This window comes from Ranitomeya variabilis, chromosome 4 (genome assembly GCF_051348905.1).
Source record: "Ranitomeya variabilis isolate aRanVar5 chromosome 4, aRanVar5.hap1, whole genome shotgun sequence".
Lineage (NCBI taxonomy): Eukaryota > Metazoa > Chordata > Amphibia > Anura > Dendrobatidae > Ranitomeya > Ranitomeya variabilis.
This window is the reverse complement of record NC_135235.1, coordinates 239648306-239778209: the sequence shown is the minus strand read 5'-3', so window position 1 is coordinate 239778209 and position 129904 is coordinate 239648306. Positions and strand designations below refer to the sequence as shown.

At 46.0% G+C, this 129904-nt stretch overlaps 2 protein-coding genes across 3 annotated transcripts; one reads left to right on the top strand and one right to left on the bottom strand.

The window, feature by feature from the left end:
* Positions 1-18223: 18223 nt before the first annotated feature.
* On the bottom strand, positions 18224-23357 carry LOC143770619 (uncharacterized). The gene is made up of 3 exons (XM_077260425.1): positions 20446-23357; positions 20150-20309; positions 18224-19357 (listed from the first exon to the last, which is right to left on the bottom strand). Exons 1-3 carry the CDS (start codon positions 20597-20599, stop codon positions 18376-18378), a joined length of 1296 nt encoding a protein of 431 aa, XP_077116540.1. The 5' UTR covers positions 20600-23357; the 3' UTR covers positions 18224-18375.
* Positions 23358-58470: 35113 nt separating this feature from the next.
* LOC143770617 (msx2-interacting protein-like) lies at positions 58471-118096 on the top strand. Of its 2 annotated transcripts, none has more exons than XM_077260423.1 (12): positions 58471-58772; positions 65049-65330; positions 88474-88842; positions 90853-91077; positions 97159-97289; positions 97399-97599; positions 97710-97861; positions 98228-98353; positions 108290-108406; positions 116511-116627; positions 117107-117207; positions 117528-118096. In XM_077260423.1, the coding sequence occupies exons 1-12, from the start codon at positions 58690-58692 to the stop codon at positions 117874-117876; spliced, it is 2253 nt and encodes a 750-aa protein (XP_077116538.1). In that variant the 5' UTR covers positions 58471-58689; the 3' UTR covers positions 117877-118096. The 2 variants fall into 2 exon arrangements, with proteins under 2 accessions (XP_077116538.1, XP_077116539.1); XM_077260424.1 differs by having other exon boundaries at positions 58545-58772; positions 97162-97289.
* The last annotated feature ends 11808 nt before the right edge of the window (positions 118097-129904 follow it).

The following is a 129904-nucleotide window of genomic DNA, read 5'->3' as shown; positions in this document are numbered from 1 at the left end:
CTACTCTTCACTATTTAACTCTTCACTATGTAATTTATTGGATTGGACTGACGTTGCCTTTTATCCTTAATAAATTTGTAAGTTTTTGGAAGCTGGATTTTTTTCGCTCTGCTTTCTAGTAACTTCCTCTCAAATGCCAGGCTGTCAAGTGTAAGCTCGTAACTTGTGGATGATGAACTGGGCCCTGGGAGAGTAGGTTTGGGAGGTCTGGAAGTACCCACGGGTCGGATATCGACATTCTTCTCATCCAAGAGAACCAAGGCCTCTTTGGCCAGAACGGGGCTATTAAGATCACATGAGCCCCGTCCTCCCGAATCTTCCTCAGCACTGCCGGAATCAGAGCAAATGGGGGAAACGCGTAAGCCAGCTGATGTAGCCATGGAATCAGGAACGCATCCAACGCCACTGGATTCCCCAGGGGGGTTAAGGAGCAAAAAGAGTTTACTTTTTTGTTTAGGTTGTTTGCAAAGAGGTCTATGTTGGGTACCCCCCATTTTTCTGTAATCTGGGTGAATATTGCCTGATTTAGCTCCCATTCCCCTTGCTTTAGATGGGAACGACTCAGAAAGTCCGCTCTGTAGTTTTCCACCCCCTTTATATGCAGACTTTTCAGAGATAGAAGGTTGCTTTCGGCTATGTGAAATATTGACTCGGTTACTTCCATCAGTTTTTGAGAGCGAGTACCCCCATGGTGATTCAGGTACGCCACTACTACCCTGTTGTCTGACATAACTCTGACATGGTGAGAGTGAAGGGCCCCCAAGAATTCCATCAGAGCGAACTTGACCGCTAGAAGTTCTTTCATATTGGAAGATTCTTTTGCTAGAGACGGTGACCAGGTGCCTTGGGCTAATAGGTCGTTCAGATGAGCCCCCCACCCACTGGGGCTTGCATCTGTGGTTAAGATTTTTGAAATTAGAGTTACCCACGGGACTCCATGGGAAAGATTTTTTTTGCGATGTCCACCAGATTAGTGACCGAGTTGTGGGTGGAGATAACCTGAACCAACTTTCTAAATGCCCCCTTAGAGAGACTTCCTCTGACAAAATCTGCCATTGGAGGTCTCTTGAATGGAGCTGAGCCCATTGGACCGCAGGGATGCATGAAGTCATGGATCCCAAGAGGGACATAGCCTGGCAGAGAGTTATGGAGGGGAGAGATTGTATCTTGGACACCAGTCCTGTCATTTTTTGTATTTTTTCCCCGGGAAGGCGGCATTCCTCCTTTACGGAGTCTAGAGTGAGACCTAGATATTCCTGGACCTGGGAAGGCAACAACCTGGACTTTTTTAAGTTTATCAGCCAGCTCAGCTTCTCTAGAGAACGCATTATTGCTTCTAGCTGTTTGCTGCAGTGTTGGGGAGAGGAGCCTATTACCAAAAGTTCGTCTAGGTATGGCACGATCAGGGTGTCCTGTTCCCTCAGATGAGCCATTACCTCCACGATTAGCTTTGTGAATATTTTTGGAGCTATGGCTAGCCCGAAGGGTAGGGCTGAAAACTGAAAGTGGTGTAACACCCCCCTGATGTGCACTGCTATCCTGAGAAACCTCTGGTGATCTCTGTGGCTAGGGACGTGATAGTAGGCATCCTTCAGGTCGAGGACTACCATGAAACACCGAGGAAACAGCATTTTTATAGGTGTCTTTATTGTTTCCATCTTGAACGCTTGTACCTCTAGGTATTTGTTTAGGTTTTTCAAGTTTATGATAGTCCTGTATGACCCGTCCGTTTTTTTTCTCAGGAACAGAGGGGAATAGTATCCTTGCCCTCTTTCTTGAGGGGGGAACTTCCAGAAGAACCCCCTTGTCCACTAGTCCAATGACCTCGTTTTCCAATGCCAATTGCTCTTCCACTGAAGACCTTGGTGATGTTATCATAAAGGAGGGGTGAGGGGTTTTGAGAAATGTCAGTTTCAGACCTGATTTTATTATGCCCAGGATCCATGGACTGCAGGTAATTTTCTCCCAGGCCGAGAGAAAGAGTGACAATCTTCCCCCCACCTAGGGCAAACCTTCATTGGGAAGGTTTCTTGTTGTCGCTGGGGCTTTTATTAAACAAGAATCCTTTATTTTTGTTTCTCTTATCCTCCCATTTTTCCTGGTTTTTCCCCGGCTTTTTACGGAAAAACCTCTTGCTCCGAAAGGGCCTTCTACACTGTGTTCCAAATTATTATGCAAATTGGATTTCAGTGTCGTAAAGATTTAATTGTTTAGTTTTTTAAATAAACTCGTGGATGGTATTGTGTCTCAGGGCTCAATGGATCACTGAAATCAATCTGAAACACATGTGATAATTAGTTTTCCAGGTGATTCTAATTAAAGGAAAACAACTTAAAAATGATGTTCCACATTATTAAGCAGGTCACAGGTTTCAAGCAATATCGGAAATAAAAAGCATCTCTCTCTTCCTGAAAAGCATCAAATAGTGCAATGCCTTGGTCAAGGGATGAAAACAATAGATATTTCCCGAAAACTTAAGCGTGATCATCATACTGTGAAGAGATTTGTGGCTGAATCTGAGCACAGACGTGTTCGTGCTGATAAAGGCAGAATGAGGAAGGTTTTTGCCAGTCAAGTTGATCGGATTAAAAGAGCCGCTGTTAAAAAGCCATTACAAACCAGCAAACAGATATTTGAAGCTGCTGGTGCCTCTGGAGTCCCTCGAACTTCAAGGTGTAGGATCCTTCAAAGGCTTGCTGTGGTGCATAAACCTACTATTCGGCCACCGCTAAACAGTTTTCACAAGCAGAAACGGTTGTAGTGGGCCCAGACATACATGAAGACTAATTTTCCAACAGTCTTGTTTACTGATGAGTGTCGAGCAACTGTGGATGGTCCAGATGGATGGAGTAGTGGATGGCCACCATGTCCCAACAAGGCTGCGACGTCAGCAAGGAGTGGAGGAGTCATGTTTTGGGCCGGAATCATGGGGAAACAGCTGGTAGGGCCCTTTAAGGTTCCTGAAATTGACCTCTGCAAAGTACATAAAGTTTCTGACTGACAACTTTCTTCCATGGTATAAAAAGGAGAAACTTTCCTTCAAGAGCAAAATCTTCTTCATGCATGACAACGCACCATCTGAAGCTGCAAAGAAAACCTCTGAGTCATTGGCTGCTATGGGCCTAAAAGGAGATAAACTCATGGTGTGGCCACCATCTTCCCCTGACCTCAACCCTATAGAGAACCTTTGGAGTATCATCAAGCAAAAGATCTATGAGGGTGGGAGGCAGTTCACACCAAAACAGCAGCTCTGGGAGGCAATTCTGACTTCATGCAAAGAAATACAAGCAGAAACTCTCCAAAAATTCACAAGTTTAATGGATCCAAGAATTGTGAAGGTGATATCAAAGAAGGGTTCCTATGTTAACATGTAACTTGGCCTGTTAGGATGTTTTGGAGTTAAATAGCATTTTTGTTCAGTGAATGTGACCTCCTAATGCTGCAAATTCCACAATTGAGCATTTTCGGTTCTTTAAAACATATCAAATGTTTAGAAATTCTACTGTGCATAATAATTTGGAACAGTGCATTTTGAGTTTTTATTCATTTTGGAGATTATACTGTTATCATTGGGAGGTTTCTCAATAAAATTCAATATATAATCTAACGGGTGATGACTTTTATTAGACTGACTGTCATTTGCCCCGACCTTTTAGGAAAATCTGAGAAAAATGTAATTTGCATAATAATTTGGAACATAGTGTATAAGAGGGGAAACCCAGGGAGGGAAAATATTTCTTTTTATCCCCTGCCTTCTCTAGGATGTCATGTAAGGTGGGAACAAACAGGAATTCCCCCTCACAGGGAATGGTACACAATTTTGATTTTGTCTGCATGTCCCCTGGCCAGCACTTAAGCCAGAGGCCGCGCCTAGCCGCGTTAGAGAAAACTGCTGATCTAGCAGCTAATCTAATTGAATCGGCAGAAGCATCTGCCAAAAATGCGGCCGCCCCCCTCATTACCGGCAAGGTGTTTAGTATGGAGTCCCGGGATGATTTCCCTTTTAGTTGGCCTTCCAGTTGGTCTAACCATATCATTAATGAACGGGACGTACATGCGGCGGCGACTGCCGGCTTTAGACCTCCCCCAGCTGCTTCCCAGGAACTTTTTAGAAAGGCGTCCGCCTTTTTGTCCATAGGATCTTTCAAGACCCCCATGTCCTCAAATGGGAGGGCAAATTTCTTTGATGCCTTAGCAATGGCGACATCAAGTTTAGGGGCTTTTTCCCAAAAGGAGCAAGATTCATCCTCAAAAGGGTATTTCCTTTTAGGCGTCAGTAACGCCTTTCTTATAGTTTTTTTCCACTCTATTTTTGATTAGTGCGGATATTGTGTCATTAACCCCTTAATCCCATATGACGTACTATCCCATCAAGGTGACCTGGGACTTAATTCCCAGTGACGGGATAGTACGTCATATGCGATCGGCCACGCTCCCGGGGGGAGTGCGGCCGAGTGTCAGCTGACTATCGCAGCTGACATCCGGCACTATGTGCCAGGAGCGGTCACGGACCGCCCCCGGCACATTAACCCCCGGCACACTGCGATCAAACATGATCGCAGTGTTCCGGCGGTATAGGGAAGCATCGCGTTGCTCCGAGGGTCTCTTACCTCCTCCTCCCTGCAGCAGGCCCGGATCCAAGATGGCCGCGGCATCCGGGTCCTGCAGGGAGGTGGCTTCACTGCGCCTGCTCAGAGCAGGCGCCGGGAAGCCTTCAGGAGCTGTGCACGTCAGATCGCCGATCTGACACAGTGCACAGCAAAGTGTCAGATCGGCGATCTTACACTATAACATCATGCCCCCCCTGGGGCAATGTTATAGTGTAAGAAAAAAAAATTTCACGTGTAAAAAAAAAAAAAATCCAAAAAAAATGCAAAAAAAAAAAAAATATTGTTCCTATAAATACATTTCTTTATCTAAATAAAAAATAAATAAATAAAAGTACACATATTTAGTATCGCCGCGTCCGTAGCTACCAGACCTATAAAACTGTCCCACTAGTTAACCCCTTCAGTGAACACCGTAAAAAAAAAAACAAGGCAAAAAACAACGCTTTATTATCATACCGCCAAATAAAAAGTGGAATAACATGCGATCAAAAAGACAGGTATAAATAACCATGGTACTGCTGAAAACGTCATCTTGTCCCGCAAAAAACGAGCCACCATACAGCGTCAAAGAAAAAATAAAAAGTTATAGTCCTCAGAATAAAGCGATGCAAAAATAATTATTTTTTTCTATAAAATAGTTTTTATCGTATAAAAGCACCAAAACATAAAAAAATTATATAAATGAGGTATCGCTGTTATCGTACTGACCCGAAGAATAAAACTGCTTTATCCATTTTACCAAACGCGCAACGGTATAAACGCCTCCCTCAAAAGAAATTCATGAATAGCTGGTTTTTGGTCATTCTGCCTCACAAAAATCGGAATAAAATGTTACAAATAAAAGGGTCAACTCGTCCCGCAAAGAACAAGACCTTACATAACTCTGTGGACCAAAATATGGAAAAATTATAGCTCTCAAAATGTGGTAACGCAAAAAATATTTTTTGCAATAAAAAGCATCTTTCAGTGTGTGACGGCTGCCAATCATAAAAATCTGCTAAAAAACCCGCTATAAAAGTAAATCAAACCCCCCTTCATCACCCCCTTAGTTAGCAAAAAAAATGTATTTATTTCCATTTTCCCATTAGGGTTAGGGCTAGGGTGAGGGTTGGGGCTAGGTTTGGAACTAAAGTTAGGGTTAGGGTTGGGGCTAAAGTTAGGGTTTGGATTACATTTACGGTTGGGATTAGGGTTGGGATTAGAATTAGGGGTGTGTCAGGGTTAGGGGTGTGGTTAGGGTTACCGTTGGGATTAGGGTTAGGGGTGTGTTTGGATTAGGGTTTCAGGTAGAATTGGGGAGTTTCCACTGTTCAGGCACATCAGGGGCTCTCCAAACGCGACATGGCGTCCGATCTCAATTCCAGCCAATTCTGCGTTGAAAAAGTAAAACAGTGCTCCTTCCCTTCCGAGCTCTCCCGTGCGCCTAAACAGGGGTTTACCCTAACATATGGGGTATCAGCGTACTCGGGACAAATTGGACAACAACTTTTGGGGTCCAAGTTCTCTTGTTATCCTTGGTAAAATAAAAATTTGGGGGGCTGAAAATCATTTTTGTGGGAAAAAAAGGATTTTTTATTTTCACGGCTCTGCGTTATAAACTGTAGTGAAACACTTGGGCGTTCAAAACTCTCACAACACATCTAGATGAGTTCCTTAGGGGGTCTACTTTCCAATATGGGGTCACTTGTTGGGGGTTTCTACTGTTTGGGTACATCAGGGGCTCTGCAAATGCAACGTGACGCCTGCAGACCAATCCATCTAAGTCTGCATTCCAAATGGCGCTCCTTCCCTTCCGAGCTCTGCCATGCGCCCAAACAGTGGTTCCCCCCCACATACGGGGTATCAGCGCACTCAGGACAAATTGGACAACAACTATTGGGGTCCAATTTCTCCTGTTACCCTTGGGAAAATACAAAACTGGGGGCTAAAAAATCATTTTTGTGAAGAAAAAAAAAGGAATTTTTATTTTCACGGCTCTGCGTTATAAACTGTAGTGAAACACTTGGGGGTTCAAAGCTCTCAAAACACATCTAGATAAGTTCCTTAGGGCGGTCTACTTTCCAAAATGGGGTCACTTGTGGGGGGTTTCAATGTTTAGGCACATCAGGGGCTCTCCAAGCGCGACATGGTGTCCCATCTCAATTCCAGTCAATTTTACATTGAAAAGTCAATCGGCGCTCCTTCCCTTCTGAGCTCTGCCATGCGCCCAACAGTCGTTTACCCCCACATATGGGGTATCAGTGTACTCAGGACAAATCGCACAACAACTTTTGGGGTCCAATTTCTTCTCTTACCCTTGGGAAAATAAAAAATTGGGGGCGAAAAGATCATTTTTGTGAAAAAATATGATTTTTTATTTTTACGGCTCTGCATTATAAACTTCTGTGAAGCACTTGGTGGGTCAAAGTGCTCACCACACATCTAGATAAGTTCCTTAGGGGGTCTACTGTCCAAAATGGTGTCACTTGTGAGGGGTTTCAATGTTTACGCACATCAGGGGCTCTCCAAACGCAACATGGCGTCCCATCTCAATTCTTGTCAATTTTGCATTGAAAAGTAAAATGGCGCTTTCGAGCTCTGCCATGCGACCAAACAGTGGTTTACCCCCACATATAGGGTATCAGCGTACTCAGGACAAATTGTACAACAACTTTTGGGGTCCATTTTCTCCTGTTACCCTTGGTAAAATACAACAAATTGGAGCTGAAATAAATTTTGTGTGAAAAAAAGTTAAATGTTCATTTTTATTTAAACATTCCAAAAATTCCTGTGAAACACCTGAAGGGTTAATAAACTTCTTGAATGTGGTTTTGAGCACCTTGAGGGGCGCAGTTTTTAGAATGGTGTCACACTTGGGTATTTTCTATCATACAGACCCCTCAAATGACTTCAAATGAGATGTGGTCCCTAAAAAAAAATGGTGTTGTAAAAATGAGAAATTTCTGGTCAACTTTTAACCCTTATAACTCCCTAACAAAAAAAAATTTTGGTTCCAAAATTGTGCTGATGTAAAGTAGACATGTGGGAAATGTTACTTATTAAGTATTTTGCGTGACATATCTCTGTGATTTAAGGGCATAAAAATTCAAAGTTGGAAAATTGAGAAATTTTCAAAATTTTTGCCAAATTTCTGTTTTTTTCACAAATAAACGCAAGTTATATCGAAGATATTTTAACAGTATCATGAAGTAAAATATGTCACGAGAAAACAAAGTCAGAATCGTTAAGATCTGTTGAAGCGTTCCAGAGTTATAACCTCATAAAGGGACAGTGGTCAGAATTGTAAAAATTGGCCCGGTCATTAACGTGCAAACCACTCTCGGGGGTTAAGGGGAAATGCTCTCTTTTTTTTGTTCAAGACCCCCGAACATAATGTCCTGTACCGATCTTTTTAGGTGAGGGTCCACCAACCCCATAGTGCTTCTAACCGCCTTAATGAGGCCATCTGTGTCCTCTAAAGGAAAACAACTATGACCCTCAGAGGAAGAAGAGGATGATGAAGAAGAAGAGGAGTTAGACGTATCTGAGTCCACATTATCACTGTCCGTAATATTAGACCCAGGAGACGGAGACCTGTGCCTAGTCTTTCTCCGCTTTTTGCCGCTTTTAAGGGATCTAAAGGTGTCTTCTACCTGATTTTTTATCAGGGTTTTGAGGTTGGCTGCGAACCTGGGAAGCCCTTCGGATACTGTCTGCTGTATACACATGCTACAAAGTCTTTTCTCCCAGGTACTTGGAAGGTCTTCTCTACAAAGAGCACAAATCCTATGCTTGGATTTGCCTAAGATTTTCTTCCCCTAACGTAAGAGAGACAAATATGCCCTTACAGTCACTGACTTTCACAAAGATCACTTACCACCTCACGGACCTATAAATACCAGTTGGGGATGCTCTGCATCTGTCTTTTTGCCGGACGCCGTACTGGACTCCTTGCTATGCTGGGACCTTTGGCGTTCTTTACCGGTAGTATCTTGGTGTCCTTTCTGCTGTCGCCGCTTTAGCTGCTGCGGTGACGCTGGTGGCGATTCTGGTAAGGGTGATGCCCCCAGGTCGCTCATGGTGCCTCTGCTGCAGCTGTTGCTGCTGTCGCTGCTTGGTGCCGCTGCCGCAGTTACCCACAGAAGCACCTAAGCTAGGCACCTTTCCCTTTTTATATGGGGCGGTAATTTCCGCCGCCAATTCAGGCCTGCGCAGTAGCGCTCCGCTTGCTAGCGCATGCGCAATGGGCTGTATTGCGGGATTCGCAGCCAAATCCCGCACACGCGCAGGAAAACCAAAATGGCGCCGCGCATACCACGCGCGGGATGCTGCATACCGGAGGCCCCGGCTTTTTGCAGCTTGCAAACCAGCACTTCCGGAGGTAGGGCACCACTCTCCTTGCAGCCACAGAGGGACCACCCTGGATGATTATCGCTGCTGCAGCATCTTACTCGAGGAGGTGGCCGCGACTCCATGCCACCTCCCCCGCACACCCTAGAGGCCCACTAGCCCCAGCGGTGGCGCTTCGGGTCACCACACCAGCCAAGGCAGGGGGACCCCCACTGCCCGAGTCGGGCTGATTGGCCCCGGATCCAACGTCTTCTGTCGGTAAGCTGTAGGTCTCCCATCAAGGACAGGAAACCAACTGATGCGGGAGAGTGGTACCACCTTTATATCTGTAGGTTTCCTGTCCTTGGTGGGCGGATCCCCTCTCTACGTGGTGCCGTCATGGGCGTCAGAGAAACTGCTGATGTCTGGTGAACACAGTACCCGGGTCATTGCAGCAGATTTCCATGCAAGATGCCCTATGCCAGAAAACTGTCACCATTCCCATGTTATTTAGGTGTATCTATATAAATGGACCACCCAAAAAAGTTTGCCTCATCACTGAACATAATGTTCTGTGTAAACTGAGGGTCCTGTTCCAATTATTGCTTTGCCCATTCTGCAAATTCAGCGCACCGATCTGGGTCACCAACCATTCCATTTAGGTGTATCCATATAAATGGCCCACCCTGTACTATAACATCCAATAAATTACATCTAGTCAATATAGATTTAAGTATAAGATGACCCAATAATACAAGGGGATAAATGCAAATAAGTACACATTTTATTGCACAAAAACAACAAAGAGAACAAAGAAATAACAGGTAATAAGGCGAGGTAGAACACACATTTAGCAGCTACAAAATAGCCGGATGGAAATAATGGGGCATCAGGAAAGAGAACAGAAGGGTCTCACTACAAATACCAGCACCAGGTAATAAATGTCCACAAGGAGGATGGAAACAAGCTGACAATAACACCAGCTACCAACAGCTAGCCTGCAAATGTCCCAGAACGAGGCATTACAAAATGTATTAAAGGGAAGGTGCCACCAGTTTTCTTGTAGTTTTTTTTTTTGTGAAATTAAGCTTAAAGGGAACCTATCACCCCGTTTTTTAAAGATTAGATAAAAATAGTGTGAAATAGGGGCAGAGCTGGGCTTTACATTAGTGCCTTTTTGGTGCCTTTACACCCCCGTTAGGCTGCCGAAATACCTTTGTGAAGTGGCCGTTTTGTCCTGTCACTCAAGTTGGTCAGGTCGGATGGGCGTGGTCACAGCGCTGTTTCTCCCCCAGATCAGGCTCATCATTACGTTGGTGGCGTAGTTGTGTGCGCATGTCCAAAGAGAAGATCCACTGCCCAGGAGATTCAAAACAGCGCGGTCTTCGCTATTCGCCGTTTACCGGTGGGCGCGGCCATCTTTCCTGTGGCCGCGCGTGCGCAGATGGAGCGCTCTGCTGCCCGGGGCTTCAGGAAAACGGCCGCGGGATTCCGCGCGTGCGCAGATGGAGATCGCGGCGGCCATTTTCCTGAAGCCCCGGGCAGCAGAGCGCTCCATCTGCGCACGCGCAGCCACAGGAAAGATGGCCGCGCCCACCGGTAAACGGCGAATAGCGAAGACCGCGCTGTTTTGAATCTCCTGGGCAGTGGATCTTCTCTTTGGACATGCGCACACCACTACGCCACCAACGTAATGATGAGCAGGATTCTGGGGGAGAAACAGCGCTGTGACCACGCCCATCCGACCTGACCAACTTGAGTGACAGGACAAAACGGCCACTTCACAAAGGTATTTCGGCAGCCTAACGGGGGTGTAAAGGCACCAAAAAGGCACTAATTTAAAGCCCAGCTCTGCCCCTATTTCACACTATTTTTATCTAATTTTTAAAAAACGGGGTGATAGGTTCCCTTTAAAGTAGTAATTAAAATGTGTTAATGGACTGTTTGGAAACATTTCTATATGAAAAATATATATATTTTTTACAAATATTATTACTATAGTAACCCCATGACTAAGACCCAGGAGGGTCGAAACGTTGGGTTTTGAATCAGACTTTATCACTTTTCTGCTTGTGGCTTGTATATACTTCCTTTGAGATTTTCTTTGGAATAAATTGTAAAAACACGCTTGCAAACTAACTAAAGAGTATGCGGTGAATTTCTACTACTACGTCCTGGGGCTATCACAATCCGTTCTGCCTGCACCTCATATTTTAGACCAGAGTGCACACCATTTTCTCCTCATCGAGTAGCATCACAGGGCAGCGCCATTTTGTGTGTGACTGCCCTGTCATCTGCTATCACCAGCAGTTACTGCATCAGAAGCACAGCTTGTTTACAGAGGAGCAGAAGATGGTGGACTCAGCAGCATGGTGGACCGGAGGAAGAGTGAAGACATGTGGTGTGTATGGAGCAGCATTATCTGAGCGGAGCTGTCTGTGACTCATCTATCAGTAGAGATCCAGGCTGCAGTGAATGGCCAGGCATTGTGAAGGGGGGAGAATCATGTAGTCTGGCTGACAGAGACTGATGGGGGAGAGAGACATGTAGTATGATGAGTGAGACTTATGGAGCGTGATGGGGAGAGAGATACACATGGAATAGCAGGGGAGAGAGATAGCATCATATTACACGTCTCTCTCCCACATCACACTCAGTGTCTCACCCCTGCTATTCCATGTGTATCTCTCTCCCCATCATGCTCCATGTGTCTCACTCATCATACATGTCTCTCCCCATCACACTCAGTGTCTCACCCCTGCTATTCCATGTGTATCTCTCTCCCCATCACGCTCCATGTGTCTCACTCATCATACTACATTTCTCTCCCCATCACACTCAGTGTCTCACCCCTGCTACTCCATGTGTATCTCTCTCCCCATCACGCTCCATATGTGTCTCACTCATCATACTACATGCCTCTCCCCCATCAGTCTCTCTCAGCCATACTAACTATCTCTCCCCTCCCTCCACAATGCCTGGCTATTCACTGCAGCCTGGATCTCCTTCTTACTGAGGGTTGAGTCACAGACCTCTCAGCTCAGATAATGCTGATCCTACACTGTTCTTCCTTGATGTCTTTGCAGTCTCTGCCTGGGCTTTTCTCTGCCATTTTACTCCAATCTAGGATTTATTCTGCTGGAAGCACTAATGCTTCTGTTAGCAGATCCTAATGACAGGAGACAAATCGACAGCCGAGGGCTCCATGAAAATGGCGGCAGAACACTCCTACTACTGTGAATTGTGCAGCCCACAGAGGCGTGCCCAGTTCACATCAGTGACAGTTTTATTACAATAGATAGGGTCAGCATCCCTCTGGTTATGAGCATGGGGTGCCGTATTATGACACTGATAGTGTCGTGCTGCTACTGTGAAAGCAAGATGTCAGCCTCCAGTGCCTTCTTTAAACTCCTATAACACACAAAATATGTTTCAAATGCAATCAAATCTTGGTTATAACAGCATGTTATGCCCCATTACATTGATTTATGAATAATCTACAAGCGCGGTACCTTCCCTTTAAGCCATGTATTATAATAAGGATATAAATATACCTGATCATTGACCACCAACTAGCATCAAGGGTAAGGTAATCCCTAGCATAGAGATACTTAAATTACAAAATAATGAACGGCAGCTTTATCCTGGGCTGTGATGTGAACCATGTGTGGGAGATAGGAGTGAGACACGCTATAGAATGCTGTAGATAAGCCCTGAAAGGCAGTGGCCATATCTTATATCAGCCACAACTGCTGTCAGGTTTAAGTAGTGAAACAGTCTTGGCCACTACAGACTTGTGGCCACCAGGGGGCGATGAGAGCACAGCACATAGAGTATGGCATCCCCAGGACAGGACTGCGGCTGATAAACCATCCCAGGGCCCATGATGAAAGGATAAAATACCCCAAACTACTGCTATCCCGGCTGCACAGGCTGTGTACGGATTACAGGGTTCCATCATTGTCACATCTCACATAACACTACAGCGCTGTGCCGGATTACTGGAATGTTAGACACAAAAGTAAATAGGAGCCTTGTTCTAGGGCAGGACAGAGATTGTCAGCACGGTCCAAACACACCGATCAGCCACAACATTAATACCACAAGCCTCATACTCTATATTACCACTCCCTAGAATCCACATTCCTCCGCAGGAGACCTGTGTACCTGGCAGCAGATCCTGTGTGTTGCTCGGTGCTCCCTCCATGCATAGCATGAGATCTAGGATCATGACCTCACATCTCCGACCATTCCTGACTGAGTATTATCTACTGCCAGAAGTGCTGCTCTAAGGAATCCACTGCCAGGATGGGGGCGCTGTACAATGAAGGGAGGTGGTAAATGCCTGCAGATGATCGCCCCATCACCCTATAGAACGTCATGCCCATTATAGGCACATTCAAGGATGGACATCGGTCAGCACAGGTAGTCTGCACTTCCCATCCTATACCGGGAGCACCCTCCAGACTCATCCTACACCGGGAGCACCCTCCAGACTCGTCCTATACCGGCAGCACCCTCCAGACTCGTCCTATACCGGCAGCACCCTCCAGACTCGTCCTATACCGGCAGCACCCTCCAGACCCGTCCTATACCGGGAGCACCCTCCAGACTCGTCCTATACTGGGAGCTCCCTCCAGACTCGTCCTATACCGGCAGCACCCTCCAGACTCGTCCTATACCGGCAGCACCCTCCAGACCCGTCCTATACCGGGAGCACCCTCCAGACTCGTCCTATACCGGCAGCACCCTCCAGACTCATCCTATACCGGCAGCATCCTCCAGACTTATCCTATACCGGCAGCATCCTCCAGACCCATCCTATACCGGGAGCACCCTCCAGACCCATCCTATACCGGGAGCACCCTGCAGACCCATCCTATACCGGCAGCACCCTCCAAACTCATTGCATACTGGAAGCACACCACAAGATCCACCGTATTCCAGGAGACTCATTGGAAACCAGGAACACCCAAACTCATCGCTGTATTGGATGGTCTGCCTGCTGTCTCTAACATCATGTCCTCCCTCCATCAGACACTGAATCTCTCCAACACTGAACTCCTTGTGTTTCAACCCTACCCATCGTGTCCACAGTGCTGCACCGCACTACATCTCCTCCATCATGTCTAACACCCGACTCGTCCCCTCCACGGTGCTGCACTGCCCTACATCCCCATCCTACACTCGAACCATGATTTACATTCTGCAACTGATCTACTATTAATGCTCTCTATAATCTGAATTTTCCACATCAGTCTCCAAGAATTCTCTCGTGCTGTGCCAGTTTTCTGGAATACACTACTCCAGAACTTATGACTAATATCTAGATCACACATTTTCAAACGTGCTTTACAAACACATCCTTTTAGACAGACCTATCCCCTCACTTCACTAATCTAATTTTCCCCTTCCCCCATCTAATTTTTCCTCAAAATCTGCTCCATCCTATTCATCTGTCTCCACATCCTCCATGAATCCAGCAGTACTTGGTAACTGTACTTAGGCTACGTTCACATTTGCGTCTTGCGACGCAGCGTCGTCGACGCAACGCATGACGCATAGAAACGCATCAGAAAACGCATTGATTTCGACGCATGCGTTTAACGCATGCGTCGTAAAACGCTGCGTTTTTTGTGCGTTTCAGTGCGTTTTTCGAAAAAACGCGTTTTACGACGCATGCGTTGTCAAACAATGATGTCATTTTTAGTGTCTAGACACTAGATAAAGAACACCAATGGATAGAAGAGGGTGGGTATAATGGAATTTTAGTATATATGGCTAATGCTTACGCTATCGCTTGTCATGAACAAAGGAAAAGAGAAAAACAACGGAGAAGGATTCATCGGCGTTTTTGGCTACACCCAATAGTGGAAGTCCGAGAGAGCCGTGGAGCCTACCATTGTTTGTTTGGAGAGCTGAATGAGAACCTGGAGAAATACTTCGAGTATACCAGGATGTCTCAAGACAGCTTCCGCTATCTGCTGCGTCGTGTGGAAGGATCCATTTCCAGGCAGGACATGCAGCTCCGGAGATCAATTTCTGCCAAGGAACGTCTGCTGGTGACTCTCCGGTACGTAATGCAGCTATTTGAAGGACTTTAAGGGTATGTTTCCACCGTCAGGATGGCTCGGCGCTAAGCCCCGCCCCCTTTCTGGGACGCGATCATGCCGGATGTGTTAACTCTTCACATCCGGGATGATCGCTCTCTCCCATAGCGCCCTGTGATATGCCTTGCGGGGACGCTGCGTCCCCACAAGGTGTACGGACATGCTGCGATCTGAAAAGACACGCAGCATGTCCGAAGTCGCAGGGCCGCCGCGTGCGGGTTTCCACGCATAGTGGAGACGGGATTTCATAAAATCCCCTCCACTATGCTGGAACATCTGGACGCTGCTTGTTTGACGCTGCAGCTCTGCGCAGCGTCAAACAAGCTGCGTTTCCTGACCGTGGAAACATACCCTGAGGGTATGTGTCCACGTTCAGGATTGCATCAGGATTTGGTCAGGATTTTTCATCAGTATTTGTAAGCCAAAACCAGGAGTGGATGATAAATGCAGAAGTGGTGCATATGTTTCTATTATACTTTTCCTCTAATTGTTCCACTCCTGGTTTTGGCTTACAAATACTGATGGAAAATCCTGACCAAATCCTGATGCAATCCTGAACGTGGACACATACCCTTTAATGTTGTTGCCTTTTTTTCATTAATCTTTTTTTGGTTTTTGGTGTGTGAGGGATGTAAATGTAATTTTATTTAATAACAATGTACATACTTTTATTAAATTTATTTTTCTTCTTGGCAGTTTCCTGGCTACCGGAGAGACCTTGAGATCTCTTCATTTCCAGTTTCGGATTGGAGTCTCAACACTTTCGGGTATTATTGCCGACACATGCCGCGCATTGTGGGACAATCTCCGTGAGGAATTTTTACCAATCCCAACAGTGGAGTTATGGGAGGCCAATGCCCAAAAATTTGACCAAGTGTGTTCCTTCCCTAATTGTATTGGAGCAGTTGATGGGAAGCACATTCGGATTTTAAAGCCTGCACGAAGTGGTTCGCTGTTTTTTAACTACAAAAAATACTTTTCAACCGTCCTCATGGCCATTGCAGGTGCGGACTGCAGGTTTCTCACCGTGGATATTGGAGCATTTGGCCGTGCCAATGATTCCCGGACCTTTAAGGAGTCTGATATGGGCCGAAGATTGTATGAGAACAATTTCAATTTCCCCCAGCCAAGACCTCTTCCCAACACCCAAGGCCCGGCAATGCCATTTGTGGTTGTTGGTGATGAGGCATTTCAAATGTCTGCCAACCTTCTGAAACCGTACTCAAGTCGGGGCTTGGACCACACAAAAAGGATTTTTAATTATAGACTGTCCAGGGCCAGAAGAACTGTGGAGTGCGCGTTTGGAATCCTTGTCTCCAAATGGCGGATTTTAGGATCCGCTATAAATCTGAAAATTGAGACAGTTGATCAGGTTGTGAAGGCTTGTGTGGTTCTCCACAATTATGTTATTACCAAAGAGAGAGTCAACGTGGAACTAGATGAACCCATACCAAACACATTGCACGATTTCCAAGATCATCCTCTGAGGACAACTTTGGAAATTGCTCAGATGAGGGATCAATTTGCAGCATATTTTGTTTCTGATGTTGGCCGTGTGTCATGGCAAGATCAAATGGTGTAATGTATATACTGTACTTTATCCTGCTGGAACTGTAAGTAAAATTATAGTGATTAATAAAAATATAATCTAATTTAAAAATAATAAAACACTGTTGAGTCCATGACATTTCAGCCAAATGTACTGTTCTTTAAATGTAGAAATGTATCGTGTTTTTACACTTTTTGTTTTTAAATACATTTTTTTATTGTGTCTTTACGTTTTAAAAATAATTCTCCCCTATAAATGTTGTTGGCAATAAAAAAAAAAAAAAACAATTAATGTTCTAGAACCAAATGTGTGTACCATAAAATGTAGTAATGTGAGCACCGGTTCCCAAATTGACTGACAAAACAAACCAATTGTTCACATAGCCGTGTGTCCCATAGTTTTGAAAGCAAACATGATTGGCTCCCACCTTGTTAAGCAATTCTTGCAGACTTTGCATATGGAACCTGGCATCATGGAGCGTGATGGCTGAAGCAGGTTTTCTGCCGCTGTGCTGCAGCTGTGTGACAGGCACTACACATGCCTTGGATGTGCATGTGTTCTGCCTGTCACACAGCCTCTGAACATGTGGCTGCAGATCATATCCGCACTCCATGAAGCCGGGGGACATATGCTACTAGTCTGCAAGTGTTTTGCTTGACAAGGAGGGACACGATCATGTTCGCTGCGTAACACTATTGAACTCAGGATGGTGGAATACGACCTGAGTCAAATAGTGTCTACGCTTGGCCACGTGAACATTGCTACAAACTCTCATGACCATTAGCCTTAAGGTACCGTTACAGAAACGATTAACCAACTATCACAACCAGCGATACGACCTGGCCGTGATAGTTGGTAAGTCGTTGTGTGGTCGCTGGAGCTGTCACACAGACAGCTCTCCTGCGACCAACAATGCCGAAGTACCGTGTAACCAGGGTAACCATTGGGTTACGCATGGCCGCTTAAGCCTGTGTTTACCCTAGTTAGGATTGTACATTTTAAAAATATAAACAGTATATACTTAGATTACCGTGTCTGCCACGTCCATCGCCGTTAGCTTCCCGCACTTTGCCGGGCCAAAAGCACAGCACAGCGTTGACGTCAGCGCTGTGCTCTGCTTTAACTTTACAGCCGTAAATCACTGTCACTCATTGCGGGAAGATGACGGCCAGGGATGTGGCAGACAACGGAATATAAGTATATACTGTTTACATGTTTTACCTTTCCAATGGTAACCAGGGTAAACATCGGGTAACTAAGCGGCCCTTCGCTTAGTAACCCGATATTTACCCTTGTTACCAGTGAAGACATCGCTGTTTACCCTGGTTACCAGTTAAGACATCGCTGAATCGGTGTCACACACTCCGATCCAGCGATGACAGCGGGTGATCAGCGACCAAAAAAAGGTCCTGATAATTCGCATCAACCAACTATATCCCAGCAGGGGCATGATCGTAGGTCGCTGTCACGCATTAAGATTTCGTTAACTATCAACGATATTGTTAACAAAATCGTTATGTGTGACGGTACCAGTACAGTAGGATTTGAAAATGTATATATTTTTTTAACCTATTTGTGTGTGTAACAACTCATAGTACAATGAGCGACAGGGCAAAAAAAAAAAAAAAGCATAAAAATCTGTCATACATTGCAGATATGAGTTGTTGCAAACACAAAATTTGTGTACGGCGCACGGTGTGAGTTGGTGCAAACTTTATTTTAGAACAAGAAATCAAATATGGTTAACCAAATAAAACAATTTATTAGGGGTGACAGAAAACGAAAAATGGGGAAAGGTTCAAGGGCTGGGAATGTCCGCTATAAACGGAGACTGATATCCCCCAGTTTGGGAGTGGGTGGAGGTGGAGGAGGAGGAGGAGGAACCACCGTATTGAAGGATGCTGGATGGTATGCCAATGTCTGACCACCCTGTGGTCGACGGTGGCGAGAATGCCAACGCAGGAGGGGAGGGAGGAGGCACAACCAGTGTCCTTGGCTCTGTGGGCTGGCTCTGGCTACTCCTGCTCCGGTTAGACCCCTGCCGAGAGCTTGGTGCAGGTATCGGAGCAGCCAGAGCCGGCGTAGCGGGTGAGGTTCTGGCCCGTTTTCTCCTCTCTCCCTCTGGGTGTTGTTCCTCCTGCCGTCTGTGGGTCCTTGAAGGCCTTGCAGGAGCAGGACTTTGCGGCTTTCTTCGATGGTGTCGGCGGCGGTGGCCCTCGGCACGCGGAGTTTGGTGTGGCTGCTCTGCAGCAGGAGTCGGAGTCATGCTAGCCAGCGAGGGGACTACGGGCATTGTAGTCGCTGACTGCATGACCCGAGCCTGCTGCAGAGCAGTAACGTACGCATTGTTGCAGGCCTGCATCACCGAAATCTGGAGTTCCGGCGTAAGATGTTCCACCATGCCCTTCGCAATGGCACTAAAGAAATGTTTGGCCGGCCTCGAGAGCTCGGATTCCATATTTTCAAGGCGCCGGTCGATATTGGACAGAGCAGTGTCCATTCTATCGCCCAGCGCCTTGAAACAATTCTGGAATACCGTGCTTAAATGTAAAAATTCGGGCAGTAGCGGCCTGTCCGAGGCCCGCTGACGCTGTCGGGATAACCCAAAGGAAGGAGCGCCAGTGGCCTCGGGCAGGGGAACATCTGATGGACCGGCTGCCGGTTCTCCAGATGGTGGTGCAAGCCTACTGTCGCTGTGGGATGGCTGTGACGGTCCAGATGGCGATTCACGAAGGACCGCTCCAGAGGGACGAACAGGCTCGAGGGTGCTGCTGTGTGTTCTGTGGAAACATAAGGAAAACATTAGTATACAAAATATAACATTTCACATTCTCCACCTCCTGTGTGTAATAAAAAGTTAACATTGCATCACAAACTGTTAACTTTTAGATAATTGTAAAGGGTCAGTACCGTCTGTCAGTCCTAACGGTTTCCAAATTTTTTTTAGGGCTAGCTGCATGTCAGGGCTGACACGACCAATCAGCGCCGGCCACAGTCCTCCTTACTCCCCGCACTGAATGCCTGTCGCCCGCATACTCCCCTCTGTCATGGATAAAATCTTACCGGCGGTAACCGTTGCCGCCGTTAAGATGTAACCCAAATTTTAGTATTGACACTGCCGATGAGGCATCAATATTAAAAATTGGAAATTTTGGGGGTTTAAAAATTTACAAGCTATACTCAACCATGTTTGCCGTTTGTAACGGCCGGCATGGTTTATGCTTATCGTTGTAACTGTCATGACATCACGGACATGTGACCGAGACGTCATCACAGGTCCTGCGATCAGACCAACCCTGGGTACAAAACCTGCCGTAAACTACATGGTCTCCCGTGTCAATTATTTTAACGTTATAGGAAACGGTGATAACCCTGGATGTGCAATATACTACGCCACAATGAAATTTTACTAGTGGCTGCCCAATATACTATGTGTCTGTGTGCTGTATACTACGTCATTGGCCAACGTAAATGGATGGCCAACAAACTACTTGGCTGGGGAATATACTATGTGAATATGCATGTTGGAGAGTACACGATGTGCGGGAATAATGTGTGGGAATAATACTTACTGTCGGCGGCTAAGGGCAGGTCTCAGGAACTGCAGAATCCTGTTATATTTGTAAGGTATTGACCTTGCCGCTGCAGCACCACTACGAGCCGCTCCCTCCTTTTTCAGGCCCCGATTGAAACGGTCCTTCATGGAGCGCCATCTGGTCTTCAATTTTTTGACTGTGGAAAAGGCAAACAATTAGTTGGAGAGAAAATTTTATTGATAACACAACTGTGTGTGATGATACAAAAGTAGAACACATCACAGACGGTTGTGTATCCTGATAGTTCAGAGCGGCATTTTGGCAATACTTACCAAATTTAGTTTGGTCACTGGGTGAAGCGCTGTCAAAGCCATCCCACAGTGATTTGGCTACCTCAGTCCACATCCGTTTCAAAACCACCTGGTCCGCGTGCCGGGGGTCACAGGGGTCCCACAACGGGGCTCGCACCTGGATTGATGCAACCATGACATCCACATCAATGCTCTCTTCTTGGTCCCGTTGTGAAACCTAGAATTATAGGAAAACATAAATGTTTGCAATATAAAAACAAATTGGTCTCCCTCCCTTCTTCCCCCCCAACCCCCTCCAAAAAAAAAAAAAAAAAAAAGGAAAACAAAATTATATAAAAAAAAAAAAAAGGGGGACTACGTTGTTTTTAAAAATACTTACTCGCCGTCTTGCCACCACAGCTTGGCCCTCAGGTCGCTGCTCCTGCTGGCTGGGTTCCTCCTCACTTGAAGAAGCCTGGAAAATAGTTGTAAAAAATTGAGTGACACTAGAAATGACACAGAATAATAAGCAACAGAAGATCATGTACTCACCGGACTCCCCTGCGGTGTCGTGTGGCTCGAGTCACTCGCCATTGCTATTAAATTCTAAAATGAAAAAAAAAAATATATATTTACTATGCACAACACAGAGGCACATATTGTAAAATATCCAAAATCCATACATTAACATTACAACCACAACGAACAGTGCACTCACAGTACAATACCAACTGACCAAGCGCTGAACAAACAACACCGCCATACATTAAAAGAAAAAACAATGGCAGAGACTACACAATGCCAGAGTATAGCAAAAGCATAATACCAGTCCCAGGAAAGATAAAATAAATAAACAACAGAGCCTGTATACTAATCCAAAAAGACACAGATTTTTTTTATGCCACAATTTACAACATTGATTTCCAAAAAGGCCCAAGAAAAGGCAAACCATACCGCCATACGTTACAATAGAAAAAAAGACCAAAAAAGAGTATGGCGACATATGAAGCCCTAAAATTCTTCAGAACCTGATAAGAACATATTTATATTAAAAAAAAAATGGAACAACCGCATGCACAGAACAACCCAAACAGCAAAGAAAAAAAAAAATAAATAAATAAAAATAAATAAATGTCATCCTGGATAGACCACCATACTTTACAATAAAATCAACAAGGCCGGAGACAATGAAACGCCATCAAATAGCGCCAGAAATATACATCACAACCAGAATAAAAAAACACCACACCAAAATTGGAAACTAAAAGTCAATCCTGGATACACCACCATACTTTACAATAAAATCAACAAGGCCGGAGACAATGAACGCCATCATATAACGCCAGAAATATACATCACAACCAGAATAATACACCAATGTCCATATACACTACAGTGCAGAACTACATACACAACTTGCAATACAATAAAAAACATTACAATGCGCAGAATCATTCTATACTTACATCTCTTGAAGCAGAGCTCTGGTAGGTAGGTCTGGTCTGTCTGGTATGCTGTAGCCAAAGTGACAAACAATGCAAAAATGTATGGGGGATGTTTTTTCACTGTCTAGACATAGTCTAGACACTTTTTAATTAACGACGCATGCGTCGCACAACGCACGTACGACGCACACACTTGCGTCTCTTGCGTTGTCAATAGGTTTCAATGGGGATTATAACGCAATTACGACGCACGGGCGACGCACGCGTTTTTACGACGCTACAAAAATGCAACATGTAGCGTCGGCCGCGCCCCGCCAGGTGCGGCCAAACGACGCATGCGTCGTGCGTTGTGCAAAAACGCATGACAACGCATGTACATGCGCCCCCAATGTTAAAGATAGGGGCGCATGACGCATGCGTCGTTATGCGTCGACGACGCTGCGTTGCAAGACGCAAATGTGAACGTAGCCTTAGATACTGGCAGATTATGCAGATTAATGTGAAATGCCCTCTCTCTAATAATGATAGCTGGACATTAGATGACAAGCGTGTTTGATTCTAGCTTGTGATCAGCAGGACCCGCACTCCTTCTGTAACTGGTGAATTATGTGTTACTTTGTAGTGTCCTTGTTATCTGTACATGCCCCAGCTTATTGTAAAGTACTGCAGAATATATCTCAGCATTATATAAATTATTACTGTATACCGGGAGCATCCCAGGACAGTGATTGTGAGCCAGGAGCACTCCATAAGACTTGGCATATACTGTAAGTGCACCACAAGACCCCCTATATCGAGAACACCCCTCCAGACTCATTGTATACCAGGAGCCCCCCGGGAGACACAGGTAAGTACCGTCACTCCGAGGGCCTGGCATCCATTGCACCTGGCCCAGAGCATCAGTATCATCTGGAATCTCTCTCAATCAGAGCGGAGATGATTGTAAGATCCCTCCGGGTAGATTTCTTTATTTTGGACCTTGTTTCTGGTCTCTGCTTTTCTTAGTGACTGGTTTTCTCTGATGTCAGATTATAGGATATGATGTGGGGTAGGCGGGGGACGTGGTCCTGTCCTTTATGTGGCGGCACTGCTGGCATTTTCAGCACTTGGGTAATTAGCTGCAGATCAGCATTTCTTTCTGTCATCTGTAAAGGTACCTTCACACTAAGCGACTTTACAACGATAGCGATCCGTGACGTTGCAGCGTCCTGGATAGCGATATCGTTGTGTTTGACAAGCAGCAGCGATCAGGATCCCGCTGTGAGATCGCTGGTCGTTGCTGAAAGTCCAGAACTTTATTTAGTCGCTGGATCTCCCGCTGTCATCGCTGAATCGGTGTGTGTGACGCCGATCCAGCGGTCTTCACTGGTAACCAGGGTAAACATCGGGTTACTAAGCGCAGGGCCGCGCTTAGTAACCCGATGTTTACCCTGGTTACCATTGTAAAAGTAAAAAAAAAAAAAACACACTCACATTCCGGTGCCCGGCGTCCGCTTCCCTGCACTCCTCCTGCATCCTGTGTAAGTGCCGGCCGTAAAGCAGAGCGGTGACGTCACCGCTCTGCTCTGTGGGAGATGTCGGAGATGTTCGGCACTGACACAGGATGCAGGAGGAGTGCAGGGAAGCGGACGCCGGGCACCGGAATGTGAGTATGTGTTGTTTTTTTTTTACTTTTACAATGGTAACCAGGGTAAACATCGGGTTACTAAGCGCGGCCCTGCGCTTAGTAATCCGATGTTTACCCTGGTTACCAGGGGACTTCGGCATCGTTGGTCGCTGGAGAGCCGTCTGTGTGACAGCTCTCCAGCGACCACACGACTAAACAGCGACGCTGCAGCGATCGGCATCGTTGTCTGTATCGCTGCAGCGTCGCTTAGTGTGAAGGTACCTTAACTCTACTAGGATTTGCTGGAAACCAGGCAGAAAAAGAGCAGTCGGCCTCATAACGGGGGCTCTGCATATGTGCGGGAGCAGAGCACCATGGGAAACATTTCCCAGCATAATGAGTGCAGAGATTTTCACACATGGACCCCCTGAGGGTGATGGCGGAGCTGTGCCCATATCATCTGATCAGCGGCACTAATCTCCTGAGTATAATTAGTGCTTGCCATGTGCCGGATCAGCCGGCGCTCTGCTCACACCTGCCGCACCACCAAGCTACACAAACCAAAGGGGGCAGCAGAGGTCTGGAGGACGCAACATGGCGGCACGTGAGGGTTGGAGTTACAATTGGGGGGCTTCCACTGTTTAGGTACATCAGGGGGTCTCCAAATGCGACATGGCACCCACCACTGATTCCAGCTAATTTTCCGTTCAAGAAGTCAAATGGCGCTCCCTCCCTTCCGAGCCCTGCCATGCACCCAAACAGTGGTTTACCCCCACATATGGGGTATCTGCGAACTGAGGAGAAATTACACAACAACTTTTGAAAACCTTTGTGAAAATTTTTTAAAAAAATGGTTCCAAAGCACTTTTTTGTTTTCCTTCCACGTTGCTTTAGTTCTCCAGAAGCCCCTGAAGAGTTAATAAACTTCTTGAATGTGGTTTTGAGCACCTTGAGGGGGCAGTTTTTAGAATGGTGTCACTTTTGGGTATTTTCTGTTATATAGCCCTCCCAAAATAATTACTTCAAATGTGAGGCGGTCTCTAAAATATTTTTTATATATTTTGTTGGAAAAATGAAAAATTGCTGGTCAACTTTTAACCCTTATAACATCCTGACAAAAAATATATATATTTCCAAAATTGTGCTGATGTAAAGTAGACATGTGGGAAATGTTATTTATTAACGATTTTGTGTGACATAACTCTGTGATTTAAGGGCCTAAGAATTCAAAGTTGGAAAATTGCAAAATAGCAAAATTTTCACCAAATTTCCATTTTTTTAATAAATAAATGCAGGTAATATCAAAGAAATGTTACCAGTAACATGAAGCACAATGTGTCCCGAGAAAACAGTGTAATAATCAGCGGGATCCATGGAAGCTCCAGAGTAATAACCTCATAAAGGGACGGTGGTCAGAAGTGTAATAATTGGCCGGTCATTAAGGGGTTAACGTGTACAGAGAAAAGAAAACGCTGAATGTTCCCCAGAATAAGGCGGAAGACGGAAGAAAACACAGTCAGCACTGAGAGCACGGACACCGAAGAAATACACAACTCTGGGGGAAAAACAGCACTGAGAGATCGGACACCGCAGAATCACAGAACTAAGGGGGAAAAACAGCACTGAGAACACGGACACCGCAGAATCACAGAACTAAGGGGGAAAAACAGCACTGAGAACACGGACACCGCAGAATCACAGAACTAAGGGTATGTTCACACGTTCCTGATTTCAATCCTTTTTTTTTGAGGACTAAAACCGCAGCTCTTGGCAGAAAACGCAGGTGCGTTTTTGGTGCGTTTTTTTATGCAGTTTTCTCTGCAGATTGTCTGTGTTGGACACAAATAAAGCTTTAACTGCAGTGGGGGAAAAAAAAAAAGAAATGATGTCATTTCCTTGTCCAACCCTTTTCTTCTTCCATCCCTCCATTTTGGGACTAAACACCAAAATGAGTGGACGTGTTTTGAATGACAGCGCTCCGCAGAGTGCTGAGCGTAGCCCAGATCACAGCCCGCGGATCCAGCTCTATCCAGCTATTTAAGTCTACGTTCACATTTGCGGTCTGCGCCGCATGCGTCATGCGCCCCTATATTTAACATGGGGGCGCATGGACATGCGTCGCACTTGCGTTTTGCGCCGCATGCGTCACTGCAGCGCACGCATCCGGGCGCAGGACGCAGCAAGTTGCATTTTTGCTGCGTCCAAAATCAATCAAAAAAAGGACGCATGCGGCGCAAAACGCAGCGTTGTGCATGCGTTTTTGTTTGCGTTGTGTGTTGCGGCGCCGACGCTGCGGCGCACAACGCAAATGTGAACATAGCCTAAGTGCCACGTATTTAAGTGCCACGTATTTAAGTGTTTAAGTGCCACGTATTTCAGTGCCACGTATTTCAGTGCCACGTATTTCAGTGCCACGTATTTCAGTGCCACGTATTTCAGTGCCACGTATTTAAGTGTTTAAGTGCCACGTATTTCAGTGCCACGTATTTCAGTGCCACGTATCACGTATTTAAGTGCCATGTATTTAAGTGCCACGTATCACGTATTTAAGTGCCACGTATCACGTATTTAAGTGCCACGTATCACGTATTTAAGTGCCACGTATCACGTATTTAAGTGCCACGTATTTAAGTGCCACGTATTTCAATGCCACGTATTTAAGTGCCACGTATTTAAGTGCCACGTATCACGTATTTAAGTGCCACGTATTTAACTGCCACGTATTTAAGTGCCACATATCACGTATTTAAGTGCCACGTATTTAAGTGCCACGTATCACGTATTTCAGTGCCACGTATTTAAGTGCCACGTATCACGTATTTCAGTGCCATGTATCACGTATTTCAGTGCCACGTATTTAAGTGCCACGTATCACGTATTTCAGTGCCACGTATCACGTATTTCAGTGCCACGTATCACGTATTTCAGTGCCACGTATCACGTAAATCACGTATTTCAGTGCCATGTATCACGTATTTCAGTGCCACGTATTTAAGTGCCACGTATCACGTATTTAAGTGCCACGTATCACGTATTTAAGTGCCACGTATTTAAGTGCCACGTATTTCAATGCCACGTATCACGTATTTAAGTGCCACGTATTTAACTGCCACGTATTTAAGTGCCACATATCACGTATTTAAGTGCCACGTATTTAAGTGCCACGTATCACGTATTTCAGTGCCACGTATTTAAGTGCCACGTATCACGTATTTCAGTGCCACGTATTTAAGTGCCACGTATCACGTATTTCAGTGCCACGTATCACGTATTTAAGTGCCACGTATCACGTATTTCAGTGCCACGTATCACGTATTTCAGTGCCACGTATCACGTATTTCAGTGCCACGTATTTAAGTGCCACATATCACGTATTTAAGTGCCACGTATCACGTATTTCAGTGCCACGTATCACATATTTAAGTGCCACGTATTTAAGTGCCACGTATCACGTATTTAAGTGCCACGTATCACGTATTTCAGTGCCACGTATCACACATATATATAACGTATAACACACTGACAGGAGCCATAGTTCCTGTCGGTGTGTCACTGCGCATGCGCGAGCGAGTTTGCCGGCGGTCATTGACCCCGGCACTCTCGCTTAACGGCAGTGCTGCGTGGGAAAGTTCAACGCAGCTGTACTGCCGTTAACCGAGACGCCAGAGCCATTGAACTCCGGAACAGTACGCGATACACTGCTAGGAGCTTCGCTCCTGGCAGTGTATCGCCGGAGAGCAGGGGATCGGGGTGGGACACTCGTTTTATGGATTCTGCGGACAGGGAGTATGAATTTTATTTTTTATTTTGGGATTTTTTTCTAGGGGATCGAGGGCTTCGCCTACCAGTGTGCTGTTGGTGAGTATATACTCTGTGTTATATGTTGTATGTACTGTGTGTCATGTATGTGTATTGTGTGTGTTTTGTGTAACTTTACAACTGTGCTAAGTCGCCGGACACAGGGACAACTCTCCCATCCTAATACCGGATGGGAGTAGTAGTCCCATACGGCGACTTAGCACAATGGTGGCACTAGCGTCGCATGGGGACACACACACACACACACATACATACATACATACCAAATCAATCAAACGGCCGACACGATCCCCATGCGACGGTATGCCTCCATGTCTCTCCGCCCACGCACTTCCTGCTGCAGCGGCTCTGCACCACAAACCGCAATAAAACCCGCAGATATATTTTTTATCTGCGGGTTTTACTGCGGGTTTGACCTCACAATGGAGGTCTATGGGTGCAGAACCGCTGCTGTTTCGGACAAAGGCTACGTTCACATTTGCGGTCAGCGCCGCAGCGTCGGGCGCCGCAGCATGCGTCATGCGCCCCTATATTTAACATGGGAGCGCATGGACATGCGTTGTGCTGCGTTTTGCGCCGCATGGCCGCAAGCGTTGGACGCAAGAAACGCTTCAAGTTGCATTTTTTTTGCGTCCAACTTTCGGCCAAAAAGGACGCATGCGGCGCAAAACGCAGCGTTTTGCCGCGTTTTTGTCTGCGTTGTGCGCTGCGGCGCCGACGCTGCGGCGCACAACGCAAATGTGAACGTAGCCAAAGAAGTGACATGCTCCTTTTTTCCCGCAGCTATTCAGCGCGGCTTTTTTTTGGAAATTCAGGATCGTGTGCACAGTGGTTCCTGTTTTCCATAGGGTACATTGTACTGTACCCTGCATGGAAAAAAGCTGCGGAACCGCAGCTGCAAAACCGCTGCGGTTCCGCGGTAAAAAACGCACTGTGTGAACATGGCCTAAGGGTATGTGTCCACGTTCAGGATTGCATCAGGATTTGGTCAGGATTTTACATCAGTATTTGTAAGCCAAAACCAGGAGTGGATGATAAATGCAGAAGTGGTGCATATGTTTCTATTATACTTTTCCTCTAATTGTTCCACTCCTGGTTTTGGCTTACAAAATACTGATGTAAAATCCTGACCAAATCCTGATGCAATCCTGAACGTGGACACATACCCTAAGGGGGAAAAACAGCACTGAGAACACGGACACCGCAGAATCACAGAACTAAGGGGGAAAAACAGCACTGAGAACACGGACACCGCAGAATCACAGAACTAAGGGGGGAAAACAGCACTGAGAACACGGACACCGCAGAATCACAGAACTAAGGGGGGAAAAACAGCACTGAAACACGGACACCGCAGAATCACAGAACTAAGGGGGAAAAACAGCACTGAGAACACGGACACCGCAGAATCACAGAACTAAGGGGGGAAAAACAGCACTGAAACACGGACACCGCAGAATCACAGAACTAAGGGGGAAAAACAGCACAGAGCACGGACACTGCAGAAGTACACAACTAAGGGGGAAAAGAACCTACAGCCCTAGTGCAGTGATGGGGAACGTGCTGGGAGTTGTAGTACTACAGCCCTAGTGCAGTGATGGGGACGTGCTGGGAGTTGTACTACAGCCCTAGTGCAGTGATGAGGACGTGCTGGGAGTTGTAGTACTACATACCTAGTGCAGTGATGGGGACGTGCTGGGAGTTGTAGTACTACAGCCCTAGTGCAGTGATGAGGACGTGCTGGGAGTTGTAGTACTACATACCTAGTGCAGTGATGGGGACGTGCTGGGAGTTATAGTACTACATACCTAGTGCAGTGATGAGGACGTGCTGGGAGTTGTAGTACTACATACCTAGTGCAGTGATGAGGACGTGCTGGGAGTTATAGTACTACATACCTAGTGCAGTGATGAGGACGTGCTAGGAGTTGTAGTACTACATACCTAGTGCAGTGATGGAGATGTGCTGGGAGTTGTAGTACTACAGCCCTAGTGCAGTGATGAGGACGTGCTGGGAGTTGTAGTACTACATACCTTGTGCAGTGATGGGGACGTGCTGGGAGTTGTAGTACTACATACCTAGTGCAGTGATGGGGACGTGCTGGGAGTTGTACTACAGCCCTAGTGCAGTGATGAGGACGTGCTGGGAGTTGTAGTACTACATACCTAGTGCAGTGATGGGGACGTGCTGGGAGTTGTACTACAGCCCTAGTGCAGTGATGAGGATGTGCTGGGAGTTGTAGTACTACATACCTAGTGCAGTGATGAGGACGTGCTGGGAGTTGTAGTACTACATACCTAGTGCAGTGATGGGGACGTGCTGGGAGTTATAGTACTACATACCTAGTGCAGTGATGAGGACGTGCTGGGAGTTGTAGTACTACAGCCCTAGTGCAGTGATGAGGATGTGCTAGGAGTTGTAGTACTACAGCCCTAGTGCAGTGATTAGGACGTGCTGGGAGTTATAGTACTACAGCCCTAGTGCAGTGATGGGGACGTGCTGGGAGTTGTAGTACTACAGCCCTAGTGCAGTGATGAGGACGTGCTGGGAGTTGTGGTACTACAGCCCTAGCGCAGTGGTCAGGACGTGCTGGGACTTATAGTTCTATGCTCTGACACATGGTCATGTACTGTTACATACTTAGGCAGTTAACTGGTTCATGCAGCTTTACATGAACACCCGAGCCTTACACTATGGCTGGTCCAAGTAACTAAAGCAATTGTTACCATCCACCTCTCGTGTCTCCCCTTTTCCTCATAGTTTGTAAGCTTGCGAGCAGGGCCCTCATTCCTCCTGGTATCTGTTTTGAACTGTGATTTCTGTTATGCTGTAATGTCTATTGTCTGTACAAGTCCCCTCTATCATTTGTAAAGCGCTGCGGAATATGTTGGCGCTATATAAATAAAATTATTATTATTATTGTCGCAGCTGCGTCGTTACCACCTGGTCACACAAGATTACACATGTACACACTGGCCACCGTCTGGTGACATGAATATCACCTTACAGCCGCAATGAGCCACCGTCCCGTCACCTCACCGAAAAGGCGGGAATCTGACCAACCGCTCACAGATTATGTGCGCGTGCGCAATTTTCACGCCACTCAAAATGGCGGCCGCTCTAGAGCTCGGATCATAAAATGCCGGCGACAACTAGAAAGAGTGCAAACTGAGCAGCAGCCACCGAGCACATCCTATCTATCGAGGCTCCGTTATCCGTCCACAGAAGCGCTCGTATCCCGGACTGCACAGCTCCACAGCCGTCCGCACTCCGTGACTCCAGCCTACAGCGGGGACCTCACACACCGACACTTTATTAGTGATGCACAGGAGACGTCCGGTCACCGCGGAACCCTGCGCTCTCACAGCCGCTGCCTCCGCTGTTCAAGAAGCTTCCACTGACTGACCCATCTCGCCCAGGCTGACAGAGCGGCTGCCTCACTCTCTCTCAGTAAAGCGCGCATGCGTGGCGTGAATCCGGGGCTAGCCGCAACAAGAAGTGTCGCAGAGACGCGCTTGCGCAGTACAGGTTGTGCGCAGCAGCTGTACGTTACCAGTAACCAGACTGAGGAGAATTGTATATAAGCAGTACAGGAACAGGGCTATGACGTCAGCACCGTGTGACCATGAGCCGCGGACTATGACGTCAGCACCGTGTGACCATGAGCCGCGGGGTATGACGTCAGCACCGTGTGACCATGAGCCGCAGGCTATGTCAGCACCGTGTGACCATGAGCCGCGGGCTATGACGTCAGCACCGTGTGACCATGGGCCGCGGACTATGACGTCAGCACCGTGTGATCATGAGCCGCGGACTATGACGTCAGCACCGTGTGACCATGAGCCGCGGACTTTGACGTCAGCACCGTGTGACCATGAGCCGCGGACTACGACGTCAGCACCCTGTGACCATGAGCCGCGGACTATGACGTCAGCACCGTGTGACCATGAGCCGTGGACTATGACGTCAGCACCGTGTGACCATGAGCCGCGGACTATGACGTCAGCACCGTGTGACCATGAGCCGTGGACTATGACGTCAGCACCGTGTGACCATGAGCCGCGGACTATGACGTCAGTAACGTGTGACCATGAGCCGCGGACTATGACGTCAGCACCGTGTGACCATGAGCCGTGGACTATGACGTCAGCACCGTGTGACCATGAGCCGCGGACTTTGACGTCAGCACCGTGTGACCATGAGCCGCGGGCTATGACGTCGGCACCGTGTGACCATGAGCCGCGGACTTTGACGTCAGCACCGTGTGACCATGAGCCGTGGACTATGACGTCAGCACCGTGTGACCATGAGCCGCGGACTATGACGTCAGCACCGTGTGACCATGAGCCGCGGACTATGACGTCAGCACCGTGTGACCATGAGCCGCGGACTATGACGTCAGTACCGTGTGACCATGAGCCGCGGACTTTGACGTCAGCACCGTGTGACCATGAGCCGCGGGCTATGACGTCAGCACCGTGTGACCATGAGCCGCGGACTATGACGTCAATACCGTGTGACCATGAGCCGCGGGCTATGACGTCAGCACCGTGTGACCATGAGCCGCGGACTTTGACGTCAGCACCGTGTGACCATGAGCCGCGGGCTATGACGTCGGCACCGTGTGACCATGAGCCGCGGACTATGACGTCAGCACCCTGTGACCATGAGCCGCGGACTATGACGTCTGCACCGTGTGACCATGGGACGCGGACTATGATGTTCATATTGTCCACTGCAGGTGACCAAGACTCATTGATCCGGGGGGCAGGTTTGTTGTTTTGGAGGCATCTCTGAGGGGTAAACCTATTACCTTGTGTAATGTATATGCTCCGAATACAGGACAGATCCGTTTTTTGCAGAAGGAATTTTCTTTACTCCAGAAACATCTGCCGGTGTCTTCACTAATAGGAGGGGATGTTAATGTCCTCTTTCCAGGAAGGTCTGGTGCTCTCCCTCACTAAATGTAGTTAGATTAGCATTGGAATTCAGGAAACCGATAAGCGCCGACTCCTTGTCTGACTTGTAAGTTCACACTAGGTGTTTTTCAGCATTTTTTTCTCTGCAGCAAAACCTGATCTCTTGGCAGGAAAGAAGCTGCAGAAAAAGCAGGTTTTCCTTGTTTTTTGTGCCTTTTTTTGCGATTTTGGCATGCTAGATTTGTCTATTGTAAATGCTGATAAAGCTTAGGCTACTTTCACACTAGCGTCGGGCCGACGTACTGACGCTAGCAGTGAATGCGCCGCACAACGGGGCAGCGGATGCATTTTTCCAGCGCATCCGCCGCCCCATTGTGAGGTGCGGGGAGGTGGGGGCGGATTTCATGGTCACACGGTGCTGACGTCAAGCACTTTTGCAGGATGCGTTTTGTCAACCAAACGACGCATAGCGGCGTGCAGTGCACGACGCTAGTGTGAAAGAGGCCTTAGTGTTAAAAAAAAGTGCTATTCTATAGAATCAGGTTTTGGCACAAAAAACGGAGCAAAATCTGATACCTGTGTTTTTGGTGCATTTTTTCACCACCCATTCATTTAAATGGGTGAAAAATTTCTGAAAGAAATGACCTGCTCCATTGTGTGAAAAACCATAGAAAGCACAAAATCCTGATGCCCCACTATCATCCATCAGCCCTATAAATAATAATAATAATCTTTATTTATATAGCGCCAACATATTCCGCAGCGCTTTACAGTTTCAGTATTGTCGGCCGTTTTCCTCGGTCCGAGACAATCGCAGCATGCTATAGGTGCGAGTGAGACAGCGCACACCACTCGGATATCATCCGAGTGCTGTGCGTTATAAGGGGACCCCAGCAATGGAGGAGATGGAGAAATTCATTTCTCCGCCTCCTCTGCAGCTGTGCTCCGATCCTCCATGTGCGAGAGACTCGGAGCACAGACGCATGACACTCGGCTCCTGCTCTGCTGCGAGCAGGGGCCGAGTGTCATTAGCATATCGCATCCGATGATCTCACATCGGATGCAATACACCAGTGTGACGCCGGCCTAATAGGCTTAATTGTTGGTTACACCAATAAGGAGCAGGTGGGTTTTGTCCCCTTCGGTCAGGGTGGTGACAACACTAGATGGGCGATAGATCTAATAGATGTATCTAATATAAATACCTTACAAACCCTCATATTGAGCCTTGATGCAGAGAAGGCTTTGACAGCCTTAATTGGTCTTTCTTGTTGGAAACAATGAAGACGTTTGGTGTCTCGGGACCTTTCCTAACGGCTCTAAGGGCATTATCCATCCCGGACATTACTAAATACTACTGGGCGGCTCACCTGAGAAGGATTCCATCATAGGCTTCATTATAGGCTTCTAATAATGGACAGAAATAGAAAAATTATGGTTGGCCCCAATTCATCCAAATTCCCTTTTGTGGACAACTAAGTCCATCAAGATACATTGGGCTCTATGGGGAGGGAGGTTTGGCTTTCATATGAGGCGGTTTCATCATTTAGTCAGTTATCCATCAACCTCTGATCCCAAGTATTCTGGATTCCACAATGGACCACCTGTGGATTTTGGCGGGTTTATTCCGATTTGCGGACTTGGTGGATGGGGACACGCTGGAGCTTCTTTGACGCTATCAAGTCTAAATTTGCTATAACCAATAGAGTTTTTCCAGTTTATGCAGATTAAACATCTCGCTTCCTCGTTGTACGGCTCGTTGAAGGTATCTTTACTAATTTTGAAAGGATATGCAAAATGGGCCCGTTGACTAAAGAGTTAATATTGGACATTTATAGGGTTATAAACTACCCTCGGGGCCACCAGTCAAAACATCCCTATGTGAGCAGATGGGAGTCTATTCTTGGGAGCGGGCTGGTCCATTTAGGAAAAGGCAGCCAAGTGGTCTATCAGGAGCGCCAGTATATCGATGTTTCCGTATCATACTCCGGAGCTCCTCCACAGACTGAATCCTCAGCTCACAAATCTACGCTGGCGAGAGAGCTCAGCGGTGGGCTCCAGTATCATATATCTTCTGGTCCCGCTAGAGTTTGGCCGGATTTTCGGAGGATGTGAAAGTCTTAATTTGCAGAGGTCTCTATGTGGAGGTTGCGCTCGATCCTGCTGTATACCTACTAAACGTTCCTCCTAGGTATGGGGAAGAGCTCAGTTAGGTCACCACTACATACACTGCCTGCAGCGAGGTGCTTGATCGCTCTTCATGGAAGCGGACCTCTCCTCCCACTCATCAAGGTTTATTACATAGAATAGCTGACATTCCTAGGAAGGAATATATGTCGGCATTGATGGGTGTGAGAGTGGACGGTTTGAGGTTGGGCTCCCTGGGACTACTATTGGGCTCAAAATAACAGCTAGGTTTTCTGTTTCTTCCTACCCTTGCGTCTTCCCTCCCCCACATCTTTGTGTGTGTCCTGCCTTTTTATGTGATGTTCATCTGTCAAGTATTCTGTTATGAATTCAAGGACGGAGTCAGTCTAATGTGGCGTCGAATATAACCTTTATGGAGACCTACTTGAACTTTAGCTCTTACTGTTTTACTATGCAATTTGGTCAGTCACCACTAGGGGGAGTGTTCCCCAACAATACATTTTTATTGTACTTCGTGTTTGAGGTTTCTTGAAGTTGATTCCTTTATGTAATTGTTAAATTTAATAACAATTACAGTTATTAAAAAGGAGATATCTGGGACTTTATGAAAAACAAAGAATATGCCTAAGCACTAACAGGCAGATAAGTGTTACTTACCTGTCGGTTGTGCACGGCGTCGCTCTTCACCACAGACCGCTCCTGCCGGAGATTCAGCTGCATCTGCTGACATAACGTAGACAGAGCTGCAGATTCTCTTCCACTCTGGTCTACTGACAGGGTGGGATTGCCGACGTCTGCTGGATTCCCGCTGCATATCTGGGGGAGCAAGCTGTCAATCATAATGACATCGGAAGTCACACCCCATCGTGTGAGCAGAAACAGCTGAATCCATGGCAGGAGCCGTCTGTGACGGAAAAGAATGGTGTCGGGCACATTTTTTGTTTTTTTTTTTCCATAAAGTTCCAGATATACCCTTTAAGACTGGAATACAAAATTCTATTCATCACTTGTGGCTGTAATCTTGTGTAACTGTCTGCCAATAAACAATGAAACTCCATACAGCAACTCCATTCTAGCTCATTCCAGAGATGACTGGATCGGCGTTACTGCACTGAGGTTGTAGGACTGTCCGCTATCTCTTCTGTTTGAGGGTCTTAGGCCATGGTCACACCATCAGTATTTGGTCAGTATTTTACCCCAGTATTTGTAAGCCAAACCCAGGTGAGGAAAAGTATAATGGAAACACGTTACTGCTTCTGTATTTATCACCCACTCCTGGTTTTGGCTTACAAATACTGATGTAAAATACTGACCAAATACTGACCGTAGCCTTAGGCCGGCGTCATACTGGCGAGTTTTACGGACGTAAGGGCACAGAAACTACGTCCGTAAAACTCGCATAACATACGGCACAATTATTCTCAATGGGGCTGCTCCTATCAGCCGTATATTACGGTTCAGTATTATACGGCTTTCTACGGCCGTACAAAATCGCAGCATGCTGCGTTTGTCAGCGTATTGCGCAAAAAAAAAATCGCCAATGAAAGTCTATGGGGGCGAGAAAAATACGGATTCCACACGGACCAGGAGTGTGACTTGCGAGAAATACGCAGCGGTGTTAGTGAAAAGTCGGTAATTCAATTGCCGGCTTTTCATTTCTCCTTCACAAACCCGACAGGATATGAGACATGGTTTACATACAGTAAACCATCTCATATCCCCCTTTTTTTTGCATATTCCACAGTACTAATGTTAGTAGTGTGTATGTGCAAAATTTCAGCGCTGTAGCTGCTAAAATAAAGGGTTAAATGGCGGAAAAAATTGGCGTGGGCTCCCGCGCAGTTTTCTCCGCCAGAATGGTAAAGCCAGTGACTGAGGGCAGATATTAAATATTTTATTATTTTGCCAAGCGAGGGCCAGGAAATGGATTGAGAGAGCAATAAATTATTAAAACAACCGCTGTCTTTATTTCATTAAAATACTTTTAAATCGTGTGTGTGTTTTTTAACCCTTTCAGACAAATGGATTAATAATGGATAGGTGTCATAATTGACGCCTCTCCATTATTAATCTGGCTTAATGTCACCTTACAATAGCAAGGTGGCATTAACCCTTCATTACCCCATATCCCACTGCTACAGGGAGTGGGAAGAGAGTGGCCAAGTGCCAGAATAGGCGCATCTTCCAGATGTGCCTTTTCTGGGGTGGCTGGGGGCAGAGGTTTTTAGCCACGGGGGGGCCAATAACCATGGACCCTCTCCTGGCTATTAATATCTGCCCTCAGTCACTGGCTTTACCATTCTGGCGGAGAAAATTGCGCGGGAGATCACGCCAATTTTTTCCGCCATTTAACCCTTTATTTTAGCAGCTACAGCGCTGAAATTTTGCACATACACACTACTAACATTAGTAGTGTGGAATATGCAAAAAAAAAAGGGGATATGAGATGGTTTACTATATGTAAACCATGTCTCATATCCTGTCGGGTTTGTGCAGGAGAAATGAAAAGCCGGCAATTGAATTACCGGCTTTTCACAGATATCGCGCTGAATGAAATCTAAATACAGAATATACACTCACCGGCTACTTTATTAGGTACACCATGCTAGTAACGGGTTGGACCCCCTTTTGCCTTCAGAACTGCCTCAATTCTTCGTGGCATAGATTCAACAAGGTGCTGGAAGCATTCCTCAGAGATTTTGGTCCATATTGACATGATGGCATCACACAGTTGCCGCAGATTTGTCGGCTGCACATCCCAAAGATGCTCCATACAAGGCAGGATGGATCCATGCTTTCATGTTGTTTACGCCAAATTCTGACCCTACCATCCGAATGTCGCAGCAGAAATCGAGACTCATCAGACCAAGCAACGTTTTTCCAATCTTCTACTGTCCAATTTCGATGAGCTTGTACAAATTGTAGCCTCAGTTTCCTGTTCTTAGCTGAAAGGAGTGGTACCCGGTGTGGTCTTCTGCTGCTGTAGCCCATCTGTCTCAAAGTTCGACGCACTGTGCGTTCAGAGATGCTCTTAGGCCTACCTTGGTTGTAACGGGTGGCGATTTGAGTCACTGTTGCCTTTCTATCAGCTCGAACCAGTCTGCCCATTCTCCTCTGACCTCTGGCATCAACAAGGCATTTCCACCCACAGAACTGCCGCTCACTGGATTTTTTTTCTTTTTCGGACCATTCTCTGTAAACCCTAGAGATGGTTGTGCGTGAAAATCCCAGTAGATCAGCAGTTTCTGAAATACTCAGACCAGCCCTTCTGGCACCAACAACCATGCCACGTTCAAAGGCACTCAAATCACCTTTCTTCCCCATACTGATGCTCGGTTTGAACTGCAGGAGATTGTCTTGACCATGTCTACATGCCTAAATGCACTGAGTTGCCGCCATGTGATTGGCTGATTAGAAATTAAGTGTTAACAAGAAGTTGGACAGGTGTACCTAATAAAGTGGCCGGTGAGTGTATATATATGTCTCAATGACATATATACATATATATATACTGTATATATGTTTTCCAGAACATTTGAGCACATAAATCCATTAGATGTCGGTTTTGCAAGCCTGCGCGAAAATCTCGCAGTACGGATGCCATACGGATTACATACGGAGGATGCCATGCGCAAAATACGCTGACACACCCTGACTACGGATCACTATTTTGGGAACATTTCTCCGTATTACGGCCGTAAAATACGGACCGTATTGTCTTACGCCGAGTGTGACGCCGGCCTCAGGCTGCCGTCATACTATCAGTATTTGGTCAGTATTTTACATCAGTATTTATAAGCCAAAACCAGGAGTGGGTGATAAATACAGATGTGGTGCATATGTTTCTATTATACTTTTCCTCTAAGGCTGTGTGCACATGTAGCAGATTTTTCTCGTTTTTTTCACAGTTTTTCGCTATAAAACCGCGAAAAAAACCGCTCACTTTAAGCATCCGATTTAATAGAATGCAATCCGTATTTTTTGTGCACATGCTGCGTTGTTTTCTTGAGCGGAATCGCATTCCATAAAAAAACGCAGCATGTTCATTAAATTTGCAGAATCGCGGGGATTCCGCACACCTAGGAATGCATTGATCTGCTTACTCCCTGCATGGGGCTATGCCCACCATGCAGGAAGTAAGCGGATCATGTGCGGTAGTTACCCAGGGTGGAGGAGAGGAGACTCTCCTCCACGGACTGGGCACCATATAATTGTTAAAAAAAAAAAAAGAATTAAAATAAAAAATATTGATATACTCACCTTCTGATGGCCCCGGAGTCTTCCCACCTCTCTGTGGTGCACACTACCGCTTCCGTTCTCAGGGATGCTGTGTGTGAAGGACCTGCGATGACGTCGCGGTCACGTGACCGTGACATCATCGCAGGTCCTGCACACAAAGCATCTATAGGAACGGAAGCCGCTGAGGAGATCGGCTGCCTTCGGAAGGTGAGAATAACCATCTTTTTTATTATTTTTAACATTATATCTTTTACTATTGATGATGCATAGGCAGCATCAATAGTAAAAAGTTGGTCACACTTGTCAAACACTATGTTTGACAAGTGTGGCCTACCTGTCAATCTGTTTTCCAAGCGATGCTACAGATCGCTTGGAAAACGCTAGCATTCTGCAAGCTAATTATGCTTGCAAAACGCTAGTTTTTAGCAGGAATACGCATACCAATTCTGCATGCGATATTCCCGCGGCAGGAGTTGCAGAATTGCCGCGGAGATTTCCGCGGCAGGAGTTGCCGCGGAGATTTCCGCGGCAATTCTGCAACGTGTGCACTTAGCCTAATTGTTCTACTCCTGGTTTTGGCTACAAATACTGATGTAAAATACTGACCAAATACTGCTAGTGTGACGGCAGCCTAATCCTCCACTACAGGGCACCACTTCTGCATTTATCACCCACTCCTGGTTTTGGCTTATAAATACTGATGTAAAATACTGGCCGTAGCCTTAAAGGGGCTCTGTCAGCGCAGAATGACTGTTGAAACCAAGCACAGGCGCTCAATGCACCCTTGGTGCGGCCTAATATTTAAGTGCACCTTACCACCTAACTTGTTTTCCATCTAGTGGCGAAAAAAATATTTAGTCGATCATCAATTATCCAAGTTCTACTTGTAAAGATGAGAGAGGCCTGTAATTGACATCATAGGTAGACCACAACTATGAGAGTCAAAGTGAGAAAACAAATCCAGAAAAATCACCTTTTATTGTTGTTTTTTTTGTTGATAAAATGGACTCTACAGCATTTACTCCAGTTTTTATCCTAGATTTGGACATACCCCTTCCTTTACCCTTCTAACCCCCTCCTTGCCCTTCCCCTGCCTATCTCTCCTATTACAATAAATAATATGTCTTAGGCCTCTTTCACACGTTCAGATAATTCCGGTACCGGAGAAATCGGTACCGGAGTTATCCGTGTGCTCACGCGGCACATCAGTGTGGCACACGTGCGGCATCCGTGTGCCGCCTGAGGACCACACGGACCGTGCAGGAGAGAGCGCTACAGTAAGCACTGTCCCCCTCGCTGTGGTGCTGAAGGCGGCATTCATCTCTTCTCCCCGCAGGAGAGAAGAGATGAAAGATCAAGTTTTTTTTTCTTTTTTGTTAAAAATAAAGTTGCTGGGACCTCCCGCCTCCCATCCCCAGTGCGCCGCCTGGCCCCTTGCAGAAGAAATACTCACCCAGCTCCCGCGATGTCTCCTCTCTCCTCTCAGCGCTGGCACCTTGTCCTGTGTGAGCGGTCACGTGGGACCGCTCATTACAGTGAGGAATATGTGCATATTCCTCACTGTAATGAGCGGTCCCACGTGAAAGCTCACACAGGACAGGCTGCCGGCGCTGAGAGGAGACATCGTGGGTGCTGGGTGAGTATTTCTTGTGCAAGGGGCCGGGCGGCGCACTGGGGATGGGAGGCGGGAGGTCCCAGCAACTTTATTTTTAACAAAAAAGAAAAAAAAACTTGATCTTTCATCTCTTCTCTCCTGCGGGGGAGAAGAGATGAATGCCGCCTTCAGCACCACACAGGGGGGACAGCGCTTACTGTAGCGCTGTCTCTCCTGCGGGCAGTACGTGCACACGGAGGAGAGTGCACACTGTTCTCCGTGTGCAAGACGCATTGCTGTACGTGCTGCCGGAGAAACACGGACATGTCTCCGTGTTTTGCATACGGACACAAGAGACATGTGCATAGACCCATTCATTTGAATGGGTCTACGTGTGTCAGTGTCTCCGGTATGTGAGAAAACTGTCACTACACGTACCGGAGACGCTGACGTGTGAAAGAGGCCTTAAGTATAGTAAAATATTGAGAAGATAAACTTAAAGAGAAGTGATATGCCACATGCACAGCTTGTTATTGATCTTAAAAAATATATATATATATTTTTTTTAAATAAAAATCTACTGAAACGAAAAAAAAATCAGGCAAAAATTATTTTTATGGACACATTGAAACGTCTTAATGAATCATAATGACTCTAAGTGATACATATCTACAGTCCATAAGTTGATATGAAGACCATAGCTGCCGTCACTGTAAAATGATGAGAATTAGTCAAAATTATCTGCTGAAGTTTCTTTTTTTTAAAAAAAAGAAAACAAAACACACAGACACCTTAAATTTTTTTGGAGACCGGGCAAAAAATTGGCAGATTTTTATAGGCTGTCCTGGAATTTCTGGCCGGCTGGCATCTTTGGATGTCAGGAGGGCAGGCGCATGGTGCAGCCGGTGATCCCATTTTCAGCCCTTTGAATGCCACAATCCAGACAGGAACAGCCAGGGGGCCGGATGTGTCCTGCACTTTGCCCAGGGCTGATGTGTACTATAGATTTGAGTGACTACAAATTATGTCCTCCATTGTGGCTACAAATACTCTTCAAAATTGCTAAGCAGGGTATTATTACCCCTCTGTAAAATATATAGTATGACCTCTGCCAGAGCCTGTCCTATTGAGCAGTGGGGGCTCCAGCAGTCAGACCCTCAGCATCTGATGGCCCTGTAATAAAATCTGTAAAAAATGGTATCCTGTATGACTTCTGCAAATGATCAGGCCACAGAAGGCAATAGATCCACCAAGAAACACAGCTGGGACCTAAAACATTGGTTACATAAGCGATCGTCATGGTTTTATCCCTTCTCCACAGTTCCTCATCATCCCTTCTCCACACAGCCCCTCATTATCCTTCTCTACACAGCCTCTCATCATCCCTTCTCCATACAGCCCCTCATCATCCCTTCTCCACAGCCCCTCATCCCTTCTCCACACAGCCCCTCATCATCATCCCTTCTCCACCCAGCCTCTCATCATCTATTCTCCACCCAGCCTCTCATCATCCCTTCTCCACACAGCCCCTCATCATCCCTTCTCCACACAGCTCATCATCCCTTCTCCACATAGCCCCTCATCATCCCTTCTCCACACAGCTCATCATCCCTTCTCCACATAGCCTCTCATCATCCCTTCTGCACACAGCCCTTCATCATCCCTTCTCCACACAGCTCATCATCCCTTCTCCACACAGCCCCTCATCATCCCTTCTCCACACAGCTCATCATCCCCTCTCCACATAGCCTCTCATCATCCCTTCTCCACACAGCCCCTCATCATCCCTTCTCCACACAGCTCCTCATCATCCCTTCTCCACACAGCTCCTCATCATCCCTTCTCCACACAGCTCCTCATCATCCCTTCTCCACACAGCCCCTCATCCCCCCTTCTCCACACAGCTCATCATCCCTTCTCCACACAACCCCTCATCCCTTCTCCACACAGCCCCTCATCATCCCTTCTCCACACAGCCCCTCATCATCCCTTCTCCACACAGCCTCTCATCCCTTCTCCACACAGCCCCTCATCATCCCTTCTCCACACAGCCCCTCATCATCCCTTCTCCACACAGCCCCTCATCATCCCTTCTCCACACAGCCCCTCATCATCCCTTCTCCACACAGCCCCTCATCATCCCTTCTCCACACAGCCCCTCATCATCCCTTCTCCACACAGCCCCTCATCATCCCTTCTCCACACAGCCCCTCATCATCCCTTCTGCACACAGCCCCTCATCATCCCTTCTCCACACAGCCCCTCATCCCCCCTTCTCCACAGTTCATCATCCCTTCTCCACAGTTCATCATCCCTTCTCCACACAGCCCCTCGTCATCCCTTCTCCACACAGCCTCTCATCATCCCTTCTCCACACAGCCCCTCATCATCATCCCTTCTCCACACAGCCCCTCATCATCCCTTCTCCACACAGCCTCTCATCATCCCTTCTCCACACGTCCCCTCATCATCCCCCTCTCCACACAGCCCATCATCATCCCTTCTCCACACAGCCTCTCATCATCCCTTCTCCACACAGCCCCTCATCATCCCTTCTCCACACAGCTCCTCATCATCCCTTCTCCACACAGCTCATCATCCCTTCTCCACACAGCCCCTTATCATCCCTTCTCTACACAGCCTCTCATCATCCCTTCTCCACATACAGCCCCCATTATCCCCCCTTCTCCACACAGCTCCTCATCATCCTTCTCTACACAGCCTCTCATCATCCCTTCTCCACACACAGCCCCCATTATCCCCCCTTCTCCACACAGCCCCTCATCATCCTTCTCTACACAGCCTCTCATCATCCCTTCTCCATACAGCCCCTCATCATCCCTTCTCCACAGCCACTCATCCCCCCTTCTCCACACAGCCACTCATCCCCCCTTCTCCACACAGCCCCTCATCATCATCCCTTCTGCACCCAGCCTCTCATCATCCCTTCTCCACAGCCCCTCATCCCCCTTTCTCCACACAGCTCCTCATCATCCCTTCTCCACAACCCCTCATCCCCCCTTCTCCACACAGCCCCTCATCATCCCTTCTCCACACAGCCCCTCATCATCCCTTCTCCACACAGCCCCTCATCATCCCTTCTCCACACAGCCTCTCATCATCCCTTCTGCACACAGCCCCTCATCATCCCTTCTCCACACAGCCTCTCATCATCCCTTCTCCACACAGCCCCTCATCATCATCCCTTCTCCACACAGCCCCTCATCATCCCTTCTCCACACAGCCTCTCATCATCCCTTCTCCACACAGCCCCTCATCATCATCCCTTCTCCACACAGCCTCTCATCATCCCTTCTCCACACAGCCCCTCATCATCCCTTCTCCACACAGCTCCTCATCATCCCTTCTCCACACAGCTCATCATCCCTTCTCCACACAGCCCCTTATCATCCCTTCTCTACACAGCCTCTCATCATCCCTTCTCCACACACAGACCCTCATTATCCCACCTTCTCCACACAGCTCCTCATAATCCCTTCTCCACACAGCCTCTCATCATCCTTCTCTACACAGCCTCTCATCATCCCTTCTCCATACAGCCCCTCATCATCCCTTCTCCACACAGCCCCTCATCCCCCCTTCTCCACACAGCCCCTCATCATCATCCCTTCTGCACACAGCCTCTCATCATCCCTTCTCCACACAGCCCCTCATCATCCCTTCTCCACACAGCCCCTCATCCCCCCTTCTCCACACAGCCCCTCATCATCATCCCTTCTGCACACAGCCCCTCATCATCTCCCTCTCCTCACAGACCCTCATAGTCATCACACTCTCCACACGGCCTCTCAATAAACAGCTCCTCATTTCCCTCCTCTCCAGCAGCTTCAGCACAACGCCGCTTCCTGCCATCGGGTCTTCACAAGCCTCAAACTGAAGGAGCCGCCGCCCCTTCCGGTGACATCACGTCCAGTCCTCACAGGATTCGCTCCATTGTAGACGGTTGAGCCTAGAGTGTATGGGCTCCTTCCAGGTCCTGACTGCAGCCCATACACTCTAGCCGGCTCACTGTGAAGATGCTAGAGTGTATGGGCTCCTTCCTGGTTCCCTGACTGCAGCCCATACACTCTAGCCGGCTCACTACTGAAGATGCTAGAGTGTATGGGCTCCTTCCAGGTGCCTGACTGCAGCCCATACACTCTAGCCGGCTCATTACTGAAGATGCTAGAGTGTATGGGCTCCTTCCTGGTATATATTATTGTAGATATAGACTGTATGGGCTCCTGTCAGGTATATATTATTGTAGATATAGACTGTACGGGCTCCTGTCAGGTATATATTATTGTAGATATAGACTGTACGGGCTCCTGTCAGGTATATATTATTGTAGATATAGACTGTATGGGCTCCTGTCAGGCATATATTATTGTAGATATAGACTGTACGAGCTCCTGTCAGGTATATATTATTGTAGATATAGACTGTACAGGCTCCTGTCAGGTATATATTATTGTAGATATAGATTGTACGGGCTCCTGTCAGGTATATATTATTGTAGATACAGACTGTATGGGCTCCTGTCAGGTATATATTATTGTAGATACAGACTGTACGTGCTCCTGTCAGGTATATATTATTGTAGATATAGACTGTACGGGCTCCTGTCAGATATATATTATTGTAGATATAGACTGTACAGGCTCCTGTCAGGTATATATTATTGTAGATATAGACTGTATGGGCTCCTTCCTGGTTCCCTGACTGCAGCCCATACACTCTAGCCGGCTCACTACTGAAGATTAGTGTTGAGCGATACCGTCCGATACTTGAAAGTATCGGTATCGGAAAGTATCGGCCGATACCGGCAAAGTATCGGATCCAATCCGATACCGATACCAATACAAGTCAATGGGACTCATGTATCGGACGGTATTCCTGATGGTTCCCAGGGTCTGAAGGAGAGGAAACTCTCCTTCAGGCCCTGGGAACCATATTAATGTGTAAAAGAAAGAATTAAAATAAAAAATATTGCTATACTCACCTCTCCGACGCAGCCTGCACCTTACCGAGGGAAGCGGCAGCGTTCTTTGTTTAAAATTCGCGCTTTTCTTTCCTTTACTGAAGTCCCGGCTTGTGATTGGTCGCGTGCCGACCATGTGGCCGGGACGCAACCAATCACAGCAAGCCGTGACGTAATTTCAGGTCCTTCAGGATTTTAAAATTACGTTCCGGCGTTGTGATTGGTTGCGTCGCAGTCACATGGGCAACGCAACCAATCACAGCAAGCCGTGACGTAATTTCAGGTCCTTCAGGATTTTAAAATTACGTCCCGGCTTTGTGATTGGTTGCGTCGCAGTCACATGGGAGACGCAACCAATCACAAGCCGTGACGTCACGGGAGGCTGGACACGCGCGCATTTTAAAATGGGCGCGTGTCCAGCCTCCCGTGACGTCCCGGCTTGTGATTGGTTGCGTCGCGGTCAACCAATCACAAGCCGGGAGGCTGGACACGCGCGCATTTTAAAATTTTAAAATGCGCGCGTGTCCAGCCTCCCGGCTTGTGATTGGTTGACCGCGACGCAACCAATCACAAGCCGGGACGTCACGGGAGGCTGGACACGCGCCCATTTTAAAATGCGCGCGTGTCCAGCCTCCCGTGACGTCACGGCTTGTGATTGGTTGCGTCTCCCATGTGACTGCGACGCAACCAATCACAAAGCCGGGACGTAATTTTAAAATCCTGAAGGACCTGAAATTACGTCACGGCTTGCTGTGATTGGTTGCGTTGCCCATGTGACTGCGACGCAACCAATCACAACGCCGGAACGTAATTTTAAAATCCTGAAGGACCTGAAATTACGTCACGGCTTGCTGTGATTGGTTGCGTCCCGGCCACATGGTCGGCACGCGACCAATCACAAGCCGGGACTTCAGTAAAGGAAAGAAAAGCGCGAATTTTAAACAAAGAACGCTGCCGCTTCCCTCGGTAAGGTGCAGGCTGCGTCGGAGAGGTGAGTATAGCAATATTTTTTATTTTAATTCTTTCTTTTACACATTTTTACATTAATGTTGTTTCGATACCGATACCCGATACCACAAAAATATCGGATCTCGGTATCGGAATTCCGATACAGCAAGTATCGGCCGATACCCGATACTTGCAGTATCGGAATGCTCAACACTACTGAAGATGCTAGAGTGTATGGGCTCCTTCCAGGTGCCTGACTGCAGCCCATACACTCTAGCCGGCTCATTACTGAAGATGCTAGAGTTTTATGGGCTCCTTGCTGGTATATATTATTGTAGATATGGACTGTACAGACTCCTTTCTGGCATATATTATTGTAGATACTGACTGTACGGGCTCCTGTCAGGTATATATTATTGTAGATATAGACTGTATGGGCTCCTGTCAGGTATATATTATTGTAGATATAGACTGTACGTGCTCCTGTCAGGTATATATTATTGTAGATATAGACTGTACGGGCTCCTGTCAGATATATATTATTGTAGATATAGACTGTACAGGCTCCTGTCAGGTATATATTATTGTAGATATAGACTGTATGGGCTCCTTCCTGGTTCCCTGACTGCAGCCCATACACTCTAGCCGGCTCACTACTGAAGATGCTAGAGTGTATGGGCTCCTTCCTGGTATATATTATTGTAGATATAGACTGTACAGACTCCTTTCAGGCATATATTATTGTAGATATAGACTGTACGGGCTCCTGTCAGGTATATATTACTGTAGACTGTACGGGCTCCTGTCAGGTATATATAAGTGATGATATCAGAATGTATGGGCTCCTATCAGGTATATATATATCATTGACGGTATCAGAATGTGTGGGCTCCTGTCAGGTGTATATTAGTGATAATATCAGAATGTATGGGCCTCTGTGAGGTATATATTACAGTAGTGATGATATCAGAATGTGTGGGCTCCTGTCAGGTATATATTAGTGATGGTATCAGAATGCATGGGCTCCTGTCAGGTATATATTAGTGATGATATCAGAATTTATGGGCTCCTGTCAGGTATATATTAGTGATGATATCAGAATGTATGGGCTCCTGTCAGGTATATATTAGTGATGGTATCAGAATGTATGGGCCCATGTCAGGTATATATTAGTGATGATATCAGAATGTATGGGCTCCTGTCAGGTATATATTAGTGATGGTATCAGAATGCATGGGCTCCTGTCAGGTATATATTACTGATGATATCAGAATGTGTGGGCCCCTGTCAGGTATATATTAGTGATAATATCAGAATGTATGGGCCTCTATGAGGTATATATTACAGTAGTGATGATATCAGAATGTGTGGGCTCCTGTCAGGTATATATTACTGATGATATCAGAATGTATGGGCCCATGTCAGGTATATATTAGTGATGGTATCAGAATGCATGGGCCCGTCAGGCATATATTACTGATAATATCAGAATGTATGGGCCCTGTCAGGTATATATTAGTGATATCAGAATGTATGGGCCCTGTCAGGTATATATATTAGTGATGATATCAGAATGTATGGGCCCATGTCAGGTATATATTAGTGATGGTATCAGAATGCATGGGCCCCTGTCAGGTATATATTACTGATAATATCAGAATGTTTGGGCCCTGTCAGGTATATATTAGTGATGATATCAGAATGTATGGGCTCCTGTCAGGTATATATTAGTGATATCAGAATGTATGGGCTCCTGTCAGGTATATATTAGTGATATCAGAATGTATGGGCCCTGTCAGGTATATATATTACTGATAATATCAGAATGTATGGGCCCTGTCAGGTATATATTAGTGATATCAGAATGTATGGGCCCTGTCAGGTATATATTAGTGATATCAGAATGTATGGGCCCTGTCAGGTATATATATTAGTGATGATATCAGAATGTATGGGCTCCTGTCAGGTATATATTATTGTAGATATAGACTGTATGGGCCCCTGTCAGGTATATATGCTGCGATTGTTCTCGTATGCTGATTTGGCATGAAAAAATAATCACAGATGTGATCTGCCCCATAGATTAACACTGGTCCGAGTGCCATGCGATGCTTTCTCACATAGCGCTCGTCCGTATTCTACGCTAGTGTGACCCCGGCCTTAAATTTATGAAGCGACACAGACCACCTGCAGTTCAGCCACCATCAATATTTAAATTACAAGTTTTTCACCATCCAAAAAAATGCTAATTTTAACCTAGTTCCATAGGTTTCTTAAAGGGAACCTGTCACCAGGTTTTCCCCATATATAGTACCACCAGCACCTATATGGCCTTATACACACCCTTCTAGAGTGCTGTACCGTATATACTCGCGTATAAGCCGAAATTTTGGGGGGCAGAAAGAGACCCTCTCGGCTTATACTCGAGTCATTGTCGGCGGGGAAGCGGCGGCTGTCACATACTCACCTGCTCCTGGCACGGTCCCTGCATGTCCGATGGTCTCCGGGCAGCTCTTCCTGTGTTCAGCGGTCACGTGGTTCTGCTCATTAATGAATATGGACGCATAATGGTTAAGGCTATGTGCGCACGTTGCAGATTTGCTTGAGGAAATGTCTGCATGGTTAGTGCGTCTCTTAGCAGAAAACGCAGTGGAAATTCTGTACTTTTTTATGCGGATTTGATGCGTTTCTGTAAATCGTGAGCGCTAAATAAAGATATATTAAAAAAAATAAAAATAAATAAAGGAATTTGATGCATTTCCTTATTCAAACTCTTCACGAGATACCCTCATTAATATTAACTAAAGACACACACACACCCATGTAGGAGCATTAACATAATTAACCTACATATGCTGTAAAAAAAAACAACTAAGAAACCTGCGTGAAATGCAAAATGTTTATTTTTCAAAAAATAAAGCCTGCATGGGCTCCCGCATAATTTTCATAACCAGCAGTGGGAAAGCTGACAGCTGATGTTACTATTCTGGAAAGGAGCCAATAACCATAAAGGTTCCCAGGCTATTAATATCAGCTCACAGCTGTTTGCTTAGCCTTTACTGGCTATTTTACAGGGGGACACAAAATATTGACATAAAATCCAACCAGCAAATGCTAGGCAGACAGCTGTAGGCTGATATTTATAGCCTGTGAAGAGGCCATGGATATTGGCAGCCCCACAGGCTAAAAACCATCAGCTCTCAGCCGTCGCAGAAATGGCGCATCTTATAGATGTGCCAATTCTGGCACTTAGCCTCGCTCTTCCCACTTGCCCTGTAGCAGAGGGGTTCATAATTGTGCGGTTGATGTCACCTTTTTATTGTCAAGTAACATCAAGCCCACAGGTTAGTAATGGAGAGGCATCTATCAGACATCTCTCCATTACTAAGCTGGCCTAATGTCACCTTACAATACAAAGGTGAAATTAACCCCTTATTACCCCATATGCCACCGCTACAGGGCAGTGAGAAGACAGAGGCTGAGTGCCAGAATTGGCGCATCTTACAGATGCACCTTTTCTGGGGTGGCAATAACCATGGTCCCTCTCTAGGCTATAATATCTGTCCTCAGTCACTGGCTTTCCCTCTGTGGCACAGAAAATTGTGCGGGAGCCCACGCCAGTTTTTTCAGTGAAAACATTATTAAATACATACAGGCCCCAAATTTTACACACACACACACACACACACACACACACACACACACACACACACACTACTAACCGTATTAGTCACTGACCTATATAAGTCTAACTGTTCTGCAATGGTTTACTGTATGTAAACCATGTCTCCTATCCTGTCAGCCTCTGCAATGATTTAACAGAAGCCGACAAATTAACTATCAGCTATTCCGCTGTCCGTGTGATATATTATATATATACACATATACATATACACACACACACACATACATACATACATACATACACACACACACAGACAGTATAGACCAAATGTTTAGACACACCTCATTTAAAGATTTTTCTGTATTTTCATGACTATGAAAACTGTACATTCACACTGAAGGCATCAAAACTATGTGGAATTATATACTTAATAAAAGTGTAAGGCAACTGAAAATGTCTTATATTCTAGGTTTTTCAAAGTAGCCACCTTTTGCTTTGATGACTGCTTTGCACACTCTTGGCAGTCTCTTGATGAGCTTCAAGAGGTAGTCACTGGGAATGGTCTTCCAACAATCTTGAAGGAGTTCCCAGAGATGCTTAGCACTTGTTGGCCCTTTTGCCTTCACTCTGTGGTCCAGCTCACCCCAAACCATCTCGATTGGGTTCAGGTCTGGTGACTGTGGTGGCCAGGTCATCTGACGTAGCACCCCATCACTCTCCTTCTTGGTCAAATAGCCCTTACACAGCCTGGAGGTGTGTTTGGGGTCATTGTCCTGTTGAAAAATAAATGATGGTCCAACTAAAAGCAAACCGGATGGTATAGCATGTCGCTGCAAGATGCTGTGGTAGCCATGCTGGTTCAGTATGCCTTCAATTTTGAATAAATCCCCAACAGTGTCACCAGCAAAGCCCCCCACACCATCACACCTCCTCCTCCATGCTTCACGGTGGAAACCAGGCATTTAGAGTCCATCCGTTCACCTTTTCTGTGTACAAAGACACGGTGGTTGGAACCAAAGATCTAAAATTCGGACTCATCTGACCAAAGCACAGGTTTCCACTGGTCTAATGTCCATTCCTTGCGTTATTTAGCCCAAACAAGTCTCTTCTGCTTGTTGCCTGTCCTTAGCAGTGGTTTCCTAGCAGCTATTTTACCATGAAGGCCTGCTGCACAAAGTCTCCTCTTAAGGGCTTGTTTCCATTTGCGAGAAACACGTCCGTATCTCGCATGTGGAAACCAAGCTGTAGCACCGGCACTCCAGAGCGGAGCATGCAGCCGCATAGGAACACATGGAGCTGCACGCTTTGCTCCAAAGTGCCGGCGCCACAGCTTGGTTTCCACATGCGAGATACGGATGTGTTTCTCGCAAATGGAAACAAGCCCTAACAGTTGTTGTAGAGATGTGTCTGCTGCTAGAACTCTTTATGGCATTGACCTGGTCTCTAATCTGAGCTGCTGTTAACCTGCGATTTCTGAGGCTGGTGACTCGGATAAACTTATCCTCAGAAGCAGAGGTGACTCTTGGTATTCCTTTCCTGGGGCGGTCCTCATGTGAGCCAGTTTCTTAGTAGCGCTTGGTGGTTTTTGCCACTGCACTTGGGGACACTTTCAGTTTTCCCAATTTTTCGGACTGACTGATCTTCATTTCTTAAAGTAATGATGGCCACTCGTTTTTCTTTACTTAGAATTTGTATTATGGCAGGAAAAAAGCAGCTAACAGTCTATTCAGTAGGACTATCAGCTGTGTATCCACCAGACTTCTGCACAACACAACTGATGGTCCCAAACCCATTTATAAGGCAAGAAATCCCACTTATTAAACCTGACAGGGCACACCTGTGAAGTGAAAATCATTCCAAGTGACTACCTCTTGCAGCTCATAAAGAGAATGCCAAGAGTGTGCAAAGCAGTCATCAAAGAAAAAGGTGGCTACTTTGAAGAACCTAGAATATAAGACATAACAAAAAAGTGTGAAACTGAAATTAAGTATATAATTCCACATGTGTTAATTCATAGTTTTGATGCCTTCAGTGTGAATATACAATTTTCAGTCATGAAATACAGAAAAATCTTTAAATGAGGTGTGTCCAAACTTTTGGTCTGTAGTGTATCTCTTTAGATTTTATATACACCTATACTGTGTGTATATGTCTATTCTATTGTAACCTGTCAGTGTGATTTTACTGTACACTGCACCTGAATTGTCGGCCTTTCAAAGGACACCGTTGCGTATTTCTCACAAGTCACACTGAAGGCACATGTGGTGCGAGTTTTTCTTGCACAAATAGACTTTCATTGGCGAGTCTCGGCTGATATACGGTGCAAATCACAGCATACTGCAATTTCACTCGCACATATACGGCCGTGAAAAAAAAAGTGATGGGAGATTAACATTGGTTCGAGTGCTATGCGATTTTTTTCTCGCATAGCACTCGTCCATATTCCTCTCTAGTGTGACTCCGGCCTTAAAGGGAAAATCATTAAAAATTTATATTTTTTAAAATTTGTAAAATTTCTGATTTTTTACAAAATAAATCAAAACATATCAACTCAAGTTTACCATTATCATAAAGCCTAATATAACACGAAAAAAAAATTAATCTCAAAATCAATGGGATGTTGAAGCATTCCAGAGTTATTACTATATAAAGTGACACTGGTCAGATTTTAAAAAATTGGCCCCGCCACAAAGGGGCTAAGAGCTTGTACATGTGAACACTTTCAAAAGTGGCTTACCTGTCTCAGGCAGGTTTCACACCAGCGTTCGGCAGCCTTCTTCCTCCATTAAGCCCCGCCCACTGCTGCGCCTCTTCCTTCAGCTCCGCCTAAGTCTGCATACGTCCCCTATCTAACATTGGGTACACAGGCATGCCTCATTTTGAAGATGCGCTGAACTGCGTCGAACGCAACATGTTGCATTTTATTGCAGTCGGCGCAGCGTTGAAACAACGCATGTGGAGGCATCCGCTTGGCCTGCGTACCCAATATTAAAGATAGGGTATGCAGGACGCATGCAGACGTAGGCGGAACTGAATGAAGAGTTGTGGCAGTGAGCAGGGCTAAGGCTACTTTCACACTAGTCAGTCGGTACGGGCAGTCGCAAACCGTCGGCCCGACGGACAGTGTGTTTTATATAGAACATGGGCACCGGAGGCAGTTTTACAACGCATCCGGGGCCTATTGTGAGTTCCGGGGAGGAGGGGGCGGAGTTTCGGCCACGCATGCGCGGTCGAAAATGGCGGACTCGACGCACAAAAAAGTTACATGGAACTTTTTTTGTGCCGACGGTCCGCCAAAACACGACGCATCTGTCGCATGATGGATGCGACGTGTGGCAATCCGTCCCAATGTGTTGCTAATGAAAGTCTATGGAGAAAAAACGCATCATGCAGGCAACTTTGCAGGATGCGTTTTTTCTCCAAAATGACGCATTGAGACGTACAGCAAGCGACGTTAGTGTGAAAGTAGCCTTAACGGAGGAAGAAGGCTGCCATCCGCAGCCCTGCCGAACGCTGGTGTGAAACCAGCCTAAGGCTGTTATTATAGCACCTTCCATGTGTTACACAGATACATCATGGGCTTGTCCTGCCCTACGCATGAAATGAAAGGCTAAAATACAATGTGGAGACTTAATCAGAGCAATGTTTTATTTACATTCAGAACTGGTTTAAGAGGAACAAATGACCATTTCCCACAGAAATCTCAGACTTTTACTTATAGAAATACTGGATAAATATCATTTTACCATTAGATATAGAAACATTTCTAATTTTATAAAACTGCATTTTTTTGCATTGAATAACTTTCTGCCTTTGCTTGTTTCATTTTATGCATTTCTAAAGTATTGTAAAACTGTAGTATGCTGTTGGTGCATGCGGGTTGGACTGTCGGTTTGGTATGTGTCTCTGCCCCCCCCAGGCCTGCCTCCGATGTCTGAGGTTTCGGTGTCCCAGACCAGAGATTGTAATACCGGCCTTGAATTGTGAAGGACACGGCAGCCGACCCTGAGAAACATCCAAGGTGGGAACGCCCCATCATGTCGAAGAGAGTCTGCTAGATCCAGGCCTAGCAGACCAGTGCTGGTGGGTTCATGGATGCCAGGAGGGGGTTGGCCTAAAGGAAGGTCTCATCTTTTCCTGGCGGGTCGGAGAGTTGTCCCATCGGTTTTTTGGACAGAACATTTCCAAAACAACCAAAATTGAACAGCAGATGTCTTGGGAGGCAGACTTTAGTCCTCTGTTGCAGAAGCGAAGTACTCTTAAACTGATAGGTGCAGAGTAGGACACACTAGAAAGTTGGTGTGCATGATTGTTCAGGGCACTGGCGGTGTGGACCGGCCACCAGAGAAGGCCTAGACCGAAGCCTGGATATTTTAAGAGCAGGGTCACAGGAGCCTCTGGAAAACATGGAGGCTGCATGAATAGGAAGGTTTCCCCAGAAGATGTCCATATTGCTCAGGGGCAAACTAGGACATACTTGTCCTGTCCTTTCCATTTTTTTTTTTATTTTTTTTTTAAGTAGCCCCCTCACTGCCTGGTAGGATATACCTGTCCTGAAGGTCACACATCATTCTTCACAGACCGATGATGAAGATGGGCATGGAATAACCTGGACGCAGACCTTTCGGCGGCTGGCACATAACGGATTAGTCTTCCCTCCCTACTCTATCTGGCTCTGGGGGGGCCAGAGGGTAGGGGGATTCGTGGCATGGACCGTCCTCTGGGAAACCACAAACACTTTTGATGTGTTAGGGCCTTGCCTCGTAGACCACAGATGATATGGTAGTGACAATTCTAGGTGGGAGATTAGAGTGACAATTCCACTGTCGCCCTCAAAAGCCGTATCTGAAAAAAAAAAAAAAAAAGAAAAAAAAAAAGAAAGGAAAATCGTTAATAAAAAAAAAAACCCCAAAACCTAAGTCAGAACTGAGCTGGGTGGTCCAGACCCATGTCTGCCTCCTACTGACATTAAGCTAAAAAGGATTAGCTTCGTGCCAGTTGGTGGTGTGGCCTACTCTACAGGGAAATACCTTTTTTTTTTGCATAGCATAAGCAGCATACACTCATATTTTTTTTGTGTACCCCAATGAAGCATTAGCCCCCCCCCCCACATCAACCAGATGGCCACACAGCATAACCTCGCTCCCCCAGTCAGGAACATCCACCTCACATTAACCAGCGGACCCCACAGGATAAATCCAAAGCCCACCAGACATTCCCTCCCCTCAAGCGTAAATCCAAATATGGCGCCCCCTGCCCCAACCATAAATCCCATCAGACACCCCCTCCAATCGAACGCCACCCCAGCTTAAACTCTCATCGGACGTCCAACCCCCACAAACCCCCATCGGACGTCCAACCCCCACAAACCACCATCGGACGTCCAACCCCCACCGGACGCGGAACCCCCCACCCAGCAAACCCCCAGATGCAGACCCCCCCTCCCGAGCACAAACCCCCATCACACGTGGACCCCCCCTCCCGAGCACAAACCCCCATCGGACGTGGACCCCCCCACCCAGCACACACCCCCTTCGGATGTCCAACCCCCACAAACCCCCATCGGACATCCAACACCCATCGGACGTGGACCCCCCCCACCCAGCACACACCCCCTTCGATGTCCACCCCCCACCCAGCTTAAACCCTCTTCAGCCCCCCCCCCCCCCAAACCCAACCCATAAGCAGGTCGCCCCCAATAAAAGGGATCCCCCAGTAAGCAGCAGGTCACCCCCCAATAAAAGGGTTCCATCTGTAAGCAGCAGGTCATCCCCAAATCCCACCACGGGATCCCCCCAATAGCCAGCAGCAGGTCGCCTCCCCACATTCAACGACAAGCAGGTCGCCTCCCCACATTCAACGACAAGCAGGTCGCCTCCCCACATTCAACGACAAGCAGGTCGCCTCCCCACATTCAACGACAAGCAGGTCGCCTCCCCACATTCAACGACAAGCAGGTCGCCTCCCCACATTCAACGACAAGCAGGTCGCCTCCCCACATTCAACGACAAGCAGGTCGCCTCCCCACATTCAACGACAAGCAGGTCGCCTCCCCACATTCAACGACAAGCAGGTCGCCTCCCCACATTCAACGACAAGCAGGTCGCCTCCCCACATTCAACGACAAGCAGGTCGCCTCCCCACATTCAACGACAAGCAGGTCGCCTCCCCACATTCAACGACAAGCAGGTCGCCTCCCCACATTCAACGACAAGCAGGTCGCCTCCCCACATTCAACGACAAGCAGGTCGCCTCCCCACATTCAACGACAAGCAGGTCGCCTCCCCACATTCAACGACAAGCAGGTCGCCTCCCCACATTCAACGACAAGCAGGTCGCCTCCCCACATTCAACGACAAGCAGGTCGCCTCCCCACATTCAACGACAAGCAGGTCGCCTCCCCACATTCAACGACAAGCAGGTCGCCTCCCCACATTCAACGACAAGCAGGTCGCCTCCCCACATTCAACGACAAGCAGGTCGCCTCCCCACATTCAACGACAAGCAGGTCGCCTCCCCACATTCAACGACAAGCAGGTCGCCTCCCCACATTCAACGACAAGCAGGTCGCCTCCCCACATTCAACGACAAGCAGGTCGCCTCCCCACATTCAACGACAAGCAGGTCGCCTCCCCACATTCAACGACAAGCAGGTCGCCTCCCCACATTCAACGACAAGCAGGTCGCCCTCAAATCTCACCACAGGGGTCCCCCAAATAGCCTGCAGGTCACCCCTCACATGCAGGTCGCCTCCCCACATCCCACCACAAGCAGGTCACCCCCGCATCCCAACACAGGGGTCCCCCAATAGCTTGCAGCAGGTCTCCCCCCACATCCACCACAAGGGTCCCCCCCAATAGACAGCAGGTCACGCCCTCCCAAAACCCGACCACAAGCATGTCGCCCTCATACCCCATCACCAGGGTCTCCCCAATAGCCAGCAGCAGGTCGCCCCCACTAAAAGGGGTCCACCCCGTAAGCAGCACGTCACCTCCAAACCCCACCACAGGGGTCCCCAACAATAGCCAGCAGGTCACCCCCAAACCCCACCACAGGGGCCCATCAATAGCCATCAGCAGGTCACCGCTCCACAAGCAGGTCGCCCCCACTAAAAGGGGTCCCGCAACAAGCAGGTCGCCACCCCAAACCCAACCATAAGCAGGTCACCCTCACTAAAAGGGGTCCCCCCCACGCAGGTCGCCCCCAAATCACACCACAGGGGTCACCCCAATAGCCAGCAGCAGGTCTCCCACCCCAAACAAGTCTCCCCATAAGCAGGTCACCCCTAAATCCCACCACAGGGGTCCCCCCAATTGCCAGCAGCAGGTCCCCCCCCCCACAAACAGGTCACCCCCCCACTAAAATGGGTCACCCCCAATTGCATGCAGCAGGTCGCCCCCCCCCCCCCCCCACAAGCAGGTCAGGGGTCCCCCAATAGCCTGCAGCCCCCCTCACAAAAGCAGGTTGCCTACCACAGAAGTCCACCACAACAGCCAGCAGCAGCCCCCCCCCCCACAAAATCCCACAATAGCAAGCAGCAGCAGGTCCCCCCAAAAGCCCACCACAGGGGTCCCCCACAATAGCCAGCAGCAGCAGAGCCTCCCAAAATCCCACCGCAGGAGTCCCCCACAATAGCCAGCAGCAGCAGAGCCCCCCAAAATCCCACCGCAGGGGTCCCCCACAATAGCCAGCAGCAGCGGAGCCCCCCAAAATCCCACAGCAGGGATCCCCCACAATAGCCAGCAGCAGCGGAGCCCACCAAAATCCCACCACAGGGGTCCCCCACAATAGCCATCAGCAGCGGAGCCCACCAAAACCCCACCACAGGGGTCCCCCACAATAGCCAGCAGCAGCGGAGCCCACCAAAACCCCACCACAGGGGTCCCCCACAATAGCCAGCAGCAGCGGAGCCCACCAAAACCCCACCACAGGGGTCCCCCACAATAGCCAGCAGCAGCGGAGCCCACCAAAACCCCACCACAGGGGTCCCCCACAATAGCCAGCAGCGGAACCCCCCAAAATCCCACCGCAGGGGTCCCCCACAATAGCCAGCAGCAGCGGAGCCCACCAAAACCCCACCACAGGGGTCCCCACAATAGCCAGCAGCAGCGGAGCCCACCAAAACCACACCACAGGGGTCCCCCACAATAGCCAGCAGCGGAGCCCACCAAAACCGCAGCGGTCCCCCACAATAGCCAGCAGCAGCGGAGCCCCCCAAAACCACACCGCAGCGGTCCCCCACAATAGCCAGCAGCAGCGGAGCCCCCCAAAACCACACCGCAGCGGTCCCCCACAATAGCCAGCAGCAGCGGAGCCCCCCAAAACCCCACCGCAGGGGTCCCCCCACAATAGCCAGCAGCAGCGGAGCCCCCCAAAACCCCACCGCAGGGGTCCCCCCACAATAGCCAGCAGCAGCGGAGCCCCCCAAAACCACACCGCAGCAGTCCCCCACAATAGCCAACAGCAGCGGAGCCCACCAAAATCCCACCGCAGCGGTCCCCCACAATAGCCAGCAGCAGCGGAGCCCCCCATAACCACACCGCAGCGGTCCCCCACAATAGCCAGCAGCAGCGGAGCCCCCCAAAATCCCACCACGGGTCACTCCCCACACAGACAAGTAGGTCGACCACCACAGGGCCTCCCCCCAATAGCGAATAGCGATCGGCAAGTAGCATTTTTCACCCTGAAACCGCTGACCTCCATGGCGTCCACAAGCTGTCATGCTGCTTTCCTTTGCCGCCTTGGAGAACACGCCCCCTCCCGATAGGACACGCCCCCGGAAATGACGTCACACCTGGAAGGAGCCCATACACTCTAGCATCTACCCATTGTAGACAGTACCAAGACACGGCGGAGAGAACCGAGTAATACGAAGAGAACCCAGCACCCTGCCCGCTAATGTTGGGCTCCACGGCCCACCTCCCCTCACCTCCGTCTGCATGAGCCGGAACACCGAGCCACCATGGTGGGGGAAACCAGGCACCTGTGGGTGGGGAACTTACCCGAGAACGTGCGGGAGGACAAGATTAGAGAGCATTTCAGACGGTGAGTGGCCGCGACGTGGCGGAAGATCCTCCGAGAGCACAATCGGGGCTGGAGACGGACTCCGCCGGCTGTAACCGACTACCGAGACCTCCTGAAGGGATTTATCCGGCTGCACCCTGAGTATACCGGGCATACCGGACAGGATTTACCTCAGATACCGGCTGTGCCCCAATATTCCTGACAGGATTTACCTCAGATACCGGCTGTACCCCAATATTCCTGACAGGATTTACCTCAGATACCGGCTGTGCCCCAATATCAGCGTGTACCCCAATATTTTTGACAGGCTGTACCTCTGGTGCACGCGGTGGGGTTCTGTCTCCGGTTCTGTGCCTCTCTATAATGATTGTTGCATGTTTCCTGATGAGTTTCCCGACACAGCGCCCTCCATATAATGGATAGATAGGTCATGGATGCTGAAAGCCCTCGTGGCTTAGGCCGGGTTCACATTAGCGTATGTTTGCGCAGCGTAGGCCTGCGTACAGATCCGCATAGATCCACATGCTTCTTGCGTACATATATTTAGCATTGTGTTTGCGTCAGTTTGTATGCTGATGCGTCGTTTTGTGGTGTGCGGCAAAAGCAAGATGTTGCATTTTTTGAGGCGTTAAATATGTGCAGGCATGCGTGCGTCAAAATAACGCATTACTGTCTATGGGAATGCATTGGTACGCAAGGACATGCATGCGTTCAATGCACTTGCGTACTTCAGACTGCTCATGTCCAGGAACTGATTGAGACGAAATATCGAACGCATGCGCATAAACAGCACATACACACACGCATCGTTTTTTTTGGCGTCATGCGTAAGCTGATGCGGATAAAAAACGCAGCGTAATCATGCATTTTGGCCTCCGTTTGCGCATGCAGATGATACGCTGCGCACAGATATGCTAATGTGTACTTGGGCTTCTTTTACATTTGCCATTTTTTTTGCAACCTGTTATTGCGGGCCTTTTTTGCTGGCCATATCGCCACAATTTTCAAGGTCTGCTGCAATATTGGACCGCAAAAATCTTGCAGATCGCTGTTTTTCTGGTTCCCAATTGGGGAAAAAAACGGCGGTCCGCAAAACCGGAAGTCACGGCGCACTGCAAAAACATCCTTCAGTTGCTTTTGCCTCCCCATAGATTTACAATGGGGGCCTTGTCCGTAAGCCGTGAAAAATACTGAGCAAGCTTGATATTTTTTAAAGGCCGTAAATGCGTCCCTCACGGCCATTCGGCGTACAGCGCACCGTGGAATTATTGCGGCCCGTTTTTGCGGCCCCATAGAAATCTATTGGGGCCGTAAAATCACGGCAAGTATTCCGCGTCTCCACCTTCCTGATGGCTTGAGGGTTTGCAGACACTGCTTTCTGCCCCGTGCAGTCGCTAGGTCTCTGTGTATGTGAATGTAGGCTGTGGGGTGCACACATTGAGGGCAGATGCAGGACACTGGTTTCCTGGGTCTGGGCCCGTGGGGTGCACACATTAAGGGCAGATGCAGGACACTGGTTTCCTGGGTCTGGGCCCGTGGGGTGCACACATTAAGGGCAGATGCAGGACACTGGTTTCCTGGGTCTGGGCCCGTGGGGTGCACACATTAAGGGCACATGCAGGACACTGGTTTCCTGGGTCTGAGCCCGTTGGGTGCACACATTGAGGGCACATGCAGGACACTGGTTTCCTGGGTCTGAGCCCGTGGGGTGCACACATTAAGGGCAGATGCAGGACACTGGTTTCCTGGGTCTGAGCCCGTTGGGTGCACACATTGAGGGCACATGCAGGACACTGGTTTCCTGGGTCTGAGCCCGTGGGGTGCACACATTGAGGGCACATGCAGGACACTGGTTTCCTGGATCTGGGCCCGTGGGGTGCACACATTGAGGGCACATGCATGACTCTGGTTTCCTGGATCTGGGCACGTGGGGTGCACACATTGAGGGCACATGCAGGACGCTGGTTTCCTGGGTCTGAGCCTGTGGGGTGCACACATTGAGGGCACATGCAGGACACGTGTTTCCTGGGTCTGAGCCCATTCTATCCTGTGACTCCTGAGCTCTGCAGACCCCACAGTTTGTTTTTTCGGGGTGTATACTGTAGCAGTGGATACCTGTGGATATGTGCAGGCAGAGGGGCTTTTGTGTGGCCATTATGGTGCATGTGTAGGGACGTGTGCGCTGTGCTGGCCTGGGGGTGCAGGCACTGGTATTGTTTGTGATTTTGCTCTTGGGCTGGTGAATTATTAAACGTTTTACCCTTCCTCCCCTCTGCTTTCTGTGTGTGGGGGAGGGGAGCTGCGGGATGTCATTGCTCTCCATTCATAATGGCTAATAGTCCTGGATTTCGTGGGAATCTGAGGCTGGAGCCGGTTCTGTCCATGGCTGCTGGGCTGGGAACAGACCCAGAGGATCCCACACGCACGCCCTGTGATGGGGGTCATGTACGTTTAGAGGGGCAATGCTCTGCTTGTTCCTGTGGACAAACAATGTCTTGAGCCTATTGTACGGTGGGGAGGGAGGCTGTGATCGCTCACTCTTCATCCTTGTATGGAGAACTCCCAGCTGTGACCTCCCTGCTCCCACCCATATCACCCAGAGCCACGGAGCGGACCATCTCCGTAAAATGGCGGCCTGGCTTACAGAAAGCCGCAAAGCCGCCTGCGATCCGGGCACAAGTTGTGTACACAGCCTTCCCTTCTCTCCGCCATATTCCTCCTGCCTCTCCCTCTGCAGTGACGCTGTAACATGCAGGCACCTCTATATGCCTTTAGGGCTCCTCTCGCCTTCAGCACAGGTTATTTTTGGACCCCAGATTAATCTGACATTTTGTACTCTGTAGGATTATACAAATAAAGACTCTTGTGTTGCTAGGATTTCCACAGCAACTGAATTATTATTATTATTTATTTATATAGCACCATTAATTCCATGGTGCTGTACATGATTCATGATACCATGCTATCATGGTATTCATGATTCAAACGTACCATCGTACGTTTCATCACCCTCTAGCGTATACTACATGCAGAAGGTTGCCGCATGCAGTTTCATGTACCCATATTCTTTTTGTCCCGTGGCGTCCCTTTGTATGGTATCTTATGTATTTTTTGGATTGATTTATTGCTTTAATTATTTATCAATAAACATAATTTTATATGGTATTCGTGGGATCTCTTCTTTGTCCCATTTAGATTGTTATGGGACTGTGTTTTGTTTTGTTGTTTTTAAAGGTCTAACAGTGTCCGTACACATTACACAGTCAGTTCTTGGCTGGCCGGCATATAACTGAGCTGTCGTCTAGTGAATGATCGTTTAACTGATGTAGCCATACTTGTTCTAGTCCATATAGCGGCAGGAATCCAACTGACCCCCCATATTCAACGACATGCAGTGCGGACGAAACAAGTGTTCTGGGAATGATCTTTTTCAGAAGGATCTTTCATGGGCCAGCAACTATCTGCTGAAAATTGTATTGTTTAATATATTTTTATTTAAGTTATAATTAACAATTGATGTTTCAACATACATCAAATTCAGGTTGCACAACAGGTACAGTCAACAGAATGTAATTATATTAATCAGCAAACACTTATTTGGAAAGGGAGAGTATAGTGCAACAAATAGTATTGATACGTTGTATCATGTCGTGAATAAATTGTTGTTTTCAAATGACGAGACATGATGGGGAAGAATTGGGGGGAACACAAAGGCCAACATGGGGGGGGGGGGGGGGGGGGAGTATAGTGTCCCTGCAATTCAGTCCATAGCCCCTTGGAAGGCTTTATGATGATATGCAAAGTGCTATTTAATATTGATGCTCTATGGTATGCCACAAAATTCGGGACACCCATGACCCCCGAGGTTTTAGGTCTTGTCAAAACAGTGTATGATAATCTAGGTTTGGATGCCTCCCAAATAAATTTTGAAGAAATTGCTTTAATCTTCAGAAAATAAATGATAAGGAATAGTCTGGAACAGAAAAAATTCTAGGTAAAATGTCCATCTTCAGAATCTTACTTCGGCCGAACCAGGAGACTGAGAGCCTAGACCATTGTAATCGATCTTCCTCCAGGTTTCGCAATAGCGGCACAAAATTACCGTATATACTCGAGTATAAGCCGACCCCCCCTAATTTTGCCACAAAAAACTGGGAAAACTTAATGACTCGAGTATAAGCCTAGGGTGGAAAATGCAGCAGCTACTGGTAAATGTAAAAAAAAAATAAAAAAAAATAGATACCAATAAAAGTAAAATTAATTGAGACATCAGTAGGTTAAGTGTTTTTGAATATCCATATTGAATCAGGAGCCCCATATAATGCTCCATAAAGTTCATGATGGCCCCATAAGATGCTCCATACAAAATATGCCTCATACAATGCTGCACAAATGCTGATTATGGCCCCATAAGATGCTCCATACAAACATGTGCCCCATATAATGCTGCACAAGTGCTGATTATGGCCCCATAAGATGCTCCATAGAAATATTTGCCCTATACAATGCTGCACAAATGCCGATTATGGCCCCATAAGATGCTCCATAAAGATATTTGCCCCATATAGTGCTGCACAAATGCTGATCATGGCCCCATAAGATGCTCCATATAAATATTTCCCCATATAATGCTGCACAAATGCTGATTATGGCCGCCATAAGATGCTCCATAGACTATTATGCCCCATATGCTGTAGCTGCGATTTAAAAAAAAAAAAAAAAAATTACACGCTCACCTCTCGTCGCTCAGGCCCCCGTCACTTGCTATAGTCACCTGTCCTCCGTTCCACCACTGGGTGCCGCTGTGTCTTCCGCTTCCTCTGCAATAAAGTTCAGGCAGAGGGCGGCGCACACTAATACGTCATCGCGCCCTCTGACCTGAGCATCACTGCAGAGGACGCGGAAGACTCAGCGGCGGTAGAACGCGGAAAGGTGAATATCGTGCAATGCCCTTGTTATACTCACCTGCTCCTGGCGCAGTCCCTGGTTCTCTGGGCGCTGACAGCTTCTTCCAGCGTTGAGCGGTCACATGGTACCTCTCATTACAGTAATGAATATGCGTCTCCACCCCTATGGGAGTGGAGTCGGGTCCATATTCATTACTGTAATGAGCGGTACCATGTGACCGCTCAACGCTGGAAGAAGCTGTCAGTGCCCGGGGAACCAGGGACCGCGCCAGGAGCAGGTGAGTATGAATAGACAGCTGCCGCTCCCCCTCCCCTGCCGACCCTTGGGCATGACTCGAGGATAAGCAGAGAGGGGCAATTTCAGCCTAAAAAAATGGGCTGAAATTCTCGGCTAATACTCGAGTATGTACTGTAAGTGGGTAGATCTGTGAGGCATCTACTGGAATAGTAACACCTAAATATTTGATATGGTCCTTTCTCCATTTAAAGAGAAATGTGGAGCTGAGGAGTGAGGTCTCTGTTTCCAGACTTGGAGATATTTACCTTAAAGTTAGAGAGTAGAGCGAATTGCTGAAACTCCGCCAGAATCGCTGGTAGGGAGATTCTCGGCGTCATCACGTATAGTAGTAAATAGTGATGAGCGAGTATACTCGTTACTGGAGATTTCCTGATCATGCTCGGAGGTCCTCCGAGTATTTGCTTGTGCTCGGAGATTAAGTTTCTGTCTCCTTAGTTGCATGATTTGCGGCTGCTAGACAGCCTGAGTACATGTGACGATTTCCTAACAAACAGGCAACCGCCACATGTACTCAGGCTGGCTAGCAGCTGTAAATCATGCAGCTAAGGAGACCGAAACGTAATCTCCGAGCACAAGCAAATACTCAGAGACCACCCGAGCGTACTCAGAAAATGTCCAGTAGGGAGTATACTCGCTCATCACTAGTAGTAAGTAGTCAGCAAAGATGGACATTCTGTGCATTGTATTACCAAAAATTATTAGTGTGTGTGTGTGTGTGTGTGTGTGTGTGTGTGTGTGTGTGTGTGTGTGTGTGCGTGTGTGTGTGTGTGTGTGTGTGTGTGTGCGTGCGATCTTCACCAGGCTTGGGAATAACCGTTATATCTGCTGTAACTTTAATAAACATGTCCGCCGTCTTTCGGGCGATGATCAAGCGAATAATCATTTTGATTGAAATCCTCCTTTCTGGTGAACTATAACTGGGCTCATAGTTATGTTTTTTTTTTGTTTTTTTCATGACTCGCCCGCAATCTGAGTGCACAGTTGGTTTTTTGAGGATAGATAATTGTAATAAATGGATATGATAAAAATATAAGTGACTTCTAGTCTTGGTCTAATGGTTTCTTAAATTTGTTTTTTTTTGTTCCCCTTCAGATATGGACACATAGAAAATGTCACAATTTTACCTAAACGCGGAGCTCGTGGTGGAGTGGCAGCGTTTGTGGATTTTGCGACAATTGCAAGTGCACATAAAGCGCACAATGCTGTCAACAAAATGGGGGACCGAGAGCTACGGACGGATTATAACACGCCGGGAACTGTCCGTGATTTGGATGAGAAAGTTTCCACAAGATCTCGTCGTCGAGCGGTTTCTGGTATCAAAGGAGGTGGTGGTGGGCCCGCTTATAGCCCCCCACAATCACGAAGACTTGATGGGTAAGTTGTAAGGTTTCGCTAGGCAGGTATTTTGTATTTATTATGGTGAGAAAAAACACAACTCTTAGGTTCCCCCTGACGGATTTAAAATTCTGGGAAATCTATATGCTACCTCTGGGTTTGGAAATATATAATTCTTCTCGTAATGGCTGGGATCTTGTGGCTTTGTAAGGGAGTCTTCCTGCAGCTGGCTGGATGTATGTCCTGACTTAGTCTGGTGTTCGTCCCGTGGATTACCCTCCCTGCGGGGACATGCTGCTGTCCACGTGGATGTATCGCTGGGGCCTGGTGTAAGGTACAGTTGTTCAGCTGGTGGAGTTGCCCTTGGCATGGATTGTTAATCGCTGGGACATATCTTCTGACCGCTCTGGATTGTACTCATTTGAATGGGAATAGTTTAAGAAGAGTGAAGACTATACACCTGGGATTTACAGCAAGGCTGGGAATTATTCCATGACATGGCAATATAAATCTACATTACGTGGAGTGTGATAAGGGATATTAAATTCTTCCTGAATGTTGGACTTTAAAGGGATGGTCGGAGTGAGGATGGTGTTACTATAATGTATGAAAAGAAGAAGAAAATTCAAGAAGTAGAATAATTTTGTCGCACAAATTGGTGGCCTGAGGATGTAACAAGTATGGATGTCTACACCGTAACCCTGCGACTTACAGGATATCGGACGCTAACGGATATGGTTTCCCTGAAATCAGCAGCTTCAATGGGACATCCTGATATCTGTGTGTGTATGTGTGTATATATATATATATATATATATATATATATATATATATATATATATATATATATATATATATATATATATATATATATATATATATATATTTATATATATATATATATTTATTTTTTTTCCAAAGCCCACAGCGGATTACTTTGATCCAAGTCAGGGGTTGGAGGAAGGTAAATCCTCCCCTCCCTATTGGACACCGTTCCTCTGCGGATTGCTCCCTTTTTGTATTCTTTGGTTTAGTTACCTGTTGTGTTTTTGTTTTTTTGTCTTTTTTTTTTCTTGGTTGAACCAAAGTATCATTTGAAATCCTTTCCCTTTTGCCTCATTAACCCCTTCACCCCCAAGGGTGGTTTGCACGTTAATGACCGGGCCAATTTTTACAATTCTGACCACTGTCCCTTTATGAGGTTATAACTCTGGAACGCTTCAACGGATCTTGGCGATTCTGACATTGTTTTCTCGTGACATATTGTACTTCATGATAGTGGTAAAATTTCTTCGATATAACTTGCGTTTATTTGTGAAAAAAATGAATATTTGGCAAAATTTTTGAAAGTTTCGCAATTTTCCAACTTTGAATTTTTATGCCCTTAAATCACAGACATATGTCACACAAAATACTTAATAAGTAACATTTCCCACATGTCTACTTTACATCAGCACAATTTTGGAACCAAAATTTTTTTTGTGACGGAGTTATAAGGGTTAAAAGTTGACAAGCAATTTCTCATTTTTACAACACCATTTTTTTTTAGGGACCACATCTCATTTGAAGTCATTTTGAGGGGTCTATATGATAGAAAATACCCAAGTGTGACACCATTCTAAAAACTGCACCCCTCAAGGTACTCAAAACCACTTTCAAGAAGTTTATTAACCCTTCAGGTGTTTCACAGGAATTTTTGGAATGTTTAAATAAAAATGAACATTTAACTTTTTTTCACACAACTTATTTCAGCTCCAATTTGTTTTATTTTACCAAGGGTAACAGGAGAAAATAGACCCCAAAATTTGTTGTACAATTTGTCCTGAGTACGCTGATACCCCATATGTGGGGGTAAACCACTGTTTGGGCGCATGGCAGAGCTCGGAAGGAAAGGAGCGCCATTTGACTTTTCAATGCAAAATTGACTGGAATTGAGATGGGACGCCATGTTGCATTTGGAGAGCCCCTGATGTGCCTAAACATTGAAACCCCCCACAAGTGACACCATTTTGGAAAGTAGACCCCCTAAGGAACTTATCTAGATGTGTGGTGAGCACTTTGACCCAACAAGTGCTTCACAGAAGTTTATAATGCAGAGCCGTAAAAATAAAAAATCATATTTGTTCACAAAAATGATCTTTTCGCCCCCATTTTTTTATTTCCCCAAGGGTAAGAGAAGAAATTAGACCACAAAAGTTGTTGTGCAATTTGTCCTGAGTACGACGATACCCCATATGTGGGGGTAAACCACTGTTTGGGCGCATAGCAGAGCTCGGAAGGGAAGGAGCGCTATTTTACTTTTCAATGTAAAATTGACTGGAATTAAGATGGGATGCCATGTTGCGTTTGGAGAGCCCTTGATGTGCCTAAACATTAAAAAACCCCACAAGTGACACCATTTTGGAAAGTAGACCCCCTAAGGAACTTATCTAGATGTGTTTTGAGAGCTTTGAACCCCCAAGTGTTTCACTACAGTTTATAACGCAGAGCCGCGAAAATAAAAGTTCTTTTTTTTTTCACAAAAATGATTTTTTAGCCCCCAGTTTTGTATTTTCACAAGGGTATCAGGATAAATTGGACCCCAAAAGTTGTTGTCCAATTTGTCCTGAGTACGCTGATACCCCATATGTGGGGGGGAACCACTGTTTGGGCGCATGACAGAGCTCGGAAGGGAAGGAGCGCCATTTGGAATGCAGACTTAAATGGATTGGTCTGCAGACGTCACGTTGCATTTGCAGAGCCCCTGATGTACCCAAACAGTACAAACCCCCCACAAGTGACCCCATATCGGAAACTAGACCCCCCAAGGAACTTATCTAGATGTGTTGTGAGAACTTTGAACCCCCAAGTGTTTCACTACAGTTTACAACGCAGAGCCGTGAAAATAAAAAATCTTTTTTTTCCCACAAAACTTATTTTTTGGCCCCCAGTTTTGTATTTTCCCAAGGGTAGCAGGAGAAATTGGACCCCAAAAGATGATGTCCAATTTGTCCTGAGTACGCTGATACCCCATATGTTGGGGTAAACCCCTGTTTGGGCACACGGGAGAGCTCTGAAGGGAAGGAGCACTGTTTTCCTTTTTCAACGCAGAATTGGCTGGAATTCAGATCGGATGCCATGTCCCGTTTGGAGAGCCCCTGATGTGCCTAACCAGTGGAAACCCCCCCAATTATAACTGAAACCCTAATCCAAACACACCCCTTACCCTAATCCCAACAGTAACCCTAACCACTCCTCTAACCCAGACACACCCAACCCTATTCCCAACCGTAAATGTAATCCAAACCCTAACCCTATCTTTAGCCCCAACCCTAACTGTAGCCCCAACCCTAGCCCCAACCCTAGCCCTAACCCTAGCAATAACCTTAGCCCTATCACTAGCCCTAACACTAGCCGTAACACTAGCCCTAACCCTAGCCCCAACCCTAACCCTTGCCCTAACCCTAGCCCTAACTCTAGTCCTAACTCTAGCCCTAACCCTAATGGGAAAATGGAAATAAATACATTTTTTAATTTTTTTATTTTTCCCTAACTAAGGGGGTGATGAAGGGGAGTTTGATTTACTTTTATAGCGAGTTTTTTAGCGGATTTTTATGATTGGCAGCCGTCACACACTGAAAGACGCTTTTCATTGCAAAAAATATTTTTTGCGTTACCACATTTTGAGAGCTATAATTTTTCCATATTCGAGTCCACAGAGTCATGTGAGATCTTGTTTTTTGCGGGACGAGTTGACGTTTTTATTGGTAACATTTTCGGACACGTGACATTTTTTGATCGCTTTTTATTCCGATTTTTGTGAGGCAGAGTGATCAAAAACCAGCTATTCATGAATTTCTTTTGGGGGAGGCGTTTATACCGTTCCGTGTTTGGTAAAATTGATAAAGCAGTTTTATTCGTCGGGTCAGTACAATTACAGCGATATCTCATTTATATCATTTTTTTTATGTTTTGGCGCTTTTATACGATAAAAACTATTTTATAGAAAAAATAATTATTTTGGTATCGCTTTATTCTCAGGGCTATAACTTTTATATTTTTTTGCTTATGATGCTGTATGGCGGCTCGTTTTTTGCGGGACAAGATGACGTTTTCAGCGGTACCATGGTTATTTATATCAGTTTTTTTGATCGCGTGTTATTCCACTTTTTGTTCGGCGGTATGATAATAAAGCGTTGTTTTTTGCCTCGGTTTTTTTTTTTTTTCTTTTCTTACGGTGTTTACTGAAGGGGTTAACTAGTGGGGCAGTTTTATAGGTTGGGTCGTTACGGACGCGGCGATACTAAATATGTGTACTTCTATTGTTTTGTTTTTTTTTATTTAGCTGAAGAAATGTATTTATGGGAATAATAAATATATTTTTTTTTATTTATTTAGGATCTTTTTTTATTTTTATTTTTTTACACACGTGGAGAATTTTTTTTTTACTTTTTTACTTTGTCCCAGGGGGGGACATTACAGATCGGTGATCTGACAGTGTGCACAGCACTCTGTCAGATCTGCGATCTGCTGTGCAGGGCTGCAGGCTTACCAGCGCCTGCTCTGAGCAGGCACTCGGTAAGCCACCTCCCTCCCTGCAGGACCCGGATGCAGCGGCCATCTTGAATCCGGGACCTGCGGCGAGGAGGGAGGTAGGAGACCCTCGGAGCAACGCGATCACATCGCGTTGCTCCGGGGGTCTCAGGGAAGCCCGCAGGGAGCCCCCTCCCTGCGCGATGCTTCCCTATACCGCCGGTACACCGCGATCATGTTTGATCGCAGTGTGCCGGGGGTTAATGTGCCGGGGGCGGTCCGTGACCGCTCCTGGCACATAGTGCCGGATGTCAGCTGCGATATGCAGCTGACACCCGGCCGCGCTCCCCCCGTGAGCGCGGCCAATCGTGTATGACGTACTATCCCGTCGGTGGTCATACGGGCCCACCCCACCTCGACGGGATAGTACGTCAGATGTCAGAAAGGGGTTAAGAAGGTGGATGTAATAAATAATAATAATAATTTTATTTATATAGCGCCAACATATTCCGCAGCGCTTTACAACTTATAGAGGGGACTTGTACAGACAATAGACATTACAGCATAACAGAAATCACAGTTCAAAACAGATACCAGGAGGAATGAGGGCCCTGCTCGCAAGCTTACAAACTATGAGGAAATGGGGAGACACGAGATGTGGATGGTAACGATTGCTTTAGTTATTTGGACCAGCCATAGTGTAAGGCTCGGGTGTTCATGTAAAGCTGCATGAACCAGTTAACAGCCTAAGTATGTAGCAGTACAGACACAGAGGCTATTGACTGCATAAAGTGTATGAGAACATGATGCGAGGAATCTGATTATGGTTTTTTGTTTTTTTTTATTAGGCCACACAGGGATAGTTAGGTTAATGCGTTGAGGCGGTAGGCCAGTCTGAACAAATGCATGTTTAAGGCACGCTTAAAACTGTGGGGATTGGGGATTAATCGTATTAACCTAGGTAGTGCATTCCAAAGAATCGGCGCAGCACGTGTAAAGTCTTGGAGACGGGAATGGGAGGTTCTGATTATTGAGGATGCTAACCTGAGGTCATTAGCGGAGCGGAGGGCACGGGTAGGGTGGTAGACTGAGACCAGAGAGGAGATGTAGGGTGGTGCTGAGTCATGGAGTGCTTTGTGGATGAGGGTAGTAGTTTTGTACTGGATTCTGGAGTGGATGGGTAGCCAGTGTAATGACTGGCACAAGGTAGAGGCATCGGTGTAACAGTTGGTGAGGAATATGATCCTGGCAGCAGCATTCAGGACAGATTGGAGCGGGGAGAGTTTGGTAAGAGGGAGGCCGATTAGTAGAGTTACAATAGTCCAGACGAGAATGAATAAGTTAGACAGTAAGAGTTTTTGCAGAGTCGAAAGTAAGAAAAGGGCGAATTCTAGAAATATTTTTGAGATGCAGATAAGAAGAGCGAGCCAGTGATCGGATGTGGGGGCTGAATGAAAGCTTGGAATCAAGGATGACCCCAAGGCAGCGGGCATGTTGCTTGGGAGTAATGGTGGAACCGCACACGGAGTTGGCAATGTCAGGCAAAGGTAGGTTAGTAGAGGGAGAGAACACGAGGAGTTCGGTTTTTGACAGGTTCAGTTTCAGATAGAGGGAGGACATGATGTTAGAGACAGCGGTAAGACAATCACTGGTGTTTTCTAAGAAGGTCGGAGTGAAAGCAGGAGAAGAGGTGTATAATTGGGTGTCGTCAGCATAGAGATGGTACTGGAAACCAAATCTACTGATTGTTTGTCCAATAGGGGCAGTATACAAAGAGAAGAGGAGGGGGCCTATGACTGATCCTTGAGGAACCCCAACAGTAAGGGGAAGGGGAGAGGAGGAGGAACCAGCAAAGCATACAGTGAAGGATCGGTCAGAGAGATAGGAGGAGAACCAAGAGAGAACGGTGTCCTTGATGCCGATGGAGCGGAGCATAGCGAGGAGGAGCTGATGATCCACAGTGTCGAATGCTGCGGAAAGATCCAAGAGAATTAGCATGGAGTAGTGACCATTAGATTTAGCTGTTAGTAGGTCATTAGAGACTTTAGTGAGGGCAGTTTCAGTAGAGTGTAAAGAGCGGAAGCCAGATTGAAGAGGGTCGAGAAGAGAGTTATCTGAGAGATAGCGGGTAAGACGGGAGTGGACCAGGCGTTCCAGGAGTTTAGAGATGAAGGGAAGATTAGAGACAGGTCTATAATTAGCGGCACAGTGTTGGTCGAGGGAGGGTTTTTTAAGTAATGGATGTATGATGGCATGCTTAAATGAGGAAGGAAAAATACCGGAAGTGAGGGAAAGGTTGAATATTTTTGTTATGTGAGAGGTGACAGCCGGGGAAAGGGACTGGAGGAGATGTGACGGAATGGGGTCACTGGTGCAAGTGGTCGGGCGAGAAGATGCAAGGAGCCTGCTTACTTCTTCTTCTGTAACTGGTTCAAAGTCAGAGAGTGAACTAGATGCAGTGGGTGAGGGAGGACAATGCCTGGTATGGAGAGATTGGGAGATGATTTCCTGTCGAATGTGGTCAATTTTTTCTTTAAAGTAATTGGCCAGATCGTCAGCGCGGAGATCTGTGGTTGGGGCCTGCTCTCTTGGGTTGAGTAGGGACTGGAAAGTGTCGAAGAGACGTTTAGGGTTATTGGACAGTGAGGTGATGAGGGTGTTGAAATAGGTTTGTTTGGAGAGGTGAAGGGCAGAGTTGTATGTTTTTAGCATGAACTTATAATGGATGAAATCTTCGGGTAGATTAGATTTTCTCCACAGACGTTCGGCGCACCTGGAGCACCGCTGCAGGAAACGTGTTTGCAGCGTGTGCCACGGTTGTCGCCGTCTGTGTCGAGTTGCTCTATGTATAGGAGGAGCAGCTTCATCCAGGGCACTTTGCAGGGTTTCATTGTAATGCTTCAGAGCAGAATCAGGACATGAGATGGAGGAGATTGGGGCCAATGAGGACTGCAAGTTCTTCATAAGTTTCTGGGTGTTAATGGCCTGTATGTTTCTATAAGTGTGGAAAGTGGGGGTGACCTGAGCGGGATGGCAGTTCTTGATAGAGAATGAAAGAAGGTTGTGGTCAGAGAGCGGGAGAGGGGAGTTTGTGAAATCATCCACTGAGCAAAGCCGGGAGAAGACCAAGTCAAGGGAGTTTCCATCTTCATGCGTTGGAGAGTTAGTATGCTGCGAGAGGCCGAAAGAGGAGGTTAGAGATAAAAGGTGAGAAGCAGATGGGGAGAGGGGAGAAGCAATGGGAATGTTAAAATCACCCATGATAAGGGTGGGGGTGTCACAGGAGAGAAAGTGTGGAAGCCAGGTGGCAAAATGATCCAGGAACTGATGAGAGGGGCCAGGAGGACGATACACCACCGCCACTCGCATGGAGAAGGGGACGTAGAGTCGGACAGCATGGACCTCAAAGGAAGGGAATACAAGTGAGGGTACTTGGGGGATAACTTGGAAGGTACATTTGGGTGAAAGGAGCAGACCATCGCCTCCACCTGCTCTGTTGTCTGATCTTGGGGTATGAGAAAAGTGTAGTCCACCATATGAGAGAGCAGCAGCAGCGGTGGTGTCTGACTGCTGGATCCAGGTTTCAGTAAGAGCCAGGAGATTAAGAGATTTTGAAAGGAAGAAGTCATGAATGAAGGAGAGTTTATTACACACAGAGCGAGAATTCCAAAGGGCACAATTGAAAGAGACAGAAGGCATGCAGGGAATATTAATAAGGTTAGAGGGGTTTCTGGGTGTAGCAATTGGGAGGTTTGACTGGCTATAACATGGGGGGCCGGGGTTTGGAGAGATGTCTCCAGCGACTAGGAGAAGGAGGATAGAAAGAGTGAGCAGATGGTTAAGTGATTTGTGAGAGCGTTTCTTGTGTTGGATGGTGGGACTGAATGGATCTGCGGTGTTAAGCAATGTGAACAGAGCATGAGTGCTATACATAGGAGAGGCAAGGACAGAGGGGCCGATATGGATGGAGTTTAAAGAGTTTATGCAAGGGCGGTGAGTGAATGCAGCAGCCAGGATATAGATTATACAGATACATATGGTGAATATTTGTTCTGTTCCAAATGAATAGGGAATAGGTTTAGATTGTCTTACCTGTCTCCTGCCCTGTCTAACTGCCATGTTATAACTGCTACATACTTAGAAAAAAATACTTTGAATAAAACTACACGAATAATAGTGCATGAATGCTTCCCCAAGCTATGTCTACATTTATAGAAGGCTAGCTCTTAAGGTACCTTCACACGAAGCGACGCTGCAGCGATAGCGACAATGATGCCGATCGCTGCAGCGTCGCTGTTTGGTCGCTGGAGAGCTGTCATACAGACCGCTCTCCAGCGACCAACGATGCCGAGGTCCCCGGGTAACCAGGGTAAACATCGGGTTACTAAGCGCAGGGCCGCGCTTAGTAACCCGATGTTTACCCTGGTTACCATCGTAAAAGTAAAAAAAACAAACAGTACATACTTACCTGCGCGTCCCCCAGCGTCTGCTTCCTGACACTCAGCTCCGGCCCTAACAGCACAGCGGTAACGTCACCGCTGTGCTTTCACTTTCACTTTAGGGCCGGCGCTCAGTAAGTGTCAGGAAGCAGACGCCGGGGGACGCGCAGGTGAGTATGTACTGTTTGTTTTTTTTACTTTTACGATGGTAACCAGGGTAAACATCGGGTTACTAAGCGCGGCCCTGCGCTTGGTAACCCGATGTTTACCCTGGTTACCAGTGTAAAACATCGCTGGTATCGTTGCTTTTGCTGTCAAACACAACGATACACGGCGATCGGACGACCAAATAAAGTTCTGGACTTTATTCAGCGACCAGCGACATCACAGCAGGATCCTGATCGCTGCTGCGTGTCAAACTAAACGATATCGCTAGCCAGGACGCTGCAACGTCACGGATCGCTAGCGATATCGTTACAAAGTCGTTTCGTGTGAAGGTACCTTTAGATCTCACTTTTTTTTTTTTTTCTTCTCCCCCTCTAATTATCAATCAATCTAACTCAGTTGAGACAGCAGGACACAATAAATGTAGTGATCAGATAAACAAATGTCCAGGTCTACATGGATCATAAACCCCTTTGAAACAGTTATGTGATCTCTCTACATAGGGACAAGCAAAAGTGAGTTAAATATCTATAAACACAAACAAATGCATAATAAGATGACTAACATATATAGATATATGCAGGATTCAATGCTGAAGATAGAATGACTCAGATACCATCCAAGCCGCTTGCTGTCAGGGAATGGAGCAATAGACATGCAGGATATTTCAGTTCAGGGAATGAATAATATGTTTACCTGTATGAAGAGAAGAGAGATGCTTGTTATATTCTGCCATGTTATAACTGCTGCATACTTAGAAAAAAATACTTTGAATAAAACTACACGAATAATAGTGCATGAATGCTTCCCCAAGCTATGTCTACATTTATAGAAGGCTAGCTCTTAGATCTCACTTTTTTTTTTTTCTCTCCCCCTCTAATTATCAATCAATCTAACTCCGTTGAGACAGCAGGACACAATAAATGTAGTGATCAGATAAACAAATGTCCAGGTCTACATGGATCATAAACCCCTTTGAAACAGTTATGTGATCTCTCTACATAGGGACAAGCAAAAGTGAGTTAAATATCTATAAACACAAACAAATGCATAATAAGATGACTAACATATATAGATATATGCAGGATTCAATGCCAAAGATAGAATGACTCAGATACCATCCAAGCCGCTTGCTGTCAGGGAATGGAGCAATAGACATGCAGGATATTTCAGTTCAGGGAATGAATGATATGTTTACCATCCAAGCTGCTTGCTGTCAGGGAATGGAGCAATAGACATGCAGGATATTTCAGTTCAGGGAATGAATGATATGTTTACCATCCAAGCTGCTTGCTGTCAGGGAATGGAGCAATAGACATGCAGGATATTTCAGTTCAGGGAATGAATGATATGTTTACCTGTATGAAGAGAAGAGAGATGCTTGTTATATTCTGCCATGTTATAACTGCTGCATACTTAGAAAAAAATACTTTGAATAAAACTACACGAATAATAGTGCACGAATGCACCCCTTATGTACCCTAAAAAGGAGCAAATTGGGGAAGTTATGTTCTCAAATCACTCCCTAGATTTAATTGGAATTGTAGGTCGTGTTTCCTCACTCAGAAAAGGTTGGTATGTGCTTCCCTGTATATATTCCGACCCTTTCCTAACCTAAAGTCCTCATATGTGCCATAAGTTGGTAGATGGTCATAGTCACATGTGGACCTACGGTTAAAGCAAGTGTGTATTCCTTTTAGTAGTAGATGGCATTTTATATTTGAATGCATGAAATGCTTAAAGGGAAGGTGCCATCAAAAAAAATGTTTTAACAATTGAAAAAATATAAAGTAATAATGTATAATGTGTTTTTTTTTAAACTATTTGTTTTTAATGAAGTAAAATATGAAAAATGTATAAATGTTTACTTCCACTTTTAAACACAAGGGGGAGCAGCTTCTGAAATGTGATAACCTAGTGTACAATGGTCTCACATTAGGACTGCTGTGACACCGTGCGTGCAATGTCTCTCCTCCTTCCCCTCTGGGTGTTTGCAAACACCATTGATACTGGCAAGTAGCGTCCGAGGACGGCTGACAGCGCAGATTCTATTAGTTGATGCTGCTCGTTAAACTACACGTGATCCATTCCATGTATTTATCACATGATGGGATTAGATATTGAGCTCAGCGGAGTGTATCACACAGGGTGGGATTAGATACGCAGTATGTAAGATGTGATTCTGCTCCATTTACTTCAGTGGGAGCAGTGGTGTAATGTGTAACCCTGCTCTGTCCACCAGTTACTACTCCCATAGAAGTGGATGGAGCGTGGGTCACACATTACACCACTGCTTCCTCAGACATATGTAACCTTGCCCTGTCCACTTTAGTGGGAGCAGTGGTGTAATAGACTAAATAAATAGAATAGATACATGTCCTGTTTGTATGTATGTATGTATGCATATATATCGATTTTTTTTTATTCTTTTTTTTATTTTTCCCCCCCCCCCCCACAAGCCCCGTTCATGTAATAAACTTGCACCCTTTAGTGATTTCATGTGACACCAAAGGGTTTTTACCCTAATAAATAAATGAAAAAAACGTGGGTTCCCCCTATTATTTTATTGGGCCCATACCAGCCCTGAGCCACCTCAGAATTGGCACATCACATTAGATGCTCCAATTTTGTCGCTTTGCCCTGCTCTTCACGATTGCCCAAGTGCAGCAGCAATCGGGGTAAGGGTAGTTGGGGTTGATCACTGCTGTGAATTGTCAAAATAATGGCCCCATACACAGCTCTGGCAAAAATTAAGAGCCCACCACATCAAACCCCTGTCATGGCCGCCCAATCTGCAGACCTGAACCCCCACTGAAAACCTCTGGAATGTAATCAGGAGGAAGATGGATAGTCACAAGCCATCAAACAAAGAAGAACTGCTGACATTATTGTACCAGGAGTGGCATAAGGTCACCCAGGAGCAGTGTGAGAGACTGGTGGAAAGCATGCCAAGACGCAGGAAAGCTGGGATTAACAATCACGGTTATTCCACAAAATATTGATTTCTGAACTCTTCCTGAGGTAAAACATTAGTATTGTTGTTTCTAAATGATTATGAACTTGTTTTTTTGCATTATTTGAGGTCTGCAAGCGCTGTTTGTTTGTTTGTTTTTTTTTGTTTTTTTTAATTTTGACCATTTAAAAAAAAAAAAAAAAAGTTTATTGCTTGGAACTGCGGAGACATGTCAGTAGTTTATAGAATAAAAGAACAATTTACATTTTACTCAAAAATATAAAGAGGAAAATCAGACAAACTGAACATTTTGCAGTGGTCTCATAATTTTTGACAGAGCTTCTATTCCTCCCATTCTGTAGATGTTATTTTCATTTTTCTTGCCCAGATGTAGACTCTTGCATTTCTCCCTGTAAATACTATTGTATTAGTTTCTGCCCAGTGTTTAATCTTCTCTAGATCCTTCTGAATCCTTTCTTCTGTGCCGCCATGTATACACAGGCATATACACTGCTCAAAAGAATAAAGGGAGCACTAAAATCCCACATCCTAGAAATCTCTGAATTAAATATTGCAGTTGCAAACTTTACTAATTGAATAGTGGAATGCGTTGAGGACAATGAAACATAAAAATGATCAATGTAAATGGAAATTAATATCCCACGGAGGTCTGGAGTTGGAATGATGCTCAAAATCAAAATGGAAAATCAAATTACAGGCTGATCCAACTTCAGTGGAAATGCCTCAAGACAAGGAAATGATGCTCAGTAGTGTGTGTGGTTTCCATGTGCCTGTATGACCTCCCTACAATGCCTGGGCATGCTCCTGATGAGGCGGCGGATGGTCTCCTGAGGGATCTCCTCCCAGACCTGGACTAAAGCATCCGCCAACTCCTGGACAGTCTGGTGCAATGTGACGTTGGTGGATGGAGTGAGACATGATGTCCCTGATGTGTTCAATCGGATCCAGGTCTGGAGAACAGGCGGTACAGTCCATAGCTTCAATGCCTTCATCTTGCAGGAACTGCTGACACACTCCAGCCACATGAGGTCTGGCATTGTCCTGCAATAGGAGGAACCCAGGGCCAACCGCACCAGCATATATTCTCACAAGGGGTCTGAGGATCTCATCTCGGTACCTAATGGCAGTCAGGCTACCTCTGGCGAGCACATGGAGGGCTGTGCGGCCCTTCAAAGAGATGCCACCCCACACCATTACTGACCCACTGCCAAACCGGTCATGCTGAAGGATGTTGCAGGCAGCAGATCACTCTCCACGGCGTCTCCAGACTCTGTCACATATGCTCAGTGTGAACCTGCTCTCTGGTGCAGAGCACAGGGTGCCAATGTTGAGTCTGGCAATTTTGGTGTTCTCTGGCAGATGTCAATCGCCCTGTTCGGTGTTGGGCTGTAAGCACAACATCCACTTGTAGACGTCGGCCCTCATACCACCCTCATTGAGTCTGTCTGACAGTTTGAGCAGACACATGGATGTTAGTGGCCTGCTGGAGGCCATTTTGCATTGCATTGGCGCAATGCTTCTCCTGCTCCTCCTTGCACAAAGGAAGAGGTAGTGGTCCTGCTGCTGGGTTGTTGCCCTCCTTCGGCCCCCTCCACATCTTCTGGTATCTGTCCCATGCTCTGGACACTGCTGACAGACACAGCTACCCTTCCGCTCGCATTGATGTGCCATCCTGGATGAGCTGCACTACCTGAGCAACTTCTGTGGGTTGTAGACACCGCCTCATGCTAATGTACAGTACCTCTAGAGGTGAGCGCAATGACAAAATGCAAGTGGCCAAAAAGGATGAGAACAGAGAAATGGTCTGTGGTCACCCCCTACAGAACCGCTCCTCTATAGGGGGTGTCTTGCTAATTGCCGATCATTTCTAGCTGTTGTTTTGAGCCACAACACCAGGAGAAATTGATTCACAATCGGTGTTGCAGTTATGCAACTGGACAGGTTGGTTTCACAGAAGTGATTGACTTAGTTACCTTAAGTGTTCCTTTTATTTTTTGGGCAGTATATATACACGCCACACATTGATATAAATAAAATTTTACACTGTGGAACCCAACACTGTTGTGCACATGTCGTTTTTTTTTTTTTTTGTACTCCCAGCAAGAGTGTGAATGATCATTGAGAAATGATGTATGGACGGTGAAAAAAGGAACAGTATAATGTAAAATATTTTTTTTATTAGAATTTAATGAAAAGACATGAACAGCGCACATTTATATTTATTGAAATGTTCATACATAGAAAATTACAGAAAGATAAATGACAGATTACTACATATAAATGTCTTAAGCTTTTAGACCAAAGGAAAACAATTTCTGGAAATGCAAGTGTGACTTTTTTCCTTTTAGGCTAAGTGCACACGTTGCAGAATTGCTGCGCAACTCCTGCCACTGGTATATTGCATGCGGAATTGGCATGCGTATTCCCGCTAAACACTAGCGTTTTACAAGCGTAATTAGCTTGCAGAATGCTAGCGTTTTTTCTAGCATCGCTTGGAAAACTGATTGACAGGTTGGTCACACTGGCCAAACATAGTGCATGACAAGTGTGACCAACTTTTTACTATTGATGCTGCCTATGCAGCATCAATAGTAAAAAGATCTAATGTTGAAAATAATAAAAAGTTATTCTCCCCTTCCGGTGTGTATGTATGTATGTATGTATGTATGTATGTATGTATGTATGTATGTATGTATGTATGTATGTATGTATGTATATATGTATGTATGTATATATATATATATATATATATATATATATATATATATATATATATATATATATATATATATATATATATATATATATATATATATATATATATATATATATATATATAATCATTGTCTAAGGGTTTAATTGTCTGTCTGTCCTGGAAATCCCGCGTCTCTGATTGGTCGAGGCCGCCAATCAGCGACGGGCATCCCCCTCCACTGCTGTCAAGTGCCGCCATTGTGTTGTCTAAAGGTCTAATTGTCTGTCTCGGAAATCCCGCCTTGCTGATTGGTCGAGGCCAGCCGGCGACGGGCACAGTCTGCCGCGAATTCTGGAATCATCATTGTCCTCCACTGCTGTCAAGTGCCGCCATTGTGTAGGGTGTGTGCCTGCATCTCCCTGTATGGGCGGCATCTCCCTGTGTTTCTATCTTAGAATGGGTCGTAAACGAAAATACGCCAATGAGGATGACAGAAAAGCAGCAGCAGCAAGAAAATGACAACATCCGGAACAGGAGACACCACAACAAACTGCCGCCAGACAAGCCCAGGATGTGGAATCTCACAGACACCGTCGCCAACAGGAGACACCACAACAAACTGTTTTACGACAGGAACAACATGATCGCCAAATTCATAAAAAACGAATGCTCTACTAACTGAGGCACGACCAGGACAATATTCAACAACTTGCACATTAGGTAACAGACAATGAAAGTACAATTCATGAACACTACTGTGGGAATATGAATGCAGTTTGCTCTAAATGCGACTCTCTGAATTTCATTGATGAAAAACCATCTGACAATCAGTTTACTCAATGCTGCCAAAAAGGAAAAGTTATGCTACCGAGACCTCACTACTCAGATCTGTTTGAGCAGTTAATGAAAGGAATGCGTCATCACAAATCCTGCGCGGAAAGGACCTGCCGTGACGTCACGGTCATGTGACCGCAACACGGTCATGTGACCGCGACGTCATCACAGGTCCTGCGCGACAAGGACCTGCCATGACGTCACGGTCATGTGACCGCGACGTCATCACACCCTGGGACCGGAAGCTGCCACCTGCACCCCACACAGGCGACAGAGCTACAACGCGCCTGCGGAAGGTGAGTATACAGTATGTTTATTCTTTATTTTTTTTACCTGTGTCATACATGGCTGGGCAATATACTACGTAGCTGGGCAATATACTACGTGGCTCTGTGCTGTATACTACGTCACTGGCCAATATACTACGTCACTGGCCAATATACTACGTCACTGGCCAATATACTACGTCACTGGCCAATATACTACGTCACTGGCCAATATACTACGTCACTGGGCAATATACTACGTGGCTGTGCAATATACTACGTGGCTCTGTGCTGTATACTACGTCACTAGGCAATATACTATGTAACTGGCCAATATACTACGTAACTGGGCAATATACTATGTGGCTCTGTGCTGTATACTACATCACTGGGCAATATACTACGTGGCTGGGCAATATACTACGTGGGCTGTGCAATATACTACGTGGACATACATATTCTAGAGTACCCGATGCGTTAGAATCGGGCCACCATCTAGTATATAAGTGTATATATATGTATGTATACAGTGCCTAAAAGTAGTATTCAACCCCCTGCAGATTTAGCAGGTTTAATAAGATGCAAATAAGTTAGAGCCTTCAAACTTCAAACAAGAGCAGGATTTATTAACAGATGCATAAATCTTACAAACCAAAAAGTTTTGTTGCTCAGTTAAATTTTTATAAATTTTAAACATAAAAGTGTGGGTCAATTATTATTCAACCCCTAGGTTTAATATTTTGTGGAATAACCTTTGTTTGCAATTACAGCTAATAATCGTCTTTTATAAGACCTGATCAGGCCGACACAGGTCTCTGGAGTTATCTTGGCCCACTCCTCCATGCAGATCTTCTCCAAGTTATCTAGGTTCTTTGGGTGTCTCATGTGGACTTTAATCTTGAGCTCCTTCCACAAGTTTTCAATTGGGTTAAGGTCAGGAGACTGACTAGGCCACTGCAACACCTTGATTTTTTGCCTCTTGAACCAGGCCTTGGTTTTCTGGGCTGTGTGCTTTGGGTCGTTGTCTTGTTGGAAGATGAAATGACGACCCGTCTTAAGATCCTTGATGGAGGAGCGGAGGTTCTTGGCCAAAATCTCCAGGTAGGCCGTGCTATCTGTCTTCCCATGGATGCGGACCAGATGGCCAGGCCCCTTGGCTGAGAAACAGCCCCACAGCATGATGCTGCCACCACCATGCTTGACTGTAGGGATGGTATTCTTGGGGTCATATGCAGTGCCATCCAGTCTCCAAACGTCACGTGTGTGGTTGGCACCAAAGATCTCGATCTTGGTCTCATCAGACCAGAGAATTTTGAACCAGTCAGTCTCAGAGTCCTCCAAGTGATCATGAGCAAACTGTAGACGAGCCTTGACATGACGCTTTGAAAGTAAAGGTACCTTACGGGCTTTGTCTGGAACGGAGACCATTGCGGTGGAGTACGTTACTTATGGTATTGACTGAAACCAATGTCCCCACTGCCATGAGATCTTCCCGGAGCTCCTTCCTTGTTGTCCTTGGGTTAGCCTTGACTCTTCGGACAAGCCTGGCCTCGGCACGGGAGGAAACTTTCAAAGGCTGTCCAGGCCATGGAAGGCTAACAGTAGTTCCATAAGCCTTCCACTTCCGGATGATGCTCCCAACAGTGGAGACAGGTAGGCCCAACTCCTTGGAAAGGGTTTTGTACCCCTTGCCAGCCTTGTGACCCTCCACGATCTTGTCTCTGATGGCCTTGGAATGCTCCTTTGTCTTTCCCATGTTGACCATGTATGAGTGCTGTTCACAAGTTTGGAGAGGGTCTTAAATAGAAAAGGCTGGAAAAAGAGATAATTAATCCAAACATGTGAAGTTCATTGTTCTTTGTGCCTGAACTACTTCTTAGTACTTTAGGGGAACCAAACAGAATTCTGGTGGGTTGAGGGGTTGAATAATAAATGACCCTCTGAAAAGACTTTACACAATTTAAAAAAAAAATAAACAAAGAAATAACATTCTTTTTTGCTGCAGTGCATTTCACACTTCCAGGCTGATCTACAGTCCAAATGTCACAATGCCAAGTTAATTCCAAATGTGTAAACCTGCTAAATCTGCAGGGGGTTGAATACTACCTTTAGGCACTGTGTATGTATATATATATATATCTGTATGTATGTGTGTGTGTGTGTGTGTATATATATATATATATATATATATATATATATATATATATATATATATATATATATATATATATATATATATATATATATATATATACATACATACATATATACATATATACATATATACATATACACATACACACACACCTATACCGTATTTTTCGGACTATAGGACGCACCGGACTATAAGGCGCACCCAGGTTTTAGAGGTGGAAAATAGGGAAAAAAATATTTGAAGCAAAAAAAAGTGGTAAAATATTTAATAACATAAATAACATACTATTATATGTGGTGTTATTATATATAATAGTACGTTATTATGTTGGAAGCTGCGGGACCAGTGTGGTGTCTGTATACTATATGAAGACACTGGAGGGTGAGTATAAGAATGGGGGCACAGGGCTTATAGTGAAAGCACCACTCCAGCACTGCAAAATAACACTGGAGTGCTGCTTTAAAATCCCATGGGAGAACTATAACTCCCAGCATGTCCTGCAGATCCTATGACATGCTGGGAGTTATAGTTCACCAAAGGAGTGGCAGAGTGCTTTATTGTGTTTTGTAAAGACTAACCTCTTAATTGTGGGAGCCAGCCTGTGGTGAGGTAAAAGCTGGAGCATCCCATGGCTGCACACACAGAGCCCTCTCTCTTGTTGCCTTTCCACAGCGCACGCGCAGGACATAAGAGGAAGCTGCAGATTCTAGGTGGGAGTCTGAAGGACCTATGATGATGTCAGAAGAGGGAGGTCTCTGAGCTGCCATGTGATGCTCCAGCCCGCCCACTTCTGACATCACACAGGTCCTCCTTGTGCACCACAGACAGCTCAGCGTCCAGCACAGGCAGGTATGCAGCGATCTCCTGGCCCCTGCTGCTGCTGCCTCCTCCCCCGGACACACAGATTCTCCCCAGAATCAGTGCTGGGGAAACTGTGTGTTGCTGCTTAAGTGCAGTATTCATTTGCTGCTCACCGCTCAGCTGATCGGTGGGCGGGGAGCCGCTAATGAATATTCACTGCACTTAATCAGCGCGGGCCATGTGGTTTCCCCAGCAGCTGATTCCGGCAGCAGGGACATCCTGAAGTGGGATATTATTGCGATCCCACTCGCTGCTGCCCCCCTCCCCACATGCTATATCCGTACTATAAGACGCACCCACAAATTTGGAGGAAAAAAGTGCGTCTTATAGTCGGAAAAATACGGTATATATATACCCTATTCTAACGCATCGGTTATTCTAGAATATGTATGTATGTACGTCGCGCTTAGCACAGTCACCTAGTATATAGCTCGGCCACGTAGTATATAGCTCGGCCACGTAGTATATAGCTCGGCCACGTAGTATATAGCTCGGCCACGTAGTATATAGCACGGCCACGTAGTATATAGCACTGGCCACGCAGTATATAGCAGTGTGGGCACCATATCCCTGTTTAAAGAAAAAAATTAAAATAGTTATATACTCGCCCTCCGGCGTCCAACAAAGCTGTCCGATACGCGCTATGCTGCCGCCAGCTTCCGTTCTCAGTGATGCATTGCAAAATTACCCAGATGACTTAGCGGTCTCATGCATCGCATCGCGCGCATCGGTGAACGCCGAAAGATGAGAATAGCAAAATTTTTTATTTTTGTTTTATTATTTTTAGCATATCTATATAGGGAGGGGCCAATTCGTGACCGGACTAAGCCTGTCTCTGATTGGTCGCGGCCTGCGACGCAGGATTTCCGTAATAGACAAACAGACGGAAGTACCCCTTAGATGATTATATAGATACATATGCAGTGACCTTATGTATAGGTATTGTATGACTAGGAACATCTGTCCTGAAGGCTGCAGGTTCTCACCCAGGTGTTTAATATGTATTTTCCTGAGACAAGTAGACTTCTGTCTCCAATCTCACCAGGGGGTCTAGCTAGGACCAATAAGAAAGGGTAACACTTGACACCTCCTAGCTCTTGGAAGAGAGATGTCAATTACGGCCTGATAGTATCTCTGTGAGAACTCTTACCAAAGGATCTCAAGAGAAAAGAATATATTCATTGGGGGCGTGGCCGTGGTCCAATTAAAAAAACAAGCAATTATGATATTAACTTGAGGGGCTGGTCTAGAGCCCTGACCTCCAGACCAAAGCTATAAATTAGGGCTGTATAGAGAGAATGGTGTTCACATAATGGGGGCAGCCTGAGAAGCTGATGTATTCCACCAACTCCATTCACCCCCCCCTTCAGGGAGCAGAAAGCAAACTACCAGTTAGATGATTTCTGTAAGTTTCTCATGTTTATTTTTAAATAAATAAAAACATTCCAGGCCTCCTTCACCCCCATCATTCTATGCCTCCTACCCTCCCCATCACATTCCATGCCTCCTACCCTCCCCATCACATTCCATGCCTCCTTCACCCCCATCACATTCCACGCCTCCTTCTCTCCATAACATTCCATGCCTCCTTCACCCCCATCACATTCCATGCCTCCTTCACCCCATCACATTCCATGCCTCCTTCACCCCATCACATTCCATGCCTCCTTCACCCCATCACATTCCATGCCTCCTTCACCCCATCACATTCCATGCCTCCTTCACCCCCATCACATTCCATGCCTCCTTCACCCCATCACATTCCATACCTCCTTCACCCCCATCACATTCCATGCCTCCTTCACCCCCATCACATTCCATGCCTCCTTCCCCCATCACATTCCATGCCTCCTTCCCCCATCACATTCCATGCCTCCTTCCCCCATCACATTCCATGCCTCCTTCACCCCCATCACATTCCATGCCTCCTTCCCTCCCCATCACATTCCATGCCTCCTTCCCCCATCACATCCCATGCCTCCTTCCCTCCATCACATTCCATGCCTCCTTCCCCCATCACATTCCATGCCTCCTTCCCCCATCACATTCCACGCCTCCTTCCCCCATCACATTCCACACCTTCTCGCCATAACATTCCATGCCTCCTTCACCCCCATCATATTCCATGCCTCCTACACCCCCATCACATTCCATGCCTCCTTCACCCCATCACATTCCATGCCTCCTTCCCCCCATCACATTCCATGCCTTCTTTCTCACCATCACATTCTACGCCTCCTTCCCTCCCCATCACATTCCACGCCTCCTTCCCTCCCCATCACATTCCATGCCTCCTTCCCCATCACATTACATGCCTCCTTCCCCCCATCACATTACATGCCTCCTTCCCCCCATCACATTCCATGCCTCCTTCTCGCCATCACATTCCACGCCTCCTTCCCTCCCCAGCACATTCCACGCCTCCTTCCCTCCCCATCACATTCCGTGCCTCCTTCCCTCCATCACATTCCATGCCTCCTTCCCCCATCACATCCCATGCCTCCTTCCCTCCATCACATCCCATGCCTCCTTCCCCCATCACATTCCATGCCTCCTTCCCCCCCATCACATTCCACGCCTCCTTCCCCCCATCACATTCCACGCCTCCTTCTCGCCATAACATTCCATGCCTCCTTCCTCCCATCACATTCCATGCCTCCTTCACCCCATCACATTCCATGCCTCCTTCACCCCCATCACATTCCATGCCTCCTTCACCCCATCACATTCCAGGCCTCCTTCCCTCCATCACATTCCATGCCTCCTTCTCGCCATCACATTCCATGCCTCCTTCTCGCCATCACATTCCACGCCTCCTTCCCTCCCCATCACATTCCACGCCTCCTTCCCTCCCCATCACATTCCACGCCTCCTTCCCTCCCCATCACATTCCACGCCTCCTTCCCCCCCCATCACATTCCACGCCTCCTTCCCCCCATCACATTCCACGCCTCCTTCTCGCCATAACATTCCATGCCTCCTTCCTCCCATCACATTCCACGCCTCCTTCCCTCCCCATCACATTCCACGCCTCCTTCCCTCCCCATCACATTCCACGCCTCCTTCCCTCCCCATCACATTCCATGCCTCCTTCCCCCCCATCACATTCCACGCCTCCTTCTCGCCATAACATTCCATGCCTCCTTCCTCCCATCACATTCCATGCCTCCTTCACCCCATCACATTCCATGCCTCCTTCACCCCCATCACATTCCATGCCTCCTTCACCCCATCACATTCCAGGCCTCCTTCACCCCATCACATTCCAGGCCTCCTTCTCGCCATCACATTCCATGCCTCCTTCTCGCCATCACATTCCACGCCTCCTTCCCTCCCCATCACATTCCACGCCTCCTTCCCTCCCCATCACATTCCACGCCTCCTTCCCTCCCCATCACAGTCCATGCCTCCTTCCCCCATCACATTCCATGCCTCCTTCCCTCCATCACATTCCATGCCTCCTTCTCGCCATCACATTCCATGCCTCCTTCTCGCCATCACATTCCATGCCTCCCTCCCTCCCCATCACATTCCACGCCTCCTTCCCGCCATCACATTCCACGCCTCCTTCCCTCCCCATCACATTCTACGCCTCCTTCCCTCCCCATCACATTCCACGCCTCCCTCCCGCAATCACATTCCACGCCTCCCTCCCCCCCCCCCCCCCATTACGTTCCTGAAGGCTGCACCATCCTATCTTGCTGAAGGGTGACACCACCGCCCTGGCCCCTGCTGTTGTCTCTGCTTCTGTCGTCACCTCTCCTCTGGTCCACACCACTCCTCTGTTACTCGACGCTTCTCTTCACTGGTGTCTGCTGCTCTTCTGTCCATCTTTTCTGGCGTCCGCAGCCTGTTCTCCTCAACACTGGCATAACAGGTCCTGTAATGGAGTACGAGTGGAGCTCAGCGGATAGCACTGGGCTATAAGAAAATGGCGCCCAGCCACCCCTACAGCTGTGAATTGGGCAGCCCACAGAGGTGTGCACCGCTGATATGGCGGTCTCCCATGCCCAGGGGCTGCTGTGCTGCCAGATTGTAAATGTCGTGCTGTGACCTTTACAGACCTGCAAAGTAAAATGTCAGCATTAAAAAAAAAAAATTTAAAGAAAAAACACACAGAACATAAATCCTATATAAGACAACTTGTTTTGTAACATTCTTTTATTATTTTATTTTTTTTAACTATAAAAACTCGGCACCTTCCCTTTAATTGTATTTTTGTATTCTTTCTTTGTGATGGGAGACTGATCGTTCCTCCTTCTTTTCTTTCTTTAATCACAGGGCTTCTGATACATCGGAGCGTTCTTCTGGGCACCATGAGTGGGCACGACACTTTTATCTGGGTTACTATCCTGACCCACTTGGCCGGACCTTACATGGAATAAGCTCTAATTCTTCGCGGAGTCCAAGCCGTACTGACTCTTCACGAAAGGCACGAAGCAGGCGCCCTAAACGGAAGTCCCGCCGGAGCCGCTCGCCTCATTCATCCCAGTCAAGGAGTCGGTCCCCCCATCGACGGGCCAGCCGAGCATCTAGGTCTGCAAGATCCCCCAGCGGCTCATGGAGTAGATCCTCTAGTAGTGATTCTTTCAGCAGCAGGAGTACTGATTCGCGCAGAAGCAGCAGCAGTAGAAGTACCACTAGTGACAGGTAAGTCTTGCCACAGCTGTGCTTGGGTTGTATCATGGGCTTTTATCTTGTCACTTTATTTGCTTTGGTGAAGCTTTGAAGACAACTTCCACGAGAAGTTAGTAAATGTCCATATATTAGTACTAAATCTAATGTATAATTGTTTCTTACAGTGATTAACATTTGTATTGTTCTGCTGTCACTGTTTAACAAACACCCAAAAGGTGATGACAGGATCGTCCACTGTATCTGTAAGGCTGTGTGCGCACGTAGCAGATTTTTTGCGTTTTTTTCGCTATAAACCGCAAAAAAAAACGCTCACATTAAGCATCCTATTTAATAGAATGCAATCCACATTTTCTGTGCACATGCTGCGTTGTTTTCCTGAGCGGAATCGCATTCCGAAAAAAATGCAGCATGTTCATTACATTTGTGGAATCGCGGGGATTCCGCACAACTAGGAATGCATTGATCCGCTTACTCCCTGCATGGGGCTATGCCCACCATGCAGGAAGTAAGCAGATCATGTGCGGTTGGTGCACAGGGTGGAGGAGAGGAGACTCTCCTCCACGGACTGGGCACCATATAATTGGTAAAAAAAAAGAATTAAAATAAAAAATAGTGATATACTCACCTTCTGATGGCCCCGGAGTCTTCCCACCTCTGTGGTGCACGCTACCGCTTCCGTTCCCAGGGATGCTGTGTGTGAAGGACCTGCGATGACGTCGCGGTCACGTGACCGTGGCATCATCGCAGGTCCTGCACACAAAGCATCTATAGGAACGGAAGCCGCTGAGGAGATCGGCTGCCTTCGGAAGGTGAGAAGAACCTTTTTTTTTTATTATTTTTAACATTCTATCTTTTACTATTGATGCTGCATAGGCAGGATCAATAGTAAAAAGTTGGTCACACTTGTCAAACGCTATGTTTGACAAGTGTGACCAACCTGTTAATCAGTTTTCCAAGCGATGCTACAGATCGCTTGGAAAACGCTAGCGTTCTGCAAGCTAATTATGCTTGCAAAACACTAGTTTTTAGCAGCAATATGCATGCCAATTCCGCATGCGATATACCCGCGGCAGGAGTTGCAGAATTGCCGTGGAAATTTCTGCAGCAATTCTGCGACGTGTGCACTGAGCCTAAGGGTATGTGCACACGCTGCGGATTTTGCTGCAGATCCGCAGCGTTTCCGCAGCTGCGGATCCGCAGCGGTTTCCCATGCATTTACAGTACCATGTAATACTTTGGGAAATGAAATCCACAGTGCACATTCTCCAGAAAAACTCGCGGAAACGCAGCGGTTTATTTTCCGCAGCATGTCAATTCTTTGTGCGGAATCCGCAGCGTTTTTTCACCTGCTCCAATAGGAAACTGCAGGTGAAAAAACACACTAAAAACCGCGATAAATCCACAGTAAAAACCGCAGCGGTTTTGCACTGCAGATTTATCAAAAACGCAAAAATTCCGCAATGGAATCCGCAGCGTGTGCACATGGCCTAAGGGTTGGTTCACACGTTGCGTAAAGTTTCTGCACCATTTCTGCATCTCTTGGCAGGAAAAACGCTCAGAGGATTGACTTGCTGCAGATTATTTTTTGCACAAAATCTGTGCATGACACTTTAGGTTTCTCATTCACATTGCTGGCATCAGGTTTTGCTGCAAATCCGCACAGAAAAAACGCACCAAATCTAAAAGCAATGGGCGGTGCAAAAAAAGCTGACAAAATGCAGGTATCGGATTTTGGTGCCGAAACCTGAAGTGGAATCAGATTTTTTGTTTGTTTGTTTTTTTACGCACTAAACTTTATCAGCATGAACAAGAGACAGATATACCATGACAAAACGCAACAAAAACTAAGCAAAACTCACTTTTTTTATGCAAGTTTCTTTCTGCCAAAAGTGCAGATTTGCCTGTGGGGGAAAATGCATCAAACACACAACGTGTGAACATTGCCTAAGAGCTGCATTTTTTCAGCGTGTGCTGCTTACAGGAAGTGTGCTGCTGAGGATGATATTCGGTGCTATTTCACAGGGATATTTACCGGACTGACGCGTCACGAAAGGCACGAGGCAGGCGACCTAAACGGAACTACCAGCACAGCCGGAGCCGCTCGCCTCATTCATCGCAGTCAAGGAACCAGTCCCCCCAGCGGCTGGCCAGCCAAGCATCCAGGCCTGCAAGATCCCCCAGCGGCAGCGGCTCTCGGAGTAGATCGTCTAGTAGTGATTCTCTCAGCAGTAGTACCAGTAGTGACAGGTAGGTTGCCCACAGCTGTGCTTAGGTTATCTTATGGGGATTCATCTTGTCACTTTATTTGCATTGGTAATTATACAAATTGTCAATTCAGAGAGGAAGAGAGCTAGAACTCTAGTGCCACCTATTGGAAGTAGCAATCCTACAAGTGAATGTTAACCATTTATAACCAGCCTTGTCACATGACTTAGGATAATAGCCACGCCAGAATCTCCGTTTGCAGACACGGTGTTTCAGGGTCCTGCCCCTCGTCACTGCAAAGCGGAGACCTGGTTTGGTTGTGTGAGAGGCGTCCGACAGATATCTAAGAAGTATCATTTCTCCTTGCAGAGATTGACATGTTAAGCATGCCAAGATGAGGAGACTTAAAGCCGCAATGCTCCTCTGGGAAATATGCTAATTATGCAACTTGTCTCTATTTGCATTGGTGCAACTTTGAAGACAACTTCTACACAGTAAATGTCCATCTATTATTACTAAATCTAAAGTTTAATTGTTGTTTCTTACAGTGATTAACATTTTTATTGCACTGCCGTCGCTGTTAAAAAAAAAAAAAAAAAAACAACTCTCAAAAGGTGAAAACTCTGACGACCGAATAGTTCACTGTATCCCTCGGGTTGTGTTTTATCAGCATGTGGCTGCTGAGGATGATGATCTGCGCTATTTTACGATCGTTCTGTGGAAGTGGTGTTCATCGGTCTAAACTGCCTCTTAAATGACTGCTGATCATCTTCTAGAACTGTTATGTTTGCGGTCGTATGCAGGGCGTCTGTCGGCACAGGATGACTGTTCAAGCCAAGTCCGAGCGCTCGGGGCATCATGGCGGCCAGACATTTCGGTGCACCTTCCCACCTCCTTGTCCTCTACTCTATAGAACCAGAGCTGTCGATCAGAGGAGAGGAGGGAACTTGGAGATGGGTGGAAAACCATCATGTGGGTAGGTGCACCTTAATCTCCGGTAACGCCATGATGTCACGAGCGACTGTGCTTGGTTTGGACAGTCGTTCCGTGCTAATGTCCTCTGTTGGATGCCGTTGGTCACTTTGCACCATTCATGGCTTTTGCTGTACGTTTATCTTGTAGATTCCAAGATTGTAAGCAGCAAAGTTTTATATTTTTAATATCTTGTGTTACGTTTGTTTCCTTTGCTGCCTATTAATGGGTTTTCCCAGGAAATAGTTGGATTTTCTTTTTTCTTGCTGTCTGTTTGTGTGAATGTTTGTTTGTGTGAATTCTTGCTATGAAGTGATTTAGCGGTTTATGATTCACCTCCATTGATGGGAATAAGACCCCTCCCGTAGTGATCTATATATTGAAGGAAGGAAGGATTTCTGGTGTTAGCCTGCCGCGTTTGATCCTTCTCCTCCCCATCTGTCATCAGGAGACGCTGATGGACTTTGGTTCAGCCGTTATTAGTCAGGTGGAATATTAGCTTTCGCTTGTGTGTTCAGCTTCTACGAGGGGGTTTTGAGCTTTGCTGTATCACATCTAGAAGACCTTTTTGTTTCAGCCCGCCATGCTTCTTTGATTGTAAATTAAGGGCAGATGCAGATGTCTGTATATCATGGACCTAGTCCTGACTGTGACTTCAGGACTGCGAGTCTCCTGACTCGAGCTATACAGCCCAATGTTTCAGCACAGCCCGTCCTCAGACTGATCTACCGGCGCCTGAGCTCGGCCTCCTCCTGGTCCTGCTGCTAGGACTAAGCTACACAGATGATGTGATGTCTATGGCTACTTGATGAGATCCAGCCGTATGAAATGTAGAAAGGTGTCCAGAGTGTTATCCTGCCAGGTACAATGTGACGCCGAGTCCTGGCCACCAGATATACCCAGGCTGCACCTGCTTCCATGTGTTTTCTGAGGCTGTGGAAAGCACAATTGTGTTCCCTGCACATTGGAGGATCCCTAGGAATAGATCAGCCAAGGTGGATGCAGGAGCTGACGTTTCTGGGCTTCACATGACCATATAGCAGACATGTTTTCTGATTCCTGTAGCGGCCGCAGTTCCCTGCGAGTCTCCCCACCTCATCTAACAACCTCCTAGGCAAATAGAAGACTGTTATATCTGGTCAGGAATGGTCTCCATCGCTCGGAGTGGAACATGCAGCCATGATATGGCCGTGTGACTGAGCCCTCAGGTCTTGTGTGCTCGGCATTCAGGGCCTCACTCTGTATATAGATTCATGGTAATGGCACATCCTGCTACAAGGCTCCTGTATAGGCTTTACAGCTGCAGACGTTGCCCATAGGGTCCTACTGTAAACTTATCCTGCTTTGTATATTTTTTTTGCTGGGGCTTTCCTGCACCTTGTCACATAAAAAAAAAAAAAAAAACTAAAAGTGCATGTCGCCTTCAGAGAATAAAAGGTCAATCGCGTGTCCATCGTGCATAATCATCCGAGTAACGATTAGCTAGATGGACGACCCTGGCTGCTGCATTAAGGATAGACTGGAGAGGGGAAAGTCGAGTGAGGGGGAGGCCAATTAATAGAGCGTTACAGTAGTCCAGGCAAGAGTGGATCAAGGCGAGAGTGAGGGGTTTTTGTTGTTTCCATGGTGAGAAAAGGACGGATTCTAGAGATGTTCTTTAGGTGTAAGCGGCACGAGCGGGCAAGAGATTGTATATGGGAGGTGAAGGAGAGATCGGAGTCAGACATAACACCCAGACAGCGCGCCTGCTGCCGGGGTGTTATTATGGTGCCACCCATGGAGAGGGAAATGTCAGGTTTAGGGAGGTTAGTAGATGGCGGGAGCAGAAGTAGTTCAGTTTTGGAGAGGTTGAGTTTCAGATAGAGAGCGGACATGATATCGGAGACTGCGGACAGACAGTCAGTGGCGTTCTGTAGTACAGCGGGGGTAAGGTCAGGGGATGACGTGTATAGTTGTGTATCATCAGCATAAGGATGGTACTGAAAGCCAAATCTGCTGATGGTCTGTCCAATTGGGACTGTGTAGAGGGAGAAGAGAAGGGGGCCAAGGACTGAGCCCTGAGGTACCCCGACAGTGAGAGGAAGAGGAGATGAAGTGGAACCAGAGAACGATACACTGAAGGAGCTGTCAGAAAGGTAGGAGAAGAACCAGGAGAGAGCAGTGTCCTTAATGCCTAGTGACTGGAGCCTAGTGAGTAGGAGAGGGTGGTCAACAGTGTTGAAAGCTGCAGAGAGATCGAGAAAAATGAGCAGAGAGTGGTCACCGTTACATTTTGATGAGTGCAGTTTGTCGAGTGTAGGGGGCGGAAGCCGGACTGTGAAGGGTCTAGGAGGGAATGAGTGGAGAGGTAACGGGTAAGGTGGGCGTAGATCAGGCGCTCCAAGGGTTTAGAGATGAAGGGGAGATTGGTGACCGGTCTGTAGTTATTTGTGCAGGATGGGTCGAGGGTGGGGTTTTTTTTTAGTAATGGAGTGATGATAGAGTATTTGAAGGAGGAGGGGAAAATGCCAGAGGAGAGGGAGAGATTAAAGATTATAGTTAGGTGAGTAGTGACTACTGGAGAGAGAGACTGGAGGAAGTGTGAGGGAATGGGGTCGGTAGTGCATGTAGTCGGATGAGAAGAGGAGAGGAGCCTGGAGACTACTTCTTCTGTGATGGGATCGAATGTGGAGAGTGAGCCAGGGGAAATGCAGGGAGGGATGGGAGACACTGCACTTGGTGTCTGGGAGCGGATTTCCTAACGGATATTGTCTATTTTCTCTATAAAGTGGGAGGCCAGGTCATCAGCACAAATGTCTGTTATAGGGGCTTATGCTTTTGGGCTGACGAGGGAGTGAAAGGTGTCAAAAAGTTTCTTGGGGTTGTTGGATAGTGAGGAGATCAAGGTGGTGTAGTAGGTCTGCTTGGCGAGGTGAAGGGCAGAGTTATAGGTCCTTAACATAAATTTGAAGTGTATGAAGTCTTCTGGTGTGTGAGTTTTCCTCCATAAGCGTTCAGCACTCCTAGAGCATCGCTGGAGAAATCTGGTTTGCGATGTGAGCCAGGGCTATTTTACTCTGTGCTTGGAGGTTCTGAGGGTGAGGGGGAGCTACTTGGTCCAGGGGGCTTCTAAGAGTGTCATTGTAGTGATGTACAGCCAGATCAGGACAGGAAAAAGGAGATTGGGGACAATGATGAGTGCAAGGAGTCTGAAAGTGTATGAGGGTTAATAACATGTAGATTTCTGAATGTGTGGTAGGTAGGAGAGTGCTGGGGTGAGCGAGGATTTGTGAGTGTGAAGGATAGAATGTTGTGGTCAGAGAGGGGAAGCGGTGAGTTATCTAGGTAGGAGATTGAGCAGAGCCGGACAAAGACCAGGTCCAGGGTGTTACCGTCCTTGTGTGTCTCAGAGGTTGAGAGCTGTGAGAGGCCTAGAGAAGTGGTTAGTGATAGAAGCTGGGATGCAGATGTGTAAGTGGGGCTGTTAATGGGGATGTTGAGGTTGGAAGTTCTGAGGACATGAAGTGCGGCAGCCAGGCTGATAAGTGGTCCAGGAAGTGGGTGGGTGAGCCTGGGGGCCGGTATATGACCGCTACTCTGAGGGTGAGGGGACGAAAGAGCCTGATGGTGTGGACCTCAAAAGAAGGGAATAAGAGTGATGGAACTGGGGGGATGACCTGGAAGGTGCATTGTGGGGACAGGAGTATGCCGACTCTACCACCAGGTCTCTGAACACTAACAAATACTTGGAGGTCACCTGAGCATGCTCAGGAAAGCCCGAGTAACGAGTACACTCGCTCATCACTAGTTTTGGCTTTTACACAATAAAAACTTTGATAGTAAAAATATATTTTTTTATTTCTTTATTCTGAGATCTATAACTTTTATTTTTCCACTGATGAAGCTGTAGAGAGGCTTGTTTTTTGTGGGACAAGATGGCGTTTTCAGTGATGCTATTTTTATTTACATTCGTCTTTTTTATTGTGTTCCAGTTTTTCTAAGCAGTATGATGATAAAGCATTGTTTGCTACTTTTTTTTTTTTTTTTTTTTACGGCATTCACTGAAGGGCTTAACTAGCATGACACTTTTATAGATCGTATTGTTCCGGACGCAGAGATACCAACATGTACTCTTTTTTTTTATTTAAATTTTTTTTTTACATAAATGTGTATTAGTGGAATTTTTTATTTTGTAATTTTTTTTTAACTTTTTTTTAAATCTAGTCCCTTTATGGGACTTTCACTTTTTTTTTTATTTTTTTTTTTACTTCGATTGCAGGCATAATGCATTGTAATGCACTAGCATTGCACTGCATTATACCTATACTGAAAGCTTCTGACATCATGCTGTGAGCATGGTGTTAGAAGCTTTCTGTAGCTTGGTGACCTGGGGTTGTCATGACGACCCTGGGTCACCATGGCAATGATCGGGCCCCATGGGGACGCCGATCTGAAGGCAGAGGGTGCTCCTGTCCCTATGCCTCCCTCCTGAACACTGCAATAACACTCGACCACAGCATTTAGTGGGTTAACAGCCAGGGGCAGGGCTGACACCGCTCCTGGCTGTTAGTGCAGACACTCAGCCGCTGGCAGTGCTGTTCTGCTGCACTGATCGGGCACGATGTACTGACATTTCAACATCATGCTGTGATCGGTCAGTCAGACTGACTGACCGATCACAGCGATCTGGGTGTGGGCACCGACAGCATGGGTCCCCGCACCTCTTCCCATGCCTCTCACTGTCACAGCCGTCGGCACATGTTTACACGCAGTGATAGTTTAAATGCATGACGGGCATAGCCTGTCCTGGTGCGGGAACTGACATTGTGCTGTGACGGGCTATGCCCGTCATTGGACGTTATGGGGTTTATATAGAAATAATACAAGTTCACTTTAGTAGTTTTAAATAGTATAGACAAACTTTTAATCAAAATCAGTAAAAGTCTTATTTAATTTACATCCCTTAAGTCGGGTCTAGTTACCCTTTGGGTAATTTGTTGTCTGGACTTTGACTGACCCCTCAGACAACTGCGTGAAGCTAACTGAATAATGACAAGTCATTAACCCTAATATTGGCGATAGATGCTCTTTATCATCTCAGGTGTCTTCTGTAGATGTATGTGATAGTCGGCTGTGAGGGTGGTGGGACTGACGGAGGTTGTGTTATTACAGCAGTGATTCCAGCAGCACCTCCAGTGATGAGTCTCCTGCCAGGTCCGCGCGGTCACGCTCATCTATGGATAAAGATGAACCTCACAAAAGTTTTGGCATCAAAGTTCAGAATCTCCCTGTGCGCTCGTCAGGTAGAGTATGTGGAAAAGTCCATTATGTCCACAGGTCTTGGATGAATCCTAGCGCAGACATTTTCCCTAACTTATGAAAATCTATGAAAATGTATTTTTTTGTCTCTAGACTCAAGCCTTAAAGATGGACTTTATCACGAGTTTAAAAAGTACGGTACAGTCAATGTGGTGCAGTTATACGGTGCATCCACGGAGCGATACGGTCTGGTCTTTTTCAGGCAGCAGGAAGATCAGGAAAAAGCACTTAACGCATCAAAAGGCAAACTCTTCTTTGGCATGAAGATAGAAGTAACCGCATGGGAAGGACCAGGTACGTTGTCACATCATCCATGAATGAATGAACGTGGATGCGGACCTGTGTGCAATATAATCTGTGTTCACTGATGGAGAAATCACAAGCCTGTCCTGTGTTTCTTCCAGAAACAGAATGTAAGAATGAGTTCCGGCCTTTCGATGAGCGAATAGAAGAGTTTCACCACAAGGCCACCAGGTTTCTCTTCATCGGTAACTTGGAGAAAACCACCACCCACCTTGATATACGCAACGTGTTCCAGAGATTTGGGGGGATTGTGGTAGGTGCTCATTGGTGGCTTCTGACAACTCCTTTATTTTCTCATGTTTTGTAGCGTCATTGCGCTGTTTTGGGCTGTGGATGAGGGGTTTGCCTCATAATTGATTGACACGTGATTATTTAATTTGTTCTCATCGTAATGTGCATGACATGTGTGATCTCGGGAAATCCTACGCTACGATCTGTTGTAGATGAAGGGCGCCTGATGTTCCAGATTAGTATTGGGAGCCCTGATCTTGTTCTGTGTAGTTCCCTTCATGTGCCCAAGTGTTAGTAATCCGGCTTTTGTGGCACACATTGCAGGTTGTGCTTTCACGCCACTTCTGCCCTATTGATCTTACTTGTATTCTTCTCCTCTGCTGTCCAGGATATCGACGTTAAGATGGTGGACGGTGTCCCTCAGTATGCCTTCCTGCAGTACTGCGATATCACAAGCGTCTGTAAAGCCATTAAGAAGATGGATGGAGAGTACCTGGGAAACAACCGGTTGAAGGTATACAGTTTAGAGTGAATTGGTGTCCCACCCCAGAAATAAAACCAGCCCCAGTAGTTGGGCCGTGCGACAATATGGGCCATGTACAAACCCATCAGTATGGCGCCTGCTGTTCAGTAAATGATCAAAGTACCTGTAATCGCACCATAAGAGGTAGGAATAGAAAAGGTCCATCGTGATGACAGCACTCCTCCATTTAAATATAGAGGAGGATGTAACGTTAATCATGAAAATCATCAGCACTATGCAAAATTGGTGCAGGAAGACTGCCATCTACCGTCCAAACAGGACCATGTGGACCCAACCGGAAAAGGAAGAGTTTCAGGAGGGACGAGGTTGGATAGAGCACCTAATCAGGTGACCTTGATGATGCAGATCTCCGGGATAAGAAGCCAGCGTGCCAAAACGGAGAGGTCTTTGGCGCCAACAGAAGCGGTAGTCAAGACGTGTCCTGGAGAAGACGCTGAGTCCAAGGTGACAGTTCACAATAGGAAGCGCGAGCCAGTGGGTGGTAGTTGCACATTGAAGCAGGACCCAAGCAGCACGTGGCAAGACTTGGAACCCAAACTACGTCAGTCAAGAGTTGGGGCCCAGCCCTCATCCCACCGGACCTGAGGAACACCCGTCGTCTGCCAAGCATTGAAGACCCATGAGTAGACTCCGCCTGACAGTGGACGCCTTAACAGTACAGCAGATGCGATTGAGCTGGGCTGTTGCTTTCAGCTCTTACGTATGTACTGGGGTTGTCCTTGGATAGGATAACAGACTGGGTGGGGGCCGGTTGAAGCAAAGGCAGCCCAACGAGCCTTGTTACACTTTGTCAGGAGGACTTGTGGCCTAGCGGGAAGAAGCAGAGACCCTGCTAGGGCCTGTGCTAGAAGAAGAGATAGTACTGTGACTCGTACAACCCCTGTTAGACAATTAGAATATTTAAAGGGAAGGTGCCATAAAAAAAAAATTCTCAGCAATTTAAAAAATGTTGACAGTTGATGTTTAAATTGTTAAAAAATATGATCACTTTTAAACACTAGGGCGAGCAGCTACTGAAATTTGACACACAAACCTAGTGTAAACTAGCTGACATTACAACTGCAGTAAGTATGGGCTGAATCTGCTCCCGTGTGTGATGTCTCCTCCCCTTCTGGGGGTTTGCTAAGGGATAAGAGAGGATGAGATTTAGGAACAGACTGCGGAGGCACAAGGCCCAATTTGTTTAACATTAATATATAACTTAAATAACTAAAATAAGACACAGACAAATTATTTGGGTAAAATAGGCCACAATATATCACGACAGAAATTTTAAATTTTATTAGGGAGGGGCACTTTTCTTACTTGCTGCACACGGACTGCCTGGATTGCACAGAAGAAGGGCCTTATAAACTGTTAATCTTCCCGTACTTTCCAGTCCTCCAATAAGATCAAATATTTCTTCCTGCTCAAACCAACAGCATTTTTTCGTGGCAGTTGCTGCTGACCTGTAGATGACCTCACAGATGGGTAAGTACCTTTCAAATCAAAGCCGTAATTGAGAAGAAGGAGGGGTGAGAGAGACCAATATGGAGGGAAAAAGGGGGGAAATAACCAACACACAGGGAAGGAATGTCTGCATTTATCTCAGAACTTCTGGAGTGAACAGGAAAGCAGGATTAAGGCAAGTACTACTTACTGCTCACCGTATATGACACTATAACAAATGCTGTAAATGACACCAATAAAACTTAACATTTACTGAATTTAATAATAAAATAATACAACATACACGACCTAAAACCATATATGTCTGCTAACAAAGGTACAAGGTGCACACGTTCCCTGTGGGACCAACTATCTGTTTCCTACCTTGCAGCGGAGGTTGGCACCCTATAAGACCTGCGCATTGGCGCCCCCGCTCAACGTTGACTAACCCCAACTGACCCTATTAGGCCCTATCGTGAGGAAAAAACAATCAGCAGACCATACAGACAGACAAGACAAAAAAACATAAATAGAAAGTCACTTAGGAAAATATTGCACTTATTAGGGAGATACTATTGCACTTATGATTCAGTGCAAAGGCCGTGCAACGAGTACTGACTCGTATAATGTACTGCACCTAAAGAGTCCACCCTACCTACCTGCGGGGGTTGGCACCCTACAATCCTGCGCAAATGGCGCCCCCGCTCTCGTCGTCTGTCCCTATTAAACCCTCAAGTAGGTATTAGATTTTCATATAAAGGCAGGCAAGATAAAGTGAAATAACACAGTGCAGGCAGAATAAAGTGCAAAAAATAGTGCATATAAAGTGCAAAAATTGCCGTTAACCCCGTGACTTTAGATATGACCAAGTATGTAAGAGCATTTAATTATGCTTAGCTTATAGCCTTGAGTATGCTTTGCTCGACGTGTTTCCCCTTTGTAGGTTCACCAGGAGACATACCCATATCATAGCTGAACAAAATAATAACTTATCTGGCTATATTCTGAGGGGCGATAAAACCTCTAACGCAGTGGGGAGCAATGTCCGTCCAGTCTCTGTCAGCCTTGTGGTAAGTGTGGTTACCCGCTTTTTATAATCTCTTGCGGTCTCTACATACCGCCATAGTAAGACTTCCGGGTTGAGCACGTAATCCCCTTAGCTGGCTTATGCGCAGGCGCTCAAAAATATATGACTGCGCATGTCTGCGGTGAAGCGCTAATGCGTTCCACCATGCGCCTGCGCAGCCGGTATAGTGAAAAAATGTGTGTCCTGCGCAGGCTCAGTAGTACGTAGTAAGTAGTCAATGCGTACCACTATTCGTGCTTTCTAATAATATAATGCGCTCCTATCTCAGATCCAAAGATACGCGCCTGCGCCCTGGGACCCGTAGTTATAAAAGAATATTGCTATATAAATAAGCTTGCTCAATGGGTAATATCACAGTTATTACTATAAGCATATTTTTGTTTACCACCTACAACCCTCTAGAGTATAAATACTAGGTCTATATAAGAACCTGAAAAACCACAACTAACTTATAAGAGGACGCCCTCTACCAAAGACCGTGTTGTAAAAAATACAAATACACTCGGATACTATAAAAAATATATAATTAATGACCTACATCCTATTCAGGACCAATGGGTCAAATGACAAAATTTAAACTAAACGGGACTGATAGAGATTCAAGTACTCAAGGATTCAAGTACTACTTACAGCATATCTAAACTTTCAATAAACTGTGCATAAATCAATAGTCCAGTTTATGTTGCCTCTGTATGCTTGATGTTTTAGTTTGTTTTTCCTCTTAGCTCATGTTTGGAGAAATTAGCTGCCCTGATGACTTGTATACACTATACATAAAATATAAGGAGAGAAAATGTTTTCGAACATCTCAAATTCAGAAATACAGTAACAGGATCGCTGAGAACATATATATTTGTGTGTGTTCTGCAATATGATTCAGCGCAAACATGCTCCCTACCTCCTCCCCTCTTCATAGACTGTGAAGAAATATGATGTGAAGCATTTAGTGAGCTGTACCCTCAGACAAGCCTGACATTGAAAGTTCAGCATAAAGCTATCGAACGTATTTTACAAACTTTATACTTATCTTCTGTCCTATTGATTTATGCAAAGATTGTTTTATTTATATACTAAATTATACAGTGCATGATTCCCTGTTCTTGCAAGAATTACAATATACCTTATTTTTTACAGGACAAATATTTTAAGAGCGAATTTACATAATTACAAAATGTCTAAGAAGCATCTTATGAAGTCAGCTGTATTTGAGCATTTTACAGTGACTCAAGTTAAAAAATATTTTGTGTGTCCGTGTATAAGTGACCCAGATGAAAACAAATACTGTGATGCCCAAATCAGTGCATACTCAAGCAGTGATAAAAATGCTCCTTCAAGAGCTTTCAATCTAAGAAGACATTTACAACGCTGCCACCCAGAAGTTTACAAAGCTGTGATTGAAAAAGATCACAGCAGCACCAAGAAACCAGAGCCCAGCACTTTCTGCCAGGCAAAGGAGGAAAAAAGAGCATCGCCAACGTCGGTTACAAGATATTTTGTAAGTGACAAAGTTAATGTAACAATGACAGCAGATGTGTTTAAAAAAACAGCTCATCGAGCTTGTTGTGAAGGACTGTGTACCATTATCATTATTTGCATGACCAGCTTTTACAGCTCTTAATGGAGAAATGGCCCACAAACTTGGTGTTTCTGGAAAGAGAAAGTATTAGAAAATTAGTGATTGAAGAAGCCCTTAACCAAAAGGAAGATCTTAAAAAGACTCTTGAGACGCTTTGTTTTTCCTAAAATGGATGCCTGCACACGTCAGAGTGAACTATTTTGCCATCAGCGTTCGATATACAGTGGGGCAAAAAAGTATTTAGTCAGTCAGCAAAAGTGCAAGTTCCACCACTTAAAAAGATGAGAGGCGTCTGTAATTTACATCATAGGTAGACCTCAACTATGGGAGACAAACTGAGAAAAAAAATCCAGAAAATCACATTGTCTGTTTTTTTATCATTTTATTTGCATTTTATGGTGGAAAATAAGTATTTGGTCAGAAACAAAATTTCATCTCAATACTTTGTAATATATCCTTTGTTGGCAATGACAGAGGTCAAACGTTTTCTTTAAGTCTTTATAAGGTTGCCACACACTGTTGTTGGTATGTTGGCCCATTCCTCCATGCAGATCTCCTCTAGAGCAGTGATGTTTTTGGCTTTTCGCTTGGCAACACAGACTTTCAACTCCCTCCAAAGGTTTTCTATAGGGTTGAGATCTGGAGACTGGCTAGGCCACTCCAGGACCTTGAAATGCTTCTTACGAAGCCACTCCTTCGTTGCCCTGGCGGTGTGCTTTGGATCATTGTCATGTTGAAAGACCCAGCCACGTTTCATCTTCAATGCCCTTGCTGATGGAAGGAGGTTTGCACTCAAAATCTCACGATACATGGCCCCATTCATTCTTTCATGTACCCGGATCAGTCGTCCTGGCCCCTTTGCAGAGAAACAGCCCCAAAGCATGATGTTTCCACCACCATGCTTTACAGTAGGTATGGTGTTTGATGGATGCAACTCAGTATTCTTTTTCCTCCAAACATGACAAGTTGTGTTTCTACCAAACAGTTCCAGTTTGGTTTCATCAGACCATAGGACATTCTCCCAAAACTCCTCTGGATCATCCAAATGCTCTCTAGCAAACTTCAGACGGGCCCGGACATGTACTGGCTTAAGCAGTGGGACACGTCTGGCGCTGCAGGATCTGAGTCCATGGTGGCGTAGTGTGTTACTTATGGTAGGCCTTGTTACATTGGTCCCAGCTCTCTGCAGTTCATTCACTAGGTCCCCCCGCGTGGTTCTGGGATTTTTGCTCACCGTTCTTGTGATCATTCTGACCCCACGGGGTGGGATTTTGCGTGGAGCCCCAGATCGAGGGAGATCATCAGTGGTCTTGTATGTCTTCCATTTTCTAATTATTGCTCCCACTGTTGATTTCTTCACTCCAAGCTGGTTGGCTATTGCAGATTCAGTCTTTCCAGCCTGGTGCAGGGCTACAATTTTGTTTCTGGTGTCCTTTGACAGCTCTTTGGTCTTCACCATAGTGGAGTTTGGAGTCAGACTGTTTGAGGGTGTGCACAGGTGTCTTTTTATACTGATAACAAGTTTAAACAGGTGCCATTACTACAGGTAATGAGTGGAGGAAAGAGGAGACTCTTAAAGAAGAAGTTACAGGTCTGTGAGAGCCAGAAATCTTGATTGTTTGTTTCTGACCAAATACTTATTTTCCACCATAATATGCAAATAAAATGATAAAAAAACAGACAATGTGATTTTCTGGATTTTTTTTTCTCAGTTTGTCTCCCATAGTTGAGGTCTACCTATGATGTAAATTACAGACGCCTCTCATCTTTTTAAGTGGCGGAACTTGCACTATTGCTGACTGACTAAATACTTTTTTGCCCCACTGTATTTGTGACGACAAAATAATTGTTACTGATACGTTGGCAGTAAAAGATAACTAAAGTTCATCACAGCAGCCAGTTTCTCCAGACCTTAGTGGAATAAGTTCTGCAAGATTATGAACTAAAAAAACAGGTTCTTGCTATTGTAACTTATAATGCTGCATAAATGATAAGTACAATTAAACTGATGAATGAGAATAATGAAGAACAGCAGCTGGAAGAACATTTCACATTCAGTATGTTAGAGATGGAAGGCCACAGTCCTGTTACCATAACGGAGGAACAAACAGATAATACTACAGAAGAACAGCAATATGATTCTTTACAATTAGATGATCTTGTTGAAGCTGCTTCACAACTCTTTGCTATTCATCACATGCGCTGTGTTGTGCACACGCTGCAGCTGGCAATAAGAGAGAGTCTGCAAGAGGGACATGCTGGAACTCTGGTGAGCAAAGTGAGGAAATTGGCTATTGCTGCCACAACCCCCAAAATTGATTCCATCTTGAAGAGACGTGCTGGAAAAGGGGTAATTGTGGATCAAACCACTCGGTGGGGCAGCACCTATTTAATGATTGAGCGATTGCTTGAGCTGAAACCCTTCCTTTTAGATATGTCCAACCCTCAGGTAACACTAAATGAAGGTCAATGGACACAGGTGGCTGAATTGAAGGAATTTCTTCATCACCCATTTACAGTGACTAAAAAGTTACAAGCTGAGGATTTAACTCCTGGCATTTTTATAAAGGAGTGGAAGAACTTGTTGTTTTACCTGTCCCGAAGAGGAGGTTTAATCGCAGATGGCATTGCTGCTTCAATGAAACAGAGACACTGCTATAAGAAAAAAACTCTTCTGGCAGCTGTTTATGTGGACCAGAGTCATCGTATATTGCTGTATGACCAACAGCTTACTAAAGAAGCTCTGATTGAGGCAGCAGTTAGGATGAGTGGGCTAGAGGACTCGGGTTCTGCCAGTGCTGCTGCTGCCATTCCTTCATCCTCATCAGATGAGGAATTTGATTTTGACAAGTATTTGGATGACATGGAGCAGGCAAAGCGTCGCTGCTGGGAAAAAGACTCCACTAGAAAACTGACCATATTTCAGCAACATTTTTCACTTGCTCTCAAAGTAGAAGAGTTCAATCGTTCATCAAAGCTGACTGTGCACGAGGCAATTCCTTTATACCCTGAAATTGTTAGAGATGTCGCCCATGTGGTCACTGCTTTACCACCAACCCAAGTTAGTGTAGAGAGGTTGTTCTCCAGCCTTAAAATAACTAGGTCAGATGTGAGGTCATCTATGGAGGAGGGCCTGATGGAGGCGATACTACTTCTCAGAACAAATTCATAGACTGCACATATGTTATTCAGTACGTTCTTGTTGAAAACTGTTTTTTTCCACTTACTGCAGAGTGTATAATAAATTGTAAATATGAAAGTTTTTTTTCTTCTAAAGTTGTTTTCCAATAAATATGTTAGATTCTATCTAAATGGCTTGATTATTGTATTATAATAATGATTAAAAGCCTGATGTTACCATTTTACCACAATAAATTTATCACTTAAACATGAGCCATGTATGAGGGAGTCTGTCATGGAAATTGAGAAGTTGGAGTTGGAGATTTAGCCTACCGACTCCACAGCCCTGCAGGCAGCAACAATTCTGTTAGTTGGTGCTGCTCGCTGTATCATAAACTGGGAAATATGCATGCTCATGCACGCTCACACACAGGAAAATACACACGCACGCTCACACACAGGAAAATACACACACACTGACACAGATACCCTCATTACTAAGCCGATAAGTAAACACACACAAACCTACACATACATTGTCACCAGCCTATGTAGGAGCGTTAACAGAGTGAACATACATAGGCTGTAACCAGACAACAACTGTTAATTTTAGAGGAAAAAAAGTGTGGACTCCCGTGTAATCTTAATAACCAGCTGGGGCAGATGTTTATAGCCTGGGAAGGGGGTAATACCTATGGAGCTTCCCAGGCTATTAATATCTGCTAACAGCTGTATACTTAGCCTTTACTGGCTATTAAAATAGGGGGGGACCCCCCCACCCAAAAAAAAAGACATGGGGTACTCTATAATAACCAGCAAAGGCTATGCAGACAGCTGCGTGCTGATATTAATAGCCTTGGAAGGGGCCATGGATATAAGCCCCTCCCAGGCTAAAAACATCCGCTCTCAGCTGGCCAACAAAAGGCGCATCTATAAGATACGACAAATCTGGTGCTTAGCATCGTTCTTCCCACTTGCTCTGTAGCGGTGGCAAGTGGGGTTCATATTTCTGGGGTTGATGTCACCTTTGTATTGTCAGGTGACATCAAGCTCACAGGTTAGTAATAGAGAGGCGTCTATAAGACACCTATCCATTAGTAACCCCATAGTGATATTGTATAACACACAGACACCCAGAATAAAGTCCTCTATTTGAAATAATGACAGACTCCTATAATAATACCTAATCCACCGAAGCCAACGTCTCCTGCAACAAAAATAAAACCACAATATTCCTCACCTATCCGCAGTGAAGATAATGCATAATGTCCCACGATGATCCTGATCACTTTGAGAGCAGTCACTAACAAGAGGTAATTGCTTCCGCAGTGATAATAGAGCTGCCGTGAGAGTTCACCGGAGTTCATCAGCTGATCAGCTCCGGTGACCTCCCTTACGGTACTACTGCTGCGTGGGAAAGTTCTCACACAGCGGTGCCGTAACCGAGAGCACCAGAGCTGATGAACTCCGGTGACCTCCCTTACGGTAACACTGCTGCGTGGAAAAGTTCACAGCGCAGTGCCGTAAGTGAGAGCACCAGAGCTGATGAACTCCAGTGAACTCTCACGGCAGCTCAGTGACACACTGACAAGAGGTAATCGCTCCCGCAGTGTATCACTGGCGGCTGGGTAGAGCGGTCACATCTCCCGATGTGACTGTTCTGCACCTGAGATCGCCGTGGGACATTTGGGATTACATGGACTACGGCGGAAAGGTGAGTATATGGTGGTTTATTATTTTACATTATTTCTAGGAGACGAGGGCATCGGGGTTTGGGCATTAAGGCAAGTATGTTTTTTTTATTATTTTTTATGTGATTATGTCATATTACTTTTTTTTTTTTTTTTTTTTTTTTTAACTGTGAACACAAGTGCCGGCTGATGATGATACATCTCCCATCACCGTTATTAGTGACAGCAGACATAGCCCGATGGGAGCAGCAGTCTGATTGGCCCACGCCAGCTTTTTGACCGCAGGTCACCGCTGTAGGTCACAGTCAGCTGCGGGATCACGCTGACATCTGACAGCATAACCCCACAGCGCTCTGACCGGCGGTCTTACCGTCAGCTCCCGTCATCGCACGCACTGAGCAGTGTGTGCACTGACTGGGGAAAATAAAGCCCACAGCATACGCTGTGGCTACAACAAAATGGCCGTGATCTCCATCCACAGCTGTGACCTGGACAGCCCAGGGTGGTGCGTGCCCGGGTCAGAGCTAAGAGGCAGGTGGAGCAGTGCAGTCTCGTATGCCCATGGCTGCCGTGAGAGGTGTGCAAGTGTCGTGCCCAGACGCCCACACTAATGAAATTGGCAACCCCCAGTGGCAAAAGTAAAAGTTAATAAAAAAAACTATTAAAGTAGTTAATTTAACTTTGTATTAAAATAATTGATTATATAATCAATAATTATTAATTCAAAAATTTAAATCACGGCACCTTCCCTTTAACAAGAGACTGCTGCAATAATTGGTGAACCTGAGGATTCATTATATACCCTGTGTTGTATATTTCATCTGTAATTACCTGTTTTGCATTGTTTAACTGTTGCTATAGTTACGGTAATTCCCTGCTACACTAGGGAAATGTGATTGGTTCCTTCCGCCTTGTCTCTGTCTGCGTGTTGCATCTGGTCCCTGCTTACATTACATCCACGCCTCATTGTAAGTCTGACATGTCGCCATATTTATCATTTACAGCTCAACTTTGGGAAATCTGTGCCCACCAACTGCGTGTGGATAGATGGCCTGCCCCCCAGAGTCACGGAGCAGCAGTATCTAAATCTCCATTTTAGCCGCTATGGGACTGTGCTTAAGGTACGTTACCCAACACACTTTCCATGATGATGTCAATGTTAATCCTGCATCTTCTTATATTCTTTCCTGTCCTTTTAATTACAATTACATATATTGTCAGACATCATTTCCTTTTAATCAGAAGACAACCCTAAATTGTGATCTGTAATGTGCTGGTCTGACCGTATTTGTAATGGTCATGTAATAGTCCACATCCGGGATCAGAGCTTGCACCATCTGTATTGCCAGTACTGTGTGAGCTTCGCTTGTCCCTGACAGCAGTTTGTGGAGAGGGTCCAGAACACTGCCCCCATCCCTCAAGGGAAATATGCAAATGCATGTAGAAAAGCCACGGAGACACCATCACGTGTTTCTCAACGCAAGCAATGAATAGCCAGGTCTTTCACCGGGAAGGAACAACCACGGGAAGGGCAGCATGTTTTGGCATAGATCCCTGTTTTGATCTCTCCGAGGTCATTCATCCTTATGTTTATAGTCTTTTCACTAGGCACTGCTCCTAATAGCCAGTTTCCTACTCCACACTGATGAGGGGCAAATACCCCGAAACAGCTGTCTGTGGATGGATACCATGTTTTAACATAGGTGGTTTTCCTTTATTGGATGCTGCCCTTCTCGTGGTTGTTCCTTCCCGGTGAAAGACCTGGCTATTCATTGCTTGCGTTGAGAAACACGTGATGGTGTCTCCGCAGTGTTGGATGTTTTGATCTCTCCTAGGTCATTCATCCTTATGTTTATAGTCTTTCACACTTCTGTCTTTCTTTTTCCGTCACAATGTGTCGTTTTGTGAGAAAGAAAAAAAATGGATCCAGCAAATGATGCTGCTGGATCTGTTTTTTTCCTCATAGGCTTGTATTAGCGACGGATTGTGATGGATGGCCACACGTTGCATCCGTCGTGTACTGGATCCGTTGGCAAATCGCTGTCCGTCAGGCGAAGACAACACAGAAATGTTTTTTGTGTATGTCGGAAAATCACTCAGCGACGGATCCTACTCTGCTCGTCGTTAGCTATAATGGAAGCCTATGGACACAGGATCCATCGCTGACTGTCAAAAGCAGGAATCCAGCAACGGGTCCCATCTTTTCAAACTGAGCATGGGCGGAAGAATTTCCCGTCAGGGAAATTCACTCTCGCTCTCTCTTTTTACTATTGATGCTGCCTATGCAGCATCAATAGTAAACAGATATAATGTTAAAAATAATTTTAAAAAAATTAAAAATCACGAGAGCAGTCACTGCCTTCAGCCTTCACCCCCATGCTCGCGATGCTGCCGACAGCTCCCGTTCCTAGTAATGCATTGCGAAATGATCCAATGACGTAGCTGTCTCACGAGACCACTATGTCATCACAGGTCATTGTCTTGCAAGGCATTACTGGGAACGGGAGCTGCCGGCAGCATCGGGGGGCCGTGGGAAGGATGCAGGGGACGCCAGAAAGTAAGAATATCACAATTTATATATATATATACACTCACCGGCCACTTTATTAGGTACACCTGTCCAACTTCTTGTTAACACTTAATTTCTAATCAGCCAATCACATGGCGGCAACTCAGTGCATTTAGGCATGTAGACATGGTCAAGACAATCTCCTGCAGTTCAAACCGAGCATCAGTATGGGGAAGAAAGGTGATTTGAGTGCCTTTGAACGTGGCATGGTTGTTGGTGCCAGAAGGGCTGGTCTGAGTATTTCAGAAACTGCTGATCTACTGGGATTTTCACGCACAACCATCTCTAGGGTTTACAGAGAATGGTCCGAAAAAGAAAAAAAATCCAGTGAGCGGCAGTTCTGTGGGCGGAAATGCCTTGTTGATGCCAGAGGTCAGAGGAGAATGGGCAGACTGGTTCGAGCTGATAGAAAGGCAACAGTGACTCAAATCGCCACCCGTTACAACCAAGGTAGGCCTAAGAGCATCTCTGAACGCACAGTGCGTCGAACTTTGAGGCAGATGGGCTACAGCAGCAGAAGACCACACCGGGTACCACTCCTTTCAGCTAAGAACAGGAAACTGAGGCTACAATTTGTACAAGCTCATCGAAATTGGACAGTAGAAGATTGGAAAAACGTTGCTTGGTCTGATGAGTCTCGATTTCTGCTGCGACATTCGGATGGTAGGGTCAGAATTTGGCGTAAACAACATGAAAGCATGGATCCATCCTGCCTTGTATGGAGCATCTTTGGGATGTGCAGCCGACAAATCTGCGGCAACTGTGTGATGCCATCATGTCAATATGGACCAAAATCTCTGAGGAATGCTTCCAGCACCTTGTTGAATCTATGCCACGAAGAATTGAGGCAGTTCTGAAGGCAAAAGGGGGTCCAACCCGTTACTAGCATGGTGTACCTAATAAAGTGGCCGGTGAGTGTATATATTCTAATCTACAGTCATGGCCAAAAGTATTGACACCCCTGCAACTCGGTCAGATAATACTCAGTTTCTTCCTGAAAAAGATTGCAAACACAAATTCTTTGGTATTATCTTCATTTAATTTGTCTTAAATGAAAAAATACAAAAAGAATTGTCCTACAGCCAGATTGGATATAATTCCACATCAAACATAAAAAAGGGGGTGGACAAAAGTATTGGCACTGTTCGAAAAATCATGTGATGCTTCTCTAATTTGTGTAATTAACAGCACCTGTAACTTACCTGTGGCACCTAACAGGTGTTGGCAATAACTAAATCACACTTGCAGCCAGTTGACATGGATTAAAGTTGACTCAACCTCTTTCCTGTGTCCTTGTGTGTACCACATTGAGCATGGAGAAAAGAAAGAAGACCAAAGAAGTGTCTGAGGACTTGAGAAACCAAATTGTGAGGAAGCATGAGCAATCTCAAGGCTACAAGTCCATCTCCAAAAGACCTGAATGTTCCTGTGTCTACCGTGCGCAGTGTCATCAAGAAGTTTAAAGCCCATGGCACTGTGGCTAACCTCCCTAGATGTGGACGGAAAAGAAAAATTGACAAGAGATTTCAACGCAAGATTGTGCGGATGTTGGATAAAGAACCTCGACTAACATCCAAACAAGTTCAAGCTGCCCTGCAGTCCGAGGGTACAACAGTGTCAACCCGTACTATCAGTCGGCGTCTGAATCAAAAGGGACTGTATGGTAGGAGACCCAGGAAGACCCCACTTCTTACCCTGAGACATAAAAAAGCCAGGCTAGAGTTTGCCAAAACTTACCTGAAAAAGCCTAAAACGTTTTGGAAGAATGTTCTCTGGTCAGATGAGACAAAAGTAGAGCTTTTCGGGCAAAGGCATCAACATAGAGTTTACAGGAGAAAAAAAAGGCATTCAAAGAAAAGAACACAGTAAAACATGGCGGAGGTTCCCTGATGTTTTTGGGGTTGCTTTGCTGCCTCTGGCACTGGACTGCTTGACCGTGTGCATGGCATTATGAAGTCTGAAGACTACCAACAAATTTTGCAGCATAATGTAGGGTACAGTGTGAGAAAGCTGGGTCTCCCTCAGAGGTCATGGGTCTTCCAGCAGGACAATGACCCAAAACACACTTCAAAAAGCACTAGAAAATGGTTTGAGAGAAAGCACTGGAGACTTCTAAGGTGGCCAGCAATGAGTCCAGACCTGAATCCCATAGAACACCTGTGGAGAGATCTTAAAATGGCAGTTTGGAGAAGGCACCCTTCAAATATCAGGGACCTGGAGCAGTTTGCCAAAGAAGAATGGTCTAAAATTCCAGCAGAGCATTGTAAGAAACTCATTGGTGGTTACCGGAAGCGGTTGGTCGCAGTTATTTTGGCTAAAGGTTGTGCAACCAAGTATTAGGCTGAGGGTGCCAATACTTTTGTCTGGCCCATTTTTGGAGTTTTGTGTGAAATGATCAATGTTTTGCTTTTTGCTTCATTCTCTTTTGTGTTTTTTTACTTAAGACAAATTAAATGAAGATAATAATACCAAAGAATTTGTGTTTGCAATCATTTTCAGGAAGAAACTGAGTAGTATCTGACAATTGCAGGGGTGTCAATTCTTTTGGCCATGACTGTGGGTGTATGTATATGTGTGTATATATATATATGTGTATATATATATATATATATATATATATATATATATATATATATATATATATATATATATATATATATATATATATATATATATATATATATATATATATATATATATATATTTTTTTTTTTTTTTTTTTAACATGGGTTGTGTTGTGTATGCGTTTTCGCAGCGAAAAACCACTGCAAAGACGCTTACACTACGTGTGCACATAGCCTTCTAGGATGCACTGGAGCCGTCAAAACTGCTCCAGTGCATCCGTTTGTTACGATCTGCACAGGATCTGTCTTTTCAACTGTCACGGATTCACACCGCTGCTACCAATATATCACGGATTCACACTGTGATGGTCAACAGTGCGTCACGATCGGGGTGAGCTTTGGCCAGCAGGGGCTTATTTTAGTTATCCCACTGCTCTGCAATATAACACGAACTGCAGGGATTTATGTATATCCCGCTTTACAGTTCCGCTTGAAAACTTGTAGCTGTCTGACGCCCCCCCTTACCCTCAGGTCAGATTAGGTACTGCACCTAGGGTAATTAGTCGCCAGAAAGGCTGCCTGCTATGTACTGGCTATTGGGCACGCTGCAGCGAGGCGATATAACTACTCCCACTCAGGCAGGAATAATAATTATCAATGCCGCCGTCGCTACGACTCCCAAAGGCACAGAACCAGGTATGCTGCCACCAGCTTCGATTAACGGGTCCGAAGCTAACCCAAAACAGTAGCGTAATTCCCTTCAGAAGACTTAGGGCTTGTTCACACTATCCTTTTTTTGCTGCGGATTTTTCAGGTCCTGATTTGGAAAAACCGCAGTGCAAAACCGCGGAGGTTTTCCCTGCGTTTTTTTGTGCGATTTCTCCTGCGGATTCCACTGCGGGTTTCCAACTGCACTTTCCTATTGGTACAAAAACACAATCCAATAGTGGACTCACCACCTCAAAAACTAATAATAACCAACAAACACCATACTAATAATAGGTGAAAAAGAGGCATAGGCAATTATAAAATCATATGTACTTTATTAACACCTGATAAAAAACACAAGACAAGAATCTTCATATAAAACTGATTTGCAAGCAGGGCAGAACAATGTGATATTATACTCCTGAGTGACTTACGCCGTAACAAGAACGTACCAGCTGTATCAAACAAAATGCTTAGTGTAATTTAAATAAATTATCCTACTATATTTGATCAGCTGATTAGAAAAAAGATTGCACAGTTTATAATATATTGCACGCAAACGTTTCTCTAAGCTGCTCATAAGCAGTATGACAGAGCTAAAAAAGCATTAACTATCCCAAACAGCACATAAAAAAGTGTCTAGTGCATATAGGGTAAAGTATTATAGCATGACTCTACCTATAATAGAGAAATAAAGTGCCTAGTGCAATTCACATAGATACCATATTTAGTCAGCCGAAAAAAAAAAAAAAAAAGGATTTTACCAATGGCAGCATTAACTGTCCCAAGCAGCACATAATACAAAAAAAGTGTCTGGTGCATTTAGGGTAAAGTGCTGTAGCATAAATCTACTTCCAATAACAAAACGCAAACATTGCTAGTCACTGAAACTTAAACGGCATATCACTTACATATATATATTTTCCGACCTGCGTGCTCCTCAGTCACCCCGACAGCGCCGTTTCGCCTTTGTGGCTTCCTCATGCCCCTATTTTGAGGAAGCCACAAAGGCGAAACGGCGCTGTCGGGGTGACTGAGGAGCACGCAGGTCGGAAAATATATATATGTAAGTGATATGCCGTTTAAGTTTCAGTGACTAGCAATGTTTGCGTTTTGTTATTGGAAGTAGATTTATGCTACAGCACTTTACCCTAAATGCACCAGACACTTTTTTTGTATTATGTGCTGCTTGGGACAGTTAATGCTGCCATTGGTAAAATCCTTTTTTTTTTTTTTTTTCGGCTGACTAAATATGGTATCTATGTGAATTGCACTAGGCACTTTATTTCTCTATTATAGGTAGAGTCATGCTATAATACTTTACCCTATATGCACTAGACACTTTTTTATGTGCTGTTTGGGATAGTTAATGCTTTTTTAGCTCTGTCATACTGCTTATGAGCAGCTTAGAGAAACGTTTGCGTGCAATATATTATAAACTGTGCAATCTTTTTTCTAATCAGCTGATCAAATATAGTAGGATAATTTATTTAAATTACACTAAGCATTTTGTTTGATACAGCTGGTACGTTCTTGTTACGGCGTAAGTCACTCAGGAGTATAATATCACATTGTTCTGCCCTGCTTGCAAATCAGTTTTATATGAAGATTCTTGTCTTGTGTTTTTTATCAGGTGTTAATAAAGTACATATGATTTTATAATTGCCTATGCCTCTTTTTCACCTATTATTAGTATGGTGTTTGTTGGTTATGGTTACTTTCCTATTGGTGCAGGTGGAAAACAGTTGCGGAATCCGCAGAAAGAATTGACATGCTACTTCTTTTTTTCCGCAGAAAATCCGCGCGGATTTTCAAGCGGAAAAAAGCAAAGTGGGCACAGCGGATTTGGTTTTCCATAGGGTAACATTGTACTGTACCCTGCATGGAAAACGTCTGCGGATCCGCAGCTGCAAATCCGCAGCTGCTAATCCGCTGCGGATCCGCAGCAAAAGCCGCAGCGTGTGAACATAGCCTAAGGGTACGTTTTAGAGCAGGAGAACTAAGCTAGTATTTTAAATATTTTACTCCATAAAAGAACAGGCAGTGTTTATAAAAAGGTACTGTATATAAAGATGTTACAATATGAGACAAAGTATGTATGTACAAAGCAATTATAAAATAACATGGATTAAAGAAGAAAGATAAAACTCATGTGCTCAGATCATCTCAGGCAAAACCATGCTGGTAGGCGGAGCCCCAAATGTCCCAGTACCTCAGGAGGTCTGGATAGGAACAGCTCCTCAGGCAAAACTGAAGGCTGGGTGAAGTGCAGGAACTTATAACCGCAGCCTGGTGACATCACTAAAGGGGCTGGTTTCCCTGGACCCTACGCTCTCCCCAGACATACAGATTTCAATAGTAATTCTTATAATTGTCATATCTTCGCTGGAGAATCTGGCAGAGTCATAACACACACCTCATCCATCTTGTATTAAAATTAGCTCTTTATTGATACCAAATTCGTCCTAGTTGTCCCACACGGTTCCGGAGAAATCCATACTTTTTACTCATTGCGTTTAGCTGCTAGTGGTTACAGTGGCTGACAGATCTACCGATGGAAGTTAGCAATATATACTTATTTTTCTAGCCCAAATAGGTGGCCCAATATCTTACTATAAGAGAACAAAGAACCGCATGTCTTGAGATGGATATCAGACCAGTTTCAGCTGGAGGGAGATTTGTGCCTCTACAAGCGCAATAAACCTTCCTGGTTTGGGTAAGGGCAGAGCATTGAGAAGAATAGCTTCACACACACAGAATCAAAAGAGAAGGGAGGGGTCAGAGCCCACATCGTGCAGGATAACAGGGAAAATGAAAAATCCTACTCCATTTTATACATTATCGTGACATCAACATTTTGACGGATTGTGACTGATTGTAAAAAACGGAATTGTGAAAGAGGCCTTAAAGGCCTTATGGGGCGGCACGGTGGCGCAGTGGTTAGCATTGCAGCCTTGTAGCGCTGGAGTCCTGGGTTCAAACCCCATTAAGGACAACATCTGCAAAGAGTTTGTATGTTCTCTCCGTGTTTGCGTGGGTTTCCTCTGGGCACTCCGGTTTCCTCCCACATTCCAAAGACATACTGATAGGGAATTTAGATTGTGAGCCCCATCGGGGACAGCGATGATAATGTGTGCAACCTGTAAAGCGCTGCGGAATATGTTAGCGCTATATAAAAATAAAGATGATTATTATTATTATTTATTAATTAATTAATTTAGACCTCTCATCATCAAGTCAATAATGGATTCTATTTTACTGCGTGGGATACGAGATGGCCATTAAATCAGAATCCACATTGAAACAAGACGAGATGAACGCTGATCTTTCACCAAGTCCCCAGTGGACGCGGCTCTTATGTTTCCTTGTTTTTTTCCCTGACAGGTGGTGGTGTGTGATCGCTCTAAAGGCATGGCCCTGATTCTCTACAGTGAGATGGAATTTGCCGAAACAGCTGTAAAAGAGACCAAGGGGAGGAAGATTGGTGGGAATGTCGTTAAGGTGTGCAGAGACCACCTTAATAAGTGCATCAAAATTTAAATCCTGAAATTTAGTAGGATTTTCTAGCAAGTTTTAATATTGTTAAACCCACTGCAGGGGATTGCTGGAAAGCTGCTGAATAAGCTCAGCTTTCCCAGAGCCTTTAGGCTGACGTGAAGCATTTAGTAGCGGAGCACGGGTCTTGTTTCTCTGAGCATCTTGTTGTCATTTCTTTATATTAAAGCTGGCGTGATAATTAAAGAATGCCACATTGTTTAATTAAGTGCCCACAGGTAGTGCTAGTTCTGATCATGAGCTAATAATTGTGTATGATGCAGAACTGACATTACTGCCGCCTGAGCATCCTGCAGCCGTGCAATCTGCAGACTTCTATCTGTGATCATGCCTCTGGCACTGCGGCCATTTCTGTAGACTATAACAGACTATAGTAGATCTATTCTGTGCAGAGAAATTGATGAAAGCTTAATTTTTTCCTTTAGGTGGATTTTGCAATCTATGAAAAAGAGATGGCTTTTTATGGTCTCGTGGATTCTGCAAAGCAAGACCTTCGGGACTTCCATGGAATAATATCGGAGGGAAGGTGAGTGTTCTCTGCTTGTGGAAAAGACCTCATTTCCCAGTCACTATCAGGTGTAAATGGCCCTTATACACATAGACCTTGTAATATGGGAAAGTGAGATTGGATTTGCTGTTTTTGTGCCATGACCATTGCTGAATGGGTAGAGCTGTGAACATGGGATTAAACAGATCTATGCTTGTAGTGCTGGATTAGGGCCGGCTTGTACATTTTTGTTGTCCTCTGTGCATAAATTGTTTATGTAAGATTATTTTAGCGATGTGGTCTGTTCAGTGTTTTCAGGTTGGATATACAGGGCTATCATGCTGTCTGTTTCTTCCCAGGAGTGATGAGACCCCAAGAGGATCATTCCATGAATTACCTACCACGTGGCGCACTTACTATGATAGTGCCCGGACTGCTGCGACATACCAGGAGGAAACGAGGAAGGAGTACCCTGCACAGAGTAGAGAATTCTGCCCAGAGTTGGTATCGTACCCGGCCAATTATTATCAGCAGCGAAACTACGATGAGTCGAGAGAAGATACAGATTTGAGAGATCCGTGCGAACGGGCCCGGACGCTGCAAGCTATTACTCCCCGTGCTCAGCCGTTACTTGGGGAGGCCACTGTAGGACAGGTTAATACTATCTATTACTCCCTGTTATCAGCCATTGCTGGACGGAGGCAGTAGGACTATTACTCAAACCAAGTCTAAGAACACACGTGGCGTTCTAAACGTGTCTGGATATTTTTTAATTATTATTATAGTGTCACTTATTCCATGGCGCTTTACATGTGAAAAAGACTATACATAATAATCCCATTTTCACCCTTCTGTACATGGTTTTTGGCCCTTTTTGTTTATTTTAACCTTGGAAAATAAAGAAACTTAAATTTTGTATGGCCTTGGATTCGAAGCTGGAGCATTTTTTCTTCTCCTGCATCAACCACACACTGTGCAGTGGCATCGATCACGATTGAAGTGACTAGAGAGTGAGCTGGTAATTTTCTTTTTGTACAATCAATTAATAATAATATAGATATAGCGCCAACATATTCCGCAGCGCTTTACAGTTTAACAGTTTCAAACACATCAGTCATAAGTAACAACGTTAACAATACAATAATTAAAGCACAATAAGCCGCCCCTGCTCGTGAGAGCTTACAATCTACAATGAGGTGGGGAGATACAAAGTACAGGTGTGTATTGACAATGATGTATTTACACTGAGGGTCCAGCCATCTTCAGGGGGTGGGGGATAGATGGAAGTAGTGAATGGGCTACACACACAAACATAAAATGACTTTTATTAGGGAACGTGATGGGCTGCTGTGAACAAATGTTTTGAGCGAGCGCCTAAAACTATGCAAATTGTGGATGGTCCTAATTTCTTGGGGTAGAGCATTCCAGAGGATTGGCGCAGCATGGGAGAAGTCTTGGAGTCGGGAGTGGGAGGTACCGATTAGTGCAGAGGTTAGTCGAAAGTCATTTGCAGAGCGCAGCGGTCGGTTAGGCCGATAGACAGAAATGAGGGAGGAGATGTAGGGGGGCCGCACTGTGGAGAGTTTTGGGTGAGAACAAGTACTTTGAATTGGATTCTATAATGAATGGGCAGCCAGTGTAATGACTGGCGAAGAGCGGACGCGTCCGAGTTAAGATTAGCCAGATGAACGACCCTGGCTGCTGCATTAAGGATAGACTGGAGAGGGGAAAGTCGAGTGAGGGGGAGGCCAATTAACAGAGCGTTGCAGTAGTCCAGGCGGGAGTGGATCAGGGCGACAGTGAGGGTTTTTGTTTTTTCCATGGTGAGAAACGGACGGATTCTAGAGATGTTCTTTAGGTGTAAGTGGCACGAGCGGGCAAGAGATTGTATATGGGATGTGAAGGAGAGATCGCAGTCAAACATAACACCCAGACAGCGCACCTGCTGCCGGGTTGTTATTATGGTGCTACCCACGGAGAGGGAAATGTCAGATTTAGGGAGGTTAGTACAGTCATGGCCAAAAGTTTTGAGAATGACACCAAAATTATATTTTCACATGATCTGCTGCCCTCTGGTTTTTATTAGTGTTTGTCTGATGTTTATATCACATACAGAAATATAATTGCAATCATATTATGAGTACCAATAGGTTATATTGACAGTTAGAATGCGTTAATGCAGCAAGTCAATATTTGCAGTGTTGACCCTTCTTCTTCAAGACCTCTGCAATTCTCCCTGGCATGCTCTCAATCAACTTCTGGACCAAATCCTGACTGATAGCAGTCCATTCTTGCATAATCAATGCTTGCATTTTGCCAGAATTTGTTGGTTTTTGTTTGTCCACCCGTCTCTTGATGATTGACCACAAGTTCTCAATGGGATTAAGATCTGGGGAGTTTCCAGGCCATGGACCCAAAATCTCGATGTTTTGTTCCATGAGCCATTTAGTTATCACCTTTGCTTTATGGCAAGGTGCTCCATCATGCTGGAAAAGGCATTGTTGGGCGCCAAACTGCTCTTGGACGGTTGGGAGAAGTTGCTCTTGGAGGACATTCTGGTACCATTCTTTATTCATGGCTGTGTTTTTAGGCAAGACTGTGAGTGAGCCGATTCCCTTGGCTGAGAAGCAACCCCACACATGAATGGTTTCAGGATGCTTTACAGTTGGCATGAGACAAGACTGGTGGTAGCGCTCACCTCTTCTTCTCCGAATAAGCTGTTTTCCAGATGTCTCAAACAATCGAAAATGGGATTCAGCAGAGAAAATGACTTTGCCCAAGTCCTCAGCAGTCCACTTCCTGTACCTTTTGCAGAATATCAGTCGGTCCCTGATGTTTTTTCTGGAGAGAAGTGGCTTCTTTGCTGCCCTCCTTGAAACCAGGCCTTGCTCAAAGAGTCTCCGCCTCACAGTGCGTGCAGAAGCACTCACACCAGCCTGCTGCCATTCCTGAGCAAGCTTAGCACTGCTGGTAGTCCGATCCTGCAGCTGAAACAGTTTTAACCCCTTTCTGACATTAGACGTACTATCCCGTCGAGGTGGGGTGGGCCCGTATGACCACCGACGGGATAGTACGTCATACACGATCGGCCGCGCTCACGGGGGGAGCGCGGCCGGGTGTCAGCTGCATATCGCAGCTGACATCCGGCACTATGTGCCAGGAGCGGTCACGGACCGCCCCCGGCACACCGCGATCAAACATGATCGCGGTGTACCGGCGGTATAGGGAAGCATCGCGCAGGGAGGGGGCTCCCTGCGGGCTTCCCTGAGACCCCCGGAGCAACGCGATGTGATCGCGTTGCTCCGAGGGTCTCCTACCTCCCTCCTCGCCGCAGGTCCCGGATCCAAGATGGCCGCGGCATCCGGGTCCTGCAGGGAGGGAGGTGGCTTACCGAGTGCCTGCTCAGAGCAGGCGCTGGTAAGCCTGCAGCCCTGCACAGCAGATCGTCGATCTGACAGAGTGCTGTGCACACTGTCAGATCAATGATCTGTAATGTCCCCCCCCAGGGACAAAGTAAAAAAGTAAAAAAAAAATTCCCCACGTGTGTAAAAAAAAAAATAAAAAAAATATCCTAAATAAAGAAAAAATATATATATATATTATTCCCATAAATACATTTCTTTAGCTAAATAAAATAAAAAAAAACAATGAAAGTACACATATTTAGTATCGCCGCGTCCGTAACGACCCAACCTATAAAACTGCCCCACTAGTTAACCCCTTCAGTAAACACCCTAAGAAAAAAAAAAAAACGCGTAAAAAAGCAACGCTTTATTATACCGCCGAACAAAAAGTGGAATAACACGCGATCAAAAAGACGGATATAAATAACCATGGTACCGCTGAAAAAGTCATCTTGTCCCGCAAAAAACGAGCCGCCATACAGCATCATCAGCAAAAAAATAAAAAAGTTATAGTCCTGAGAATAAAGCGATACCAAAATAATTATTTTTTCTATAAAATAGTTTTTATCGTATAAAAGCGCCAAAACATAAAAAAATGAGATATCGCTGTAATCGTACTGACCCGACGAATAAAACTGCTTTATCAATTTTACCAAACGCGGAACGGTATAAACGCCTCCCCCAAAAGAAATTCATGAATAGCTGGTTTTTGATCACTCTGCCTCACAAAAATCGGAATAAAAAGCGATCAAAAAATGTCACGTGTCGGAAAATGTTACCAATAAAAACGTCAACTCGTCCCGCAAAAAACAAGATCTCACATGACTCTGTGGACTCAAATATGGAAAAATTACAGCTCTCAAAATGTGGTAACGCAAAAAATATTTTTTGCAATGAAAAGCGTCTTTCAGTGTGTGACGGCTGCCAATCATAAAAATCCGCTAAAAAAGCCGCTATAAAAGTAAATCAAACCCCCCCTTCATCACCCCCTTAGTTAGGGAAAAATAAAAAAATTAAAAAATGTATTTATTTCCATTTTCCCATTAGGGTTAGGGTTAGGGCTAGAGTTAGGACTAGAGTTAGGGTTAGGGCTAGGGTTGGGGCTAGGGTTAGGGCTAGGGTTGGGGCTAGGGTTAGGGCTAGGGATGGGGTTAGGGCTAGGGTTACGGCTAGTGTTAGGGCTAGTGATAGGGCTAGGGTTAGGGCTAGGGTTGGGGCTAAAGATAGGGTTAGGGTTTGGATTACATTTACGGTTGGGAATAGGGTTGGGTGTGTCTGGGTTAGAGGAGTGGTTAGGGTTACTGTTGGAATTGGGGTAAGGGGTGTGTTTGGATTAGGGTTTCAGTTATAATTGGGGGGTTTCCACTGTTTAGGCACATCAGGGGCTCTCCAAACGGGACATGGCATCCGATCTGAATTCCAGCCAATTCTGCGTTGAAAAAGGAAAACAGTGCTCCTTCCCTTCAGAGCTCTCCCGTGTGCCCAAACAGTGGTTCCCCCCCACATATGGGGTATCAGTGTACTCAGGACAAATTGGACAATATCTTTTGGGGTCCAATTTATCCTGATACCCTTGTGAAAATACAAAACTGGGGGCTAAAAAATCATTTTTGTGAAAAAAAAAAAGAATTTTTATTTTCACGGCTCTGCGTTATAAACTGTAGTGAAACACTTGGGGGTTCAAAGCTCTCAAAACACATCTAGATAAGTTCCTTAGGGGGTCTACTTTCCAAAATTGTGTCACTTGTGGGTGTTTTTAGTGTTTAGGCACATCAGGGGCTCTCCAAATGCAACATGGCATCCCATCTTAATTCCAGTCAATTTTGCATTGAAAAGTAAAATAGCGCTCCTTCCCTTCCGAGCTCTGCTATGCGCCCACACAGTGGTTTACCCCCACATATGGGGTATCGTCGTACTCAGGACAAATTGCACAACAACTTTTGTGGTCTAATTTCTTCTCTTACCCTTGGGGAAATAAAAAAATGGGTGCGAAAAGATCATTTTTGTGAAAAAATATGATTTTTTATTTTTACGGCTCTGCATTATAAACTTCTGTGAAGCACTTGTTGGGTCAAAGTGCTCACCACACATCTAGATAAGATCCTTAGGGGGTCTACTTTCCAAAATGGTGTCACTTGTGGGGGGTTTCAATGTTTAGGCACATCAGGGGCTCTCCAAATGCAACATGGCGTCCCATGTCAATTCCAGTCAATTTTGCATTGAAAAGTCAAATGGCGCTCCTTTCCTTCCGAGCTCTGCCATGCGCCCAAACAGTGGTTTACCCCCACATATGGGGTATCAGCGTACTCAGGACAAATTGTACAACAAATTTTGGGGTCTATTTTCTCCTGTTACCCTTGGTAAAATAAAACAAATTGGAGCTGAAGTAATTTTTTTGTGAAAAAAAGTTAAATGTTCATTTTTATTTAAACATTTCAAAAATTCCTGTGAAACACCTGAAGGGTTAATAAACTTCTTGAAAGTGGTTTTGAGTACCTTGAGGGGTGCAGTTTTTAGAATGGTGTCACACTTGGTATTTTCTATCATATAGACCCCTCAAAATGACTTCAAATGAGATGTGGTCCCTAAAAAAAAATGGTGTTGTAAAAATGAGAAATTGCTGGTCAACTTTTAACCCTTATAACTCCGTCACAAAAAAAAAATTTGGTTCCAAAATTGTGCTGATGTAAAGTAGACATGTGGGAAATGTTACTTATTAAGTATTTTGCGTGACATATGTCTGTGATTTAAGGGCATAAAAATTCAAAGTTGGAAAATTGCAAAATTTTCGCCAAATATTCGTTTTTTTCACAAATAAACGCAAATTATATCGAAGAAATTTTACCACTATCATCAAGTACAATATGTCACGAGAAAACAGTGTCAGAATCGCCAAGATCCGTTGAAGCGTTCCAGAGTTTAACCTCATAAAGGGACAGTGGTCAGAATTGTAAAAATTGGCCCGGTCATTAACGTGCAAACCACCCTTGGGGGTGAAGGGGTTAAGATACGGTCCTGGCGCTTGCTGGTCTTTCTTGGGCGCCCTGGAGCCTTTTTGACAACAATGGAAGCTCTCTCCTTGAAGTTCTTGATGATGCGATAGATTGTTGACTGAGGTGCAATCTTTGTAGCTGCGATACTCTTCCGTGTTAGGCCATTTTTGTGCAGTGCAATGATGGCTGCACGTGTTTCTTTAGAGATAACCATGGTTAACTGAAGAGAAACAATGATACCAAGCACCAGCTTCCTTTTAAAGTGTCCAGTAATGTCATTCTTTCTTAATCATGACTGATCGCCAGCCCTGTCCTCATCAACACCCACACCTGTGGTAATGGATCAATCACTAAAACGATGTTAGCTGCTCCTTTTAAGGCAGGACTGCAATGATGTTGAAATGTGTTTTGGGGGTTAAAGTTCATTTTCTGGGCAAATATTGACTTTGCAAGTACAGTAATTGCTGTTAAGCTGATCACTCTGACATTCAGGAGTATATGCAAATTGCCATTAGAAAAAATGAAGCAGTAGACTTTGGAAAAATTAATATTTGTCTCATTCTCAACATTTTTGTCCATGACTGTAGATGGCGAGAGCAGAAGTTGTTCAGTTTTGGAGAGGTTGAGTTTCAGATAGAGAGCGGACATGATGTTGGAGACTGCGGAGAGTCACTGGCGTTCTGTAGTACAGCGGGGTTAAGGTCAGGGGATGACGTGTATAGTTGTGTGTCATCAGCATAAAGATGGTACTGAAAGCCAAATCTGCTGATGGTCTGTCCAATTGGGGCCGTGTAGAGAGAGAAGAGAAGTGGGCCAAGGACTGAACCCTGAGGTACCCCGACAGTGAGAGGAAGAGGAGATGAAGTGGAGCCAACGAACGATACACTGATGGAGCGGTCAGAAAGATAGGAGGAGAACCAGGAGAGAGCAGTGTCCCTAATGCCTAGTGACCGGAGCCTAGAGAGTAGGAGAGTATGGTCAAGTGTCGAAAGCTGCAGAAAGGTCGAGAAGAAAGAGCAGAGTGTGGTCACCGTTACATTTTGCTGTCAGAAGGGTCATTGGTCACCTTGATGAGTGCAGTTTCTCTCGCGTGTAGGGGGCGGAAGCCGGACTGTGAAGGGTCTAGGAGGGAGTGAGTGGAGAAGTAACGGGTAAGGCGGGAGTAGTTCCGGTGCTCCAAGAGTTTAGAGATGAAGGGGAGATTGGTGACCCGTCTGTAGATGTTTGTGCAGGATGGGTCGAGAGCGGGTTTCTTTAGTAATGGAGTAATGATAGAGTGTTTGAAGGAGGAGGGGAAGATGCCTGAGGAGAGGGAGAGATTAAAGATTGTAGTTAGGTGAGTTGTGACGACTGGAGAGAGAGACTGGAGGAGATGTGAGGGAATGGGGTCAGTAGTGCATGTAGTTGGAAGAGGAGAGGAGCCTGGAGACTACTTCTGTGATGGGATCAAATGTTGAGTGAGCCAGGGAGATGCAGGGAGGGATGGGAGTCATTGCACTTGGTGATTGAATCAATATTTAGCAAGGTAGGGCTGTAGTTAAATAAAGTAAAATATAACTTTTAATTTTATCTATTAAAACGAGCCATATTGTCTCATAAAATCCATATTAACCAAAAACACACAACGGACAACATACAAATACTCTCAGGCGCTTCAATCATGCGCCATTAAACTCCAGCATAATACACCTTTTCCATGGGATATCACACCACAAAAAGTGTTTCTCAAGTGGCCTATATATTAAACTATTCAAAATATGCCACTTATATTAGCCGCTAGAATGCAGGAACAATCTCACCCAAATACAGGTCCCTTGCTTCGCAGCTTAAAGAAGTTGTCCACTACTATAACCTCTTTTTTTTTTTTTTTTTTTTATAAATCTTGCTATTATGTGCCACTGAAAACATCTACTGTGTTTATTTTAGCAATATTACCTTTTATCATGCTGTAGCAGCACATCCTTTAGTGCTGGATTCAGCTCTCATGGGGTTAATCGACAACTTCCTTTCTCCTGAGTTATTGTGCTCTAATACTACAAGTTCCATGATGCATTGCACTGCTACTAAGCACGAACCTACCACACCCACTCCAAAACACACCCCAACCCCTCCCTCCTCTCCCCCCTCTAGCTTCAAAAAGATTTGTGATGTCATTTCTGTCCAACCTCCTCTTTTACATTTGTCCAACCCACACTCCATTACACACGGATAGATAGATAGATAGATAGATAGATAGATAGATAGATAACAGATAGATAGATACATACAGATATATCTATGTCTATTTCCATAGATATGTCCATATCCATGTTTCTAAACCCCTTCACCCCTGGAGCTTTTTTGTTTTCGTTTATCGCTCCCCTTCTTTCCAGAGCCATAATTTTTCCGTCAATATGGCCATGTGGGGGCTTATCTTTTGCGGGACAAGTTCTACTTTTGAATGACATCATTGGTTTTACCATGTCGTGTAACAGAAAATGTGAAAAAAATTCAAAGTGCAATGAAATGGCAAAAAAAGTGCAATCCCACACTTGTTGTTTGCTTGGCTTTTTTGCTAGGTTCCCTAAATGCTAAGGCTGTGTGCACACGTTGCGGATCTGTTTGCAGATCCGCAGCGTTTTTTGCCGCACTGAATTGCATCAAATCCGCAGTGTAGTGCACAACCAATGTAAGTCTATTGGAGCCGCAGACTTGTTGTGCACATGCTGCGGAAAAAGCCGCACCAAAACCACACCAAGAACTGCATCAAAACCGCACCAAAAACTGCACCAAAACTGCACCAGGTTTTGATGCAGTTTTTGGTGCAGTTTTGATGCAGTTTTTGGTGCAGTTTTGATGCTTTTTTTTGGTGCGGTTTATGCGCGGTTTTAATGCCGTTTTTGGAAATAAGTAAATAAACGGAAAATGTGCATGATTTGAATGGAAACATGCCTGAAAACTCTGATTCCAAGGCCAGATTCATCATTTCACAGCTCAGTTTCATACTTTTTTTGCCGGATCCGTCGCTGTGCGTTTTTTCGCCGGACAGCAAAAACGTTCCTCTGTATGTGTTTTCCATCCGGCGGAAACAGCTTTTTTGACGGATCCGGCAAAAAATGAATGAAACGTGTGGCCATCAGGCGCAATCCGGCGCTAATACAACTCTATGAGAAAAAAATGGATCCGGCGGAAAAAAATTGAACCGTTTTTTTCAAAACTCGCTGGATTGTGCCTCACGGCAAAAACCTGATGTGTGAAAGCAGCCAAATATATGGATAGATACATCTATGTATCTATAGATATATCTATCTATAAATATATCTATGGATAGATATATCCATAGATATATAATAGAAAGGCCGATGTTTCTAAGGCCTCTTTCACACTAGCGTCGTGCACTGCACATCGCAATGCGTCGTAGAGGAGAAAAAACGCGTCCTGCAAAGTTGTCTGCAGGATGTGCTTTTTCTCCATAGACTTTTATTAGCGACGCAGCGCGACGGACCCTTACCGATGCTAGTGTGAAAGCAGCCTAAGGCTACTTTCACACTTGCGTTTTTAGCAATCCGTCTTTTTGGGAAAAAAACGGATCCTGCAAATGTGCTCGCAGGATGCGTTTTTTACCCATAGACGTGTATTAGTGAAGGATCGCGACGGATGGCCACACGTCGCGTCCGTCGTGCAATGGATGCGCCGTGTTTTGGCGGACCGTTGGCACGTCCGTCGCGTCTGCGCATGCGCGGCCAAAACTCCGCCCCCTCCTCCCCGGACTTCAGAATGGGCAGCGGATGCGTTGTAAAACTGCATCCGCTGCCCACGACGTGCACAAATTTCACAACGTACATCGGCCCGACGCATAGCAATGGACCCGTACCGACGCAAGGGTGAAAGAGGCCTTAATGAGCGTTTCATTTAATAAAAAAACGGCGTGGGCTCCCGCGCAATTTTCTGCGCCAGAGGGGGAAAGCCGACGGCCGGGGGCCAATATTTGTAGCCTGCTATGAATATCAGCCCGCAGCTGTCTGCGTAGCCTTTACTGGCTATTAAAATAGGGGGACCCCCCCAAAAAAAATGACGTGGGGTCCCCCTATATTTTATAGCCAGAAAGGCTACGCAGACAGCTGCGGGCTGATATTCATAGCCTAGAGAGGGGCCATGGATACTGGTCCCCCCCCCCCCCCCCCCGGCTACAAATACCAGTCCGCAGCCGCCCCAGAAATGGTGCATCTGTAAGATGCGCCAATTCCGGCACTTAGCCCCTCTCTTCCCACTCCCGTGTAGCGGTGGGATATGGGGTAATAAGGGGTTAATGTCACCTTGCTATTGTAAGGTCACATTAAGCCGGGTTAATAACGGAGAGACGTCAATAAGACGCCTATCCGTTATTAATCCAATACTAAAAAAGGGTTAATAAAACACGCACACATTAGGAAAAAGTATTTTAATATTCTTCATTTAACCATACTACAGCGCCTGCAAAAAACGTAAAATAATAAACCGCATACTACCTGTCCGCCGTAGTCCAATTAATAACGAGGGTCCCACGACGATCCCCCCTATAGAACAGTGACATCGGGTGTCACATGTCGTCGCATAGCGCATGTCGTCGCATGGCGCATGTTGTCACATGTCGTCGCATGCTGCATGTCGTCGCATGGCGCATGTCGTCACATGCCGCATGTCGTCGCATGCCGCATGTTGTTGCATGCCCCATGTCGTCGCATGCTGCATGTCGTCGCATGCTGCATGTCGACGCATGCTGCATGTCGACGCATGCCGCCGCATGTCGTCGCATGCCGCATGTCGTCGCATGTCGCATGTTCTGTATGTGTTCTATGTATGTATGTACTGTATATGTGTTTTTTTTCTTTGTTTTTTTTTTTTTACATTCAACACAATAGCCGGATGATGGGACTACTACTGTCCCATCATTGGCTAATGTGTCACTCACTGTCACTGTAGCAGGCAGAGCCCGATGGGACTTGTAGTCCCATCGGACATGCCTGCACGCAGAGACAACGCCGCCGCCACCACCACCGCACAGCCACCTTCAGCACCACGCAGACCCCCGCCGCCGCCGCGGGACCGGCCGCCGCCGCGGGACCGGCCGCTGGTGCCGCCACGGCACCGGCCGCCGTGGCGGGACCGGCCGCCCACGCACCGGCCGCCGCCGGTACAGTACAGTACAGTACACCGGCCGCCGCCGCCAAGGAACCAGCCGCCGCACATCTCGGCAAGCAGATCCCAGCACCAGACACCTGCAGTGCACAGCCCCGCCCGCCCCCAGCACAGCACAGGCAGCCCAAAGTCCCACCCACAGCCCAGTCACTCTTGAGTGACTGCTGACTGCGGCTGGGACACGCCTGTTACTGACGTCATGTCAATTTCCAGAGTCTGGAAATTGACGTGACGTCGGCGGAAATTAGCGGTGGCTGCAGCCTCGGGGTCACGTGACCCGGACTCAGCCACCAGCATAGCGCCGCTCACAGGCAAAAAAGGCAACGCAAGGTATTTACATAATTCGTCAGGGGCCCCGGGGGGATAATTGAAAGTAGTGTACAACCCCTTTAAGACAAGATGAGTTGTGATTAGTGTTGAGCATTCCGATACCGCAAGTATCGGGTATCGGCCGATATTTGCTGTATCGGAATTCCGATACCGAGATCCGATACTTTTGTGGTATCGGGTATCGGTATCGAAACAACATTAATGTGTAAAATACAACATTAATGTGTAAAATACAACATTAATGTGTAAAATAAAGAATTAAAATAAAAAATATTGCTATACTCACCTCTCCGACGCAGCGTGGACCTCACCGAGGGAACCGGCAGCGTTCTTTGCTTAAAATGCGCGCTTTTCCTTCCTTCCGTGACGTCACGGCTTCTGATTGGTCGCGTGCCGCCCATGTGGCCGCGACGCAACCAATCACAGCAAGCCGTGACGTAATTTCAGGTCCTGAATGCAGAAATAGGCATCAGGACCTGAAATTACGTCACGGCTTGCTGTGATTGGTCGCGTCGCGGTCACATGGGCGGCACGCAACCAATCACAAGCCGTGACGTAATTTTAAAAATGCGCGCGTCTCCTGCCTCCCGTGACGTCACGGCTTGTGATTGGTCGCGTCGCCCATGTGACCGCGACGCGACCAATCACAAAGCCGGAACGTAATTTTAAAATACTGAATGCCTAGAAGGACCTGAAAATTACGTCACGGCTTGCTGTGATTGGTCGCGTCGCGGCCACATGGGCGGCACGCGACCAATCAGAAGCCGTGACGTCACGGAAGGAAGGAAAAGCGCGCATTTTAAGCAAAGAACGCTGCCGGTTCCCTCGGTGAGGTCCAGGCTGCGTCGGAGA

Bases quoted from the DNA above. Each gene is read 5' to 3' on its own strand.
- LOC143770617 (XM_077260423.1), top strand. From the start codon at position 58,690: ATGGTGGGGGAAACCAGGCACCTGTGGGTGGGGAACTTACCCGAGAAC. The intron at 98,354-108,289 runs GTATACAGTTTA...TATCATTTACAG, and splicing joins TGGGAAACAACCGGTTGAAG to CTCAACTTTGGGAAATCTGT. The intron at 117,208-117,527 runs GTGAGTGTTCTC...GTTTCTTCCCAG, and splicing joins GGAATAATATCGGAGGGAAG to GAGTGATGAGACCCCAAGAG.
- LOC143770619 (XM_077260425.1), bottom strand. From the start codon at position 20,599: ATGGTTGCATCAATCCAGGTGCGAGCCCCGTTGTGGGACCCCTGTGAC. The intron at 20,310-20,445 runs GTAAGTATTGCC...CCTTTTCCACAG, and splicing joins CAGTGACCAAACTAAATTTG to TCAAAAAATTGAAGACCAGA. The intron at 19,358-20,149 runs GTAAGTATTATT...ATGTTTCCACAG, and splicing joins CCTGCCCTTAGCCGCCGACA to AACACACAGCAGCACCCTCG.